The 122,692-nt window shown below is 42.3% G+C and overlaps 2 protein-coding genes across 9 annotated transcripts; one reads left to right on the top strand and one right to left on the bottom strand.

Annotated features, from left to right (window-relative positions):
• Positions 1-28,574: 28,574 nt before the first annotated feature.
• CHST10 (carbohydrate sulfotransferase 10) lies at positions 28,575-58,372 on the bottom strand. 8 transcript variants are annotated; one of them, XM_057309241.1, is made up of 9 exons: positions 58,179-58,371; positions 56,184-56,253; positions 51,680-51,848; positions 47,014-47,112; positions 46,322-46,449; positions 40,097-40,188; positions 34,323-34,557; positions 31,924-32,029; positions 28,575-30,433 (listed from the first exon to the last, which is right to left on the bottom strand). In XM_057309241.1, the coding sequence occupies exons 4-9, from the start codon at positions 47,058-47,060 to the stop codon at positions 29,896-29,898; spliced, it is 1,146 nt and encodes a 381-aa protein (XP_057165224.1). In that variant the 5' UTR covers positions 47,061-47,112; positions 51,680-51,848; positions 56,184-56,253; positions 58,179-58,371; the 3' UTR covers positions 28,575-29,895. The 8 variants fall into 8 exon arrangements, with proteins under 8 accessions (XP_057165224.1, XP_057165225.1, XP_057165222.1 ...); XM_057309242.1 differs by lacking the exon at positions 58,179-58,371 and adding an exon at positions 57,931-58,152; XM_057309239.1 differs by lacking the exon at positions 51,680-51,848.
• A 170-nt stretch (positions 58,373-58,542) lies between these two features.
• On the top strand, positions 58,543-103,161 carry NMS (neuromedin S). The gene is made up of 15 exons (XM_057309245.1): positions 58,543-58,760; positions 70,903-71,087; positions 74,952-75,152; positions 76,335-76,571; positions 86,357-86,414; positions 92,723-93,070; positions 95,460-95,515; positions 95,821-95,859; positions 97,587-97,610; positions 97,705-97,758; positions 99,076-99,153; positions 100,313-100,348; positions 100,937-100,978; positions 102,056-102,105; positions 103,006-103,161. The coding sequence occupies exons 5-14, from the start codon at positions 86,411-86,413 to the stop codon at positions 102,092-102,094; spliced, it is 720 nt and encodes a 239-aa protein (XP_057165228.1). The 5' UTR covers positions 58,543-58,760; positions 70,903-71,087; positions 74,952-75,152; positions 76,335-76,571; positions 86,357-86,410; the 3' UTR covers positions 102,095-102,105; positions 103,006-103,161.
• The last annotated feature ends 19,531 nt before the right edge of the window (positions 103,162-122,692 follow it).

The raw sequence follows: 122,692 nt of genomic DNA, 5'->3' as shown, positions 1-122,692 counted from the left end.
TCAGTATTGTTAAGATGTCAATTCTCCCCCAAATTGATCTATGAATTCAAATCTATCTCAATCAAAATCCCAGCATGCCTTTTTGTAGAAATTAGCAAGCTAACTCTGAAACTCACATGAAAATACACAGTATCTAAAATATCCAAAATGACTTTTTAAAAAAGGAACAAAGTAGAGTCTTCAAGACTTATTATAAAGCTATGTAATCAAGAGAGTGTGGTTTTGGTGTCAAAATAAACATGTAGATCCACGGAATAAGAGAGAGATTCCAAAAACAAATCCACACATGCATATTGGCAATTGATTCTCACAAAGCCTACTCAGTAAAGAAAGGATAGTCTTTTCAATCAACAAAGCTGGACTAATTGGATATCTACAGGCAAAAAAGAGGAGGAAAAGAAGGAGGAGGGGAGGAAAAGGAGAAGGAAAAAAACTTTTATCTATACCTAGCATTGTATATGAAAATTAACTCAAAGATTATTGACCTAAAAGTAAAACTATAGAACTTCTAGGGGAAAAGATGCATAGAAGAGAAACTTTGTGACTCTGGGTATTCTATTTGACAGCAAAATCAAAATCCATAAGAGAAAAAAAGAAAAAAGGAGCTCCTTACATCTGGAAACTGGTCTGAGACTTAGAGCCAGGCCTCAGTATTATTACAAAGCTAGCCTGATGCTCACAACTAGTTAAAGTTGCTCACCTGTCAGATATAAACAATCTCATAAACACCAGTATCAGACAAAGTCACCCTGACACCATGATAAAGTGAGAAAAAAACAAGGTCACTATTGGGTCTCCTGGGTAGCTCAGTTGGTTAGGCAGCCAGCTCTTGATTTTGGCTCAGGTCATGATCTCAGGGTCCTGGAATTAAGCCCTGAGCTGAGCTCTGTACTTGGCGGGGAGTCTACTTAAGGAATCTATATACCTCTCCCTCTGCCCCTCCCCCTGCTTGCACATGCATACTTGCACACACTCTCTCTTTCTCAAATAAATAAATCTTTAAAAAAACCAAGGTCATTGTACAACCCACAAAATATTGAACATCCCCTTCTCCCAGCTAAAATGAATGATTACTACTTCTTTAGCAAGTGCAGCTTTATCCTTGTTCTGGTTTGCTCTCCTTTTAAATAAGATTTAGTAAGATACCCAATTATAGAATTGTGCCTACCAAAAGCCAAATTACCCAACCAAAGCCGAAACCCCATAAGAGGTTTTCTAACATCATCTCACGAAGACTTCCCATGGTTCCCCATGGTAAGTGTTCTCCCACACTACAATGAATAATAAACCAAAATATAAATTATAAAAATATAAAATACAGTGTGCCTGGTAGTTTGGGGCATTGATGAATTGATAAATTGGATGCATGAAAATTGAGAACTTCTATCCTTCAAAAGAGACTGTTAAGATATGCCCTATACTTCCTGAAACCAATACTGTACTATATGTTAAGTAACTTGAATTTAAAAAAATATGCCCCACACTTGAAGAAATATTGATAAATCATGTATCTGATCAAGGACTTGTATCAAGAATATATATAGAACACTGGAAACTCAATAATAGGAAAACATAACTGACTTAAAAAGTGGGCCAAAGATTTGAACAGTCACTTAACTACAGAAGATATATTGATGGCAAATAGATACATGAAAAGATGCTCAGATAGATAAATAGTTGCCTAGTACAGGTTGTAAAATTAGGACAACTCAAAATCATCATAGGAGTGCAATATCTTGGCAGCTACTGAAGTCCGCTCAAGTAGAATGTGATTTTAAGGTATTTTGTTTCTTTTTTTTTAAATCATTTTGAAAATTAAGGCAACAAGCAGGAACTTCTGCCCTGACCTCAATTATAGGAGGAAGGGACAATTTGGCAAAGTGGGAGTGATGTGAACTTGCAAGAAACTCTTTGTTATGTTAGAGTGAATTATAGACAAGGAAAAAGAGACTGGTATTATTTGCCATGTGCCTTAAACCTTAAAAAGTATATTTCATAATTTCCATAGAAGAGAGAATCATGAATTATGATGAAACTTTATAAAAGAAAGAAGACTCACAAACACAAACTACTGACAATATATTATTAATTGAAGTCACAGTGGTCATGGGAATTGGGGGTAGGTTCAGGTTATACCCAAACTCACAGGATGTTGTAGACTTCAGCTTTTACTTTGAATGAACTGGGATGCTATTGGAAGGTTTTAAGCAGAGGGCTAACATGGTTTGACTCACATTTGAAAATGTTCACACTGGTTGCTATGTTAACCTATAGCAGGTTATTATATAACCTCAATAATAACATAAGAAACTTACAGCATACTTCCACTCTCCATCCCACCTTTTGTGCTAGCCTGTCCTAGATATTTTTTCTGAAAAAAAAAAAAATCTTCATTTTGCCCTTAATTGTTTTTAGTGATCACAGAATTCTTTAAAAAAATTTTTTATTTATTTGAGAGAGAGAGCGAGAGCACAGAGGGAGAGCAAGAGGGAGAAGCAGACTCTCCGCCGGGCAGAGAGCCCGATGCAGGGCTCAATCCCAGGACCCTGAGCTCATGACCCGAGTCAAAGACAGGCGCTTAACCAACTGAGCCACCCAGGTGCCCCTGATTACAGAATTATAAGTTGAAATTTACTTTCTTTCAGCAATATAAAGATGTTTTCCATTGCTCTGGCTTGCATAGCTTCTGATAAGTCTATGATTATTCTTTGTTCCTCTTTAGGTAATATGTCTTTGTTCTTCTGATCACTCTTAAGGTTTTCTGTTTCAGAAATTTGATGTGTCTTAATGTATTTTCTTGAGGGGGGTTATTTTCACTCTTTGGGCTCATTGAGTTTCTTAGACTCAATGAATATATATAGTTTAGATCAAATTGGGAAATTTGGGGGCCATTATTCCTTCAAATATATGTTTCTGTCCCTCCTCTTCTCCTTTTGGTAGTTCAAGTACACTAGAGTACTTGATATTGTCCCATGGGTCACTGAGGCCCTGTTAATTTATTTTCAGTCTTTTGTATCCCTGTGCTTCATTTTGAATAGTTTATGTATACATTTTAGATACTAATACCAGCTATTGCTATGTCTTCAAGTTCACTAATCTTTTCTTTTGCAGGATCTAATCTGTACATTTTTTCCTATCCAGTGAATTTTTTAATTTTCAGAGATTTTTTTTTGCCCCTTAAAGGAATGTTATGCACTTATTGGAAATGAGACTTTCAGAGGATTTTTTATAACATAGACAAATGCTTATGAGATGAAACACAATAAAATATATTCACTAAAAGCATAAATTAAAAAAACCAAAATTATACAGCATGGACCTCAAAATTTAAAATGCATAGAAAAATGACCAGGAGAAAATACTGCAAATATAAAGAATAGGGTGTTGTTTCCAGGAGACAGGATTATATGAGTACTTTAATTGTTTCTTTGGTCTCCTTATACTGTTATTACTTCCAAAACTTCTACAGAGAGCATTATATTGGGCTCAAAGTAAGAATGACAATCTCTTTTTAAAAAAGTAGTACAGAACTTCAAAGGAAGCTTTGAACTGTGTGCTTCTTTTAGGATGTTCTTTTGTCTGTACAGTGTTTAATGGATGAAAAGTTGATTCTGACAATCTAAATGGTCACCAAGAAGGCATTACCTTAATATATCACGGGAAGTCAGAGATCAACAAGTAGGCAGCCACTAAATGTCACAAAGCTCATGAAGTCCACTGACTTAAGAAAGTTCTGTGAAAGACTCTTAATGAGAGAAAGCAGGCTTCAAAATGCTTGAATAAAATCAAACCCATTGTTTAAACACAAAATTAGAAATACTTTTCTGCGCAGAAAAAAGTGCCAGGTCACCCAATGGTTTATTCTGGCTATTTGTGAGTAATCTAAATTTTAAAAAATTTAATTTACAGTTTTAATGTAAATGTTCTCAATTCTAATAATAGGGACTACAACTTTGAATTCATATATTTTAAAATCCAATAGCAGTTATTTTTTATTAAGTTTTAAATTTTAATTCCAGTATACTTAACATACAGTGTTATATCAGCTTCCAGGTGTGCAATATAGTGATTCAACAGTTCTATACGTTATTCAGTGCTGACCATGATAAGTGCACTCTTTATTCCCCATCACTATTTCACCCATCCCCTACCCACCTCCCCTCTGGTGACCATCAGTTTGTTCTCTATAATTAAGAGTCTCTTTCTTGGTTTCTCTCTCTCTCTCTCTCTGCTTTTCCTTTTCTCATTTGTTTTGTTTCTTAAATTCCACATATAAGTAAAATCATATGGTATTTCTCTTTCTCTGACTGATTTATTTTGCTTAGCATTATACTCTCTAGCTCCATCCAAGATTTCATTCTGTTTTTATGGCTGAATAATATTCAGTTGTATCTATACATCACCTTTTCTTCTTTTTTTAGGATTATATTTATTTATTTGAGAGAGAGCAAGAGCGAGAGAGAGCACAAGCAGGGCGAGGGGCAGAGGGAGAGAGAAGCAGATTCCCCACTGAGCAGAGAGCCCAACATGGGGCTCAATCCTAGGACTGCGGGAATATGACCTGAGCCTAAGGCAGATGCTCAACTGACTGAACCACCCAGGTGCCCCTTTATCACCATTTCTTTATCTATTTATCTATTGATGGACACTTGGATGCTTCCACAGTTTGGCTATTATAAATAATGCTGCAATAAACATAGGAAGGCAGGTATCCCTTTGAATTAGTATTTTTGTATTTTGGGGGTAAATGCCCAATAGTGAAATTACTGGATTGTAGGGTAATTCTATTTTTTTTTTTTTAAAGATTTTATTTATTTATTTGACAGAGATAGAGACAGCCAGCGAGAGAGGGAACACAAGCACGGGGAGTGGGAGAGGAAGAAGCAGGCTCATAGCAGAGGAGCCTGATGTGGGGCTCGATCCCGCAACGCCTGGATCACGCCCTGAGCCGAAGGCAGGCGCCTAACCGCTGTGCCACCCAGGCGCCCCGGGTAATTCTATTTTTAACTTTTTCAGGAAACTCCATACTGTTTTCCACAGTGGCTACACCAGTTTGCATTGCCACCAGCAGGGCACAAGGGTTCCTTTTTCTCCACATCTTTGCCAACACTTGTTCTTTCTTGTGTTGTTGATTTTAGCCATTCTGACAGGTGTGAGGTGACATCTCATTGTAGTTTTGATTTGCATTTCCCTGATGATAAGTGATGAGCATTTTTCACGTGTCTGTTGGACACCTAGATGTCTTTTTTTTTTGGTGGGGGGAGAAATGTCTGTTCATGTCTTCTACCCATCTTCTAATTGGATTATTTGGTTTTTGGGTGTTGAGTTGTGTAAGTTCTTCATATACTTTGGATACTAACCCTGTATCAGATATGTCATTTGTAAATATCTTCTTTCATTCAGTAGGTTGCCTTTTGGTTTTGTTATTTCCTTCACTGTGCAGAAACTTTTTATTTTGATGTAGTCCCAATAGTTTATTTTTGCTTTTATTTCCCTTGCCTCGGGAGACATATCTAAAAAAATGTTGCTGTGGCTGATGTCAGAGAAATTACTACCTGTGCTCTCTTCTAGGAATTTTACGGTTTCAGGTGTCACATTTAGGTCTTTAATCTGTTTTGAGTTTATTTTTGTGTATGGCATAAAGAAAATGGTCCAGTTTCATTCTTCTGTATGTAGCTGTCGTTTTCCCAACACCATTTGTTAAAGAGACTGTCTGATTCAATTTCATTGCTGGTAATCAGTCTGTTCAAATGTTCTATTTCTTCCTACTTCAGTTTTGGTAGGTTACATGTTTCTAGGAATTTACATATTTCTCATATGTTGTCCAATGTATTGGCATATAATTTTTCATAATATTCTCTTATAATACTTTGTATTTCTGTGGTGTCTATTGCTATTTCTCCTCTTTCATTTCTGATTTTGCTCATTTGGGTCCTCTCTCTCTCTCTTTTTGATGACTCTGGCTAAAGGTCTATCAATTTTGTTGATCTTTTCAAGGAATCGGCTCCTGGTTTCATTGATGTGTTTTATTGTTTTTTTAGTTTCTGAATCATTCATTTCTGTTCTAATCTTTGTTATTTCCTTCCTTCTGCTGATTTTGGGCTTTGTTTGTTCTTTTCCTAGCTCCTTTAGGTGTAAAGTTAGGTTGTTTATTTGTGATTTTTCTTACTTCTTGAGGTAGGCCTGAATTGCTATAAAATTCCTTCTTAGAACCACTTTTGCTGCATCCCAAAGGTTTTGCACCATTGCGTTTTCATTTTCATGTAATTTTTTATTTCTTCTTTGATTTCTTGGTTGACCCATTCATTGTTTAGTAGCATGCTATTTAACCTCCTTGTATTTGTGCTCTCTCCAGATTTTTTCTTGGGGTTGATTTCTAGTTTCATAGTGTTGTGGTCAGAAGAGATGCATGGTATGACTTCAATCGTTTTGAATTTGTTGAGACTTGTTCTGTGGCCTAGTTTGTGATCTATTCTGGAGAATGTTCTATGTGCATTTGAAAAGAATGTGTATTCTGCTGTTCGAGGATGGAAGGTTCTGAATCTATCTGTTAAATCCATCTGGTCTGGTATGTCATTCAAAGCCACCGTTTCCTTACTGATTTTCTGTTTAGATGATCTGTCCATCCAGGTAAGTGGGTTATTAAAGTCCCCTACTATTATTGTGTTACTATCTATTAGTTCTTTTATGTTTGTTATTAACTGTTTTATGTATTTGGGTGCTCCCATGTTGGGTACATAAATATTTATAATTTCTATGTCTTCTTGTTGGATTGTCCCCTTTATTACATAGCAGCCTTCTTTTTCTCTTGTTACAGTCTTTGTTTTAAAGTCTATTTTGTTTGATATAAGTATTGCTACCCAAGTTTTCTTTTGACATCATTTGCATGATAAATGTTTCTCTGTCCCCTTCACTTTCAATCTGCAGGTGACTTAGGTCTGAAATGAGTCTCTTGTAGGCAGCATATAGATGGGTCTTATTTTTTTTATCTACACTGTCATCCTATGTCTTTTGATTGGAGCATTTAGTCCATTTACATTCAAAGTAACTATTGATAGATATGCATTTATTGCCGTTTTATTACTTGTTTTGTGGTCGTTTTTGTAGTTTTTCTCTGATCCTTTCTTCTCTTGCTCTCTTTCATGTTTTGTTGGCTTTCTTTAGTGATATACATGGATTCCTTTCTCTTTATTCCTTGTATATATGTATTACTGTTTTTTTATTTGTGGTTACCATTAGGTTTATGTAGAACATTTCTGCATATCGCCATTTATATTAAGTTGATGGTTGTTCAAGTTTGAACACATTTCTTACTTCTCTCCTCCACCCCGTGTTCTAGGTGTATGGTGTCATAGTTAAACATCCTTTTATCTTATGAATCCCTTGACTGATTTTTACAGAAATACTTATTTTTACTGCTTTTGTGTTCTTTACTTTTCATACTCCCACTTACAGTCTTTCCTTTCCACTTAAAAGTCCCCTTTAATATTTCTTGTAGGGTGGGTTTCGTGGTCAGGAACTCCTTTAGCTTTTATTTGTCTTGGAAACTCTTTACCTCTCCTCTTCTGAATGATAGCCTTACTGGATAGAGTGTTCTTGGCTGCAGAGTTTTCCCTTTTAGCTCTGAATATATCATGCCATTTTCTTCCAGCCTGCAAAGTTACTGCTAAAAAATCTGCTGACAGCCTTTGGGGTTTTTCCTGTGTAACTGTCTTCTATTCTCTTGCTTTAAAACTTTTTCTTTATCATTACTTTTAATTACTGTGTGTCTTGTGGGCTTCCTTGGGTTGATCTTTTTAGGGGGAATCTCTGTGCCTCCTGGATCTGGATATCGGTTTCCTTCCCCAGATTAGGGAATTTTTCAGCTATTATTACTTCAAATAAATTTTCTACCCCCTTTTCTCTCTTCTTCTTCTTCTTCTGGGACTCCTATAATATGCATGTTATTATGTTTGATGGAATCACAAGTTCCCTAAAACTATTCTCAATTTGCATAATTTTTTTCCTCTAATTTGCACAGCTTTATTACTTTCCGGTACTCAGTCTTCCAGGTCATTAATTCCTTCCTCTGCTTCATCTAGCCTGCTATTTATTCCATCAAGTGTATTTTAAATTTCATTTATTATGTTCTTCATCTCTGATTGGTTCTTTTTTATCTCTTTGTAAAGGGTCTCACTGATGTCCTCCACTCTTTTCTCGAGTCTAGTGAGTATCTTTATGATCATTACTTTAAAATCTCTATCAGGCATACTACTTATATCTTATTCATTTTGGTCTTTTGCTGTGGTTTGGTCCTGTTCTTTCACTGGGGAGATGTTCCTCTATCTCCTCATTTTGTCTAACTCTGTGTCTGGTTTGTGTGTGTGTGTGTGTGTGTGTGTGTGTATTCGGAAAGTCAGCTACATCTCTTTCTCTTGAAAGTAATGACCTTATGAAGAAGAGGTCTTGTAGTGCCCTGCAGTGCAATGTGCCCTGTTCCCCAGGACCTGGTACTTTGGGGAGTGACTCCTATGTGTGTTGCCCATGCACTGCTATTTAGTCCTGGCCTCTTTTCCTTTCAGTCCAGTTGTCTGCAGAGGTTCTCTTTGCCTGTTGTGAGCAATGTTTGGTCCTGGCCAAGTGTGTGTGGGGGTACGTTTTAACAAGGTATGTTCTGGTCTGCTCACAAAATGAGACCTGCCACCACTGCCACTGCCACCAAGGCCACACAAAAGTTGTGGGTAGGAAGTCAGGGTAATGGCAAGTTTTGTGATGTTCTTCTCGGGTAGGGACCCTGCAGCACCAGGACTAAGTCAAGCATGACTGGGAAGGGGGGGATCTGCTAAAGCATGGGGGGAGGGCTTGGTGTAAGCAAGTTAGGTAGGGAGCATTGGTGACATGCTGGCTCCCACAGGTGGGACTGTGTTTATGCTGGGGGCAGAGGAGGGAAAAGGTACCTACCAATTCCTTTGTTTCTAGAAGATTCTCCTGGTGATTCCTGCCTGTCTGGGCCACACTCTGAGATGAGTAATAAACACTCTCCCTCCTATCTGCCCATCACATTTTTTTCAAACTGCTTCTTCCCTGCTGTCTCCTTAAGGGCGGGGTCTCAACTTCTTACTGCCCTCCAGGCTCTCCCAGAGCCAAGCCCTTTGATTTATTTTTAAGATTTTATTTATTTATTTATTTGATAGAGATAGAGACAGCCAGCAAGAGAGGGAACACAAGCAGGGGGAGTGGGAGAGGGAGAAGCAGGCTTCCAGCGGAGGAGCCTGATGTGGGGCTGGATCCCAGAACGCCAGGATCATGCCCTGAGCCGAAGGCAGATGCTTAACAACTGAGCCACCCAGGCGCCCCCCAAGCCCTTTGATTTTTAAAATTGTAGGCTTTAAGGCCTGCTGGTTATAAGAACTCTTAAGATTTGGCCTCTCTTACTTTTCAAAGCCAAATGTTATGGGAATTTGTTTTCCCAGTGCAGACTCCTTGGTGTGATAGTCTGTGTTTTGCCCTTCTCTGTGCCACCTGTTCCCTCCCCACCACAGACAGCCATGATCCGTTTCAGTCCCAAACCATGTCTTTGCCTTCCTACCTTCTTTGATGTGGCCTCTTTTCTATCTTTAGTTGTGAAGTTCGTTCTGCCAGCCTTCAGATCATTTTGGAGGTTATTTTGGGGTTATGCTGTATCCGTGGGACAAGGTAAGTTTAGGGTCCTCCTACTCCACCATCTGCCCAGCCTCTCCCCCCTCCCCATCCAGTAATCTCAGAGATTGTTTTTAATCTCTAGAAATTCCATTTTGTTCTTTTATATATTTTTCACTTCTGTCCTTACTATATTAATATATTCTTTTAAATAACTTAAACAGAATTATAGTAGCTGTTTTAATGTACTTTTCTGTCAATTCCATCATTTCTATCATTTCTGGATCTTTTCCTGTTGCCTAATTTTTCTCCTAGTTATGCGTCACATTTTTCTGTTTTCTGGCATGTCTAGTCATTCTTAACTGGATGCTGGAAATTACAAATTTTATTCTGGTAAGTATCTAGATTCTTGTTCTTAAATGTGTAGGGCATTTTTTTTGATAGATTATTTTCAGCTCCTTTTGATGCTTCTTTTAAGCTTTGTTAAATGATTCATCTGGAGTTACCTTTATTTTAGGGATAGGGCAGCCTCACTTTTAAATTTTTTTTTTTTATTTTTTGAAGATCTTATTTATTTGACTATTTTATTATTATTTATTTATTTATTTTTAGGGCAGCCCCACTTCTAAGGTGTGGCTCTTTTTGCAGTTTCTATTGAATGCCTTGAATGATAAAGGAGGACTCTTCACTCTGGTTAATGGTGAACTTACATAATTTCTAGAACTGTGTGAATTCTGGGAACCATTCAGCTCATTACTCTCTGACATTTATCCTACCTCATGGAGTTTCATCCTGTACATACTATCTTATTATTCAGGAAAGACTCAAATTTCTCTGCATGCAAATTTCTGTGGCCCTTTGTCTCTTTCATTCTGTTACTCTCTTCTCTCTTGTACTCTGCCCTCCAACCTCCAGTGGCCTGTACTTCTATCTCTGTCTTCTATAAACTCCATGAGAATTCTCTTCTCTGTTTGGGATACCCTCCCTGCTCCATGATCCAAACAAAAAGTTGGAGTAGATGGTTAGAGTATTATGGAGATAAATGTATATACTTTTTGCATGCATGAAATAATAGAGAATAAGCTGTCCCATACGTACAGTATTTACTACTGAAAAATAATCCCTCTGCTATCTTAGGATCTAAGTTTATCTAAACTTAAGCTTACTGATGAATAGTGAAGTAAACCCATGGAAAAAAGCTATTTAAGCAAACACCTTTTCTTCCTCCAGGCATTCCAGAAGAAAGGGAGGCAGAAAAGAAACTGATATTTTAAAGTTTTCTTCAGGATCTTCACTCAGTAAGATTAATTTAAAACTATTCCAGTGTAGCATGGATGTTAAGAGAAATGACAACTCAGACAACATGATGGAAAGATGACTAGCTTCAGAATAAAGAAACTTGGATTCTATTTCAATTAAAAACTGTTACTCTGTAATTTGTGGCTTCAATTCTTTTATCTATAAATGAGGCAATGACCAGTGTTCTGCCCAAACCCAAATTATTTTCAGGATCAAATAAGTTAGTATACATGGAAGTGCTTATACAGTATAAAGGGTCAGGTAAGAAGGATTATCATTATTAGAATGATCAAGATTCTATCACTTTGGAGTAATTTAGGGCATCCATAGTGAAGCTTCCAATTAGGAGAAGCCAGTCAGATTACACATCATGAACATGGCAGGGGTCAGTAGGCTTGACAAGGAGTCTCAGATACAAATAAAGTCTGAGCAGAGTGGTGGGTGACTACCCCAAGGCAGATTGCAGGAGCTCCTATTTTGTCACGGGACCCCTCAGAAGCCAACCTTCAGATATCATTCTATTGTGCTATCACCTCTGTGCTGTTTTAAGGTCTCCTTTTGTGGATTCGCTATTGTTGCAAGCACTGTCCTTCCCAGTTAGTGCTCATGGCCCATTCCAGCTCCCTCCCACAACATCCTGGGCTGGCTGGGCTTCAGGTCCTCTCCTTGTTGCTCTGCCCACATTAAGAAGTGTCCTTCCTGGGCTGCCCACCCAACCAGTTGGCATTCTTCTGGATGGTGACAGTCAGAAATTCTAATTAACTGCTGCCTAATTATCAACCTAATTAAAGACACCTGCTATGGAGATTGGCCCCTCTGATCCAGGTTCCTGCTGTAGCTGTCACAGGTAATTTGTTTCTGGATAATCAAGGGCCAACTATGGCCTTGTTTTCACCATGATGTTTGATTATCTGTAAATTGGCTTACACCTGGTAATCTGGATACTTGGGATGAATACTATAGGGTAGGGCAGGGTGGGGCTTCTCAAACTTTGCTATTCAGAAGGGGGTCTACCAACCAGCATCGCTGGCATCACCTGGTGCTATTTAGAAATGAAAGATCTCAGGTCCTGCCTCAGATATATTGAATCAGACTGTGCATTTTAACCAGAGCTGCAGCGCTTTGAGTTTGAGAAGCTCTGTTCTGGACCAAGCCACACCCCTCAGAGAGCAGTGGGAGTTGCCAGAGGCGCCAGCAAGCATACAAGGACAGCATCTCCCACAGTGTGAAAAGGAGATCAAATGGACAATGAGCACATTGGAAGAATGAAGGGGAAGACAATTACCACCTATATGGAGGGGAAGGCATTGGATCACTCCCAAGGCCAGATCCAGAGGATTCTGACTACCTGCAGGGAAAGTTCCCCTTATCAACAGTGGGGCAGTGGCAATTTGAGTGGGACAGCCCATCTATCCAAGTAAGCTCTAAGGTATATTAATATGAATAAACCCTGGTTTCTGAATAATTCTAATTTCAAAACAGCAACATAGGGCGCCTGGGTGGCTCAGTAGTTAAGTGTCTGCCTTTGGCTTAGGGACTGATCCCAGGGTCCTGGGATCGAGCCCCGCATGGGGCTCCCTGCTCTGCTGGGAGCCTGCTTCTTCCTCTTCCACTCTCCCTGCTCGTGTTCCCTCTCTTGCTGGCTGTCTCTCTCTCTCTGTCAAATAAATAAATAAAATCTTAAAAAAAAAAAAAAAGGAACATTCATCTAACACGCTTAAACAAGATCAAAATGAACAAGAGTGTATAGAATGAAGCAAGGCTTTATACCAAAGCCAAAAAAAAAAAAAAAAAGCCAAAATCTGGGAACAAGAATACATTAAAATAAATGACTTATATACTTTATTGTTAAGTGTTTGTCCTCTTGGTACCAGGGAGAACAGACAAGAAGATGCCATCACGTGGTGGCAAAAGGTTGAGTAAGGAATTAGAAGATCTGGCTTTGAATTTTGGTTCCACCTTAATACTTAATAGTTTCAAGCCTTTAACATTGTTGACTATCTTCGATAAAATAGGTTCAAAATATGAGTCTCGAGGGGGTGTTTGAGAATCATCCAGGACGGCAGGAAAACCCCAACCTGGCCTGGCACCTCCATCAGTGTACAGTATATTATTCATGCCTTCATTCCTCGATGCGAGATGGTGTTCTTTTAGCAGGGCCTGTGGTTGGCTGCTCTCCTGGGCATGGGGAGGATGCAGGACAAACTCCTCTCTCGTAATATCAAACATTCTCTTTTAGAAAGGAGTCATTTTCAGGTCCTTGGCTGGAGTTCTGGTTAATGTGCCCAAGAGTAGGAACCCATCCCAGCCCTTCTACTGGCCAGAAAGATCCAAGACAAAAGTGAGAATCCTCTCTCCCAACCAATTTTGAAAAAATGAAACTCCCTCACTCTTCTCCAGGTATTTATCTTTTCTGCAATTTTGCTTAATATGGAGAACTTGCTTTTTCTTAGCTCAAAGGGACCTAGACACACTCCTCTCAATTCTATTTTATAGCTAACCTGATCATACAGAAGGGATTCAGGGTACCCTGATACATAGCAAGTCTCAGCAGAAAATCAGAAAAGAAAAGAAAAGAAATCAAGTGTATGAGGCAGATAGAAAATTCATATGTATTATTTTTAGTCTTGAGTGAAATGGAAAGGAAAAAAAATAAACTGGAAGAAAAGAGGTGAATAAAATTGCTGAGAGAAGTTCTGATTACAAAATAAGACTTAGGTGGCAGATTTTATAAACCTACAGGCTGAGCCAAATGAATATTCATTCATGCAGCACATAATGCAACACCACATAATGCAAGAGCAAGGAAGGTACAGGCCACAAATGAATGAGGCATTAATAAAACATTAAAAGCCTCTTCTCACTGGATAGTCAGTACAAGATACGCTGAAGCATAAAGATGTACAATTTAATAAATAGTATGGCTCAACAAGTGGGTGGAAAAAACACTCAAATCCATGTAAATCATGCTGAAGATAGTGTTAAAAGATTTTATGAAATGCCTTGGGAAAAAAATATGCTGCTCTGCTCATAGATGTTGGTGGGAAATTTTGTACACATTTAGGGTTTTAAATTAGTTTTCCTCTTCTAAATTGTTCGCTTTGTTGTTAAAAAAGGGCTGGGGGAGAAATGCTCAGGAAAAAAAAGCACACAAAGGGGAGGAAGAGAAACTGAAAACAACAACAACAACAACAAACAATTGGGAATTTCTTTCTATTTGAGATAACAAAAGGAAAGGAACTAGGGATCACAGTGAACCTCACACACAAAATAAGGCAGAATTATGATACACTTAGATACAAGGTAAGTGTATTTGTTGCCAAAGTTAAGAACAAGAACACAGTGTATTGTAGAAAGAACACTGGACGGGGATTAGGAGTTTCTAGAAGTGACTGCCATGCACGTTGTGTTCACGGGGATTCTGTGGTTCTATTCAGACTCAGTGGGAAGTAATGCCAGAGATTATGGGTGCATATTTGATAAACCAGTAAGTTAGTTCATATTGCTATGAAGAAACTCTGGGAATCTGCATATTTTTCCTAATTTATTTAAGTTTAAATTTCCTCATCTATAAAACAAGGAGAATAAACAAAGTGATTCTTCCATGAGACTCAGAGGGAACCTGAGAGCACAGCTGAATTGGGACAGGATGGCCACTGTCACAGCTGGGGTTCTGTGATGAAGAGAAGCATCCAGAATGAGGTCAAATCAAGTCTATTTGAAAAGGCCACATTCGGGTTCTAGAAAGGCCAACATAAACACCACGTCTGAAGGACAAGAGCTAGAATTAAGGTTTGAATCTCAGAGTCAAAAATTCCAACTCAAGACTAAGTTCAGAGTAATACAATTTGAGGAAAAAGTAAAAAGAAGGATTTCTTATTGAAGCAAAATTCTAATGGCATCATAATTTTTTCTCTCCTTTAAATTTCCTCCTAAAAATGGATAGAAAAATGAAGCCAGCAAAAGAAAACCTAGAGACCACATCTTCAGTAAGACTAAGTGACAAGAAAGCCCACAAGACCTCAAGTATGTATAAGTAGGACAGACCATCTGCCAACAAGAAGGCCTTCACAGGTCCCACATGAGATATGCAGCTTGTGGAGGGGAAAGAAGAGCACAACAATGGGCCCCACTGTGTGGAAACCTCTACTAGTGGGTCCGAAAACAATTAGCATTCTGTATCTCTACAGAAATACAACAGAAAATTCTCAAAGTTCCTGAATGAGCTCATAGTATACATTCTAATAGTATAGATGACAGGGGATAGAACTGATGAATATGAGGATAGATCGATAGAACTTTCTCAACCTAGACGATGGAGAGAAAAGTGACTCAGAAGAATGGACAGAGCCCTACAGAATTATTACGAGTAATAGAAGATCTGGCATTCTTATCACTGGAGTCCCAAAAAGAGACAAGAAAGAAAGTAGAACAAAAAGAATACTCAAAGAAAGAATCGGTGCACAGTTGGTGAAAGATGCAAACTTGCAGATTCAAGAAACATAATGAACCTCAAATAAAATAAACCCAAAGAAAATGAACTCAAGACATATTGTATTAGTTTTCTATAGCTGTCATAACAAACTACCACAAATTAAAAACATAACAAGCTTATTACCTTATAGTTCTGCAAGTCAGAGATCCAATGTAAGTTTCATCAGACTAAAATCAAGCTGCCAGCAATGCTACATTCCTTTCTGGAGGCTGTGGGGGAGATTGTGTTTCCTTGCCTTTTCCAGATTCGAGGCTGCCCGTGTTTCTTGGCTCCATCTTCGAAGCCAGCTATGTCACATTTCTCTGTGCCTTCTTCAGCTGTCATATTGCTCTTTGACTATAGCTGGGAAAATCTGGTTGTATTCAACTAGATAAACCAGGATAATCTTCCCATTTCAGAGACCTTAAGCTAATAAATATATTTGTATAATAAAAAATATTATTAAAAAAAATAAATATATCTACAAACTCCCTTTGCCATGTAGGGTAATACATTCACAGGTAATATGCATTAGAGCCTGGATGTCTTTGGGGCTGTTATTTTGCCTACCACATGCATCATAATTAAACTTCTGAAAAACAAAAGCAAAGAAAAAAATATTGAAACCAAAGATAAATGAAGCACTTCCTATAGAGGAGGACCAATTAAAATGACAGTGGGTCTCATCTGCCACCACGGAGACCAGAAGAAAGTGGCACATATTTTTCAAGTGATGAAAGAACATAGAAGTCAACTGCAAGTTCAATATCACCAGTGAGATATTCCTGAAGAATAAAGGGGAAATAAAGACCACAGACGAAGGACAACTAAAGGAATTTGTCACTAGCAGATCTACTATCCAAGAACAGAAAATGGCAGAACATATGAAAAAAAAGATTAACTATATGCTGTTTAAAAGAAATTCACTTCAAATTCAATGACATTAGGCAGGTTGACAGTAAAAGGATATAAAAATATATCCCATGGAAACATCAATTTAAAAATAAAAAATGTAAGAATTAAGATTATTAAAAAACATATAGTGATATCTCCTATTTCATTCTTGGTATTAAATTAAAATGATTAAAATTTTCTTATTTTAATTTAGAATTTTAATTTTTTAGACAGTGGATTTTACTAATATGTGATAAAGTAGACTTGGAGCAAAGAAATTTCCTAGATACAAAGAGAGGCATTGCATAATGATAAAAGAATCAATTCACTGAAAGACGTAATTATCCTAAGTATGTATCAACCGAAACACAGAGCCTTAGAAGAAATGAGACAAAAACTTATTGAGCTGGAAAAAAAAAAAAAAAACTGAAAAATACACAGAGTTGGGAAGCTCAACATCCTCTTTCAGCAACTGATAGAACTACCAGACTAAAAATTAGCAGGGATATAGAAAATCCGAACAACACAATCAACCAATGAATCTAACTGATATATATAGATATATATATATATTTTGCATACTCTACCCAATAACATCAGAATATACATTCCCCCCCCCCCCAAAACCCCATGAACATTCAAAAAGATAGACCATAACCTGGGTCATAAAACAAATTTCAACAAAATTAAAATAAATTGCATCATAAAGAGTATATTTTCCAACCATAATAGAATCAAGCTATAAATTAGTAATAGAAAGACAACAGAAAAAGTTATAAACATGAGGAAATTAAACAATACACTTCTAAATAATCTATAGGTCAAAGAGAAAGTCTCAAAGAAAATTTAAAATAAATACACAGAACTGAATATAAATTAAAATACATATCAAAATATGTGGGATGCATGGAAAACAGTTTTTTTTTTTTAAAGATTTTATTTATTTGACAGAGAGAGAGAGAGAAAGCACAAGTAAACAGAGCAGCAGGCAGAGGGAGAGGGAGAAGCAGGCTCCCCACTGAACAGGGAGCCCAATGTGGGGCTCGATCCCCTAGGATCACGACCTGAGCTGAAAGCAGACACTTAACCAAGTGAGCCACTCAGGTACCCCGAAAACAGTTCTGAGAGGAAATTTCATAGTACTAAATAGTTACACTAGAAAAGAGCAATGTTCTCAAATCAGTTATTTGAGTTTTTATCTCAAAAAAAAAAAAAAAAAGAAAGAAAGAAAAGAAAAATAACTCCAGAAAAAGTATAAGAAAGGCAAAAACATAGATCAGAGTAGAAGATGATGAAATTGAAAATAGGAAAGCAAGAGAAAAATCAATGAAACAAAAACTATTTGAAAAAAGTCATTAACATTAATAAAGTTCTAGCAAGACCGACGACAATAAAAAGACACACATCAGAAATTAAAAAGGGACTATTCTACAGATCCTACAGCCATTAAACAGCTAGTAAGAGGGTGACATGAGGGGAAATATCATAGTAAGGACTTCCAAACATAACATTATCTTCGTCATAAAAGCAATGAGAAAACTGGCAAAAAAATTTAAGAATCAATGTTTTTTCGGAACTTTGGCAAGGTTTTGCAGCAATCCAGCATGTATTTAAGATAAATGTTGGAATCTTGGTAAGAACAGTGAGTTCTTTGGTGTTTTCATTTGGTCTACTCTCCTCCCCTCTTTTTTTTTTTTTTTTTTTTTAAGATTTTATCTGTTTGAGAGAGAGAGAAGTCACACAAGCAGAGGGAGGAGCAGGGAGAGAGGGAGAAGCAGGCTCCCTGCTTGACTTGGGACTCGATCCCAGGATCCCAGGATCATGACCTGAGCTGAAGGCAGATGCCTAAGTGACTGAGCCACCCAGGTGCCCCTACTCCTCTCCCCTCTTGCCAGCCCTAGAGTAACCTTGAAAAGCATAGAGCCCACAATCATGGTGAAACCCAGCACCTGCCAGCCATTGAAGAAGGCAGAATGGGGTTGGAGTTCCTTTAAAGCCTTATTCACAGGGAATTATCATTACTCGGTAAGTCTGGTGGTTCTCTAGAAGATCCTACTTGCAAGGTTATCTTTACTTGACATGATTTGTAGCTCCTCCAGTACTCTCCTCTATGGGCAGTTGCAGAAAGTATTTAGAAGCAATTGTTCAACTTAACAGCTGCCTGAGTAGGTGGGTAGTATTTGGAGAAAACAACAGACCAACCATAAAGCCAAAGAGTAAACCTGATGAATGAGATATCCATAAGGCTTTTTAAAAGCTCCCATGTATTCCTGGGAATTGAAAAGGCTACACACATGCATAAGGCTGTGCGCATGCCCAGGGCTGTTCTGTTCAGGTGCTATAACAAAATACCACTGACTGGGTAGCATACAAATGACAGAAATTTATTGGTCCCACTTCTGGAGGCTGGAAAATCTAAGATCAAGGTGCCAACATGGTTACCTTCTGGTGAGGGCCCCCTCCCTGGTTTGTAATGGCATCTTCTAGCTGTGTCCTTATATAGTGGAAGGGCAAGGGATCTCTCTGGAACCTCTTTCACAAGGCACTAGTTCCATCCATGATGGTTTCATCTTTTTGACTCAAGTACCTTCTAATGACCCCACCATTAATACCATCACATTGGACATTGGAATTTCAACACGTGAATTTGGGTTGGGGGTATATAAACGTTCAGACCATACCACTCAGGAAAGACCTCAGAAGGCCCTACACTCTCACACTCACTGAACTTGAGGTTCTATGAAAAGGGGAAGGGAAAGCTAAGTCAGAGTTGTCAGTTGCCTATCTAAGTGTCGAAAGTATGCCCCAACACACAAAGAGCACCTCGGAGAAGATTGGAAGACTCACTGGTTCAGGGCATTTAATGAAATTTCTGTCTAATTAATTACTAAACTAACCAAGCAGAGACTTCAGCAGCCACACATGACAGAAAGTAGTCTCTATAGAATTATTTTGGAAAAGTTATTGAACAAACAAATGACAATAACAACAAAAACCCTGGGGAGGGAAGAGAATATGATTCCCAGAATTGTCACATTAGGTTCTCTAAAATGTCCAGTTGTCAACAAAAAATTGTAAGACATGCATAGAAATAAGAAAGTAAGGCCCATACCTAGGGGAAAATAAAGCAATCAATAGAAAATGTCCTTGAGGAATCCCAGATGTTGGATTACTAGACAAAGATTAGCTGTTTTAAATATGTTCAAAGAACTAAAGGAAACCATATCTAAAGAACTAAAGGAAAGTATGAGAACAACACTTCACCAAATAGAGAATATAAAAAAATTGTTCCTTCCATGAAAGCAAACACATACTTTTCAAACATACAATGAATATTCCCAAAAATTCACAGAGGAAATCTCATCAAAAATTTCAAAATTGTCCTACAGTTCAGATTCACTAGACATACTGTGATGACATTGAGAATCACTGAAAGTACTGAACAAGCAAACAAAATATGAAATTCTAGTAATTGTACATGGTTATGTTAAAAGGTAATTTAAAAACTGCATCTATAATAATAATAAAAGACCTACAACTCAAAAATTGTGCTGAAAGAAAAAAATTAGAGCCTTAAGGATAGATTGAAAAATTAATAAATTTCACTCAAAAGAGGGAGGGAAAAACTCAAGAGGATAAGTTTAAAGAAAGTAAACTGAAGTAATCATAAAGGAAAAAGCAAAATATTAATATAAAAGATAATTAAATGAGTGGAGTTGATTAATACAAATCAAAAATGGATAATTCGAGAAGACCAATATATTCAATAAATATTTAAAAGTATAATCAAGAAAAACAGAGAGAAGATAGCAATGAAAAACAAAAGGAATTAAAGAAGGCTTAACTACAGATACAGAAAAGATTTTTAAATTAGAAATTGATATTACTTTACTTCATTAAGTCTAAAAGTTAGATGAAATAGATATATAATTATAGAAATGGTCGAAGTTGGCCAAAAGTAAAGTGAAAAATTTGTACCATATACCAATAACCATAGGAAAAAAATGAAATAAAATTAAAAATGCTATTCTCCCTGCCAAAGGTTTAAGGGGCATTTAGTGGTTTAGGTGTAGTCTCTGAAATCTCTGGGGAACAAATATCTTTTTTAAAATTTTTTTTATTTTAATGTTTTTTTATTATATTATGTTAGTCACCATACAATACATCCCCGGTTTCCGATGTAAAGTTCAATGATTCGTTAGTTGTATATAACACCCAGTGCAACAAATATCTTATACAAACTGTTCCAGGCCACAGAAAATAATGGGCAGCATTGCTCTACACTCAGATGAGACAAAGAAAGATAAGAAAATTATCTTTCTCATTTTCAATTATTGGTTTAAAAATATTAGCAGTCAGGGGCACCTGGGTGGCTCAGTTGGTTAAGCATCTGACTCTTGATTTCGCCTCAGGTCATGATCTCAGGGTTGTGAGATTGAGCCCTGTGTTGGGCTCCATGCTGGAGCCTGCTTAAGTCTCTCTTTCCCTCTGCCCTTGCTCCCACTCATGTGCTCTCTCTGGCATTGCTATTGATTTAGTCTATAAATATATACATTTTTTTCTGTTATTGCTAGGGAATTTTATTTCCCCTTGATTGTGCTGTTTTCTTCCAAGTGTCTGATGTTTCTTCATTGTGTGCTCATTCATCATTAGGTTTCCCTGTTCACATGTCAGTAGCTGCTGTTCTTGTTTATAGTACCCTGCCTCCAGTATTTTAGAGGGAGGAGGAAAACTTGTTCCCTGGGGAGTTGGGCAAGAAGAAAGTTGGAAAGAAATAATGAAAGAAGTGGGAAGGAGGGGTAAGTGTGTGTGCTGCCAGCCCTCTTGATCCAATCTTTATTCTAATTTCAACTACCTTAACTTCATCTCAGTACAGACTTATGGTGCCAGCATTTAAATAGTCATCCTGAGATTACTTCCTATAAGGGGTTCAACTTCTCCAAAAATATATTTGCTTAAATTTACATTTTTCTCATTTATCCAAAGGACATTATTAGTTGACTTTAGAGTATTTGTTCCCTGGAGATAGGCCCTATCACTAGAGTACAAGCTCTTTATGGATCTTATGTTGAGCATTCCAAAATGATTCCTCTTTGATGGTAACAATGATGAGGATAATGGGATGCTGTATTCAATGGGTCCTTCTGTTTCTGACAGGGTCACTGAGCTCACAGTATTTTTGGAAAGCCTATTGGAGTCCATTTATCAACCTCAAAGTGAAGAATACTTCCATTATAAATTCAATAGCTTTATTATTTACTAAAGCATCTAAGGTCTTTCCGATCTTAAGCATTTCTAGCCTGTATCACCTCTTAGACACTAAAATTTGAGGAAATGTCATTAGGTTTTATAGCATCACATCCCAGCATAGGAGCTGGTGTTTTTATTCCTACTGAATAAAAAAAAAACAAAAACAAAAACAAAAAAACTAAGGAACACACAGTGGTGAAGTAATTAATCATATGCTAAGGCAGGGAAAGGAGCAAAATAAGATGTTTTGTATGGGGAAACCCCTATACTACCCAATAGACTCTGATGCCAGCCCTTGATGAGCCCTGAGTATACTTGTTTCTTATTTTCACCATTATACCTACACTACAACTGTACTGAGAAAACATGCTGATGCTGAAATGAGTAGGACTCTCTGTGCCTTAAAGCTGTATGACAGATGAGAAATTCCTATAGGATGGTGATGTGAAAGCTGGTCAACACGGTTGACATCCCCCATCGCTGCATTTATATATTGGCCCTTGGCAGATGGTTTTTTTTTTTTTTTTTAAATCAGGCACAGACTTTATAGGCTTCCTAGAGTATAAAAATAAACTACGGGAGACATTGCAACCAATGGTGACACAGGCGCACAGTGAACAAGAGATGGTGTGGATTTCTGTAGAAGGTGACCACCAGTCATTCTTCAAGCTTGGAACTTGTTGCCAGAAGCGGAAACCAGCTCTCGGTGTTAATGGAGTTGTTGGCTGAGCGGTAATGAGGCTATTGATTGGAACAAAGCTCTGTGGCCTCTTTCTTCTTCGGAAACTCCCTAAGCCTGAGCACGCACACCATTACAATGGACATTCCTCTCCACAGATCCTTTCCACAACGTCCTGGCAAATTTTCCTCACGAAGTAGTCCTTAAATATATAACTCAGTTTCATATATCACCTAGCAATTGGTTTCCATTCTCCAGACTTGTCTGGTAAAAGAGCAAGCAAGCAGGCTCAGGAGAAACTAAAGACATCAAACAATCATCCCTATTCTGCATTGTCTGCACTCCCCGCTCTTTCTGAAAGGGCCACGCACCCACTTCTGGGACTCACTCACTCTACACCTCTCTGCTCTTTACCCACCGCATTAAAGGAGTGTGTCCACCAGGCCTCTCCAGGTGACTGCATTCACATGCAGGTTCCCACCTACATCTTTAAAGCCACCTTCCATTGACAGTGGGAAGGCAAAATCAACAGGATGCTGTGGCTTCTGTGCACAGGAGACAATATCTTAGGTGATATAGGTTGAAGGTCGTCCCTGAAGTGTGTACATGGTAACAGGGGAAGCAACAACCGGCCAATGTATGGAGCACAGAGCTTTTAAAGAAGGAAAACCCCGGTGAGCACATGAACGTAAAGCATACATTTCATATCCGTCTGCCAGGACTGGAAGCTGTGGGCTTACTGAAATGAACCTAAGCGACGTGTGACTACAGATATACGGATGTGTGTCTATGTATAGATAGACACACATGTACACACACACAGAAAATTTTTACTGCGTATCTTATTTTTACTGGTTGCTGGGCTCTTGTTAGCAGGAAACGCTTCTGTAGGATAATTAGTTTATCTGCAAGTTTGAGCAGCTTTTGAATAGAGAAATGGCTTACAAATGCTCCATGCCTACCCATTGTTTGGTTTCAGTTAGCTGGGTTTGATAGATGTCAATGAGTGTGCAATCCCTGACAGACATGGGGAAAGATGTCTTCTTTTGAAACTCACACCAAAGCCTTGAGGAGTGTCTGCACAGGCAGAGGCAGGTTGAGCCCTCGTGATGGACTGTTGATTTCTCCATGCAGGTGAAGACCGCCCTCCATAAACAGAACAGCTGCTCTGGGCCCACAGTTGGTCCCCATTCCTTTCAGAACAAGACATAGAGTTACCTTCATTTGCTCCAACTATCACTGGGGTAAGCATGAGTACAATCATGGGGGAATCATATAAAGACCAAAGCAAGGGGTTCCAGATTTAAAACAAACCACTACCATCACCTCCCCACCCTCAACAGCAATACCAAAAACTGCAAGCTTTAGCAGCTTTTACTAATAATTACCTCCTGAGAAGGGAAGCTTTCCAGTGTTTGTTTCTAGAGCTTACCATTTAATGAAACAGACAAGATTTCTATTTCCTTGGCTCAGAGATTTTCAGCAATCCCTCTGTAGACTTGATCTCCTATTCTTTACCTGCTCTTTAGCAGAGAAAAATCTTTCCATGTACATCCTGGGCCTAATTTCTGTACAGTAGCGTTTTGTGCTGTCATCACTGTTGCTATGAAGAATATCTTCGTGAACTTCCCTGCTTACATAAAGGGTACCTAGGTTTAACAGGGGCAAGAATAGAAAATAGCGCCCCCTGGAGGAAGATGGTGAAACAAAGCTGGTAGAGAAACTGCCCGTGAATGAGGGATGGCCCTGAAGCCCCCTTAACTTGTGTAGCTGCTGTTCCTTAATGTCCCCAACTGTAAAATAGGTACTCTCACATCCGTCTTCCTGTTCATCTTCTGATACTTGATAGTGTAATATTACCATGCCCGTCAGAGGCCCTTGACACTTTCAAGGAACCACATTCAATTTATCCAAAATTTTATGTGTTCCCAAATTTGAGTATTTTTAAGATCAGTAAGAGATACCATCGATGGGAATGCCAAAATTGTGAAACATCAGGAAGTTAATGAATCATGAGGTTTCATGCATATATATTGGGGGAGGGAGGAAACGGGTTGTCATTTCTTTCTGCTGTAGCGGATTGGAGGTCCTGGCGTTTCCCCCGACTTCCTGACCTAGATAGGGGTGACCATGCCCTCCTATGGGGTGGTCCTTGTCCTGGAAGTCCACAGCTTTTGGTCACAACTGTCTAACATCTACTGACTCACTGGAGACTAGAGAATACATCACCACTATTTTTATTATCCTTCTAGTTTCCAGATAATTTGTCAGAGCAATATGCTTATGGCTAATTCTTTAGTGTTATTCTCTCCATTTTATCTCTTAGAATATCGATTACAGTCCTTATACCGTTTAGCAGTTGCTCTTGGGTTTGCATATACATGAATAAATGACCTAAGTCCCCCTTCAAACAGCACCATACTGCTGCAGAGCAGTGCCTGGTCTACTGATGAGCCCTTCAAAGTCATTCTTAATCTGTTACATTGTTGCAGATTTCTAGAATTTTCTTCAGATTTTTTCTAGAGCTTCCATCTCTCGGCTTACATTACCCATCTTTTTGTTCATGGTGTCTACTTTTTTCATTAGAGCCCTCAATGTATTAACCAGTTATTTTAAATTCCTTGTTTGATAATTCCATCATTTGTGTTGTATCTGAGTCTGGTGGCAATGCTCTTCAGATTTTTTTCCTTGTCTTTTAGCATGCCTTGCAATTTTTTTTTTTGGTCAAATTCCAGCCTTAAGGTATCAGGAACTGAGGTAAAAGGCCTTTAGCGTGAGGATTTATGTTAATCTGGCTAGGAGTTGGGCTGTTTGTTGTAACTGTAGGTGCCAGAGGCTTGCTTCCTCCAGGGTCCCTGCTTCTGTGTCCTCTGCTGTTTTAGGGCTTCCCTAAGAACTCCTCCTCCGAGTCTGCACCTTGCTCTTTCTGCTCTTTCAACTGTAACTCAATTATATTTGATTCCTGTTGATAGGGGCATGTGTAGGGGAGGCAAAGTGTAGGGGAGGGGAAGCGTTATAGAATTTTAATTATTAAATCTCAGTCTTTTACTGGACCTGTGTCTCTGGGCTGTGACCTTCACAAGAGATTCTTGGCATTATTATTATTTTTTACCCCCAGGGTGAGATAGGAAGGCTTGGGGGGTGGGCAGATTTGGGTAAAAGCCCTTCTCCCCTGAGATAAGGCTCTGCTAAAGTCTCTTCCCCTAGAAAGTAGGCCTTTCTTATGGAGAATGTTTAGAGCATATCTCAAAATGGTTATCTTTCTCCTCCACCTGCCAGAGCCAGCAGGAGATATCTCTTGACTCTTTACCATAAGAAACTGATGGGGTTCCTGGAGGTAAAAACCCTTGAAACTCTGGAAAATCCCCTATGACTGTGGCCTCCAGGAGTCTCTCACTTTCAGGCTAGCCCATGCTCAGTACCCAGTAATTTGTCAAAACTGCCATCTGAGTGATGCCACCAGTTTCTGCCTCCAGTAGCTTCTACCCTAGGTAAGGATGGATCAGCTGTGAATCTCTGTATTCACCCTTCTCTACGCATTTCAGAACAGCAGTTTGTCTCGCAACCTCAGTTCTCTGAGGGGTACGAGAAAAGGTATTGGTTTTCAGGGTTTGTTTTTTCTTTCAATTTTTTTGTTTTGTTGTTGTAAGGATAGGAGTATAGGATAAGGATAACTTCCAAGCTCTTTACACATTGGATCTGAAAACAGAAGTCTAGTTGATAATCTTGCACAAGTTAACTTCTCTGAAACCACTTCTCGGAATCCACTTCTCCCTTTGTGACATGGAGATAATAAAACTTCCAGGCCTACTTCATGTCATCATTTACATTAAAATGCTTTAGAAACGGTAAAGCACTATCGTTACTTAGGGGTTATTACCAATTTGTCAACATCCCTCACAAATTTCTGGAGGTGTCACCGGGAAATACCTATTAAGCCAGGAATAAATTTCCTAGCTCCCCTGAAATTGCTCTGTGCCCAAAGAATGAAGTAGGAGACATGTCCACAACTGGTCCATAATAACGTCCCCAGTGCTCCTCCATGCTCTTTACCGTTCTCTTAGAAGCAGAGGATAAGACCCTGGAAATGATGGAACTATATGATGGAAAAATCCCTGCCTACAACGAATAGACTATTGGGTTGTTATATGCGCAAGAAAATCATTTTACTGCCTTAAGCCACTGAAATCTTGGTGTCCATTTGTTACAACAGCTACTGTTACCCCATCTAACAAAGAAATTGATACCTTGATATTGGAGCTAGTTACTTACATACATGACCTACTAGTTGGGTGCTGAGCCGGAAAAAAAAAAAAGATATTGTAGACTAGAGGGATTGAGACTCGGGTCTTGCTGTGGTACAATATTGAGTGTAACTGTCACCTGGGATAAGGATGACAAAGAGAAAACAGAGACTGTTTTGTTCCAAAAATTGAGTGTTTAAAGATTCCAGACAATAGGAAATAAGATCGAAAAAGACCTGAAGCAAATTAAGCCCATTAAGATTTGTCAGGTAAAGTGACTCAGCCTGAGGAAAAGAAAGATAATGGTTGTGGTATTCTCATCCAAGCCCTGTTCAAGATGGCTTTAGGGTAACTACTATTGACAGGGAGACTGGCTTGGGGGCAAGGAAACACAGCTGCAGTTCCTGCTCCCTACACCTTCCCCGATCCTCCCCACTTACCAGGGGGCTTGTGCAGCCCTGTTCCAGCACTTCCCACGCCTCTCCTCTCTAGTGAGCTTGCTGTTCCAGGTTTAGGTCTGGAACGCAGCAACCCTGGTGGCAAGGCTTGAAAAACGTACCTTGAGTAACTTAAATTTCATCCAATGGGTGGTGAGGTTTGCTTCCTTTCACACAGCTGCCATCTTGATTATTCCCCTCTCCTAATCCAGGTTTCTGCTATTTCCTGCTTCTGGAGATTCCAACTGCAACAGGCCATGCTGGGGCTTAGAGGGGGAGCGGGGTGGGGGGTAGGGTGAAGGGTCGAGTGTCGGGGATGGGAAACCAACATCCCTGAGAACTTTCTGGGACCCCTCCCCGGTCAGCGGCTCTTCCTCCCACGAACCCGAGTTGGAGGCTGAGTGCCTGCGTGTGCTGATCTGCCGCATCTCTGTGTACAGTTAGCCACTAATCAAATTTCATCTTGGCTGTAATGGTTTTCAGGGCTAAGACCAATCAAACTAAAATGTGTGAGGAGAGAAATCCAATAAGAGAAAGCAATTTAAGATCCAAGCCTATTAAGTCAACCTATGATCATTAAACTTTTAAATTTAGGGATTGCCCTCCCCGTCTTCAGACCACTCCTGGGAGGCAGAGTGGCTTCTTGTTTCTTTTAAATCCTGGCTTAATGTTACCTCTGAGTTCTCACCTAGACATTTCCCAGGAGTTGCGTTCCAGCAGCCCGGCTCTTCCTTCCCCGAGGGAAAAGGCTGTGCTCCTGGGTGGGTGGTGACACCTCTCTGGCCCGGCCCTGCCCCACCCCACAGCATTGGTGGGGTGGGGGGCTGTTGAGAGCAGTGTAGAAGGCCCCTGCTGATTGGGATTGTTGGGAGAGGGAGGTCCTGGGTGCTGGCAGGAAGTACAGGTTTGCCCCAGGTTGCTTCCGTAAAGCTCCCTCTGAGCAGCAGTGTGGGGAAAAACTGCTTCAGGAGACAGAGGCATGGCCTCCTGCTCAGGCCCGGAAGGGAGGCGGTGGGTTCTGGAGATGGAAGCAAGTCAGATGACCTCGGTGGGGGGTAAGGGGCTGCACAATTCCAGGGGGCCACCACGCAGGGTCAGGGGCCGTGGGTCGGGATAGTTATGGGAACGCAAGTTTTGGACACACTGTGGGATGCCCAGATGATGTGGTGGCAGTCTCCACTCATTTGTCAAAATGTTAGGGAAATGAACCAAAGGCTAGAGAAAAATGACCTAGATCTAAATGCCAGAAGTGGGGGGTGGGGAGGCTGAGGGCGGGCACCCCAGGGTCCAAACTTTTGTTTCTGAAAGAAAATGCTATCTTTTTAAATTAGGACTAACTTTAAGGCCTTAAATTCACATATGTTATTCAGACTATTAACGTTTCAAATAGAAAAGAGGTAATCAGCTCATTAGGTATGAACTGATTTTAACAAGACTGCTAAAACTTTATAGAAGAATAACTCGTGCCACATCCTTTGTGTGTCAGCTGAGGAGGAAAGGCTACCACACTGGCCGCCCCTCGTCAACGCTGCCAACGGTCACACTTGAGCCTGGCTTCCCCTCCACAGTCCTGTCACAGGCCACCGTCTAAGCAGGCCCGAGCCGCCCCTCACTGTCGCCAGGCCTCAAGGACCACACGTGGTCACGGAGCACCTTTCCTGGAACTGCAGCACATGTTAGGTTTGGCACATATTTTTTATTTTCTTTTACTTTCACATTTACAAACTCAGGAAGCCATTTGGAGAAAGGGGAGGTTGAGGCTGCCTGGAAGAAAAGCTGGGCTCGTGGGCACCGTGCAGAGTCGGGCACTTAGGACTTCTCACAAGGAAACCTGGCTTGTATCTCAAGGGCCCTCACTGTCGGGTGACATCTGAAATAGTAGCTGTGGCCTGCTCCTCCGTGCCTGGAAGACGCCTCGGCCCAGGATTTTATTGCTGGTGAACTTGATTATCCAACTTAGAGTCCAGGATGATGGCATTATCAGAAATGGGTTCAGTGGTGAGCATTCTGCAGGGGTGAAAGGAAACTGCCATGTGTACCCCGCACGGGTCCTGCTGAGCCCTCCTGTGGCCCGGGCTTGCCTCTGGCCGCAGGGGAGGGCCCTGGAGGTGGGCGCTGTCCATCCGGACGGGACAAAGAGGCGAACAGTAATCCGGGCGGATGTGCTCAAACCACAGCAGCCGGAGCGCCAGAGCCCAACCAGCTCTCCCTCTTCCCATGCAACGTGTCCCTTAAGGCCCCCCAAGATGCTCCCTCTCCCGGGGGGAAAGAATGTACACTCCTCTCTTTTCAAAGCTGTATCTCTTGGGCTGAGTGAGACAACTGTCTGGCAGGCAGCACAGAAATACGGACTAGAAGTACCTAGGCACAGACCCTGGAAAGATGGACTGCCGAAAAGTACCCTCGGGTCACCTCTGAGTTTCATAGGAACAAGACTCATGGAAAGAATGGTTTGCCTCTGTGATTATAGCAGCGCCAAGATGAAAGCCAGAGGTGTCATTTTATTACTCAGATTTGATCCTGTATTAGCCCCATGCGATTTCTGCAGACCATTAGCTTCTCCATCTCTCCTCAAAGTGCTGGGTGCCATTCTTGCAATCCTTCAGTGACAGGCGGGACCACCCCACCCTCCAGGGGAGCTGCCAGTGTGTCTGCCTTTTTGACAGCTGAGGGAAATGACTCCACACCATGTCATTTTTCTTCCCGGACTGTCAGACTGCAAATGTTTCGCCCCTTTCCCCTCCTGAGGAGAGTAAAGGCCTAATGGCACTGATAGGGGAGGGGACCGACGGGGATCTGCCAGGGCCCTCAGTGCACCTTACGTCCAAACTAAGTTGTAACGGTCAGGGTCCAGCTTCATCGGCCGAGGCATGCCCAGGTCCATGGGAGGCTGCGGTGTCTCCGGAAAGAATGGAACGGAGGACAGGTCATTTCTGTGCTCACATCTCCCACCTGGTTAGCCTCTGGTCTAACAGATATTTGAATTCACAGTTCTACACATTAGTTGAGCAAAAAATCTGGCTTCTGATATCCAAAGAGCTTAAAGTCCCCTTCAAAACGTGCATACAGGCGCCGGATGTCTCGTTTGCTGATGCCCAGAAAGTAGCGCTCCACCTTGGTTTTATTATACACGGTAATTCCCGGAGGGATGGTAGGGTAAGACACCAGGTGGGCTATGCCGGCCTCCTGTAAGATGTATGGGGCATCGTCCTCCAGGGTCTCATGGTGACCGATCACACTGTACGTTATCTCGCAGGGTGCGCACAGTTCAACGTATGTCACCCAGTGGATGATGTGGTCCCCAAACTGAAGGTCCAGCCACCTGTGGTTTGGATCGCCCAGGTACCGTACAAAATCTTCGAACTGGATGCCCCTGGTCTCTGTGCGGTTCCTCCTGTATTTCCTAATGATGCCAGGGGCAATCTCGTGCCTGTACCACGGCTCAAAGCGGGGATTGTGAACGAACTTATCTTTAAATGCAGAAATCAGTCTTTCGAAGGGATCTCTTACAATAAAAAACTTGAAGTATGTTTTCAAGCTAAGGAGAAAAATGAAGAGCAACAAGCATTTAGGCTGAGGCCCACTGGTGGTAACCAGGGTGAGGTAGGACGAGGGCAGAGTGCCTGTTGTAACGGCAGTGGCCATGGCAGCTAGAACGCGGCCTCCTGTGAGGAGTGAGTTACACGCATCTCTGAAGCCACCCAGCCGCCTTTGGAAGCACAGCCTGTTACTGACCCATCTTATGGTGAGGAAAGAGAGGCTCAGAAACCATAACCATCCCAGGCCACAGGACTCATCATCCCAGAGGGCCACTGTGGGGACATCTACTTAGCTCAACAGATATGTGAATATTTCAAAACTTCAAGGGCGTTTGAAAGTCTTATTCTTGGGCAGGAACCCTGAGTGAGGGAGAACAGCAGAGGCCAGAGGAAGTTCCTTTAGGGGACCTCTGTATAAATTCAATTCACAGTCTCCAGGGGAAGGCCAAGCCAGAGCAGGGGGCAGGTAAGAGAAGGGGGGGGGGGGCGCGAGGCTGCGGCTCCAGCTCCAGGAAGGCGGCCCAGGGGGGCTGCCAGCAGTGGCAGGGATGGCGCAGGGGCAGCCGTGTGACGGGCCTGTAACGGTGCTGACAGAACAATGATGACATCGGTCACCGCTGTAATTATGGTGCCTACTCTGTGCCAGAAACCGGCTCAGGGCCCTGCACACCTGAACTCGTCTTCCCTCACAAAAGCCCCCATGAGATCCGTGCTCAGGCGGACAACAGGACCGCACTTACCTGGGAGGCTCTCTGATCCCGCATCTAACACCTGCCTTCTACAGGTCTGGCACAAACTGGGAAGACTAACCAGCACCAGAAGTAACGAGAATCAAATGGCCGAAAAGCAAGGGAGGTCAAAGTTCATTTGGTGCCCTGACATCTACTTGCTGCTCATGTGTTCAGATTCCTTCTGAGTCTTGTTCTGCGGGGTCATTTCACAGCTAATAGAAAGGAATTTTCAATTTACTAGCTAAGTCATTTTTAACATGCCCAGTCTCCACCCTTGCTGTGATCAGTGAGGTCTGACTCTCTCTGCCTGTGTAAGGCCCCATCCCCACCACCTCCCCTCCAGGCAGCTAATATGGAAGCAGGTGTAAGGCCTCTGAAAGAAAATTAAAAAATTAAGTGGGGCTCCCCTGTAATCCAAATCCCTTTCCTGTGACCTAAAGGTCATATTCAGTAAGGAATCCATAAAACTTAACAGAACCAAAGCAGAACAAAAATGAACTACTCATTTCTATTAAGAAAATTATGTAATCTTTGTTTGAAAGGACTGCATGAAGGTAAGGGTGGAGAAGACATTCTGAAATTCTCATCAAGGTTTGTGAATTTAAATGCACTGAACACTGGGCTTATGCTCGGCTGCCTCTTGCCAATGTAAACCAAAGCGCCCAGCAGTCCCTGGAGCAATTTGAGACGCATGGCAAAGACAGAACTGAGGCTCAGGCTTTGCCAAAATCCCCCTCCCCTTAGGAACCTACTCCTACCGCTTCTGAATTTCTGCATCGCTGAAGGAAGAGAGACGAGGGAGGCCGTTCTTCTCATGGTCATGAACCACATTTTCGGGGATCTCTTCAATGGAAGGAAAAGCCCCTGGGAAGGAAACAAGGGAGGACAGGTTGGCTGCCTCAGTGCGACGCTTGAAGGAAGATGCCTGGTTCTCTTAACTCGGGCCCCATGATCCCCACAAGCCCATCCCTTAAATCCCAGTTTAGGTCTTTGAATTCCAACTGCTTCTGCCAGCAGGATGAGAGAGTGAAGAAAAGCTTCTGGTAATCCATAAGCCAACTAGAAGAAACAGACGAGTTGGGGTGGGTGGGGGGGAACATGGGGGAGAAACACTGTCAAAACCTACCCCTGGCAACACACCTAAATTAGGTGAAATCTGACATTTAAAAAAGATCCCTGCGTGTAGAAAAGATTCCTAAAATGAGCAATATTCATTCTACTTTGAAATTGGGGGAAATACCAAAGGAGTAGGACCATGAAATAAACTGCTGGCTGATGCCCGTTGGGGCCCATTATCCCCAACGGGCTTGGCTCTCCCAGCTCCACATCCCTAAGCTTAAGGTGGTTCCTAGGCAGCCTCGCCACATGCCAGACTGGCAAGTGGCAAAGCCGACTGGTTCTGGGAAAACCTGGCCAATGCTGTGGGAGCAGTGTGATACAGCTGAAGCAGGGGACAAGGAGGACAAAAAGAATCTAAGGCAGGACAGACTCAAAGCCACAGTGCCCAGGTCAGGGCTGCCAAATGGAACCTTGGATGCACCCCATTCTCAGGTTGGTGGACTGGGCAGGTTTTTCATTCTCTTCTCAACTTCAGACAAATAGAAACAAAGCGTCATCATCTATGAAGGTTCTAGCCAAGCCTCAGCAAACCTTCCCATCCATCACTGGGTTAATCCTGTCATGTTAGAGTCTGGCAGGAAAGGATCTCTGTTGGGCCATCTACACAGTGGCCACTGGCTTGACTGTCTGATTTATCCCTTCCCCAAGTATGTAAGCACCAGTCTGGAACTCTGTGCTAAGTGCTATGGATGGCCATGAAATGAGAAAGATGAACGTCTGCTCTCGAGGGGATAATGAAAGAACCAGCTCTGAAGATTTGTACCAGGACCTGCCCAAGTAACTGTCCCTGTGCAGGTGTCTCTAGGGACGACTGAAGATAGCCACAAGGACCATCCTCTATTTTATGGCCTGGCAAACGGGCCGCCATTTTTATCCTGCACTTGTAAGTTGGTGTTTACTTCTTTAAGGTCTGATACTTTGTACTGTGGTGGCATATTTCTAAGACTTTTGTGTATTTATTGTCTTAAATTTGATTTGTGACCTCACTCTTTGATGTCAAAAATCCAACTTACTATCAGATTACTCAAGAAGCCATTAATTATACAGCGTAAGATGAGGCAAGTGTCTCCCTTGTTTCCTCCAACCAACCACGAAAAGGCCAAATGAAGCAAGCATGAAAAGGCCCATTGACCACCAACTCTGAGAACAGCAGCAGGAGTGGTGGGCTGGAGGGCAGAGACAGCAGGGCCACCTGCCACGGAGCTCTGGGGACTGATTCCCGGTCCTGGAGCCACACTGCTGTCGACTGGAATTATGTTTCTTTTGAAGCTGAAGTTAACAGACAGAGCCCATAATTATCTTGGACCAATTCAGGGTAATTGGAGTTTAAACAAACAAACATGGTATCCGAAAAGAGCAGTGACTAATCAAAACCTGTAGAGTATGAGGTCACTTTTCAGTGACCTAATTTGTTCCCAAATAAACATCCGATTTCCTGAAGCAAGTCGATTCAATCCTCTGAATATGGAAGCTCAGTGTAAAATGGGGACGCCTTCTTTCTAGCCAAGTGGCACAGAATACTTCATCTGTGGGTGAAGGGGCCCCCAGGCCCACCTGGCAGGGCTCTCCTCCTAGGCATGGGTGCAGGCCCTTCCACTACAGAGGGGCAGCCAGGAGGCCAGTGTGTGTGGAGCCTCGACTTACCAGGACAGAGCTAGTGGCCCGTAAAAGGCAAGGCAGTGCATCTGAAGAGAAGAAAACGGATCAGCCTGGGGGTGGGGATGGGGGTGGTGAGTAGGCTGCTTGAGACAGGGATTCTACTCTGGAAAGTGAGGACAGGAGATTCTGACCACAGGTGGGGCCCTTTGAAAACTTTAGTATCTAAAACTTTTAAGCCACCGGCTTTTAAAGTACACCACCAACACGGGAAACCCAACAGAGAACTGTCTATAAGCCCTTCCAGGACAACTGTCCCTGCCTTGGCTCCTCTCTGCTGCCCCCCTCCACCTCCCCTGCCCAGGCCACAGCCCTCTCCCCCCACCCCCAGGCAAACCCTGCTGTCCACCAACCACAGACATCCACGGGGCACTGCACGCACCATTTAACACAATCAGCACTTTCTTCCACTGGGTGTTGCCCACTTTGGGGGTCTGGCAGAAAAGAATCTTGTGCTTGTCACAGACGAATATCCGGTCCAGGACAAACTTGGAGACTGCGGTGTGTGAGAGGTTCTTCAGGGCTTCATCCCTGCAGACGTTTCTGATGAGTTCCAGGCGCTCCATATAGACCAGGGGCTGAACAAGCCGGCCGTCTGAAAGCACTTTCCCAGTTGGCTGCAAGCAACAAGGAGGCAGAATGGGAACAAGGGCTTTGTCAATAGAAAACAGGAGTGAACCCCGCAGGAGCCACCTGGGACGCCCTTTCCCCTGACCTCATGCTGTGTGCTGACACGCTGAGGGCGAGAACCAGAGCTGCCTCACAGGAAGGGCAGGACTCTGCAGGCACCATTCACCTTCAGGGGCCTGGGATTCAGGTGACATGGATGGGCTGGACCAAAGCTCAGTCAGAGATGTGAGGATGTTTGTTCAGCCTCAGCCACTCTGACCAAGGAGGAGGCACGGGAGAGAGGCCTGCCTGTCACTTTGCGATGGCAGGCATTAGGGCCCACGTGTCTTGGACACAGCAGGATACCCTGCGTTCCGGGATTTTAGTGCAGGCCAGTTTCTGCCCCCTTCCTTCTCCCTAGCATTTCCCTCCACATAATTCTGAGTGTACTTATGTGGACAGTACCTAGGGACCTGTCATCTACACACGTGGTGAGTGGTCCAGAGATACTCTGGTATACGGGAGAATTGTTTATTAACTAGCAAAACATACCTTAGGTCAGTCAGTATGGGTTTTAAAAATGCCAAAGCCATTACTCCATCTCCTCAGTGACAGGCACGTGGCTATGCTTCTCTGTCATGAGGCTTAAGGAGAGGGGAACGGGTACTGCGTGGTAGTGGCATCCGTTGTACTGGAAGCGTGGCTGTGGGCAAGCGCTGGAGCACGTTGGTGCTGATTTCTGCTGAGTCCTCCCACCAGGCGGGAAAATCCATGTGAGCACTGGGCAAAGGCTCTGATCCAGACACCCCTGCCTGCCAGGAAAGCAGGCCTGGAAGCGAGCGGACACAGACCACGGGGACCATGGGGGACATGGCCTCCGGCTGCGTTTCTAAGGTTGGGGTGCAAGCTGCACAGGGGCACTGCTGCGGCTGCTTTTACTCTGTGACGTCTCAGTTCTGAAGGGTTTGTTTTGATCACCTCAGAGTTATCTGGAACAGGTCTCTCAGTTTTTCCTCTCAAAACCAGTGTACTTTCTAGCCTGTGTGTAGCGAGGATGGTTCCTCTGTAGCCTTCACACACAGAATACGACTCGAGTGTGAATACTGAGTCATCGCTCTCCCTACATCAGCTCGAGCTGGCACCGAACGCTGTGGAGAAGCCCGTGGCCCACCCTACCCACCCCTACCTCAACTGCCACTCTTTGTAGACAACCCATTTTTAATACCTGGGTGCTGGTCAGATTTTTTCCATAACGTTCCAGCACGTTACAAATTTTTCTAGGTTAGGTCAGTCTGAGTTTCTCTGCTGATTTGCCTGGAAGGCCGGGAGCCCTTCCTACCTGCATCCTCGGCTCAGAAAATGTCCTTTTTCCTCAGGACACTTAGGTAGGGGTGGAGCTCATGTGCGACAGTGGGTGAAAGTCATTTGAGGTTAGAAGGTGGGCAGGGGTTTCTGGATCAGAGTCTTCACCCCACAGCTCACATGGGTTTTTCCCATCTGGTGGGAGGACTCCTTAGAGCAGAAACCAGCGCTGACGTGCCCCAGCATTTGCTCACAGTGGCTACACTTAGGTACGACTGACACCACTAAGTAGAACCCGTCCCCTCTGCTTACAAATATCGTGTGCTTAACACTCATGAGATGGGAGTCTTATACCATATATTTGTTATACCTCAATGAATGTCTTAAGAAAGGAAACATACAAAAGTTCTGATAGTGGTTGAAGGGAGTTATGGATTGTGATGGGCTGTAGTTGTTTTTTTCCTTTTAATGTTGGATATTTCTTTAAAATACATGAGTTTATCTTCCTTCTTCATAAAATACATCATTTAAAAATATTGGCTGGTGGGGAAGCAGCTATATAGACTTCTAGAAAGTTCTAGAAAACTGTTCCAAATCCTCTGTGGATGATTTCTACCACATCTGGGTACTATCTGTATCCAAAGTTGGCTCTGCAAATACAGCACATTTTTGTCTCTCTTCCTTCAGCACGATCTTCACTAACCAAAAGTCACAACTCTGCCAGAACCCCCTCTGAATTTCCTTCCAGGGCTCACCTGTCCCTTTCTTACCAGCATGGGTCCTTTCTCATCTTTCCTTCCTCTCCTTTTCTACAAAGTGACAGCCACCATTTCCAGCCACTTCCTGAAGTGGCCTCAGGGCCTTTCCACTACCCAATAAATCTGAGTTGAGTCAGTATGGTTGGCAAGGAAAGTGGACGCAAAATGGGTTCATTTGACTTTCCTTCTTAAGAGAAAGTTGACTTAAAAAACCAAAAAAGATGAAAAAGCTCAAGTTCCAAATCATGACACATACCCTCTGGGCTGTTTTAGAACCTAACACAGTATCTGTAACAGAAAAGGGCTTTTGTTAAAAAACCGTTTCAAAATTCTACTGCTCTGTCACTCGGCAGAATGAACTGTTTCACAAATATTTATCGAGTCTTTACTCTGTGCTTGGATGCAGTTGCAAGTGTTCTGTGGAGACACTGGGAAAGCCTCAGCTGAGGAAGAACGTGTGTGGCACTGCCGCGTACGTGTGTGTGCACACGCAGAGGTGGGGGGCAGGAGGTGAGGGAGACAGAGCCGGCAGAGGGAGGCACGCCAGCAGCTCGGTGATACCCTGTCCTCAGTGGCTTGTTAACCCCTCCCTGTCCGCATCATGGTGGAATGTCTGCCCACAGACATCGCCCGGCTTTTCAAGAAGCATCCCCAAAGGCAGTTCTAAATAAAGAGTCTGTTCCTCCAACCCCACTCCTTTGGCCACCTCTAGTTGTGGCCCTTTTCCACAGCATTTTGAAATGTTTCTGCTGCTGTTTATTGTCTATTCATTCCCTTTAAGTTACACAGAACTTCTTCCCAAGAGTTCAAACCAGACGGTCTCCTAACTTAACTTTATTGAATGGACCAAAATGCCCTTCTATCTCTTAAAATGCACTAGGGTTTTCAGGCAATCCATTTACGGGGCAGTTGTAAAACCAGTCCTCCCCCAGGGACTGGGTCAGTTACAAAATGGGGAGGAGGACATGCCCTTCCAGAACATATGAGAACAAGGACACTGGAAATATTGGGACAACAGAGGTTTCCACCCCAGCACCCCAGCTCCCTGCTCTTTCCTCATGGATCTGCCGTAACCAAACTCCCTGACATACCTCCTCACGTGTTTGACTGAATTTCCTGGGTTTCCCTGGTGAAGGGAAGTGTCTTGGGAATTCCTAAGGGCTGCTCCCTGAGGTCAACACATTCTGGAAGTGAGAGTGGGCACCTGCAGACTTACCCAGCTCTGATCCTTCACAGAGACCTCCCTTCCTCCCCAGGGAGCACAAGCACGAGCATGAGACTGCTACCCTGGCCCTTGCCTTCCTGTTTTCATAAGTGGAGTCTAATTTAACCTCATTCCCTCCCCGACCCCAGCTCTTGCTCACTTATCGACATGGTCTCTCTCTCCTCTCCTCACTCTATTCCAACTGCTTTAAACCTCAGGTCTAACCTGGACTGCGGATGACACTCAAGAGCCGTACATCACAGGGCACAAGTTCTCTTGAGAAACTGCAGAAAAATCTCCCTCATTTTCAAATCCATTTGTCTTCAAGCGTAAGCACTGTATATAAAGAAAAACCATTTCTCATTCAATTGTGCTTATGGACTGGCACAGTTTTCTGTTTTCCTCCTTTGCAAATACACTAAACCAATTTTAATGACTGATACTATCTTCCATTATTTTCCATTAAAAAATTCAGCTCTATTTCGCACAAAATAAACTTTCTTTTGCAGTTTTTAAAAACTGAAGTATAAGTGAAACACATTGTATCAGCTTAAGGCGTACAACATGTTGATTCAACAGCTGCACGAAATAAACTTTGAAAGGTGAGCTACACAACCTGATCGCATTTATAAGTCACCCTTCTTTTGGGAAGACAGATGCTGAGTTTAAACATCTAATGACTCCAGGTTTCAGAGAATCACGTCTGACCGATGCTTCCCACTCCCTTTACCTTGCATCCGAGTTTCCTGAGCATCAAGGGGACAGGGTAGCAAGAGCAGGGGGCAGAGGACATGCAGTTGAAAGTCCGAGCCCACTACTTGCTGTCCCTGACATACTGGCTCTGTTCTGTGAGCCTCACTTTCCACATGCGCAGTGAGAGCAAAAATACTTACGGCTCAGAGGGCTGTTTTTGAGGACCAGTAAGATTATAAAACCCAGTAAAGTCTTCTGTGGACTGCAAGGCATGTTCTGCTGCAGCATTTCCAACCATGGTTAATTCCCGCAGGCCCACGGTCGTTGTGGGAAGAGCACTCCTCCATCCCTCAACAGTGCCCCCTCGGATGGTCACTATTGTTCTTCACAAGCCAGGCATCCTCACAGGACCCGGTCTCAGAGCAACTGCATTCCTCTTGCGAAACTCTCGCCCCACCTCCGTGTCATTACTGATCCCAGTAGCTAAACATTTATTTTCTTACCTCCTTCTATTAAGGCCACCCTCGTACTTCCTACAGGTTTTTCTGGTTTCCTGTCTCTGGTGTCCATCCACTCTCTTTCCTTGCCCTGGAAAGCCTCAACCTAAAAGCATTTCAGAGAATTCTGCAGACTTGACCCATCAATCATTGTCTTGCAGCCTGTAAACTCCAATAGCACTTCACTCTGACCAGGTGCACACTTTCTAGACTTTGTTGGGATCTAATCTGTTGTCTTTACCTTGCAAATCAAGGACAGGAACTGTCTCTTTCACTATGGCTTAATGCTGGGCTCATTAATGTCTTACTGCTTGGTCCACCATTTCATTCCTTGTGGTGTACCTGCAACCCAAACTCCAGACCCAGAACAGCGGTTAGCAAGTGAGAGGGGAATCTCAAGAGTGTGCTCCCCATCACGGCTGGAGAACGATTAGGGAATTTTTGTGTAAAAGGAGCCTGAGGAGAAAGAGTCAGAATATCAATGAAGGTGAGCGCTGGGTAAAAGTCAGCAGCCTCAGGCCCTGCCACTAACTCCCCTGTGATTTGGGACGATTAGCCTTTTCCCTAAACTCTGTCCTCTCAACCATGCCATTCGGAGGTGAGATTAGCTGCTCTTCTCTCCAAGAACCCTTCTACCTTTAAAAGTCCATGATTCTGGGCCACAGACCTTTCCCCACTCCCTTGGTTTTCTCCTGACCTAGCCCAACATCCTCCATTCCCCTGGCAAGGCTCCTTCTCCACTGCTCAGGAATTCAACACAATCAACATTTAGAGAGGATCCATGGTGTACAAAGTGCTGTGAGGAACATAAAAATAGATGCGACCATGCCACCTCCAAAGAGAAGCTAAAAAGATGAGCGGAAATGTGCCGAAGTGACACAAGCCACAACTCCACAGCAGAATGTGGTGGTCAGAGGATACCAGCTGATGTGACCATTGGACAGAGGGGAGGCTAGTTCCATGGGATGGGGGTACCCACTGGGGCCAGAGGGGGTGAGAAGGGGACACCACAACTCAATCGGGAAGCAGCAGCCCTGCCCTCCCCGGCTGACCGAGTCAGAGGGGATGGTGCCCTCTGCCTTGCTGTGCCCACCTTCAGTTCCTCAGGAAAGTGCTTCTGTCTGGGCAACTTCCCCGCATCTGGCATGGCTGTCAGGAACAGGAATTCCTGTTTGGCGCTGTATGCTAGGAGACAGAGAGGTTAAAGCGTCTTCTCATGGAAGAACAGACACACAGACCAGCGGGACAGAACAGAGGCCCCAGAAAGAGGCCCACACAAATATGCCCGACTGACATTTGACCAAGGTGCAAAAACAGTTCAGTGCAGGAGAGTCCTTTCAACAAATGGTGCTCCAGCAACTAGACATCTATAGAAAAACAGAAAAAAAGAAGCTTTACCTGACCTCACACTTTACTCAAGAACAAACTCAAAATGGAACAGTACTTCAATGTAGTAAAACTTTTTTAAGAAGAGAGGAAAAAAATCTCTGGAAAAGATTTCCATCTTTTCCTGACTCTTATCAAAATTTAAAACTTATACTCTGCAAAAGACCCTATGAAGAGGCTGGGAAGACAAGCTACATGCTGGGGGAAAATATTTGCAAATCAAATATCTAGATATGTAAAGAATTCTCAAAACTCTACAGAAAAAAAATAAAAAACCAATCCAATCAGAAAACAGGTAAGACAAGGACTGACATCTTACCAAAGAGACTCTATAGATGGCTAATAAACACATGAAAAGATATTCAATGTCATTAGCCATGAGACAAATACAAACGAAAACCATAATGAGATACCCCTACACACCTAACAAAATGGCTAAAACAAAATATAGCACAAACTCCAAATGCTAATGAGGATGCAGAGAAACTGAAGAACTTACATGGCTGGTGGGAATGTAATATGGAATAGCCGCTCTAGAAAACAGTTTGGTAGTTTCCTTAAAAACTAAGCATTTAACTACCCCATGACCTAGTAATTGCATTCCTGGGCATTTATCCCAGAGAAAAGAAAATCTGTATCCACACAAAAACCTATACACAAATGTTTATAGCAACTTCATTTGTAATAGCCCCAAACTGGAAAAAAGCCAGATGTCCTTCAACAGGTGAATGGATAAACAACAGTGGGACATCCACAGGATGGAATACTACTCAGCAATAAAAAAGGATCAATGTATTGATACACACAGTAATAGCTGTATGAATCTCCAGGAAATTATGTTGAATAAACAAAGCCAAGGCCAAAAGGTCATATACTATATATAACATTCATAAAAACAAATTATGGAGAAAATAAACTAGTGGTTTCCAATGGGGGTTGGGGGCAGGAGAGGGAGGTAGGTGCGGCCATGGGACGCTTGGGTGGCTCAGTCAGTTGGGTGTCCCCCTTCAGCTCGGGTCATGGTCCCAGAGTCCTGGGATTGAGTCCCGCATCGGGCTCCTTGCTCAGTGGGAGTCTGCTCCTGCCTCTCCCTCTGCCTCCCCCCTCATGCTCTCTCTTTCTCAAATAAATAAATAAACAAATAAATTTTTTTTTAAAAAAAAGAGCAACCCAGGGCTCCTTGTGGTGATGAAGATGTTCTGCATCTTGACTGTATCAATGTCAATACTGTGATTCCAACTCTGCACTCTAGTTCTGGAACATGTTACTGTTGGGGTAAACTGAGTAAAGAGTATATAGAACTCTGCATTCTCACAACTGCATATGACTCTACAGTGATCTCAAAATTAAAGGTGTAATTTTAAAAAACCAAGTTAGGGGCGCTTGGGTGGCTCAGTTGATTAAGCATCTGACTCCTGGTTTCAGCTGAGGTCATGATCTCAGAGTTGTGAGATGGAGCCCCGAGCTGGGCTCTGTGCTCAGTGCAGAGTCTGCTTGAGATTCTCTTCCTCTGTCTCTCCCCCACTCCTCTCTCTCTGTCTCTCACTCTCTCTCAATCACTCACACTCTCTCTCAAATAAAATCTGGGGTGCGTGGGTGGCTGAGTCAGTTAAGCGTCTGCCTTAAGCTCACGTCACGATCCCAGTGTCCTGGGATTGAGCCCCAGATTGGTTCCCTGCTCAGTGGGGAGCCTGCTTCTCCCTCTTCCCCTCCCACTGCTTGTGTTCCTTCTCTCGCTCTCTCTCTCTCCCTGTTAAATAAATAAATAACATCATTAAAAAATAAAAAAATAAAATCTAAAAAAACAAAAACAAAAACCCAAGTTAGCAATCAAGTTCATATTTGCATATTAGTTTAAAAATTCATGGGAAGTGAGATGAGACCAGACCAATCTCACAAAATGCTAGTCCGGAGTAATAATTTACAAAAAACCTGCTTTGGGAGAAACCCTTGAGTAGAATTTGAAGATAATTTTCAGATCTCTACAATCAAAGAAACATTTACTTTCAAAATTCTGTTTAGTCTAAAAACATAATTAGAAAAAGCAGATAGCAAAAAAAGCATAAAAATCAGCATAATGAAGCATAAACAAAGGCACATTTATTTCATTTAAAAAACAATCAAAACCTACTCCTCTTGGGATATGAATAGCAACACTACACACATTGGACTGCAGCCCTCCACCCACACGGGTCAGGCTGCTACACCGCCCCCAGGCCCCAGCCTGCACGCTGCTTGTGCGCACCATGGCCTGGTGCCTTCCCTGCTTGGGGTGGGTAAAAACGTCTTCCAAGGACCTGACAACAATAATAATCCCATCTCCTCAGCTGTTACACACTTTCGAGTTATTGGACTCCCCCTCTTTGCCACGCACCTTTAGGAAGGCCACTACAATCTTTTTTTCTAGTCTATGTGTGATTTAAAATGCCATCCTAACCAAAGCTGTGCGCAGGAGCTGTTCTGTACTTGGAACAAGGTCGGAGAGCCCTATGTATGGTATGAAACAGACAAAGCATCAGTGCTCTCAGCCCCCAGAGCTCCTCAATGCACTCTGAGGACTCCAAGAGACCACCCTCTATCCATCCTCCTCCTCTGCAACCTTGTCATCTTTGAGCACTCACACGCTAACCAGAAAATTCACATTCTACGCTTGTCTGGTCACTGCGTGTTCTGACAGTGTCTACTAAGGCTAGCATTGCAATGCTTAGCTCTGCCCCAGGTTGAATGGGTTTTGCAGAATCCTAAGCTTCCTTAATAACATTTTAGATGTATCCTGAATTCTAAACAGCTAACTTATCAATGAATTTCTGAAGCAACCTGTTTCCCATGCTCAGAAGCACGGAGAACGGGCTTTGGCATCTAAAATGCTGAAAATAAATGGTTGTCAGCAGAGCAACAGAAAAAACAAAACCAAACGTAAACCGTGTTACCAGTTTTACTTGAAGCTACTGGAATCAGGGCCCAGGGAAGAAGGGAAGCAAATATCAAGAAGTTTAAAATCATAAAAATGATAAAAATTGGTGGATGACTGCTCTTGTGTGTCATGTTGGGAGATGAGATGCTGGGACCAACGATCTGCCATCTGCTTCACGGGAAATGGAACTTCATCACGTAGGAGACCACTGTGTTGTCAGCTACTTCTTTGTGATGACACTTCACATTGGGCTTTTGGTTCAAAAACTAAAACACTGTGAACATGAGCGAAATAAACCCCAGCACCTAAGAAAAATCTCTCCCAGCCACATGTTTACAAACCTCTTTCAGTTTCCTGTACAGCTCGGAGATCCACCAGGGGGGTTTCAATGTCTCCCTAGACAAAGGGGACACCCTAAGGCTAAGTGACTGTACCCACCAGACCACAGCCCTAGAGGGGCAGGGGATGCCCTCTCGGACGACGTCCTCGGAGGCTGTGTGTTTAACTTCTCATGGGTGCTCCACCCCTGCTCGGTCACCCAGACTGGCACAATACCCTGCAAGTGAGCTCACTTCTTTCACTCAGAACTCAGCCAGCGAACATCCATCTTTGTGATCCCAACCCGGTACTTAGGGACAATTAGATCAGTTTCTGTGTGATCAAGAAAGGCTGGGTTATGTTTTGGGCCTGACAACAAAAGGTTCTCACTCTAAGTTTCCTGCACAGTGTGGGGCTGACACTGTCCTCACCGGTGGCCCCCCCTGCTTCCCGGAGGTGGGAGAGGGGCAGTGGGGCCAGGTGTGCACTGGCTCTAAGGTTCCCACCAGAAGTCGTCCGCACCACGGCACTCCCATTCACTAACCACAGCAAACACACCAGACAGCCAAGGGTGCAAGAACTATTTGACGAGCAGCACCTAAGACAACCGCAGATCTTTCCTCCAGGTTTAAAATCCTAAAGTCTTTCATCTTTCCCTGTAGGTTTCACCTTCTATCTCTTTAACTGTTTGCTCCACACTTTACGAAACCCTGTAGAGCTTCTACACTTTCCTGAAAGTGTGCAGCATAAAACTTGCCGCATGCTAGCAGAATGACTAGCAGAATGAAATGTCGCTTATCAGACACCACTGAGGACTGACATGCTCTTCAGAGGCTATTCTGCCAGAGAATATTACAACTCAAAGGCACACATCTCACTTAATTATTTTTGGTGGAAGTCTCATAAAATACATTACCTATACTCCTAGTTTTTGGAACAAAGTAAACCATAAACAATTTAACCTCATGACTTGTCTCTGAAGTGTCTTCCTTACCAGGAGGTGACATTTAAGGGAAGCATGAGTAAAAGGTATAGACTCACTGTAACAATAAATCCATATTCTCTGCAGCTGCAGCTCTTTCTACATTTGCGGTTCTCTAGAGTTGCACTCCCAGAGATTCTAACTCATTCAGTCTCTGGTTGGGCCAGCAGAGAAAGGTTTACAAAGTCCTGCAGATAGTTCTAAAGTGCCACGGAGATGAGAACCCCTGCTGTAACTCTTAATGAGGGATCTCCATCAGAGGTAAGTGCACCTGGACTGGAGCAGCCGGAGAAACAGCTAAATGGTCAAGCTGAGACCACTGTCTCAGATTCCAACGACCCCCTAAGATTCAGTGCCTGCTGTTCTGAGAGGCCCTGGTCCCTGGTGGGAGCCATGATTACCTGCGATTATCCACAATGCTCTGTGATGCTCCTGGCCACCCCTATACCTGCAGTTAATGCAGCCACCCCGAGGCGGTGAAGACCTCTCAGGTTCTCACAAGAGCTCCTGTAAGGTGGGGGTGATACCTGTAATGACGGCCTGTCAGGCCTGAGCAGAAGGAGCTGTTACTGAATGTTAAACCCTGGCGCTGAGAACCACCTCTTGGGGCTAATTTCAGGGCCTGCCTCTTTGGCCTGCACATCTGCCTCCCAGCCTTGTTGTTCCTCTACGGACAGCATCAGAGAGGGAGAGGGAGAGAGAATGAATGAGGGCAGGAGGAGTGGGGCGCTGGGCAGCCCTCGGCACAGCAGGGAGCTCTCTGGGCTGGAGTGGAGCCCGAGCCTACTGGCCACTCAGAGGGCACCGTTCATGCAGCTGCTGGGAGAAAGTGGGTTGGATGGATCCTCTCCTGATCTCTCCTTCCTAAGGGCCACCACCTGCAGGAGAATGTGTGCAGGGTTGTACAGAGTGAAGATGCCGTGCACACCCACGTTTGCAAGCACACTCCCTATCAGGCAGACGTCGTCAGGCCAATCTGAAGCTGCTCACGAGCCTTTTCAACATCTCCCGTTTGCCTTGCCTCACTTTGCCATGGAAGGAGTCGCCTTGGGGTTCCAGGTGCACCTCCTTACATACACCCAGCAACCTCACAGATCAGAGAGCCTCACTGTACTCAGGTCAATCTTGGAGCTGTCAGAGCATGTCCATTCTGTAGAAAAAAACCCACTAATGCCTAGGTAAGCAAAGGTCAACGGCATAAACTAAAATAAGTTCTGACTCTGAGTTTGGTGCTCTTTATATGTCTTCATCTGAACACCTACATCAAGTCAAGGGGAGTTCCCTCAAAGAGTACCAGACACAATATTTAAACCACCTTCCTCCCAGGGAACTGCGGGTGACTTTCAAACGCGTGGCTACCAGTATGCAGCACCAGCTAGGACACAGGGACGCTGGTCAATCATGGCAGTGTCTCATGGTGACACCAAGCAGGGTGAACTCCCAAGCCTGGGGCCCAGGAGACGACCTGGCAAATGGTCCCACGGAGAAAGCGTGCTCCACCCACCCCCATGGGAGATGCAGGGAAGACACTTTTGTCCTTTTCCACCTCGTCTTCTGCACCTAACACGAAGGAACTGGATGCCATGACCTTCGAGGTCACTTCTGGCATTAATGTTCCTTCGACTCTGTGACAAAGGTCATCTGTGCATATACCCAGGAACAATACCACAGCATTGTCTGGATTAGCAGAAATCCATTCCACGAGAAAGCATACCTACCATCGGGGTCTTTAAAGGTCAACGTGATAAATTTGCTAGCCACCATGAACATGAAAATCACCCAAAAGCATGCGGCCAACAGAAGCCACTGGTGGTGCATGTTGTCAAATGTCAGCCATTCAGTAATTCTTCCTGGAAAACAAAAGTGAGATGCCCCTGGCGCTTATAAATAAATCAATTAAACGGAAGGTAATAAAAAGAACAGGTGATTTTAGTTAATAGCATCAATACAAATACTTGAAAAAAATGTTTCTATTGATACAGTGGTATTTTGACTGAGTATTTAAATTTTATTCTTAATTAATAATATGAATTTATCCATCTGATAATTCAAACAAATTTTAAAAAGCTCTAATGGAGAGGGGCCACTTCTGTTTGTTTTTGGAATACATGATTAGATTTTTGCAGATTTGCCTCGTAACTTCTTTAAACTGGCCCAAGCCATCATCCACACATGTTCCTGGTCCCCAGCAGTAGCCAGCGCCTGGAAGCGGGTGGGCAGGAGGAAGTCCACCAAGGGTCAGACCTTGGCTGTGGTAATTTGCGGAGGGCAGAATGGCTTCTGCCATATTGAGGCAATTATAAGCAGGACTTGTGTAAAACCCTGACATGCTGACAAGACAGATGCAGCCACACCTACAGAATTGCTAGAACAGTGAGAACGAACACCGGGTTTCCTGGTCTCCATTCACTTGCCTGCAAGCGTCTGCGCAGAAGCTTGGGGGTGGGTGTTTTTCATGCTGTCACTGCCCGGGAGTGATGCAGGGCATGTCAATCCTCAGCAGGTCATGCTGCAGGGGACACATAAAGAGCCAGGAAGTCACAGTCAATTCTTGGCAAGAGAGACCAGAAAAAGCGTGTTTCATTTCACCTTTAACACAGTGCTTCTTCAAGCCAAACCAAACCACTTAAAGACACCATGCTGGGCTGGGTTGGTTTCTACTAGCTGGCTGAGGCCATCCATCACTCCTGGGCAGCAGGGGGAACTGGTCCTCTCAACAAAGTGCTGATGACATATGATTTCAGACAGCTTCTGAACGCTGGATGGGACAGAGCTCAGGAGGGACCTAGGTAATCAACTCTCTTCCTTGTCTCAACATTTACCTCCTGGAATCTCACTGGAACCAGGCATCTGAAACCTGAATTCCCTCCACCAAGTGGTTATCCAGCCTATACTTGAATACATCCTGCAATGGGGAGCTTACCACCTGAGATGCCATATCTGTCTTCCAAAGGCTTGGATTTTAATTTCAAGCCAGAAATGCTTTACTCTTTTACCCAGGCCTGAGGCTGGGTAAAAGATGCAGCCACCTGAGATGCAGGATTAAATGTGGTTTGGGAGCCACCCTCTGTCACCCTCATGTGCTCACACATTAGACCCAGTGTTTCCTGGGGCCTTCAAAGAGGGTTGTCAGATTAACTAAATAAAAATGTAGGACACCCAGTTATATTTGAATTTCAGATAAACAATAGTCTCCCTTCATCCAGCAGGGATACTTTCCAAGACCCCCAGTGGATGCCTGAAACTACGGAATAGTACCGAACCCTGAATATTCTGTTTTTTCCTACACATACATACTTATGGAAAAGTTTAATTTATAAATTAGGCACAGTAAGAGATTAACAATGATAACTAATAATAAAATAGAACAATTACAACAATATACCATCACAAAAGTTATGCGAATGTGGACTCTCTCTCTAAATAATCTTATTGCTCTGTACTTACACTTTCTGTGATGCTGTGAGACGGTGAACTCCTTATGAGAGGAGACGCAGTGAGGGGAATGATGCAGGCACAGTGACGTAGTGTTAAGGCTACTATTGGCCTTCTGACCACTCGTCAGAAGGAGGATCATCTGCTTCCTGACCACGGTTGACCGCGGGTAACTGAAACTATGGAAAGTGAAGTCGCAGATGAGGGGGCCTACTGTGAATAATGTTTTAGTAGAAGTATGTTCCAAATGTTATATGGGACATACTTACACTTTAAAGAGTGATTTGTTGTCTCTCTGAGTTTCAAATTTCACTGGGAGTCCTGTATTTTATCCGGCTGCACTGCCAACATGGCGCATGCCCACCCCTCTCCAGCTGCCTGAAGCTGGCCTGCCTGAGTTGGGTCTCCCTTTCTCCCTCAGTCCTGTTCGTCTGAGGCAGCACAGCACAACAGAGAGCGCCTAGATGGCTCCGCCACTCACCAGCTCTGTGACTCAGCACGTCACTTAACCTCCCTAAGCCTTGATTTCCCACCTCTGAGACAAGGCCCTCCTCCTTCCAGGGTGGTCGTGAGGACTAAATGGCCTGCAGCCGTGCCCCTATAAACATAAACTGGCCCTCTCTGACTTTCCAGTTTGATCTGCAAACAACCTTCTAAGTGTAGTGGCCAGAAAGGGATGTGACAATGTGGTCTGCCCCAAGAAGAGGGGAAGTGAAATCCAGACTCATCCCAGGGGACTCAAGTTCCTAATTCTTCTCTTCCAGAGACAGGTGAGGCACACACTGTGCCCGGGAGCCTAGGGCACTGCAGTCCTGTCCCTACAAGGCAGTGATTCTCAGATTTTACAGTGGGAGCACTCCACTGAGAAACCCCAACTGCAGCCTTTTCTAACAGAAGGGCAGAGGGGCAGAGGAACCAGTGTGGGCTGGGGAAGGAGTAAAGAGAAAGGAGACAAGTACCAGACAGGAGATACGCACCCAGAGCAGAGGGGCATTTGTTCCTTTGTACCAGTTTTCAGGAAGCCTTAGAGGCTGAGGAACACTCTGGGCGCTGAGTGGCCTGGGGCTTGCAACTCATGCTTTGCTAAGAGAAGTGCTGTGGACAAGCGAATACAGATGAGGGGAGCCACCTGGGGCTGCCTCCCTCACACATGCTTACTCTGCACAGCAAGAGAACCTCCCAGCACTGCTCACTCATGGTGCCCTGCTCTGCTCAGACCTAGGCTTCTGGCCCCTGAGCACCCTCCTGGGCATCAAGCTGGCAGCTGGGAGGTTCTTACAGCTGAAGAATCTAATCTTTCCAGTGGGAGCTAGTCTTCTGAAGGGATCTAATTTGAGTCTGTCCACTGACCTCTACATAATAGTAGGAAGGTGATGAATAGACAGACGTACATGAAAATGAAGGGTCATCTCATCTGCTCTTCAGGAAGCCCAGTGGCTCAGGGATAGGATTTCTACATCTGGGCTAGGTGAGATGTGAGACCTGCATTATCCTGAGGCCATGCCTGTCTTCCGAAGGCTTAGATTTTAATTCCAAGCCAGAAATGCTTTACTCTTTTACCCAGGCCTGAGGCTAGGGGTGGGAGTGGGGGGGTGGTCTATTCTCTTCTCCCAGAAAATCTTCCCAATTTTCTCAGTTGTAAGGATAAAACCACCACTGCATACCTACCAGTGTGTTGTGAGGGCCCCATGAGACATGGCCTGCCTCAACAACCTACAATCCATCAGCCAATGTCTTCTTTCTGATGGAGAATTTTACTTCAAACATGTTCAACTTCGAAAGTGACTCTAATTAAACCCCTACTTACCTAGGACATCTAGAGTCCCTTTCCTGCTCTGAGCCTGGCCGCTGCACTAGGTCAAGAGAAGGGAGGTCTGCAAGGCCCCCACTCCCTCTCATCCCCATCACAGCCCACCTGGACTGGGCAGGGTCAGCCCAAGACACCTGGGGACCCTGATGAGGGCTGCAGATGTGGAAAGTTTCATGTGCATAAACCCTAGCCCCTACCAAAAAATGTTCTCTTGGGAAAAGGAATATAAAATCACAGGCCTTCACCGGCGTCTTGGGTAGAGCCGCCCAGACTAGACTGAGGTCTGACAATGACCCTGTGCCCTGTTGGCAGTGGTCACTGTGAAAGGCAGCTCGGGAGGGAATGCTCTCTGCTGGCCAGCGGGCTTCTGTAAATAGGAGGTAAGCAGGGCCTGCTCCCCTCCTGTGCACAACAGAAGAAGAGTCAGCTCTCCCTGACACCCACTCACCCCACCTAGTTTCATTTCCTGCACTGCACCTACCACCGCCTGAACGTTTTTACTCATTCGCCATCTGCCCCCCCAGTAGAATATAAGTGCCCCCAAGTACACCAAGGACTAGAATAGTGCCCAGCACTCAGTAAGACAACAAACACTATTTGCTGAATGCCTACATCTACCTAGAAACTAATTAGGAAAACTCAGGAGAGCTGAAAGGTACTTCTGAAAGCACCTTTCCCAACCTTTTACCCAAGAGTTCCCAAACTCCTTAAAGGATGAGGCCCCCAATTTCAATCTTATTTCTCCAGTATCCACATGAGAGTAGTTATATATTTAATACCTATTGCCTGAGACTAGAAAACAATTAAAAGCTACAAGGACTTCAGTATTACTTGAAAATAAAATTACATTTTATAAGTCACAGCGATTAACATGCATTTGAACAGATATACAACTTAAATATACTGACTGGGGGGGTGGTGGTTAAGAAATCTCATTGGAGTCCAACCATTTTTTTTTTTTTAATTTTAAATAAAACTCTGTGCTGAAGGGCAGGCCAATTACAGAGATCCAAAATGTCAATTTAAATCCGTAAACAAAAAGGACAAGTTGCAAAACTGAATGTATGATCCTCTCTGCAAAAAAGTTATATAGGTGAATGTATGTGATTATACACATATCCAAACAGATACATGCATGTAATACACAAAATAAAATCTTGAGACAATGAAAGCAGTTATTTTTTGCTTTGTACACTTACATATTAAAAAAACTTCTGCAACAAACATGATTCCATTTTATAGTAAAAACTAATAAAATATAAAAGATGCCACTCATATACATGCCCCCTGGTGTTTTTATTTCTGCTGTTTATTTTTTCTACCTGACCACTACTGACTGCAGTTTCCTTACCACTTGGTAAGGTGTGGAAAGGATGGTAAATACTTTTCTAGCTGGGAGAAAATGTGGTTAAGTGACAAAATCAACATGTATCTGAATATTTAGTAAATACATCTCTGTCTTCATTACTTTTTTTTTTTTTTAAGATTTTATTTATTTGAGAGAGAGGAAGAGGGAGAACACGAGTGAGGTGAGGGGCAGAGGGAGAAGCAGACTCCCCGCCGAGCAGGGAGCCTGATGTGGGGCTTGATCCCCGGCATCATGATCTGAGCCAAAGGCAGACACTTAACCAACTGAGCCACCCAGGTGCCCCTGTCTTCATTAGTTTTCATTTAGCTTTTTAAAATGATTTAATACTTAAAGCATAAAGTGCAGAGACGAATATAACAAAAACAGATTCTTGGCTTTAATACTTTTGCTGTACTTATATGAATGTTTTTAAAGGAAAGAAAGTGTTAGAAAAATAAGGTTGGAGCCCCTCGGTGCCCCCACCTGGCTCTAATCGCCCTGCACCCCAGACTACTCCTCCATCAGGGCGTTACACTTTGTCAGCCTCAAGTCCTCTGACAGAAGCAGCAGCAGTGTTTTGGAAGGTGGTCTTCCCTGCACAGAGAAAGGCGGGGCTGGCTGCAGACGGTGGGAAAGTGTGTTCACCCAGGGCCTGAAAGGAAACAGTACATCACATATGGGTGCTTTCCAGGGAGGCTCCTGCCGGGCGGGGAAAGCCTGGGGTGGAGAGATGCACTATTTTTAAGCGCCTACCTTTTTTTCCTCATGGTCTATAGTGAAGAAATTCACAAATTACACACAGACTTTAGAGAAAAAAGAATTTGAGGAGAAAATTTAGATAAACCAGGACTTATTCTCTGAGTCATGTGCTATGAGCGCCAACCAGAACCAGTAAGACTAAAGCCTGGTCCCTCTCAAGTACCCCTCCCCTCAGGCCCAATATCTCTACAGTTTAAAACATATGACACACACAAACATGAATAGATGTCTATCTGCATATACTTTTAAGGACACAATAACTTAAAAATAATTACTTGCCAAATTCATCATGAAAAGGTATATTCATCCATCCAACAAGATAGGTGCCAGGGATGTGATACAACACTTTAAGTCCCAAACCAAACACATATGCAGTTTATGTCTTTATAGAGCCTGCAGTCTAACAGAGAGACCTACGTGCATGAAAGAGTCTATCCTAGAAGTGGCGTGAGGTGGAGACATGGCTCTGTGAGAGGAAAATACAAAAGGACAAAACCTGGGTGGAGAGATCAGGGACAGCAGTTACGAAAGGAGGTCCCCAGGCCAGGGGACCAGTAGGGAATGGAGGCCTGGGGGTTAGGCAGGAGAAGCCAGGGGCCCTTGAGTAACCAAAGGAAAGCCCCAGTGGCTGGAGTTTCCAGATCAATGTTAGAGATGAGCAAAAGCAGCTATGGTCAGAGAACACTGCATCTTACAGAGCATTTATGGAATTTAGTTTCACCTTGTGAGCAGTGGAAAACCACTGAAGACAGTTTTCCATGAGAAGAGGGGTAGCAGTGTCATGATCTGATTTAAATTTTGAAGCTATTCTTCCAAGAGTGCAGTCAAAAATGTAAAGCACTATCCACGTGGCCATTCCCCAGCCTCAACATCATTTCCATAAGGGCAGCAGGAGTGTTCTAACACAGCTAAGGGTTCACCACCTAGACCTACCATCCTAGACGATGACGACAACCCCCTCCACCACCATCATCACCATCACCACCGCCATAATTATCAGCATCACCATCAAGGCCTCTAAAAACTAGCACATAAACTAGTAAGATCCACAATATCTGACAGGTTGGGTTTTCACGAATCCTAAAGACTACGGGTTCCAGTTAGCCATTGCATGCTTCTGCTTTGGAAGTTCATGCATTCTGAATCTAAGTATCTCCCTAATGATAGCTGACTTTATGTTTAGGGCAGTGGTTCCAGCCCTGGGTGCACATTAGAATCACCCGGGAAGCTTTTAAAAAATATAGCAATGCCCTGGGCCCCAAGAACACTGAACCCAAGACAACAAATATCACTGGATCCAGAGCTTGTTTTAAAACCTCTGCACATTCTAATGAGCAGCCAGGGCTGAGAACTGCTGGTCCCAGCCCCCAGTCCTTTAAAATACAGATTCTAGACATTCTGACATAATAGCCATTCTCCTCCCACTTCCTTCCATTATAAGAATGAAAACTAGTCTCAAAAGAATATCTGTCAACGAGTGTCCACTGATGCTCTGAAAAAACAGCTTAAAGAGGTTTAAATAGAATCAAAGACCTCCATCCCTATTCCCACTTACTCTTCTTTCCAGCCTTCCTACTTGTCGGTAACTAGACTCTGTAGAAGTAGGATTTGGTCTGACCTCAGAAAAACTACAATGATTTGCCCTATTTGTGAAACAAAATGAAAGGCATTCCAAATTCCCCTGGGCCCAGCTCCTCTAAGCCCACCCCACTATCTGCATTGTTTCCCTGAATATACCAATTCTCCATGGGGTTTGCCTCCTGTACAAGGATGACACCCTCAAGGCTCACAATTTCTGTGTGCAGAGACACTGGGGCCTGAAATGAAGTCCTTCCTCCATGGCTCTGCCAAGGGCCACTGCTCTCCCTGCAGCCCGGTGACAAATGGCCTTTAAAAATCCTGACATTTTCTGTAATTAACTCTCCTTTGTTCGAGGAGCCAAGACAACTCCCAAGTTGCCTCTTGCAGCTAATGGTGGCAAACGTGAGTGTGCCCCAGGCCCCGCATGGTCACAGTGTGCTGCCCTGAACTGAGCCCCTGGGCCCCCAGGAGTCAGCATACCTGTCTTCAGAGCTTTCCCATTTCCAGTCATTAAATGAAATTTTCACCTGGACATGTTGGGTTCTGAAACCAAGCCAGAGGGCTGGAGTCTTAGAAAACCCACGAGTCAGAGCTGGTGCTTAAAGTGGTTTCCCTTCTTATGGGGAAAGCAGGGTTAGGGAAGCAAGAACATAGCTGAACCTACCAGAAATCTCAGTCTTTTTTTTTTTTTTTCTCCTCTAAACTAAAAGAAAGACAGCACACATTTTACATGTTTGTAATGACTACAATGGGTTTGGTATTATCACCATCTTTTGGTACAAATTCTCTGTCCCCTGCATTTTCAAAAAGATGCTTGTAAATCCATTTTGGTCAGCTGCCAATAATATTCCGGCCAGTGGCTTTTCCCTGTGTTTGAGCTGTCCTCCAAAAGCACAAAACCTTTCTGGGTTTGTGCTGAAGAGCTTGACTTCCACCTGCTTTGTTCTTCTTTTGCTATGCATACTCACTTATTAAAGGTTCTGAAAAGTCCTGTGGTAAATAAGCCCATTTAACTCTGTTTAAATAGCTTTTTTCCAAATGTCCTTCATTCATTCAGCAATACTGACGGAGGGCCCACATTGAGCCAGGAGTTGTTCCACGCCCTGCGGATATGGTAACATATACTCCCTGCTCTCATGATGCTTCTATAGAGGTGGACAGGCTGATAAACAAATAGAGCTATTAACATACATGATCACACGAAGTGTGAAGGGCCACAGTTAATAATAAAGAAGGGTAAGGGGAATCTTGAAAAGAGACGAAACAGAGTGAGGGAAATCATGCCGCACCTAAGCCAACAGCTTGGTCAGTGTCCCAGTGTCCCAAAAGCAGCAAGGAGACAGTGTCCCTCGTGCTGAGTGACCTAGAGGTCTAGGAACTGGCCCAGATAACCTGTCAAGGGTCCTTTACTGAGCTGGAAACTCCTGGATGCCCCACCCCCATCACATACATACTCCAGGGAAAGAATCACGTATCCAGTGTTCAGTTTTTAACATTCATTCAAAACACAGCCAGGAACTAAAGGAAACTTCACAAAAAAAAGCCTGGTGATGGGGCGCCTGGGTGACACAGCAGTTAAGCGTCTGCCTTCGGCTCAGGGCGTGATCCCGGCGTTACGGGATCGAGCCCCACATCAGTCTCTTCCGCTATGAGCCTGCTTCTTCCTCTCCCACTCCCCCTGCTTGTGTTCCCTCTCTCGATGGCTGTCTCTATCTCTGTCAAATAAATAAATAAAATCTTTAAAAAAAAAAAAAAAAAGCCTGGTGATGCACAAGGAGCTGGTAGCCCTGGCGGTGGGGGCAGGGGGTGCGGGTTAACAGGAAGAAGGGAAACTCGGTAGCTAAGGGCTGGAGCAACTAGAGACATTCTATAACCAAACCTTCCGTATCTTTGGATTTTGAACTAAAGTGTTATCACCTCATCAATAAAATTATATAACAATGTAATAAAACAATGCATATGAATTTATAATATATATAAAGTGCCACAACAGTTCTGGCAATTTTTAAATTCTTAGGGTTTCTCTCAATCCAAGTTCAGAAATATCCTTTGTCTACTTGGTCATAATCATTACAATTTACTGTCTTAGAATGATTGATCATCCTTAGGTACCAGCATGAAAACACACTCCTTACTCTGTCCGGCTGAAGAACATACCTGAGCTTAAGACAGATTTTTATGGGGGCGCCTGGCTGGTTCTGTTGGTTGAGCACTGCCTTCGGCTCAGGTCATGATTCCAGGGTCCTGAGGTGGCGCCCCATGTCAGGCTCCCTGCTTAGTGGGGAGTCTGCTTGTCCCTCTGCTTCTGCTCCTCCCCCCCAATCTTGCTCGCTCTCTCTCTTTCTGCTCTCTCTGTCAAATAAATTAAAAAAAAAAAAAGGACAGATTGTCAAGAGTAACAATAAAGAACAGCAAACACCTGCCTGGGGTTACCTACACGTCAGGCACTGCTCTTAGCAAAGCAAACTCACCTAATCCCCAGCCTGGGAGGGTGCTTCTACTATTACATTTAAGAAAACATTTCTGAGTATAAGTGTACACACTCCTATTTAAGAGTTTTAAATTTCCTAAAACCTCCATACAAGCAAGAAGAGGCAGTGAGATTAGTAAATGACATGAATCTCAAATAACTAGTGAGCTCACATACCTTCTGAGGCCTGGGGTCCACATTTGCTTGCAGTATTTGCTTTGCCTGAGATTCTTGGTTTCTCCTGTCACTGTACAGGGTTATTAAAAAAACAATAAGCACCATTAGAAGTGATAAGATCGACTTACTTAGTACAACTTGGTTTATACTTGGGAAACAGTTAACCACTTTGATTATTCAAGTACGTTTTGCACAACAGGTCTCTTACAGAGGTGGGTTATATTTGGGATTCCTGGCAAATGAATAAATATTCTAACAGTGCCAAAGAGGTAGCTGTTTAAAAGATTGTTCCCTGTAACTTCAAAGGAAAAATGAAATAAGTTTGTAGCAAAAAGAATCAAAGCCTACTATATCTATTTTGTATGTTTGACATTGGGTAAAGGATTCCTGTGGAGGAGGATGGGATGATGAAATCTTCCAGTGCCAAGATGTTCTCTGGATTTTGCATTTCTTTAGGTTTTAACACCCTGGCAAATTCTAGCCAAACGACACATCATGAATGAATAATTGGAAACAAGCTGAACTCGTGGAATTAGAGAGATTACATATTTAACAGAGTTGGCTGGCAAAATAAACATACAACTCATTTAACACATAATATAGCCCAAACTGCCTGGGATGCATGTAGTACAGTCTAGCTGTGTTTCCTTTTACTCTGAAGAGCTCAACGTTAAAACTAAAAGCAATTTCATGTTATGCAGATGGAAAGATTAAGCTTGATGTACTCACATCCCGATTCTTCCAGACCTGTATCAGAAAAAAACAGACTCTTTGTTTCTGCAATCTTGAAGGTCCTGAATTCACCTCTCTCCTGTTTCTATTTCTGGCTCTCTCCCACCTTTTTATTGTCTAACCTCAAGCATTTGAACACTGATCTGAATATACCTGCATATTGCCTGGGATATTTCCTGATTCTTTCCCTCCTTTGTTCAGTTTTGCAAACACTCCAGTTTTCATTTCGGGAACGGAAAGAATTTTTCTCTCAGGTATTTCCTTGAGATTCTGTTCTTCAGGGTCAAAAGCAAAGATGGAAAGATTTTTCCAGTTCCAATTTTGAGCCAAGATGGACTCATCATTACAATGGTAGAAAAGGGAGAAGACTATTTTCTATCTTTTCTTTTTCACCCTGTCACTGAAAATTTCAGAGTGAATAGGTACTGGAGATCAGCAAGCTGGACCTAAACTGAGCTGCCTAATTTTAAGAATGTCTGAGACATTTCTCACCCTGGCAGTTAAAACTGACCAATACCCAACTCTTTATGGCCCAAAGCCCCAGACTCTGGGTGTTTCAGACAAAAAAGCCCTTTATGGCAGTCCTCCCCCTTAGCTAACCAGACAGAACCTGGCTGCATTGCTTTCTCTTCACTGCCCAGCCCTTTCCTGCCTTTAGAGACTTGGAAAACAAAAACGACAGCTTTTGGAAAACCTGGTTCATCTTCCCAGCCAGAGCGCAGAAATTTATACTTCAACCTCCAACTTCTGACCGGCCTCTTGACTGTCAAAATCAGGGCTGAAAGCACTCTGCAGCCTGTCTGGCAGGAAATACGCATTTCCAACCATCCTTTCCCTTCTCACCCACCCAAGACACACTTAACTGTGCACTTAGGAAAGGGTGCACGTGTTCCTTCTTCCCTGCCCTCTCTCTCTGCATGTTCCTTGCACCCAAGTAGAACATTTTCTTTTTCTTTGCACCGAATCACAAATGCAAATTCTCAGCCAAAGATGAAAGAAGTAAATTATAGATTACCAAGTATCAATCATTCCCCTCGTTACACCATCCCGCAGCAAGGACACCGCCTTTTTGCATAATTAACGTGATGGAGGTTCTTCTCATTAATCCCACCAACTAGAGAGGTCCTCAAGTCACCAAAAAACACTGGGATGGTGCTCACAAAGAAACGCCGGTTCGCCCCGTTTTCCCATTCACCCGGGATGGGGGGTGGGGTCGGGACCCAGGGGTCTACGAAACCCGCACCGGCCCGTGCCAGAGCTCACCCACTGTGGAGCCGGAGCTCGCCGGGGTCCTTGGGCCCTTCCGTGCCGCTGGCGGCGAAGCGCAACCCGGGCCTCCCGGGCCTGGGGGCGAAGCGCGCGGGGTCCCGGCGTCCCGGGAGCGCGGGAGGCCCGCCCCGCCTGGAGGCCTCGGCGCCGCCACCGGCGGCCTCGGCGCCGCACCGCGGCCGGCCCGGGCCGGGATGTGGCAGCGGCGCGCCGGAAGGAGAAAGCCGGGCGCGCGAGGCCCTCTCCGGGGGGCGAGCCCGCCGCCGCCCCACGCAGCCCTCGCCCGCCCGCGCGCGCGCGCCGCCTGGCCAGCTGTGTGCGCTCCCGCCGCCGTCCCCCCACCGCGCGCGCGCCGCCCGGGACTGCGCGGGGCGGCGCGGGGCGGCGCAGCGAGGCGCGGCCGAGGGGCCCTAGTACCGGGGCTACTCTGGTGCGTCGCGCCGGTCTGATCCTGCGCCCAGTCCTTAAGCCTCCTGTCTCCCCTCACCCCCGCCCCGGAAAGAAACTCCATCCCAGGAAATTACAGAGAGACGTGCGGCCGAACCAGACCCCTCCAGGTCTCCATTCAGAAAACAGGTATGATGTTTGAGAAGAAAGAAAAGCCCAGACTTGGAAAAATGAAGAAAAAAAAAATCCAAACTTGGAAAAAGGCAAAACCGCTTGAGTTTGGGGTACCGCTCAGCATTTTCTGATCACCCTTCCTAGTAAAAGCAGGACCCTCTCAGACCCCCTCGATGACAGTCTGGGGGATGTAACTTTGTTGTCCAGGTGTAGTGGATTAATGTACAACTGATAGAGGCAGGAACAGTTTGCTGCCCTATAGTGCTGTGTCTGCTTAACCTGCAGAAGTAAGACGTTGGGGTTTTAGAGTTTGGTAGAGAAGCCAGTCACAAAGCTGTTGGGGAGGGGGGTTATTGCCCTGGGAAAGGTAAACTAGTTTTGTTTTGTCTAACCTACATGGTTGTTAACTACCTAGCTGTATCTGTATCTATTTAGCAAACGAAGTAATAAAGATATGTGTGCTCAGACACGCATCCACATGCACACATAAAACTTGTCAAGCTTTCAAGAAACCAGGTATTTTTGTTTCGTTTTGTTTTGTTTTTTGCCTACCCTGTTGGTTCCCTTCTTAAGGAGTTAAACATAATATGGATGGGGCTCGCCATTTCAGAATTTCACTTTTAACATGATTACTAACCCTTGTGGCTTAGAGATGGCAAGGTGGTTTACTTGGTCTTTTGGCCACTCGTCCCAATATTCATTAAGCCCTTTCTTTGGGCACTATGGTTGACATAAGACCGTTTCCTTTCTTGTTAAGGATTTGAATGGACACCCAGACACGAGAAACACAATTAGTAAATTTGGAGTTCAGATGAGACATAAAACATAATGTAGGGTTTAAGAGTCCAAGTTCTGGGAATTTAGGCCTTGCCGGTTCAAATCTTTACCACGTACAGCTTGTGACCCTGTCAAATTCTTTTATTGTTCTGTGCCCCATTTTCTTCATCTGTAAAATGAGGATATGGTACTAGAGAATATTGGAGACAATGCATTTAAAATGCATAGCACAGTTCTCTCCCAGTGGTAAATATTACAATAAACATAAACTACTTTCATTGTTATTATATATTTATTGCATTCCTAAGATGCTGTTTAAATATTAAAAATATAGTTCTTTCTAGGGGCTTACACATTGGTGAGTATTTTTCTTACAGTATTTCCCAAATTATTCTAGTTCTTTTTGTTTCTCTAAGTGAACTTAAGGAAAAGTATTAATATTTAGTCTTTATAACAGGAGGATAGTTTGTTATGTAGTGGTTCTCAAAATGTGGTCCTTGGACCCCTGGGTCTGTAATGTCAAGACTGTTTTCCCAGTAATGCCAGGACATTGGTTGTCTTCACCATTTAGACATTTGTCCTGATGGCACAAAAGGAATGGTGGGTAAAATTGATGACACTTAGCATGAATCTAGGCAGTGGAATAAAATGGGATTGGTGGGCATTGCATTTGTCCACACTAAGTAATGCAGTAAAAACAAACAAAAAATGTCACTGAAGAATGTCCTCCATGAAGCAGTCATACCCTTTGGAATGGGGTGAGAAGTGCGCACAAGGCCTCCTGTTGCATACCGAAAGTATGGCGGTTGTCTGGAGGCAAAGCTCTTGGGTGATGGGGGCCTGGGGTCGAAGCGCGGGGTCAGGCATCCGGAGCGCGGGAGGCCCGCCCTGCCTGGAGGCCTAGGCGCCACCGCCAGCGGCCTCCGCGCCGGGTCCACCCACCCGGGATTTTTTTTTTTTTTCATGGAACACCATTTTTACTTTAAAGAACTGACAGACAAACTGTGGTTACACAGACTTGGGTATTTGGCAGACATTTTCTCCAAAATGAATGAAATGAGCCTGTCACTTCAGCAAAACAACTGATGGTGTCTGTTGCCAGTGATAAAATTCAGGGTTTCAAGTGAAAATTCAAGCTTTTGGAAAACATGTGTCTGCCAAATACTAGGAATTTGAGAGCATCCCAATATTTAAAGATTTTTCCGATGAAATCAGTGGTGATGCTAACAACCATTTCTTTCATTCTTTTTTCTTTCTTTCTTGGTATATTGTATGCTGATAGATTGTGGCTCAATAAGAAATACATATATTATATATTTGGCCTTTTCCCGGGTTCCTGACACAAAGCTCCTAAAACCTTTGGAATTTCCTGGGCGATAGGAGCATCTTTTGTTCTAATGAGGCAACTCTAGCTAGCTTCAGATGGGGACTGATCAATGCAAAGACCAAGCCTTGATTAGAAGCCTAGGACTTTCAGCTCCACCACCTCCCGCCCCCGCCCCAACCTCTGAGAAGAGGTGAGGGGCTGGAGAATGAGTTAATAATCGATCCTGCATATGTGATGAAACCTCCATAAAAACACTTAAATGACAGGGTTTGGAGAACTTCCACACTAGTAAGTTCATCAAGGTACTGGAAGGGTGGCCATGTAGAAAGGGCATGGGAGCTGTGTGCACAGCCCCCCATAAACTTGGCCTAGGAATCTCTTCCATTTGGCTGTTCCTGAGTTGTGTCCTTTATAATAACTAGGTAATAATAGGTAAACTGTTTCCCTGTGTTTTGCGAGCCGTTCCAGTATAATCAAAACCGAGGAGAGGGCATTGGGGGAACCTCTGATTTGTAGCCATGTCAGACAGAGTGTGGGTAGCTTGGGGACTGAATATATGTGACTGACATCTGAAGTGGGAACATCCTTGGGGGACTGAGCCCTTAATTCTATGGAGTTTGACGCTAACTCCAGGGAGTGTCAGAATAAAATTGAATTGTAGGATATTCAGTTAGTGTCTGGAGAATCAGAGAATTGGTTTTTGGTGTTGGAAAACACCTAGGCTGACGAGTGTTAATGTCACAGAGTATGAAAGTTCGTTGACAGGGTTTTAGATTCCACATTGTACTAAACTTTAAGAAACTACCACTTACTGAGTTTGGGTTTAGTATTAAAGAAAAACACCCAAAATTATATGAAAAGATTATTAAAATACTTCTTCCTTTTCTACTTACCTGCATGAAGAAGGATTTTCTTCATATTCTTTGACCAAAATAACATTGCAACAGATTGATGCAGAAACAAGTATCTTCTATTAAGCGAGACGTTAAAGACGTTTGCAAAAAGATAAACAATACTAAATGTTTGCTTTAGAAAATATAGCTATGTTTCCTTAAAATATGTTATTTATGGTACCATATAATGGGAATGTTATTATTTTTGAGTGAATGAATAAATAAATGTTTTAAATTTCTCAGTTTTAATTATAAGTTTGATAGATATCCAGATTAACAAAAGCTCTTTGCATTCTTTGATAATTTTTAAGAGTGTAAATGAATTCTTAGACCAAAATGTTTGAGAACTGCTGTTATATAATAACCCAAATTCTTAATGGTAAAAGAAAAATGTACCAGATTCTTTCACCTTCCACAGCTGCCAAGTGTATATCTTTAAAGTCAAGGCTGGAGATGATATGAAATAATGGAAGTTAACCACTGACCCAAAATATTTCCATCTGTTTGAACCAAACCAATGGAATAAGCAAACAGATCATCTAGAGAAACCTAGATGCCCTTGTGGGAATATGGGTTTTATATGAAGAACCATCCTATGAGAGTAAGAATTTGCCAGTTCCTCTGAGTATCCTATGGTAATAAGATTTTATAAATTTCTCTCCAATACTTCGTTTTGGCTTAAGCACAAGTGGACTTGGGGTCCAAGTGTCAGGTACTAGAAATTGACATTATTTTCCTTCTTGCCACTTCCCCATCTCCTCACTATGCCACATGCATTCTCTATGTCAGCCCAGACAGGAGACAGTTCCCACAATACTGGCTGTCACCTTCCTGAGCTCTCATCTCAGTGTTCACAACTGACACCAGCCATTCACAGACTTCCTTGGGTTTTCTTTAAAAGAATGTGTTTGGATATTATTTCTCAGCGACCCTGGACTGTAAAAGCAATGGGAAATTGCATACAGAGAGCACACATCCAAGTTCCTTTTCCTGAGCCCACTGAAAAATTGCACTTGGGTCCCCTGGTGGATATATGAGGAGAGTTGAAATGAGATTTTTTAAACAGAGTCGAAGTGAGATATTTTTTTCCCCCCAGGTTGAGGCTTTAGAAGAGCTGTAGTGGCCACAACCAGGCATCTCTATGTAGTTCTAGAAATGTTCAGTTACTTAGAGGGTTCTTCTCAGTAGACATGTAGAGAGGTAGGGATTATATAGATCCACACAAGTTGGTGTCCCTATCCAATTTATAGATGGCCCTGTAATTCAAACACTTTTAGTTCGTTTGTTTGTTTACCAGAAGACAGTGGAATGAAGTAGGCTGGAGTCCATGCTCTGGCCCTCAGAAAGCCTCCAATGAGTTTATTATGGTCTTTATGGGGGGTTGTTTTGGCTTGTTAATAACTTCTAAATATGATAGGGCTTCACATTAGGAAAAGTTCGCCAAGAAGATTTATTTCATATTTTAATTCTGAGGCATTTTTAAGACCGAGATTTTGAATTGTTGAAAATATATTTTAAATATAATTAAAATGAGGAAAGCCAGAGAGGTGCCGGACTCTTGAGATGGGAAGGCACACCCCACTGTCAGGTTAGACTACATTCTGCATGTAATTGGCTAAAGGATAGAAAATTATATTGGAAGTAAGGTGACCGCACAGAGTAGGTTTGGGCCTTGTGACTAGGCCAATGGGATGTACATAGACGTGATCTAAGCCACCCGTAGGGCTCACCATTCAGAACATACCAGGTGATCCTGAAGTTTTCTTCCCCTAACATGTGCCCTGGAAGGCAGGCACACAAAATAGAAGCAGCTGTGATCCCTGAGTCACCATTTGGTGGAGACTTGCAGTACCTGAATAGACTAAGTTGAGCACAAAATCAGTATTCATTGTGATAAGCCAAGAATAGCTCAGGGTATATGCCTTATGTAGCACAGCCTATCCCAATATAATATTCTAGCTAAGTGACAAGAACACTGGACTGAAAGTTAGGAGACTTAAGTTGTGTGAGGTTGAACAATAAGAAATTGCTGATAATTGTTAGTTTTTGGTGTTCAAGAATGGCAGTTTCACATGATTCACCCTAGTATTTCCACCTCTGTGACCAGGTACGTTTGTGACATTGAGTAATCCACTAATCCCTTCTGTATCTCATTTTTCTCATCAAACATCAGACCTCATAGACATCTGTGAAACACTCCACCCAATAACAGCAGAATACACATTTCTCTCAAGGATACACAGAACATTGTCCAGGATACATATGCTGTATGCTAAGCTATAAAATAATCCTCAATACATTTAAAAGGGTTGAATTTATACAAAGAAAGCTCTCTAACCACAGTGGAATTAAATTAGAAGTCAATAATAGGAGGAAATTTGAGAAATACACAAAATTAAATTAATAACACAATAACCAATGGGTCAAAGAAGAAATCAGAAAATACTTTCAAATGGATGAAAACAAAAGCACAGCATACCCAAACTTATGGAAGACACTGAAAGCAGTACTCAGAAATTTATAACTTTAAATGAGAACATTAAAAAAGAAAAAAGATCTCAAATTTAACATTTCACCTTATGAAACTAGCAAAAGGACAGCAAACTAAACCCAAAGCAAGAATAAGGAAGGAAATAATAAATATTTAAGTGAAAATAAATGAAAGAGAAAATAGAAAAACAATGGAGAGAATAACAAAACAAGAAATTGGTTTCTTTGAAAAGATCAACAAAATTGATACACCTTTTTCTAGACTGACCAAAAAAAAAAAAAAAGAGAGAGAGGAATAAAATTACTAAAATCAGGAATGAGAGGGGGAACATACCTACCAAACTTACAGAAATATAAAGGATTATAAGTGAATACTTGAACAATTGTAGATCAACAAATTAGATAACCTAACATAATGGACAGACTCCTAAAAAGACACAAACTACCTAAAGTTGACTCAAGAAAAAAATCTGAATGGACCTCTGACAAGTAAAAGATTGAATTAGTAGTTTTAAAACTTCCTACAAAGAAAAATCCAAGCCCAGGTGATTTTACTGTTGAATTCTACATTTAAAGAAGAATTAATGCCAATCCTTCATAACTTCTTCCAAAAAATAGAGGAGGATGGAATACATCTCAACTCATTCTCTGAAGCCAGTATTACCCTGATACTAAAACTAGACAGGCATCACAAGAAAACTACAGATAAATATCTCTTATAACTATAGACACACAAATCCTGAACAAAATACAAGCAAACTGAATCCAGCAATATATATAAAGGATTATACACCATGACCAAGTGGGATATACATCAAGGATGCAAGATCACTTTAACATCTGAAAGTGAGTTAATGTAATACACCATGTCAATAGAATAAAGACAAATCACATGACTAGCTAGAAGCAGAAAAAGCATTTGACAAAAGTCAACTCCTGTTTGAGAAATGCATGCAATAAATTAGGGAGAGAAGATAACATCTTAAGCCTGATAAATGGCATCTACAAAATCCCACAGATAGCATCATACTTGATGGTGAAAGACTGAAAGTTTTCCCCCCGAGATCAGGAACAAGACAAGATGTCTGCTTTTATTATTTTACTCAACATTTTACCAGAGCTTTTAGGTAGGACAGTTAGGCAAGAAAAAGACATAGAAGGATCTGTATTGAAAAGGGATATGCAAAGCTGTTTCTATTTTAGATGACCGATCTTGCATACAGAAAATCCTAAGGATTTCACTAAACTATTAGAAGTAATAAATGAGTTGAACAGAGTTACAGTATATAAGACTAACCTACACAAATCAATTGTATTTTTATAGACTAGCAATGAACAATCCAAAAATTAAATTAAGAAAACAATTCCATTTATAATAGCATCTAACGTAATATAATTCCTAGGGATAAACTTAACAAAAGTGGTACAAAACTTAAGCTCTGAAAACTGTGAACGTTTCTGAAAGGAGTTAAAGGAGACCTAAATAAGCGTAGCGATATCCCATGTTCATGTATCAGAAGATTTAATACTGTTAAGATGGCAGTACTCTCCAAATTGACCTACAGATTCATTGCAATCTTCGTCAAAATTCCAGCTGGCTTCTTTGCAAAAATTGCCAATGTGACCCTAAAATTCTCATGGAAATTCAAGAAAATCGGAGTAGCCAAAAAATCTTGAAAAATAAGATCAAAGTCAGAGGAATCACTTCCCAATCTTAAAACTTAACTACAAAGCTACAGTGATAAAGAGTGTGTGGTACCAGCGTAAGAAGAGACATAAAGATCAGTGGAGTAGAATTGAGAGTCCAGAAATAAACCCTCATATTTATGGTCAATAGATTTATGACAAAGTTGTTAAGACAATTAATGAACACAGAATTTTCTTTCTTTTTTTTTTCTTTTTAAAGATTTTATTTATTTATCTGACAGAGACAGCCAGCAAGAGAGGGAACACAAGCAGGGGGAGTGGGAGAGGAAGAAGCAGGCTCCCAGTGGAAGAGCCTGATGTGGGGCTCGATCCCAGAACGCTGGGATCATGCCCTGAGCCGAAGGCAGACGCTTAACGACTGCGCCACCCAGGTGCCCCTGAACACAGAATTTTCTTTTCTACCAATGCTGTCAGGATGACTGGGTATCCATATGCAAAAGAATGGATTTAAACACCTCCATCATAACATTCAAAAATAACTCAAAATGGACCATAGACCTAACTGCAAGAGCTAAAACCAAAAAACAAGCAGAAAAATAGGCATAAATCTTTGTAACCTTGAGTTAGACAATGGTTTCTTAGATGTGACACCAAGAGCACAAGGTCAAAAAAAGAAGAGCTAAGTTGTATTTCATCAAAATTGGAAAATGTTGTGCTTTAATGAACACTATCAAGAAAGTGAAAAGACAATACATAGAATGGGAGAAAAATTTTGCAAATCATGTATCTGATAAGGGACTAGTATTTAGAATATATACAGAACTTCTACAATTCCATAACAAAAAGACAAAAAACTCAATAAAAATGGGCAAAGGATCTGACTAGACATCTATCCAAGGAAGATAAACAAATGGCCAATAAGCACATGAAAGGTTCTCCACATCATTAATCAGTAGGGAAATGAAAATCAAAGTCACAAGGAGATACCACATTATACCAACTAGAATGGCTAAAATCAAAAAAGATGAAAACAAAGAGTTGTGGAGAAATGCAACACTCATATATCGCTGATAAGAATATAAAATGGTGCTGTCGCTTCAGAAAACTTGGCAGTTCCTCAAATGTTAGACATAGGGTTATCATATAATCTGGCAATTTCATTCCAAAGTGTATACCTGAGAGAAATGAAGACTTAAGTGTACACAAAAACTTGTATGTAAATGTTCATATCACTATTTATAATGGCCTAAGAGTGGAAACAAAGGTCCATCAAATGATGAATGAATAAACAAAATGTGGTACACCCATACAGTGGAATATGACTTAGAAAAAAAAAAGGAGTGACATGGATGAACCTTGAAAACGTCATGCTAATTGAAAGAAGCCAGATACAAAGGACCACATATCCTACGACTCCATTTATATGAAATATCCAAAATAGGCAAGTCTATGGTGACAAAAAGTAAAATAGTAGTTTCCTGGGGCTGGAGTAGAGGTCAGGAACTGGGAGTGACTATTAATAGATACAGGTGATGAAAATTTTCTGAAATTAGATTGTGGTGATTGCTGCACAACTCTGTGAACATACTAAAAGCCATTGAATTTTATGGGGCACCTGGGTGGCTCAGTCGGTTAAGTGTCTGTCTTCAGCTGAGGTCATGATCCTAGGATCCTGGGATCAAGTCCCGTGTCTGGCTCCCTGCTCAGTGGGGAGTCTGCTTCTCCCTCTGCTTCTGCTGCTCCCCCTGCTTGTGCTCTCTCCCCCTATCTCTCAAATAAATAAATAAAATCTTAAAAAAAAAGCCATTGAATTTTAAATGGGTGAATTTTAGGATATGTGAATTATATCTCAATAAAAATGTTAATTAAAAATGTGAATGTGTAGTGATTTAGAAAAATACCCTCACATATAGTGGTTGCTTCGTTGTATCTATCTGTTGAACAGAATGGTAGGTGGAAAAATGCTCAGCTAATAGTTAGGAGATGTGATTTCTAATCACGCTTCTGTGTAGAGTCTGGTAAATCACTTAACTTGTGAGCCCCAATTTTCTAATATGAAATCAATATGTTATTTTGAGTGACTGCTCTGTTCCCCTCCAGCTCTAATAGCCAGTTATTCTGTGAAAGCTAGATCTGAATCTGTGCAGAGTTGTTATGGGGGATGTACATTTATATCTGGGTTTAAGTCCTTTAACGAAAATAGCAAAGTGTGGAAGGAAAAATGTCAGAAACATTCATCTAAGAAGAAAATAATATGGAGAAATAAGGAGAAGAAAAAAACAAGTCAGTAAATTTTTTGTGTATGTGGCATCCAGTTACATAATTAGCTATCCATCCAGCTGGTTGAAAATATAGTTACTATTTTCTTCTCAATCATGGCAAGATGGGACCTACTTTTACGTCTCTTACTTATGATAAGGAAACTGCCAGTTAAAATAAAGTTACTATTATCTTTTTTCATAACAGGCAATGCTGCTCAGAAGGCAGTGTGGTAAGTAAGATAGTGCTAGGGTGGCCCTTTGAAAAATTCGCCCTCACTTCTAATACTGAGTTCACAAAGCATGGAAAAATGTATCCTTCTCAGATTAAGATGTGTTAATAATAAAGCATGAATAGACCGTAAGTATCAAGAAGTAACAAACTCCTGTCTTATGACTAAAAATTGTTTTAGGATTGTTATCAGAAAAATTCTACATCAGGTGGAAAGTTGGAGATTCACCACACAAATGCTTTATTTTTGTTACCATCGTTCAAAGTTTTTGGCAGAGAGTAGTTCAAGGCATTGGAATAGACTATTGCAATGTATGCATTGGTTACAATTACCTTACCTAGCTTTGGGAATTCTGTGATTTGAGAGGTTTGATAATTCCCTCTGCCTTGAATTGACTTGCTTTGTATACCCAAAGACCCAGTTTCAATATTGCATCATGGTGGTAAGTCTTTTCTTTGTTAATGAAAATTGGTAATCCAAATTCAAGTTAAAATCAGCCACATTTGGGGCCACCAAAGTAATTTACCTGCGATGACAATGGGGTGAACAGATGCCTTGCCTGCATGAGTGAGTTTGTACAAGCACAGCCAATGACGACTACATGACAACCTCCTCTTCTTTCTGGTGCCTGGCAAATTTCTTTTGCTGTTAGTTATAAGAGGCAGACACGGATGTCGGTGATACCCTAGCTCTTCTTTCTGGTGCCTGGCAAATTTCTTTTGCTGTTAGTTATAAGAGGCAGACACGGATGTCGGTGATACCCTAGCTCCTAGTAAAAGTGAAGAAGAATGTCTAAAGAGGGTGTACTACTCCCAACTCTCTATTGAGACCACTCTCTCAAAGACCGCTAATAACCAAATTAACTCATTTACAGACATTTATCAGATGCTTACTATGTGCCAGGTATTGCACAAGTGCTGGAGATCCATAGATGAATAATAATAGTAATCATAGCAAACATTTGTATAGTGACTACTATATGCAAGCACTGTTCTTCAAACTGCACATAGCAACCTATTAGTGGGCCACAAAATCAATTTAGTGCTTCAGAACCATCATTTAAAAGAACAGAAGAGAATTGAAATAACAGAGTGGTTCCCTCATATTAAGATTGTAGGGCTTAGGGCCAGCTTCCCCAAGATGGGTCACTTTGGCATGAACATTATTTTGAGTTAAAAGCAATCAAAACCCAGCAGATTCAGGAAAAGCTCTTTATCTCCCCATTTACTGCCTGCTAGTACAAGGAAGAGGCTATCAATAGAGATTCTTCTTTACCTAAGAAACTTACCTGCATAACAGGGCCCCTGTGTTTTCCAAACATCTCCTTCCTGCTAATGGTCTTTCTCCCTTTGTATCCTCAGACCCCTACCCCTCTCCTCAGCTCATGTAAGTGTCATGTTGCCTCATTGTCTTTGGAATTTCCATGTCTGTGTGGATTCCTGGTGTGTGCACTATTAAATTTGACTTTTTCCTGTTAATCTGTGTCAAGTCAACTTGATTCTTAGTCCAGGTAGAAGGGTCTTGAAGGGCAGAGGAAATTCTTCCTCCTCAACAACAGTAAGAATTTTCATAAAACTTTTATTTCATATACATATACACTCACACATCTATGCCCAGTGGATCACAATATAAAATGTATTTCCTATTTTTTTTGGTCAAAACAGTTTTAAAGCCACTGATCTAGAACATTATTACTAGAAGCATTAATATGTATTACTTATGGATTCAATTTTCAAACATACATAAGGCTACTCAGAATTTTAATTTTCTTTTATGTAAGTTGGTTAGTTGTCTTTTGGTTGGTTGGGTTTTTTGGGGGGGTTTTCCATTTCATCTAAGTTTTCAAATTTATTTGCATGAAGTTATACATAGTATCTTATCTTGTTTTAATATCTGTGGAATCTACGTTAATGTCTCTCTTTTCATTCCTGATATTGATCATTTGTGTTTTCTTTCTTTTTTTCTTGCCCAGTTTTGCTAATGTTTATAATTTATTATTAATTTCTAAAAATGTGTTGATTTATTGATATCAATTTACTGATCTCTGTTGCATGCCTGCTTTCTTTTTTTTTTTTTCTTTTTTTTTTTTTTTAAAGGTATGTTCACTTAAAATCTTTTTTTTTTTTTTAAAGATTTTATTTATTTATTCGACAAAGAGAGAGACAGCCAGCGAGAGAGGGAACACAAGCAGGGGGAGTGGGAGAGGAAGAAGCAGGCTCATAGCGGAGGAGCCTGATGTGGGGCTCGATCCCATCACACCGGGATCACGCCCTGAGCCAAAGGCAGACGCTTAACCGCTGTGCCACCCAGGTGCCCCGCATGCCTGCTTTCTATTTTGATTTCCACTTTTATATTTTTTCTTATCTTTTTATCTATTTGCTGTTCTTTTTAAGATAGAAGCTTAGATCATTTATTTTCAACCTTTCTCTTTTCTAATATTTACATTTAAAGCTGTAAATATCCCTCTAAGTACAACTTTGTTTACATTCTATAAGTTTTTTTTTTTTTATATTTTATTTATTTATTTGACAGAGATAGAGACAGCCAGCGAGAGAGGGAACACAGCAGGGGGAGTGGGAGAGGAAGAAGAAGGCTCCCAGCGGAGGAGCCTGATGTGGGGCTTGATCCCATAACGCCGGGATCACGCCCTGAGCCGAAGGCAGATGCTTAACCGCTGTGCCACCCAGGTGCCCCTACATTCTATAAGTTTTGGACATGTAAGTATTCCAGGTCATAATGAGACCGGGAAACAGAAAGACTCCATAAAAACCTGCTCTTTGCTCCTTTTCCTGCTTCTATTCTTGCTAGGACCTGCACCTTCACTTTACACATGCCTCATCATGTAAACAGTGTATGTCCTCTTTGTAAGGGACAAGGAGTTAATGATTTCTATAGAATAGATAACATCTAAGGAAGGGCCAGGTGGGAATGCCTGGACAAAAGCCATCATACGTGTATTCAAGACCACCGGGTGCTAGACATCTCAATGCCAAGGCCCCCTGTCCCTAAGGAGTAACACTCGGGCCCCTGTTTTTTATTCTAACCAGCTTCTAGATGCCTTAGAGGACACATAAACCAGGCTACAATCCTCAGTAAAAAGCCCCATACCCCGAACAAAGATCAGACTCATGCTCCTTTCTTTTCCAAGTCTCTTGGAGTTCCATCTATATCTGCTGTCTCTGTATGTTCAGTAAACTCTGCTCTCACTTCCTGTTGACTCGAGTTGGATTTCCACCCTCAGTGAAGCCAAGGACCCTCTTGTCCGGTCCTGCAAGATGCTTGTTGTTTGATCTTGAGTATGGCAGCATAATTTTGTGACCATCCGAACAATATTCACACAATTTCCCAAATCATTTTTTAGTTAAAAAATATCTAACAAAACATGTTTTGGCATTGAATCTTATGAAATGGCTTTGATCAGGGGAGTGTGGGGTGACCCAATCAGGTGGAGGCCAGTAGCATGGTTAGTGAAAGAATTCATCCAAGGCAGAACCAAGTAGGTAGAAGTATATTGAATACACTGTAAGGGAGCAGTGGGCAGGACAGCAAAGAAGAGACTATCTGCCAGAAAGCGGGGGGGGGGGGGGGGGGTTGTAGTTATGGGAGGGAGTGAGGAGATATGGAAACGTATGGAATTTTACTTTTTTGGTAACTATGCCCAGTTGTAAGTAACCCATTGGTCAGCTAGGGCCTATGGCTATTTTGAGGTGGGTCACGGAATGAACCTGTTTGCATTCAGCTTAGTGGTCACTGCGGGCCCTGTTACCCTACCCAGGTTTCCACTGCTCAAGCCTGCTGCTTAAAAGTAGCCTCTACAAAGAGCACATTTTGATTCTTCCCTGCTTCTATAAAATCTATTCTCAAACACTTTTAAAATATGAACTATTAAGTTTTGCTTCTTTTTAACCTCTTAGAGCAAATAAGGACATGACAATGATCCTCTTTTGTCTTAATTAATAAAACTCAATGTATTTAAACTTTCCAGAAAATTAAATGCTAAATATTATAGTCAGGGCAAAACATTATTAAGATAACCCATTGGAATTACATACATTTTTATATAAAAGTTTACTTTCACAGTAACAGTTTCTGAAGTCCAGTCACATCTGTAAGAACAGCTTTTTATTTTTTTTTTAGATTTATTTATTTGAGAGAGGGAATGTGCACTCATGAGTAGGGGGAGGGGCAGAGGGAGAGAGAATCCTTAAGCAGATTCCCTGCTGAGTGCGGAGCCTGCCATGGGCCTGGATCCTAGCGCCCTGAGATTGTGATCTGAGCCAAAATCAAGAGTCAGGTGCTTAACCAACTGAGCCACCCAAGCACCCCTGTAAGAACAGTTTTATTATGCAAAACAATCCGTTTACCCAGAGGGGTGGGAGACAAACAAGATGCTTTCTTCTTTTCTTCTTGTGATGTCTCTTACCCACTGCTAGAAGGGCCTGCGTTCTCAGGGCTAAGCACTAGAATTACATTAGCGCTGAGAGAAAAAGGCAAGCCCTGGAGACTCAAAATTTATAATATGAAAAGAGTGCAGAATAGGATTATTAGCAAATGGAATGTGGAGCTGGTCTGTTTTGCCTCCATAATTCTGAGTCATTATTTCACGTTTGGAATGCCCTGTAAAGAATAATTTTACCTCCTGATAAAGATAATAGAGAATAGTCAGAAGAAAGGCAGGCAGGGACAAGGGGTGCCCCATCCTAAGAGGAAATCACCCTTAAAAGGAAAAAGACCCCGTCCTGTTAGTCTGCACCACCCTGAAAGAAGCTTGCCACCCTTTCCCACGTGACAGCTACCACACAGGTAGAGGAGTATGTGGACAAAAACCTGATTGGGTGACAGACGATGGAGGGTTAATCAGATTAAAACAGCCCGCCAACAATCTCATAAAAACCCTAGAGTTAGAAACTCTAACGGCAGCCCTCTCGGGTCCCCTCCCTCTTCAGGAACCTTCTACTATCACTCAGTACACTTTGCACTGCTGCCCACCACTCTTCATCTGGTCTTCCTCTTCATTCTTCGAAGCTCGGGCACTAAAGGAAATCCTGAAACATAGACATCACTTACTCAAGGCACCAGTAGCATAAAAACTGGCCCAGTTAATTGCAATACACAATTTTTAGGAAGGAGCAGGACATGGTCTTGGTTGTTGGCAGTAAGAGAATTTGCTTCAGAAGACAACATTTTGCAGTCCCTTGATTCAGCAATTCCATATCTAGGGATTTGGCATAAGGAAATAACTATTTATGTGTGTAAAGATTTAACTATAAGGATGTCCATAATAATGTGGCTTAGAATTCTATAAAAACTGCAAAAAGCCTAGGTATTCTCAATTAGGTAATAGAAGTTTATTATATTGGAATATGATAAAGCCAAAAATGATGCTTCCAATGAATATTTCATGATATAGAAAACATTCATACTATATTTTAAAGAAAAAATATTATATAGATGTAATTCAATTTTTATTTTTTTTAAAAGGGCACATGGTATATTATACACTATATGCATTGATAAAATACCAGAAGGGATAGATACCTGATGTTGACAGTGGTTATCTCTTAGAATGGGGATTGTAGGTGATTATATTTTCTTTTGGCTTCTCTGCAGCTTAAAATAACTTCTAAAAAAAAAGTACCTGCCTTCTGTTTGTGATATTGGAAAACAGAAGCTATTCCTTTATAAATTGCCTTAGAGCAATTGAGAGATGAATGAATATGGACCCTTGCTGTGAGAATTTCCAGATATCTGACATTAAGTGACATTTTAAAAATGTTTAATTCCTTTTTTTTTTTTTCTTTTAGAGAGAGAGCGAGCACACGCACGATCGGGGGGAGGAGCAGAGAGAGAGGGACAAACAGACTGTGCTGAGCACAGAGCCCAGTGTGGGGCTCAGTCTCATTACCCTGAGATTATGACCTGAGCCGAAACCAAGAGTGGACGCGTAATTGACTGAGCCACCCAGGCAAACCAAGCGTTTAATTCTTTTTGGATTACCTTGTCTGTAGGCCTAAATAGGAAGGTATTTGACAGAATGTTAACCATGATTACAGTTATGGAAGGTGGAAAAATCTGGATATTTCCATCAGAGTTCAATCAGAGCAGCACACCAGTAGGAGTGATAGAGCATATGGGATTTATTATAGGGATTTGGTCTTACACAATTGTGGGAGCTAATTAAAGAGCTTATATACAGAGGTTGCCTCCGTATCCGGAGCTGGGCCTGATGTCAGTAGGGAAGCCAGTCAGGAAAGAAAGGGCATGAAATGAGAGAGAACAGAGACAAACTTGAACCTGCAAGGATGAACTAAAACCCATATCAGGGGCGCCTGGGTGGCAGAGTCGTTAGGCGTCTGCCTTCGGCTCAGGGCATGATCCCAGCGTTCTGGGATCGAGCCCCACATCAGGCTTCTCCGCTGGGAGCTTACTTCTTCCTCTTCCACTCCCCCTGCTTGTGTTCCCTCTCTTGCTGGCTGTCTCTCTCTGTCAAATAAATAAATAAAATCTTAAAAAAAAAATTAAAAAATGAAAAAAATAAAACCCATATCAGCCTCTCACTGCCTTCATTCTTCTGACTTCAGTGATGACCTGGAGAAGATACTTGTGCCCGTTGTCACAAAGCTGATGTGCACCTGGCAGGATGTAGACCGCCCAGAAGCCTGAGCAGGAATGTAGCTGGAGCTGGAAGAGCCGTGGATCTGGCTGCTGCCTCACACCAAGGTGGGGGCAGATGTGCAGTCTCAGTCATGGTCTGCAACCACACTGGACTCTTCACAAACCAGGTAGAGACACACAGTTGACCCTGGAACAACATGAGTTTGAAGTGCATGGGTCCACCTACACGTGGAATTTTTTTACAGTACAGAACTGTAAATGTATTTTCTCTTCCTTACGAGTTTCTTAATAACATTTTCTTTTATCTAGCTTCCTTTACTGCAAGAATACAGTATATAATACACATGGCATACAAAATATGTGTTAACCAATGGTTTATGTTATCAGTAATGCTTCTGATCAATAGTAGGCTATTAGTAACGTTTTGGGGGAGTCAAAAATTATATGTGGATTTTTGACCACATGGGAGGTGTGTCAATGTCCCTGCTGTGTTCAAGGGTCAACTGGTACACCCAAATGGAGCAGAAGTACACTTCTGAGTATAAATAAACATGGCTTCTGCTTCACTTCGAGCCCCACAGAAGACTGTCCTGTGCCACACAGGAAAGGGAAGTCTAGCCACATAGCTGAACCAAGTTGATAGAGTACAAGCTACCATGGCCTCTATTTGCTACTAACCCACTGGAGGACCATAAACAAGTTGTCTATCCTGTATGGATCTCCAAACCTCTCCAATATAATTAAAAACAAACAAACAACAAACAAAAAACCCAACACTAGCCCCTTTTTGCTTTGTACATATGTGTGTGTGTGTGTGTGTGTGTGTGTGTGTGTGTGTGTGTGTGTGTGTGTGTAAAGATAAGAAAGACTTGACATAAAATTATTGGGTGAATGTTAGGATTAATTTTAGATCATCATCTTAAGTTTATGTTCACTGTTCTCTGACATAGACCTTCCTACTGTTAAGCCAACTATTAAAATGCATAAAATATTAAGATTCTATAGACAGAAGCACATGTATATAAGCTGAGAATAGCTCATAAGGGTATGTCAATATTCCTAACAAGCAAATGAGTACCTTGAGGTTTTCTCCCCAGTGGAAAACAATGATAACATGTCTCTTATCTGTGTGCTGAAACAATAACTCACAACTATCTCCTACACCAAGCTGCAAATTTATAGCAGGAAGACTGTCTTTTATAGTAATGCTGCCCACTGAGCCTAAATGCTACCTGTTGTCATGTGTTGAGTCACTGCTATGTGTCATGCTCTGGCCAAATGGCTTTAATACATAATATTTAATTTTCTCACTAACTCTGCAAGATAAGTATTCATATTTCTATTTACAGATGAAATAATGAAGCCTCAGAAAAGTTAAGTGATTTCCCCAAGGCCACAAAACTCCTAAGTTGTATAGTTGAAATTTGGACAGTTCTGCTTGGTGCCCAAACCTAGGATTTGTCTTCGGGGCTCAAGTGTGGTCCACACACCAGCAGCACCGGCATTTGAGAGCTGTTGGAAATGTGGAATCTTAGGTCCTACCCAGACCTACTGAATCAAAATCTACAGTCCAACAAGATCAGCAGGTAATCTGCATGCACCTTAAAGTTTGAGAAGCACTGTTATGCATACAGTACTATTCTGCACCACAAAATGGTGTTGGGAGATCAAATACTCTTCTATTCAGTGTTGAAACGAATTATTTACTAGGCTTGATAGGAAGGTGGCTTTGTTGGTTTTCAGTGATTAACCTAAAGCTTCCAGAACAGCATCTATTTCCCCTGTGTGCTCAGAGTAGCGTACCTATTACACAAATTTATGTTGGGCTTACATGATTGAAGGTTCCATGGACATAGGCATCATGGTGATTGAATTTCCTTTTAGAGAGCTGTCTGTGATCTTTTTCTTACCTGTTAATATGATGGATTATCTAAGAACATGCAAATGGAACTGGTCACTAGAAAAAAAATTGGTCAAAGAAGATAAAGCCCAACTCAAGAAATTATTTAACCCACCATCCCTCCAATCCCAAAGTCCTGAGGGTGTTTGCATTTTAAAAGAGGAGCTTGGAAATCAAATGATATATAACACTTTGATTATTTGCTGCAGCATATATTTTTTGAGAAGATGGATACATATTCTTTGTGTCCTTTGCTTGCCTCCATTAGCTCCAGGCTCCACACTTTATTTGTCATTAGAGCAATAGGATCAGCGATTGGCACCTCTCTTCTCAAAGTTTAAGAGTAGCCTAAGAGTAGAAGGTCCATTTAGTTTGCTACTGTGGAATAGTTACCAAAGGAAGTTATTTTCATAACCAACCAAGTTATTTTACATAACCAACACAGATCATGCCAACTTTAGTACAAGGAGCACATTTCTAACTAATATCTGTACAGTCCTCCAGGCTCTAGCCCACCCCACCTTTCCAGCCTCGCTTCCTTGGTTCAGCATTTCCTTGTCATTTTCCTTTTCATCCTGGCAGCACCAGCCCAAATGAACCCTCTACACTGTACTAATTTCCAAGGCTTGCTTCTGATTCTCTTTTCACCTGAAATGTCTTCTCTCCCACGTTTCCTCTTGCCCCAGACCTACTCATTCTTCATGTCAAGTGTCAGCCATGACACAACATCTTTCTTAGTACCTGTTGGCTAGAAGCTCTAAACCCCAAAAGGTTTCTTTTCTCTCTAGTGGGACACTTACCACTTTATATCTTTACATAATATTTATCTGAGACTTTCCCTGTCCTGGTAGACTGTAAATACCCTGAAAGAAGGATCCTTGTCTTAGTCTTTAAGCATTCCCCACAAATGCCTCATAGAATACCTGCCGCCTCAGTCCTCAGTACATAGTTCCTTTCTTCCTTTCTGGCTGATGACGTTAACACCGGTCACGTGCTTAATTAGCATCTGTATACCCTCTTCATCGAAATGACTCTTCAAATACTTGGCCCATTTTCTAACTGGATGTTTTTTTTTATTGTTGAGTTTTAAGTGTTCTATGTATATGTTAGTTCTTTTGTTATAGTCTCACAGATTCCTGAGGCTCTGCTCATTTTTTTTTTCAGTCTATTTTCTTTCTGTTGTTCTGATTGGGTAATTTCTATTGTTGTATTTTTCAGTTCACTGATTCTTTCCTTTTTCCCCTCCATCCATTGAGTTTTCAATTTTGGTTATCACATTTTTCAGTTCTAAAATTTCTATTTGCCTCCTGTATATATCTTCTATTTCTTTTTTGAGACTTTCTATTTCTTTCTTGGGACTCTGTTTTTTCCATTTGTTTCAAGTGTGTTAACTACTATTAATTCATAGCATATATATTAATTTGTATTTGGATATAAATTCCCATCTGTTCTGTTATAAATACGTTCTCTCTGACATGGCTTATCTTTAAACTTAATTTATGACATATTTAACATATAGGTATTTAACATTTTTATAATATAAATACTTTATGCTGTCTTTTTAAAAAAGATTTATTTATTTATTATTTTTTTAAAATTGTATTTATTTATTTGACACAGAGAGAGAGAGAGAGAGAGCACAAGCAGGGGAGTGGCAGGCAGAGGGAGAAGCAGGCTCCCCGCTGAGCAGGGAGCCTGATGTGGGGCTGGATCCCAGGACCCTGAGGTCATGACCCAAGCTGAAGGCAGATGCTTAACTGACTGAGCCACCCAGGCGCCCGATTTATTTATTTATTTTAGAGAGAGAAAGAGAGAATGCATGAGTGGAGGAAGGGGCAGAGGGAGAGGGAGAAGGGAATCAGGCTCCCCGCTGAGCAGGGAGCCCAACTCCGGGCTCTATCTCCTGACCAGGAGATCATGACCTGAATCAAAACCAAGAGTCAAAACCAGCGAGGCACCTCATCTGCTGTCTTTATAAAGAAATCATCTTTCTCTTAAATAATATTATGACATACTTCCTTCCAGTTGTTTTAAAATTTTGAATTTCACATTTAGATATTTAGCTTCCCTGGAGTTCACTTTGATATGGTGTCAGGAAGTATACATCTAATTTTTTTCCATGTAGAGAGCTGAGCAAGGCCAAACCACAAGTGCTGGTATAGGTAAGAGGACTGGTGAGAATGGTGACCTCACTTAGCTTGGGTTACTTTCTCTCTTCTTTACTACTGAGCCAGTCAACAACTAGGACAAAGGATCACAGGAGGTTAAGGGCATGCTTTTGAGGAAACAGCTCTCCAAAATCTCCTTTGTCAGTGTGGAAGTGCATCTGAATATTGGGGGGGGGGGGTGTCTCAGCAGACTGTGGGGAGAGAAAAGTGCCAGAGGCTACAGAATCATGGCAGCCTGCCTTTTAGATCATCTCGGAGTTTGAGAGGGCTTTGGTGGTGGGTGTCACATCAACACGTAAGGAGGACCGTGTGATCTCATAAAGATATTGGTACAATGCATACCTTCTATTCCATTTCTAATTGGGCCTCCTTGAGATTTTGGTGCCATGAGACAACACCCAGCTCCATTCATTGACCAGTCCTTCCCCATGACTGGTAACATTTCCCACACCAAATACCCCTAAAATCCAATGTCTCTCTGTGAATATAATAGCTAATATAATAGCTAATATAATTGTATAATATAATACAATCGCTAATGTTTATGTAAAACAGACAACTTCAAATTTTGGCCATCTTGATTTTGGTTTGTGGATTCTAAATGTCCAAAGTCCAAATGGTTTAGAGCTGAAGTGAAAGAAAACTAAATCCTCATTTTCCTTTTGATGACACATTCCAGTTTTTAAAGATTCATAACACCATCCAGAGCCTCTTTATACAGATGCCTAATGGTATGACATGGGCTTAGGACTTGGATTTGTGCCTTCTGATAAATACAGTGGTGTCAGATATTATAGCCAGGTAATTATAATTGCAATAATTCTGTCGCCTTCCCACAGTAGGGAACTAAGTCAGTCCCTGAATTGGTCAGCAAACTCTCCACAAAGAAAATTATTAACATGAGAAGTGGAGGAATAAATATGTGGTTATAGTTCAGTTTAATTTCCTGTGAACCGATTGCCTCCTTGTTAGAGGTCAATATGTGCCTCAATGCCCTCTGGGAAGCATGCTGCTATGGTGTCAGGATGGATAATAAAGACAGAATCCTGAGGAAGAATATCGCTACACGGTATTAATATATGGCTCTGGGATGAAAAAAAAATGAGCTTGTGACATCTGACTAATAGGGAGATGAAGCATGGTGAGAATTATTCATACTGGGTCATAAAATGGAAAGGCCAGAATGCCCACCGAGCAGAGCAGCCAGCAATATTCGGGTGTTGTTTGCATACTGCTTCTCTAAATGACAAATTGTAGTCATCAAAGTCTTCTTGAAACTTTCCATTCACCAGGGCTGCTTAGGCAAGTGCACAAATGATATTTTTACATGTACAGATGGCTGTGCATAGATCATATGGACGGCAGCAGCTGTGACGGGGCCGGGCTGTGGCACGGATCACCCAAGACAGTTCACGTGGCTTCCAGGGAGTTCTCTATTACTCATTTATTTGGGGGCATAAGATTTATCTTTGTAATAAGATTTATCTTGTTTTTCAAGAACCAATATACAAATACCTTTGCATGTCCTGAGCATCTCTAAGGTGATGGAGAGGGGAGAGTCCAGGATCATGCTGGCTAGAGAGAGTGCAGAAAGAGCCCAAAATGGGCTGAGAATGAGCTGTTGAGCAAACGAGAAAATGCCTCGTTCTGCTGAACTGAGATTCTCAACCTAGAGTCTGAACCCATAGGTAGGAGTTCTCAAACTCAGATTGGTGCAAAATCCCTTGGAAAGTTTGATTACGATGCAGATTCCTGGCCCCACACCTAAGGATTCAGGTTCAGAGTCTAGAATGGGACCCAGAAACCTGTGTATCCCAGGCGTTTCTGAAGCATGTGGTCTGGAGACTATATTCAGAGGAAACCCTCTACTGCTCATGGATGGGTGGTTGTGGTGGGGGTTCATGAAAAAGGATTGTGGAAAAGAATCATGCACCTGAACCCCCCAAAACAGTATGAAAACTTAGACATCCAGATGTGCCTGTGCATTTTTCAGAGTTGAAAATCCATACCTTCCCTCACATATTCGGAAGGACCCATGTCCCCTCAGTAGTTATCCACCATGATAGCACACAGTCTCCACAAAGCTAATGATCGGATCTCTATTTCCACAGAAGGTATTTAACTTCTCTCCACCTTCAACCTCAGAGGACTTTCCCAAACCCATCCAGCATCTCACAGAATTATGAACATATTTGGCCCTGAGAGGGTTCTGGTCAGAGAATGGCCAGGTCTCTGTGACTCTGTTGTAACTATTGGGAATGTGATTCAAAGGGACATCCTACTGAGATGGACAGGCAGCTTGTCTCTGCAAACAAAGATAGCAGTGCAGTTCTGTGCACCAGACCGCCTTGCTAATGGCTTCCAAAGATAGCCAGAGGAGCATGGAGCTCCCCTAGGAGCTGGTTCTCCTCAGTCAGGGTCTGGGAAAGGACCCTCAGAGCCAAAGTTCTGGTTAGAAAGTGGTCTTTCCAGTCCTCTGGCTTCAGTTCCAGAGCCCCCTCCACGGCTCCTTGAGCTTCTAGAACCTTCCTCTCCTGTCCCTAAGGCTATGTAAAACTGCGAAGAACAGCCCACAGTTACACAGGGCATCCCCATTGACCATACTAACCTTAAGTGTGCCCTTAGGCTTTTTTTTCATTTACCACATGACTTCTCAAGCATTTTTTAATGTTAATTTACATGAATTATTCTTTCAAACTCTGTTTAAACAAGATAAAAGAATCTTAGAGTTATTATTATTATTTTCTTACCTTTGCATCAATGACAGATGAGAGAAGTGTCCATAACCCTCTTCTGACTTAGGAGACTCACAGATATGTATGCCTTTCAGAAAAACATGTTTTTAAATAAGCCACACATTTTTAAATAAGACCGATGAGGATTACCACCTTCCTGGAAGCTACAGTTACCTCCACAAGCCATAGCAACAATCCCGAAATTCAGATGTTTTATTACTCCTGAGTTAGAAATAACGTTGACAAGTGTAGTTAAAGACATCAAAGAATATGTCTTTGTGTTTTCGTTTTGTTTTGTTTGTTTCAGCCAGAAGATCTATTTTCTTAACTAACAGATTTCTCTTACCCGCAATTAGAAGGGTCTGTTATTTCAGGACTTTGATTTCCTTTACTTAGCACTGTGAGAAATAATGCAGACCTGCTTTATTAATATATTTAAAAACTTAAAATATAGGGGCACCTGGGTGGTTCAGTCAGTTAAGCATCTGCCTTCGGATCCGGTCATGATCCCAGGCTCCTGGGATAGAGTCCGGCATCCATCGGGGTCCCTGCTCAGGGGGTGTCGGCTTCTCCTTCTGCTCCTCCCCCCACTCATGCTGGCACTGTCTCTCTCTCAAATAAATAAACAAAATCTTTTTAAAAACCTTAAAACATAGAGCAGGAAAAGGTAGAAAGAGAATTTAACAAATTAGATACGAAGCGTGTGCGGCTTACCCTTTCTAGCTCCCAGCTTCTTCCCGCCAGCCTCCAGTTAAGTAACTTAGCCTTTTCTTTACATAGAAGAAAAGGTTCCTCATCATGTGACCTGCTTAAATTACTTCCTACCACCTCCAGATCTGTGTGTCTTTACCTCCCTCCCTCCTGTTTCATGGGTAGAAGACCCATCCCTCCTCTTGGCATGTGATTATATCCCTCTCGATTACTCCATGACTATGGCTCCTCAGTTTCCTTTCTCTTCCCTGTCTCCCCCACTTCCTCTCCTCTGCCTATCTACATGTTCACATCTCTCTCACCCTGAATTTATTATAAAGCCTCCCGCGTTCCCAAGCCCTTCACCTTCTGTCCTGCCTGAAAGCCTGATCTGTATCTGCCTCGTCTGCACACCCTCAACCCAGCCCCTACCAGTGCTGCTCACCAGTGACACCCTAACCCCTAAATCCACTTCTCTCCTGCAAGGTGCTTTCCCTGACAATTGCTTCTTGGCTTCTGCTCAAGTACTGATATTCACCAGGGTCTCATGTTCCTTCACTCTCTTCATTCTCCCGAAGTGATCTCATTTTCTCTGTGACATTAGCCACCACACACGTGCTCCTGATGATAAATCTATACACGTGACTTCAGTTTCCTTCTTAAGCATGAGCCACTCATCTCCAGCTATGTCCTGGACACCTCCATTTGCGTCCTCCACAGGCACATATCCCACACATCAACCCACTGTTTTCTGTCCATTCCCAGTCTCTGGGAAGACGGACACTCTCCGCTCTTGCGTCACAGGCCTGACCCCTTGGAGGAGAGATAGTTGTGGCATCTTTTGGAAGTTCTTTTCTTTCTTTTCCTTTAGCCTCTGGTTCTTTCTTTTCCTTTAGCCTCCAGATAATCATCCCCAATTCTTGCCAATTCTCCGGTTAAAATGTCTGAGTCCGCCCTTTCCTTTCTGTTCCTGCCGACACTACCTTGGGTCTGGTCCTCATTATTTTTCCCCTGCAGATGCTTCCTAGTAGATTTCCACGTAAGCTTTCTCATGTAAGCTTCTTTCTGTAGCCAAAGCTGGGTCAGATCCCAACACCCCCTACCTTTAATCCGTGATGATTTCCTGATACATACACAATACATCCCACTCCTGAAATGGCATATCGGCTCTCCAGTACAGCATTCCACGTCTCTAACCAGTGTGATTCTCTCCCTCTCCCTTCCCTTCTGATGGCAGAAGTGAGGCCAAGTTCTAACATCAGCAGTACCCAGCTGGCAGTAGGTACTCCATTTGCAGATGAGGAGAGTAAGCTTATAAAAATGACACCATTCATTTCCTACTCTCTTTACAAGCCTGCAACCTGACAACCTGTTTCTATTTCACCCTTCCTCTGTTTCCCTTAACATCTTTGTCATTGTCATAAGAACCTTCCAAAAGATGCCACAACTATCTCTCCTCCTACTCTACCTATCAACCATACTTCTGTCCCAGCCTCTGGAAACACCAAACCTTACTTTTGTCTGATGTTTTCCCACCTATGTACCTTTCATATGGCTACTCCCCCTCTTCTGCCTGCTCTGCTTGGCAGACTCACTTGGCCTTCAAAACCCCTGTCGAAGCCAGCTCCACTGTAGTCTTCCCTGCTTCCACTGCAGTGGATGCACTTCTCTCGTGCTCTTAAGGAATTATTGATGTGTTTGCCTTTCCCACTACAGCATGACCTTGGGCTCAGAGATTCTTTCTTACTCATCTTCCTATCCCTGGTGCCTAGCATATAGCTGGAGCTCAGTAAGTGTATAAAGAAATGAGTGAGTGAGTGAGTGAGTGAGTGAATGACTATCATTGTTCCACGTGCTGTGGACAGACTAGGCAGTGGAATGAACTAATAAATGGTGAGCTTGAGAGGAAGAGGCAGTTTCAGGTTGCTCAACGTTCTAAGCAAGAGTCATCCCTTCTTTCCCACTCTGGTAATCCTCCCTTCTCCTCCAGCTCCTGAATCATCAGGCTAGATGGACCCTTGTGCCTGCCCACAGCAAATTGATTTATCCCACCCACCCACCCCAGTCACCTGTCCAGAAGGCACAGGCTGAGGAAGCCTCTAGAGCCAGTGCCTACGTCATGGTCAGATCCACTGTTCCGATCTCCTGAGGCTGCCTTGGGGCATGTGGGCTGCTTGTTTATGTTTTCTTGTGTTCAGTCATTTTAATTGGCCCCCATGAAGCCCCTCCTTCTTATTCAAATTTGTCCTTATATAGAACTCCACTCAACATAAGCCATTCTCTTTTCTATTGATTGCCATTCCTATTTACTCTTTCTTGCTTGCTAAATTACTGATTCTCATCTATACTCTTCCTTTATTTAGTCTCTATTTCTAAACACTAGCAATTACTCTTCTCTGTTAAATGTTTCCCATCCAATACCCCTGAACCTTCCCCTTTGTGTTTGCTAGAGATTCTTTCTTGCTTCCCTCCTGTGCCTCCACTTCAAAGAGAGTCTTTATATTCCCATTTCATCCTAGTCTCTGCCTGCTTAGACATGATTCTTGATTTTTCATCCTTTCATAGCCCTGAGAGCTTTCCTTTCAATAAGTTATTCATTCATTCATTCATTCATTCATTCATTCATTCATCTAATACATATTGAGTGTTGAGTCACTTAATTTTTGTATTGAATCAGCATCTAACTAGAAAAAGAAGAAATCACTCTAGGTATCGTAATTTAGAGAATTGCTTACAAAAGTGCTGGAAAGAGTAGAATGGCTAAAGTTAAAAACATTAACCATAGCAAGTGTTGACAATGATGTGGAGCACCTGGAATGCTCATGTGCTGCCGGTAGGAATGTAAAATAATACAACTATGGAAAACTATTTTGCTCTTTCTTTTTTCTTTCTTTTGTTTTTTCCTTCTTTCTTTCTAACTTTACTGTTTTTAAAGAGCGAGACTTACAACTACCCTATAATCCAATCATTCCAACCTTAGGTATTTCCCTAAGAGAAATGAAATCAGGTATTCATCCACAGACTTGTACACAAATGATCACAGCAGCTTTATTTGTAATAGCTCAAAACTGGAAACAAAAGTCCATCAAAAGGTGAATGAAGGGGCATTTGGGTGGCTCAGTCTGTTCAGTGTCTGACTCTTGATTTTTGCTCAGGTCATGATCTCAGGGTCATGAGATCGAGCCTTATGTGGGGCTCGTGATGGGTGTGGAGCCTGCTTAAGATTTTCTCTCTCGCTCTCCCTCTGCCCCCACCTCTGCAGGTACATGCTTGCTCTCTCTAAAAAAAATAAAATAAAATAAATTGGTGAACGAAAACACAAATTGTGATACATATATACAATAGAATACTATACAGCAATAAAAAAGGAATGAACGATTAAATATGCAACATGGCTCAGTTTAATTATGCTGATTAAAAGAAATTAAATTAAAGAAAGAAGTACATACTGTATGAATCCATTTATATAAAATTCTAGAAAAGGCAAGCTATGATGACAGCAGATCTGTCATCTGGGGGAAGAAGAGGGAGAGATTACAAAGGAGCATGAGGAATTTTTGGAGCATGAGAAATAACGTGTTATTTTTATTGTGATGATGGGATCACATACTTACATTAAAGTTTATCTGATTATACAGTTCTAATACATGTGATATAGCTCAAAAAAAGTGTAAATAAATAATCTCAAAAGGAGGCTGGAATTGAAAAGTGGTGACATTACCCAGAGATTAGCAACTGCAGAGAGGCCCCATCTATCCCTAGGGGTGGAGGAATATAAGGGAAAATGGTGTTCACAGAGCCCATGTTTCTTGGCCACTAGGACAAATGGGATCTCTACTAGAACTGCTGTTTCAATTACCACCTCTGCTTCTCTGCAGGAAGCCAGGAGCACACACTCTCGTTACACTGCAGGACCTGGGGAGTGTGAAGTCATGTGTAAGTGCTGCTGCTTGTGGAGCGACTGTGGAGCCCGGGAGAGCTGCCTCTGCTGGAGGCATCACTCAAACCAGAAAGAAAATGGCTCTCCCTTCCGTCTTCCAAACTCCTCCCATCCTCTTCTCCCATTGACAGAAATTAAAGGAAAGAGGCTGGGAAGAGAGTTTATTTTGTAGGTTTCTAATTCTTCATGATCAGAGGGGAAATAAGGAAAGGTGTTTATGGAGCTGAAGGCCAACAGACAAGTAACTAGCCCAACTGTTGATATATTACTCTGGGCAGAGGAAAATATACAGTAAGAAGAGCCACGGTTCTTTCTTTCACAGAGCTGGTCTGTTAGCATATCGCAGTTCTCCTGGGGTTACTCGGCTCTCCCATCCGCTGCCCTCACTAAGTAGCCCACCATAAGAGCAGATGCAAAGGCCAGGAGAAAAGCACAGGATATAGGCTCAGAAGCTGGTGGGGACAGTGCTAGCAGATGTGGGAGGCTGGCTTTTTCTGTCACCAAACAGCTTTTTGGGGATTTAACAGCCAGCCTCTTGAACCTGTCACCACTCTCTGTGAAACCCTGCTAGGGATAGAAGCCCTCAGACATTAATCCGCATACATGCATCTTCGCTTGCTCTAGAATCAGAGGGTTCTTGAAGGACGTTGGATGCCACTGCAGAACTCAGAAAGTTATGCTTTGAACACAGAAACTTATAATCAATTTTGAAATGATGTTTTTAAAATATCCTATAGATTGAAGTTCAGTTCTTTAAAAGCCTGCTGAGTTTTTTGTTTCTGTTTTTTTTGTAATAACCATTTACAAATCAGGAGCTAATTTGATGTGGGAAGGAAGAGGAATCCTCAGTGTAATTCTCAGCATTCAGTTCTGTTTCAAATGGTGTGGGAGCTTCACATGGTGAGCTCATGTATTTTTAAAAAAGATATTAAATTGGCTTGGCACTGACAAATCCACTGGTCACAGCCTTTTCAATAATGCCTAACAAAGGAAACACTTTGGAGAAATAAATGTAATGAAATAAAAAAAGAAGTTGCTCTTTCATATATGTAAGTTCAAATATTTAAATATAAACCCATATATTCATAATAGTGTTTGGAGTTTATTACATTTTTAAAATTTAGTTTTACTTATACAGGTAATTCACAGATAGCCAATGCAATAATTCAAAAGTACAGATAATGTAAAAGGCTTTTTTTAAAGATTATTTATTTATTTATTTATTTGACAGAGAGAGAGAGAGAGAGAGCACAAGCAGGTGGAGTAGCAGGCAGAAGGAGAGGAAGCAGCAGCTTCCCTGATGAGCAAGGAGCCTGATGCAGAGCTCAATGTGGGGCTCGATCCCAGAACCCTGGGATCATGACCTGAGCTGAAGGCAATTGCTTAACCTACTGAACCACCCAGGTACCCCAATATAAAAGGTTTTTATGACCCCCTCACAGTCCCATTTCTCCAGAACCGCTGCTATTTGTGCATCTGTGTGACATCCTAACCCTTTTTCTCTGTGCTACCTACATATGCACTCATGGAATTGCATGGGATATTTTGAAAAAACTTGTACGGAAGTGGAGATCTGTAGATTGCAAAATTGGCTGTATACTTTTCAGCTCCGTTCATTAAGAGATGGAGTTTTTTTTCCCCCACCCCTTGAATCCAGCTAGCTTTGTGACTTGCTTTGACCAATATAATGCAGAAGTGATGTTGTGTTAGTTCCAAACCTATAGGCCTCATAGTTTCTACTCTCACTGCCTTGGAACTCTGAAACCAGCATGGAAACAAACCTGGACTAGCCATCTGGAGACCAGAAGACCGCATAGAAAGAGGTCGCAGACACCCCAGTCTATTTACCAGATGAATGTAAATATCTAAGTGAGCCCACCTGAGATTAGCTGAGCCCCGCCCAAACCGTAAGAATTACCCAGTTGAGTCCAGCCCAAATTACTGACCTGCATAATTTTGAGCTAAATAAATGGTTGCTTTAAACAACTAATTGTGGGGACTGGTTGTATTATGAGCAGAAGCAAACTGATACTAGACTGTATAGTGTATAGTATATACTTTTTTCTTTACTCACTATGTTATAAAGAGTTTGACTTGTCAATGCATAAAGATCCATCTTCTTCTTTTTAAGAGTTACATGAATTTTCATATTATGGATATTCTACAGTTTAATATTTTCTCTATGCCAGACATTTAGGTTGTGCCTGCCTGCATCCTTCCTTCTCTCTGTCTCCCCTCTTTTACTGTATTATAAGTATCTCTATAGTTGTATATTTCCCCTACTCTGTCTTTTCTCTGCTAATATGGGTTATCTTTTTGATAGACATTTTTTAAATTTGGTAAAATGTATCAATCTTTTCTTTAGTAGCTTCCCTATTCTGAATTTTGCTCAAGAGCAATTTTCTAACCATGCATATACTCTATTTCTTTGTAATACAGAATTTTATGTAAGTATCTATGTGTATGTGTGGGTGTGGTAGGTTTAATTCATTAATTCTCTGAAATTTATTTGAATTTATGGTGTGAAATAGTGAATATTTTTGTCAACTGGATAGCCAAATGTTCTAAACATCATTTAGAGTAGTTCATCATCTTGCACTGATCTGGGAGATACCACCCCCACTCTGTATTTAGACGATCTGCTTCAAGATTCTATTCCATTCCATTGATCTATTTATTTGCCTGTTACGAGATCAGTAACAAAATGACCACTACAATGTAACAATTACTACTACTTATAGTAGTTTTGACAGTGGCAAAAGTATCTTTCTTTTTTTCAAAAATGTCTTGAATATTCTTCAATATTTTCTCTCTCAAAATAATTTCAGAGTCAGTTTTAAACCATGAAAAAGTCATTTTGGAATTTTAATAAGGCTTACATTAACTTTATACATTAATTTGCCATCAGTTGAACTTTTAACAACATTGACTCTTGACAATGATCATGATATGCCTTTTCACTTATTTCCTGTGTCCTTCGGTAAAATTTTATAGTTGTCTTTTTTATTTTTTAAATTTTTAAAAAGATTTTATCCATTTATTTAAGAGAGAGCGAAAGAGAGCACAAGCAGGATGAAGGGCAGATGGAGAAGCAGACTCCCTGCTGAGCAGGGAGCCCAATGTGGGACTCAGTCCTGGGACTCCAGGATCAAGTCCTGAGCCGAAGGCAGATGCTTAACCAACTGAGCCACCCAGGCGCCCAGTATAGTTGTCTTTTTTAATATATTACATGATTATTCTTTGGTTTAGTTCTCAGAATTACATGGTTTTTTAAGTTATTTACATTTTCTAATACATTTTAAAATTTATTTTTGCTCATGTTCAAGACAATTATTCCTGAAAATAGTTTTCATTTAAATTTATAGTAAATTTTGATAAACTCATTCATTCTAAGAATTTGCCACTTGATTCCTTTGGATTTTCTGGGTAGATAATCTTATTTAAAACCATGAAAGTTTCTAACTTTTATTTTACCTTTCATTTCATTATTTTACTTTTTTTTTTGTATTGAATTGGCTACAAATCCCTGTGTGTTTGTATTAGTCAGCTCGGGCTGTCATAACTGAAGACTACAGTCTGGGTGGCTTAAACAAAAATTTATTTTCTCACAGTTTGGAGTCTGGAGGTCCCAGATGAAGGTGCCAACAAGATTGTTTCTGATGAGACCTCACCCCTCAGCTTGCAGACAATGCCTTCTTGCTGTGTCCTCTACTAGCCCTTTCTTTGTGTGTGCTCAGAGAGACAGCTCTGGTGTCTCTCTTCCTCTTCTTATAAAGACACCAGTCTTCACAGATTAGGGCCCCCGTCCTTATGCTTCATTTAACCTTAATTATCTCCTTAAAGGCCAAATCTCCAAATACAGTCACACTGGGGAGCAGGGCTTCAGCAAATTCCATTTCTGGGATAGCAACATAACCTATTTCTGAATTAGCATTAAAAATAATATTTTTAGGGGTGACTGGCCAGCTCAGTCACTGAGGCATGTGGCTCTTGATCTTGGGGTTGTGAGTTCAAGCCTCACTTTGGAGATAGAGATTACTTAGAAATAAATCTTAAAAAAATGATTTAAAAAATAATATTTTTATTTTCCATTCTGAATATCTGAGCAATCATGTGTGCAAAATGTGCAAAAGAAACAAAATCAATTTGATATAAATCAGAGTTATCACATAGGTTTATTTGAAAAATGTATATTTGTGCATAGAGCACCTAGTTCATGGTGGAGACAGACCGAATGTTTAAAAAATACTTATTGATAGTAGAACTGCCACAAACCTTTGCTATTATGCGTGTGTTGTGTCTTAAAATGTCCATAAGTAATTGTGTTTAATACCATATCTAGGTGGTTTATGTTCAAAAAACAATCATTCATTTTTTCCTACTCATTTAATAAACACTTGCAGTTGGACAGTGGGTGCATTTCAATACAAAGATATCATCTCTTCCTAGTGTTTGAAGACCTTCGGTTATTCTCCTTGAACTAAAGTGGTAAATACTGTAATAAATAGAAATCTCTATTTCTTGCAATCTCAAGGAAGTAGGCAAAATATTATGGCTATAGAGTAATTTATAATTCCCACTCTCTTATGAATTAGAAAATTTTTGGCAAAATACCACGTTTTAAGTCATAAATAAACAGTCCATTCTGAGCAACTCCCACCCAAAATTATTCTTAAAACTTTCATTCATTGAACAAAATGATATAAGATGGCTTAGGTAAAGGATTAACATGTTTTAAGCACATCGTACACATTTAACAATTGTTAGTTACCTCCTAATCCATAAAAGAGCAAAAATTAAAGATATGCATGATGATAAAAGGGTATTTGTTTGATATATGCCTTATGTAGTTTACCCTTTCTGCAAGACAGAAAACCATTCTTTCTCCTTTCTACTCCATATCCAATCTCAAGGAGGCTCTTTAAAAATTGTTTATTATTGAAGTAGAGTTGACACACAATATTATATTAGTTTCAGGCATATAAGATAGTGATTTAACAACTTTATACCTTACACAATGTTCACCATGGTACCATCTATCACCATACGACATTACTACAGTATTGTTCCCTATATTCCTTATGCTATTCTTTTCATCCTATGACTTATTTATTTTGTAACTGGAAGTTTGTACCTCTTCTTTTTTTTTTAAAGATTTTATTTATTTGACAGAGATAGAGACAGCCAACAAGAGAGGGAACACAAGCAGAGGGAGTGGGAGAGGAAGAAGCAGGCTCATAGCGGAGGAGCCTGATGTGGGGCTCGATCCCATAACGCCAGGATCACGCCCTGAGCCGAAGGCAGACGCTTAACCGCTGTGCCACCCAGGCGCCCCCAGGAAGTTTATACCTCTTAATTCCCTTTACCTGTTTCTCCCATTCCTTCACCCTCCTTCCTTCTGGCAACTACCAGTTTGTTCTCTTTATTTATAAGTCTCTGTTTCTGGGTTTTGTTGTTGTTGTTGTTTACTTGTTTGTTTGTTTTGTTTTATAGATTTCACATATAAGTGAAATTATATGGTATTTGTCTTTGTCTGACTTATTTCACCAAGGATAATACCGTATTGTTAAAATGTCCATGCTACGCAAAGCGATCTACAAATTGAATGAATTCCCTATCAAAGAGGATCTTTTTACAAAAAAATTAATACCTTGACTAAAATCTCAGACTTACAGGCACAACTAGACTCAGATACCCTTAAGTTCAAATCCCTGCTCTGCAACCTTTATGGCTTGGTGACCTTGGCAAGTTCCTTATTCTCTCTCATCCTCAATTTTCCTAATTCATAAAATTAGGATAATAATATATTCCTCATGGATTTTCTGTGAGAAGTACATGAAATAACTTATGTGAAATCCTAAATAGGAACTCTGTAGATGAAATAGTATTATTATTATTATATTATTATTATTAAACACTGTCATATTTTCTTTCATACTGATTTAACTTGAAATATTTAACTTGTTCATGGAAATGAGTCTGGAAAAACCTTAAGGAGTCTAATTTCCAACCATGATTTTAAAAAATCTACTTGAACTTTTGAGTTTCTTGTAATTTTATATCCAGGACTCCAAATTTTGTTCTCACATGCACCAAAGGCTATAAAACATCCTTTGTTAATGGTGGAGAGTAAACAGCTTCTTAGGAAATAAGACTTCGTCATGCAAGAGTATATAGATTTATGTCCAGTTCTTTGATTAAAAAAAGAGAAAAAGCCTTTCTGGAGTCAGAAATGTTTCTCAAACCACTATAGAATAACAATTATGACTCTCCACTTTTTATTTTTACTGCTGGATTGAAAAAGATGACTCTCTACAATGCCTACACCAGGAGGATATTATTCTACAAATAAGGGCCCAGTGTGACATTTATGAGAAAGCTGGGGTCCTTCTGCGCAGAACTGATTGGTGCTCAGCCAATGGGCTCTGGAGTGTTGCAAATAAAGGTACCTTCTCCACTGGGCTTGATCAGAAGCAGGGCAGAGTGTTGCCTCTGCCTGTGGAACTTCAGGAAATGCTCAACCCCTGTGCTAGCAGACTACATCTGTGGTCAGCAAAGACAAACTGGACTTTGAAGATGAAACACCTTGCTCCTCAATGCCCTTCCATCTTGGTCATCTATTGCTTCTGCATGCTACAGATTCCCTCTTCAGGTAAGGGGACCGCTTCATCAGACCCCAGCTAGCATGAACTCTAAGGAAGACTGAGACAGACCTTGATCCTTCAGGGCGGTTCTGGAGGGAATCAAACTTAATCCCCTCACCTACCCCATTTCCACCCTTTTGAAATGGCTTCCCATTTGTCTCTAACATTTAAGAGAGGGTGGACAGAATTAGATGCTGCAGCCTTTTACCAAAGGAGGCAACTTCCCCTTGTGGAACTCTTGAAACAATTCCTGACTCAGGGCTGTCCCAAAGATGTGCCACTAAAACTGTGAGGGATATGAGTTGGGGACCCCAAAGTCTTAGCCATCTGTACTCCCAGAATTCTGAAGAGAGAACAGAGATGGTGAAACTGAGTTTACAGACCCAAGACTGAAGATTGAGGGACAATTGGAAAGGGGCGGGGAGGGAGCAGAAACAGGAAAAATGGAATATTTTCATAGCCTTTCTGTGGGCTCCCAGGAGGCAGGATCCCTGACAGAGCTGCGGAGGCCCCAAGTCTTCCTGGGCTTGGGCGCTGTCCGAGGTGCTGGCTGAACAGGGGCTTTGCTTCCCTAACTTCTGAGAACCAGTATGATGGCAGGTTGGAACCAGGGGTGGGGTATGGGCTGAGTAGTCGGAATGCATCGTCCATTTCAAGGTGATTCGCCAAATGATGCAGGGAAGCATGTGGTGGTAGCTCCAATTGGAAGCAGGGACTATTTCAAAATTTCAGATTTTTTTTCATTAGAATTTTGATCTAGGGGTGTAGAAAATCTTTGAAAGTATATTCAAACAGAAAATATATTTCAAACAGTATGTTTGTTTTGCTGTGTCCTGTAGTGTAATCACAAAACCTAGGCATTACAAGGAACCCTGGAAGTCATCTAACCTTTCATGGAGAGCAGGCATCTATGATTTCCCTATTTGATTACTTTCAGTGTCACCCAACTCAATACCAGCCTGAGAGCCGGTAGCTGCCTCTTCTGGGCTCCAATCTGTTTGTGTTACACTTTTGGGAATTTGTTATTACTTTTTATCTGTCTATATATTTATATCCACCTCCCCCTTTTCCTCTTTGATTTTATGTTTCCTGAGGCTAGGTCCCTATGGTCTTTATCATTGTACTGTTAACACAGAACCTCTTAATAAATCCTTATAGGATTGGTTCAATTTATTTTGCATTTTGAATGGCTCCAATGATCAAAATTTTCTTTACACTAAACTGAAATCTGGTCACATGTAACTTCTAACCATTAGCCCTAGTTCTGTCCTTTGGGAATACAGAATAGGACTAATACCTGTTATGACAGTTCTCAAAATAATCGAAGCCAGTTAACATACATTTCCTAATTTTCCTCTTTACCAAAGAAAACTATTCTCAGTTCCTCTAACTCTACTGCATAGTCTATCATTTCAAGTAGGATTACTACCTTTCAAGGCTTGGACACTATTATTTCTGTATAGCACAAGATTTTCTTAGCTTTTTCTTAGCTAATAGATTACAGGAAGCAAAATATCAGTATTTTAAAAACATATATGTACTACCCTTGGGCCAGATATTCCCCGTCCCACATTTAAAAACTCTAAGTTCAGAGTTTTACATGTACCCCATTTAATTTCATCTATCCAATTGATTCCTTCAATTGCTGTATTAGCTATTCTCCCAAGTGTTGTATCATGCACAAATGAGATGAAGACTTCATTTAAGCCAGATAAAGATTGACTGGCATAGGGTACAGCTGCGTGTTGGTAACAACCTTGCCCAGAACCTACCACTGAAGAGTCTGATGAAGCAGAGAAATGAGTATCTGAATTTCTTTTTTTTTTTTTTTTTAGATTTTATTTATTTATTTGACGGAGAGAGAGATAGCCAGCGAGAGAGGGAACACAAGCAGGGGGAGTGGGAGAGGAAGAAGCAGGCTCATAGCGGAGGAGCCTGATGTGGGGCTCGATCCCATAACGCTGGGATCATGCCCTGAGCCAAAGGCAGACACTTAACGACTGCGCCACCAAGGTGCCCCGAGTATCTGAATTTCTTTAACTTTCCAAGAGTAATTCTGATGGACATACTTTCTTGACACGATTTCCTGATATTCTATCTTCATAAATTCCATCAAAATACAAATTAAGTTGTTACCCAGGTATCTTTTCCCTCTTTCTTGAGTTACTAACTTTTATACTGCTAACTCCTGGTAAATAAAAAAAACACTGTTCTTAATTAATTTTGGTACAAATCTCAAATTATTATTGGTAGGTAGAAGTGTGTTTTCTTTGTAAATCCTTTTAAAAATATTGTATTTCTAGAATCTCTGTATGTTTTTTCATGGTAAAGATTTAAAAGTTAATGCTATGACCTTTTTTCCCCCCTAATTAATATTTTTATGATTTCTCACAATAGGATTTCCTCGACCTCTAGCTAATGCCCCAGATGGCTCGGATATCACGAAGCTTGAGGTATACTGCTGTTCAGTATGTGAGATTTTTATTTAGTCTTGGCCTTGAAAATATCATGTGGATAATATTCACTTGAAACTATTTTAAGATCAGATTCTTGGCTGCAGTAGGAACTCATGTTGCCATTTTCATGGCCTCATTTAAGGCATCCTGAGAGTTGTGTTGAAATTCACTGCCACAGTGTGAGAAGATAATGCAAGGTTCATAAATGGGACAATTTTAGAATTTTATAGTGTTTTAATAGATTGTTATTGACTAAGAAATTTATACTGATCTTTGATTCATTTTTTTGTATTTTTCTTTAGCAGCTGGCATATTGGGCAACTCTTTCTAGGCAACCTAAGGTAAAATTTTATATATATATATACATATATATATATATATAATTCTTTTATTTTTATCTTTATTTTTTTTAAGATATATTTATTTATTTGAGAGAGAGAGAGACAGTGCGTGTGTGAGTGGGGGAGGGAGGTGCAGAGGGAGAGAATCTCAAGCAGACTCCCCACTGAGCATGGAGCCTGACTGCAGGGCTCCATCTCACGACCCTGAGATCATGACCTGAGCCAAAATTAAGAGTCGGGCACTTAACTGACTGAGCCACCGAGGCACCCCCGTATAATAAATCTTATAAGTGCACATATTTATACCATAATTGATATCTGTAATAAGCACACTCTTTTGCCACCTCCAGGAGAAATCTGTGTGTATGTCTAAGTACACGGGTAAGAATGCAGTTTTAGGAAATAACAAGTCAATCTCTCAAATATAAAATACCATAAAATATTGGTAGTTCATGTATATTCTTTATCATAATAATATATACATGTAGAATTACATTAATTATGTATGTTATGATATATTGTGACATATGTTACAAATTGATATACTATAATATTATAGTTCTTCAAAACAACAGATCTCATGTAAAGGACCCAACAGTGACAGTAACCACAACAGAAATGTTTCAGTGGATACAACGTAAATGTTGATTCAATCAAAAGTGCAAGAGGGTGGTGTTAGGGTGGATTCCATGATTCTTAAGTGTAAACAGAATGTCTTCATGTTTATCATGTTTTCACCTTGAGCTATATCTTTTCTTCCTCCTTCCCGTCTCCCAAGCCACAGCATACTGCATCCGGGCCACACTGAACTTCTCATTATTCCCCAAAGGCACCAGGCCCTTATATCTTTGCACAGGTTTTTCCTTAGCCAAAAATGCCTTTGCAGGCTGTGTTAGCGGCTCAGACCCTAAAACCAAAGTACCTGGGTTCAAAACCCAGATCTCCTTAACTTTGGCAAGTTTCTTAATCTCTTTGTGTCTTGGTTTCCCCATCTGTAATATGGGAATAATAGTTATATGAGTCTCATAATGTTATTGTGGAGATTGAGTTCTTGAATCTCTGTGAAGTGTTTTCAACAGTGTCTAGAACACAATAAATGACAGCACTTAAGTGCCAACTGCTACCATTGTCCCTGATGCAAGTAGTGGCCATTCCTCAAGACTCAAACATTACTCTTTTTAAATCTTTTTTTTTTTTTAAGATTTTATTTATTTGTTTGAGAGAGAGGGAGAGAGAGTGGGAGAGAACAAGCAGGGAGAGCAGCAGAGGGAAAGGAAGAAACAGGCTGCCCGCTGAGCAGGGAGCCCGATGCGGGGCATGATCCCAGGACTCTGGGATCATGACTGAGCCAAAGGCAGATGCTGTACCAACAAAGCCACCCAGGCGCCCCTACTTTCTCTCTTAAACTTCATAAATATATCATGCCTATTTCTTCTTATTTTCAGTTTATCCTTATGCACATGTCTGAAAACAATTGTCCCAAGATTGGAAAGGTAAAATGAGATTCAGTCTTAAAATAATGATGTATTGCCAGCAACTTGCTTTTTTGTAAGACCTTGCATCAACCAGAGTCTTATTAAGTCTGGATTGCTTTGTAGAATGCCAATTTATTTCATAATATTCAGATAAATTCAGCAAGGTCCCTGGTGTAACTTATACTGAAAGCCTCATCAACTGCCCACCCCAGTAAAATTCCATGTAACTTACCCTCCCAATTCTCTTTCTAGGATAATCAAGACATATACAAAAGGGTGAGTACCACCCAGTCCAGCAACGCAGGCATGCAACTTTCAGGTTGATAGCGAGTGACACACGCACTAAACTCAACTTTTTTTTTTTATTCAGTTTTTATTTCACTACTCCAGAACTCAGAAGCCAACACTTCCAGTTAAAAGTGGGGTCAGTATTTTACCATGCTCACCTTTCTGTAAAAGTGACTCTCCTCTACTTATCTTTTATCCTGTCCTAATTAATATGTGCAGATAAGTAGAAAAGCAGGGGGCTTGCAGACACTGTCTGTGTAATAGCTTTCTAAGAGCTTCTTCCTGGGGCTTCAGGGATTCTCTCTCTCCTGGTCTGGACTGGGGGTGGTGGGAGGCTGACAGATCTGAAAACTTAGAGAATATATTCTAGAAAAGGAAAAATAAGTGAGGAGTAACTTTTTATTATGCACTTTAACAGATGTTTGAAAGACCTGATAAATACTGAGCTCAATTTACATTTATCATATTACTTTTTTTTTTAAATTTTAAAAAGTGCTTTGTGACGTGTAACGTGCCATATCCCCAATAGTGACCCATGGAGGTGCACTTCTATAACCATCACTGTGTATATATGCTATGGGAGTAACATACATCACCTCTACTTTGTTATTATAAACTAGAGTTACCCTCAGAAGCAGGTTGTGTAAGTGAATTTCTGCAGGGTATGATTTGAGGAATATTAGGAAGGTCATAGAATAAAAATTTTAATTCAGGGGCTCTGTTACAGTAACTGAAATTCTACCATTAGAAAGTCACTTATTTATATAATCAAGGCTTTCCAAGTCTTCAAGAACACCCTTTAAGAAAACAGACAAACAAAAAAACACCTAGTGAAGTGTTTTTTCCCCTAAGAGGTAAAGACTCATCTGTAGCATGGGTTTAAGAATGAGGATCAGATGAGGACGAGGATAGTATCAGGAAGCGCCAAGGGCACTACAAAGGGAGAAAAGACAATGGAAGGAGAAAGATAAACTCTGTGACACAAACAAACCTTTACTCTGAGCCAAAATACTGACGGAGGATTCACAAAAACAAGGTATGTGTGTCTGAGTGTGTGCGGGGCAGTCACGGACAAGCAGTGCAGCAAAATCAAATGCGTTAGGGGGAGGGGATTCTGGATGCTGTCCTTCCACCTCCTCGCCTAGACTAGGAGAGACACCTGGGGCGGAAAAAGACAAGGCACTGCACCCTAGAAGGACAGAACACTTGGGAATAAGGCAGAGAAAAGTCTGATTTACCCTAAGGGAATATTTGTAAGTGGTGTGTTGGAATTGTAGCCTGCTATAAAGGCAAGCAGTTCTTGAAAACCTAAAGTTTCAAGCTTAGGCGTGGACATGAATTTTATTCTGGACATTAAACCCATTTAAGGGAGGGAGTGGAGAGGACAGCATAGCCGGGGCTGTGTCCTGGCGGGCGTCCGCCCCCGCCCCCCATCCTGCTCCCTCTGTTGCAGTTTCCGCCTGTGCACCCATTAATGCGCCTGGCCTCGCAGCTCGCCAACCAGATGGTGAAAAGATTTTCGCAACAGCGAGTAGGTGCTTTTCTCTTCGGCTGTGTTTTTATGCCACCCCAAGTTCACTTAACCGTGGTAAATGCTGGTAAATGCGTGTGGTCGCTGGGGGGAGGGGGGAGCAGGGGTAAGGGGGGCTCCCTTGCATGGCAGCTTTGAATCTAAGCCTCCACCTTGGGAAGGAGAGCTGGCTCTACTTTGCGCCACAGCCCCCTACCTTGAACCCCGGGAAGGGTTGGCTGCAGGGCCGGGGAAGGCCCCTAGGACAAAGACTTCCTCTTCTCTTCCGCTCTCATCTTCCATGTTTCCTTTTAGTTTCCATGCTGTTTTTTCACTTTCACTTCCTCTTCCTGTTGACATGGGCATTGTCTTGGTGATCTCCTGGGCTCCCCGTGGTTGCTCCACCTGCCCTTTTGTCCTATCTCAGAACTTTGTTTCTTTAAAAACAGTTCTTTTTTTGTCTTGTTTTTGTTTTTTGGGTTTAGAAATTCCCAGCTTCAGTAACAGGTATAGTTCAAAATGCTAATCGAAGTTTTATTGCATGGTGGGAAAGAAAGAAAGAAAGAAAGAAAGAAAGAAAGAAAGAAAGAAAGGAAGGAAGGAAGGAAGGAAGGAAGGAAGGAAGGAAGGAAGGAAGGAAGGAAGGAAGAAAATTTCTTTCGAATGCTGACAACTCATCCCAGTTTGCCCAGGACATTCTTGCTTTTAGCTCTGAAAATCCCAAGACCCCCAGGAAGCTGCTCAGTTCCTGGAAAACGGGTCGGTCGTCTTAAGCACAGGCAGCCGTGTGTCCTGTCTGATCCAGCTGCTCCCCACAGCCTTCCAGATTGAGTCTGATCCGTTGTTAGGCCAGACCCACAAAGTCAAGCTGAGGAAGCTGCCAGGGCAAACTCTTGGTGGTGGTGGGGGGGTCAATTTCAAGTTGACGCCGTTGGGAAGAGCAAGCCGATTTAACATTGTCCTGTTCATAAATGGTACCTCAATCAAGCAACCATGCCTGTCTTCCGGAATAGGAAATTATAATTGGCTACATGGTTAGCCTTTCCCCTGAACTGCTTTTTTGCACCTGATTTCTGGTACTTGACCATGGAGCCAGGGAGGCATAGGATCACAGTGGAATGACTGCAAACCTGGGGGATGCGGTTCCTGTGACATAAACCTGTGCCTTGTTGCCTCACAGGATCCGGGGACTGCCGTGGTGAATTTCACCAAGAAGGTATGGAAGCCTTGGGAAGAACCCAACTCCCGAAGATATACAAGAGAAGTGCTTGGAGCTGGGCAATCTTGTCGCCCCTTTAGATCACTTCTGGAAAGAACTGGTCCCGCAGTATGCCCCTGAAAATCTCTGAGGCCGAGCACTGGATTTCAGGTTTTCCCGAGCTTGTCCCCGGGGCAGAAGGGACTCACAGGGCAGTACTTCCGGCTGTTTCTATTTCATCGCCAGCCTTGTGATGAGTCACCCGGAGCCATCCGTTCCTGAGGATTAGCCTCATGTGGCTCAGGGGCCTACATGGCAGTTGTGCAAACCTGGGGGAGGTGCTGCGAGTGCATAAGCCCCATACACCAGCGAGTCTCCAAGTTGGCCATGTGTCATCGATACCTCGGGACTTGGTTAAAATTCAGATGGCTGGGCCCCCACTCCAGGTAGTCAGTAGGGACCTGAGAATTTGTATTTTTAGCCAAGTCTCAGTTGTCATTGATGCTTTTGGTCTGGGGACCACACTTTGAAAACTGCAGGTCATAGACATCTTCAGAAGACCTTTGGCACAAAGTGGTTGCGTAATGGCTTGTGTTTTTGTTTCAGGATCACACTGCCCCCCGGGGACGACCATTCTTCCTTTTCAGGGTATAGCATTTCTTTTTCTCTGTTTTTAACCCCAGTTCTCTCCTGCCATGCAATTGTGAATTCCACCAGAATGAGCACAGCCCAGCACCCCATGGCAAGCTGGTGAATAATTATGGGGACTCTCGCACCCTTTCCTTAGGGGTGACTTTCAAAGTCGCCTCCTAGAAACCTGATGTTTATAAAAGAAAGGGTGCAAAAGGGCATAGGCTGAGAGAACCAGAGCCCTAAGAGCATGGATGGGAAGCAGGAATGCTGCTGATGGACAGACATGGGGGCCAACCAGAATTGGCGTCTGTGTTCCTGAGCATGAAGGTTCAGGATACATGCCCCCAAATAGTATAGGCGCCATCCCCTCCTCCTTCCCTGGGGTCTCCAAGATTCTTGCAAAGGTCACAGAATCAGAAACTGTCTTAATTTGTGATCCACCACTCACTAGCTATGCTTCATCCCCTAGTTCCTTGAGTGTTTGCATCCAAAAAATCAGACTTCAAATCCGACAGACTCCTGCCCCTCAAACTGTGTTCTGTGAGTCATTGGTGCTAAGAGGTTACTCTGCAGAGATCACACAAGCTTGGGAAACACTGCACCCAACACTCTCAAAAGTTCACAGTGCACACCAGCACGTCTTACAGGAAACAACTTGTTCTTCTCAGCTTTCTTATGTAGTTCCCACCGTGTTTCATCATGGAAGTTCTTCTACCACCATGCTGCCCGTATGACCTATTAGTGGTGTTCTCTAGAAAGTACTCTGAGAAACACTGGGTGTTCACGATGTCCTTAGGGTGAAGAGTCCTGTGATAAATGGTTTGAAGACCGTCCTGCCACATAAATAGAGGTTGGAGGGTGGAGGGGTGGGGTAGGGGGCAGCAAGGGTCCTGGAGCACTGCCACAGGGGGCCTACATACTAGCCCTGGGCGAGGGCTTCCTAGGTGAGCTCCCAAGGAGGCTGCTGACATCCCGGCTGGGAGAACGAGGCCTTAGGGCCCCTTTGAGGAAGAATCTGGAGCCCAGAAACAGGTTCCAGGCAGTGTTGTCTCAGTATCTGCAAGCTGCTCCTTTTTTTTTTTTTTTTTCCAGCCAAGAAATGGAAGAAACACTGAAGATAACACCCACTAGGACAGTCCAAGGTCAGCGCCATTGCAGCTGTTCTCCTCCAAACGAATGTCGTTGTCTGACTGAGGGGGAGTGAGAGGCAGCCAGAGGGGTGGTAGCTCAAAAGGAGGGGGGCCATGTGGAACCTCTGAGGGCCCTCCACCCCCTCCCTTCCCTGCTCTCCATGCCACAGAGACCCCCACCGCAGCCCGGTAGAACCTGTCCCCAGCACACAATGCAGCCTTTGCGCCCATGCTGGCTCCTTGCAGGTGTCTCCAGCAGGAGCTATGAGGGAATGAGAGCCCCCTGTGGCCCAGCTGATCCTCAGGACTTGTCACCTGACCCTTCTGATGGGAAAAGCCACCCGTGCAGGCTTGGCAGGGGAGGAGGAGTGCCTTATAGTGGGAACATTTCTGAATACAACCAGGCAAGGCTCTTCTCTCCATTCAACAGTGTTCTGAGACCCAGAGTTTAGATCTGAGGAGATTCCTTGGTCTTCAGACCTATGGAGGTGAAGTCCATGTATGAGGGCAGCTCTGGGCCTCTTCAGTCTCTCATGATGGTGTGGTTCCAGGGACATGAGGTGGCAGTCCTTTGGAGGTGTCATAGCCTCCCTCCTGGAGCCTGATCCTGAACTGCTGGCAGCAGCCAGAGCCTGGGCGGGTCAGGGTGCCTGAGAAAGCTGTCCAGATGCAGGGAGACAGAGCTCCCCAGGTGAAAACAGGGGAAGCGTTTCCGTGAGACCACAGCACTCACACAGCCCGAATGGCCCAATTAGATACTGCAAAAATAAATAAGTACCAATTTGGAGCATTTATGACTTGTCAAAATGAGGCATAATTTTAAAACATGTTGCACAATAACATGCCCACCGGCCTCATCTCGATTCTGATAATAATTTGATCCAAGCGGTGCATTTTTCTCTTCTTTTTCAGAATTCAGTGGCAAAGAGAAACTGCATCAGATAAAGAAACCAAGCAATTATTTTGAACACATATCAACTTTCTTCCAGTGAACAACAAAAGATAATTCTCTTGCTCTATATTCACTAGACTATTCAGTTGTATAAAAAATAAAGTAGCATGGAGACAGTATTTTCATTTCTTATTGGGAAGTCTTGCAGGAGGGATTAGATGTATTTTTAAAATAATGAGATATAGCTAGCTAGCTAGATGATAGATAGATAGATAGATAGATAGATAGATAGATAGATAAAATGTGCTGTGTTTGGTATTGTTTTCGCATGTCCCAGATATCTTGTTATTATTGAGAACTGAGAGCCCGAGCTAGGGAGAGACTGGCTGGCTTCATGTTCTGATTCTTTCATCTTTTAGCTGGGGGACTGTGGGCCAGTCACTTCCCATTCCTGTGCCTCATTCTCCTCCACAGTAAAATGCGGTTGGTAGTAGTAGTACCTTCACATAATTATTGTGATGATGAAGGAGACCATCTATGAAAGGGCTTAGCATGGTCATACATAGCCCTCAATAAGCATTGGCTCTAATGACACTTCAGAAATGATTTTCATGACACAAAAATTACCAGAGCAACTTGCCCTAATGACAGCTGCTTCTGTCTCACCGACCAGGGACTTGAGGTTACAACACCAAGTTACTGTATAACAATTCCAGAGTCCTCAGGAAACCAGGAGACGTAGGCCTTTTACCTTCTCAGGCTCCTCCTCTGTAAAGAGTATTTGACTTCCAGACCTCCAAAGATCATTCGAAGGAGTAGATGGCGTAGAAGACGGGCAGCAACACAAGGAGGGACCCTACTGATAGAGGCAAGGAACCCAAGCTGCATTAAAACATCCTTCTTTTAAGCTTCTCATCAAATTGAAAAGCCCTCCTTTTAAAATGTAACGTAGATGTCACACTTTAGGATTAGTTTTTATTTTTAGCATTTATACGCCCTTGTAATAATTCTCAAGCTTATTCTCTCAAATAGGATATTTTAAGACTGCTCAGTAGATCTTACCCGCAGAGATAAGTTGAGCAGACCTGACTCCACATGACATTTTGCTGAGCACCAGCTGCAGGCGGAGGGATCAAGGCACTGGTCCAGGACCCTGCAGGAGGTAGGAGACAAGGCGGGTTTGGCCTCCTGGGGCATCCCAGGTCCTAGGAGCGCAGGCCATGCTGACTCAACCTCACACCTCCGTAATAGCGGGAGCAGAGCACAGCGTTGGTGTGCAATGCTCCAGTACAAGTCTGCAGGAACAGTCTCACCATTTTGAAGTGACCAAGAATGGCTGTTTCTACCCCAAACCAAGCCCCAGAATCCTCTTCACTCAATCAGTGAGAATTGATTCCACCCCCATGGAGGATCATACACTCAGCCCAGGACTGCCACAGGCCAGCCTGGAAGACGATGGTAATGGGGGCGAGGGGTGGACAAAGAGGGCCACTACTTCTAGGGAACACGGCTTGAGCTAAAAACTCTTCCTTTGCCAAGCCAGTCTCTGATGATGGGAAGATGGAGACAGACTGCAATCTCAGACATCGCCTCACTCCTTTCCCCCACAGCAGTGACCAGTGATGCACCACCAATGCCAGTAAATCCAGAGAGGAAAGCAGACTGTGATCTAAGCTTCAGCTTCCACACGGTGACAACTGGTCCTCCCTATGTACAGTGCTGGGCTATTTTTAGCCTGGTGTCCTATGAAAAGAAGCCTTATGATATCACTCTATCCAGGTGTCCCATTAAATAAGACCGAGTCCTAGGCCCAATGTTGGTCTCTAGAGGGAGGATGCCCACCTTCTTAGCCCTGGTGGTCACTTTGTAGGGAGAGACCATGCCTCAGCCCATTGTCCAGGCCCCTGAGAGCCTCAGGAAAATCAGGGGTCTGAGGCTAGTCAGAACAGAATTTGAAAGGAACTCTCGAACCTTGGAGTGGGCAGAGGCCTCGCTGATCATTCGGGCCCACCTTCTTGTGGGCTGCTGAGGAAAGCAGCCCAGAGAGGCCAAGTGACTGACTCAGGGCCGCAAGGCTACTGGGAAGCATGTCCAGAACAAAGCTCACATCTTTCCATTAATGTCTAATTGTTGGGGTGCCTAGGTGGCTCAGTTGGTTAAGCATCTGCCTTTGGCTCAGGTCATGATGCCAGGGTCCTGGGATCGAGCCCCGCATCAGGCTGCTTGCTCAGCGGATTGTCTGCTTCTCCCTCTCCCTCTGCTGCTCCCCCTGCTTGTGCTCTCTCTCTCTCTCAAATAAATAAATAAGTAGAATGTATTTAAAAAATAAAGCCTAATTGCTTTCTTCACTCTGACTTTACTATTGCCATAACAAATTTTCTCAAGCTTACTGACTTTAAGCAACAGAAATGTGTTCGCTTATAGATCTGGAGGCCAAAACTCCAACATAAGGGTATCGTTAGGGCGACGCTCCCTCTGAAGACCATAGCGGAGAATCCTTTCTCACCCTTTCTAGCTTCTGGTGGCTCCAGGTATTCCTCTTGGTTGTGCAGTTTCACTCCAGTCTCTACCTCTGTCCTCGTGTGGCCTGCCTTCTTTGTCTTCTCCCTTTCTCTTCCCTTATGCAGATACTCTTTAAACACTGATACTGACACACATTTTCTTACTCTTCCTTCTCCAATCACATTTATATTAGTTCTTTTCACTGCAGTCTATAGATTTTCCATATTGTTTTGTCAGTCTGGTGTGCATTATGGGTATTTTCTTTTGATCTATCTCTATTCAGCTGTATCTCTTATGTTATTAAAGGCACCAGCTGAGTTCTTAATTTTGGTTATTATATTTTTCAGTTCCAGAATTTCTATTTGCTAATTTCATTATTTTCTAGCTTTCTGATGAGATTCTCAACCTTGTCATTTTTCTCCTTAAACATAGTGAAAATAGATATTTTTAGAATCTTTCTGGTGAGTAAATTATCTAGGTTCCCTTTATGTCTGTTTCACTGTTTGCTGTTTATCTTGATTTTTGCTTGTTATTCACTATTACTCCTACAGTATAGTTCTAAGGGGCCCTGATGAAATAGCTAAGAGTTTCTCACGGGCTCCTCCATTGCACACCCTAGACTCCAGTTTTGTCCCCTGGTCCGTAGAGGATGACAAAGACTGCTGCCCAGTTTTTCAGTCTCACAGTTGCCTTCCTGAAACCCTCAGGTATTTATATAAGAAATATACTATCCTCAAAGGGTTATTTTACCTTTCTGGGCTTAAATATTTTTTTTAAAGATTTTATTTATTTATTCGACAGGATAGAGACAGCCAGCGAGAGAGGGAACACAAGCAGGGGGAGTGGGAGAGGAAGAAGCAGGCTCATAGCAGAGGAGCCTGATGTGGGGCTCAATCCCAGAACGCCGGGATCACGCCCTGAGCCGAAGGCAGATGCTTAACCGCTGTGTCTGGGCTTAAATCTTAATCAGATCTTGGCCCTATAAGTTTTAACCACCACATTATCCTTCCTGATACCTATTTACCAGAGAGTCTTCAAAGTCTATGAGGACACAGATATGAGTATTCTTTTTTTTTTTTTTAATTTATTTATGTGACAGAGTGACAGAGAGACAGCCAGTGAGAGAGGGAACACAGCAGGGGGAGTGGGAGAGGAAGAAGCAGGCTCCCAGCGGAGGAGCCTGATGTGGGACTCGATCCCGGAACGCCGGGACCACGCCCTGAGCCGCAGGCAGACGCTTTAACGACTGCGCTACCCAGGCGCCCCAGATATGAGTATTCACATGGTTTCTTAGAGCAGAAGAGTTGGAAAGAACCCAGATGTCCATTAATAAGAAAAGAAAGAAATATTATAATATTCATATAAATGACATTTATATAGCAACAAAAATGAATGAACCACTTGCATAAAGTTAGAAGAGTCTTAAAATCGTGAATCGAGTGAAACAAGCAAGATGCTTTTTATAGCAAGATAACATTTATATAAGTTGAATACTACGGTAAGAACAAATACCAAATTTAGGAGACCAGTGATTCCTAAGCGTGGGAAGACTGACACAAGCCAGGAGAGCCACAGTAGGGTTTCAACTATATTGGTAATCTTTATGTTGGGTATTAATTGTGTAAAAAGTAATAATTTATACATGAATTTATGTGGAAGCACAGAGAAGGAAGAGATTGTTTGTGTCCAGGGAAATCAAGGAGAGAGGTGGTTCTTGAATTGGTCTTGAAGCATCTGTAAGATTTCTATATGGCAATGGAAAAAAGCATCCCTGACAGAAAGAAAAACAAACATATGTGGGAAAGTGCATGTTCAAGGGACTGCAAGTAGCAGGATGGTATCTTCCTGCTTTCCCACCCCAGCCCACACACATGTACAACCTTCCTGTTAGGCGATGTATCACTTGTTGAAACTGGTGTGAGGCGAGATTTCAAGCAACTGGGAGATCAGGCTATGGCCCATGTTGAGGTGCTATGACAAGCCATAGATGAGTTATATGGGCAGTGTGCATGGCCTGGCAGCCAGACTGCCTGGGTTCAAATTCCACCTTTGCCTCTCACTATTTGTGTAGTCTTGGCTCATTACTTACCATTCTGTGCCTCAGTTTCCTTACCATTAATGTGAGCACAATAATAGAACCTATGCTGTATGGTTGTCCTGAGTATTAAATCAGTTAGTACTTGTGAAGAATTTAGAACAGTGCCTGATATCTCACAGGTATTCTGTTGATATTTGTTATTTATCTTCATTTTGTTATTACAACACAAGCAAAGGAGACTGTCTGAGACCCGACGCCAGGGAAGTCACCCTGACTGGGCTCTAAAATCTCTCTCCTACATCAGATTAGTGATTAGCCTTTGTGTACCCTAAGGATTTCTCCTTTCTGGATTTAAAAAAATTGAGTAACTGAGAACTGGGTTAAGGGCTCAGCTCTGTCATTAGCTACTCCCTGTGTATAATATCTTCTTACAATCTTGGATAACTTACTTAACTTCTAAGAGCCTTAGTTTATTCATCTGTCAAATGGGACAAATGGTAGAATCTACTATGTAATTGTGCTGTTGCGACTAAACATAGGAATGAGCGTAAGGTCTTGGTAAGTGTAGTGCACGCACAGTTTACAAACATGTACGTACATGCTAATGTTATATCATAGATATTGTACAGTGCATTTCCATTTGTGGAGACCTGAAATAGTTATATTTCCTGAGTATGCACACTTTCGGGCATTATGGTGGGTACTTTATATTAATCTTCACAGTCCCACAAAGTAGTATATTAGAGAAATGCTAGTTACTGCCACAGAAAAATCTTATACACTTGTTGGCTGAATCCAGTAGAATTTCATTTCCAACTCTTAGTCCACTGCAAGTGCTCCTTATTATTGGACTCTTCCAGGTTTCTCCTCCATTATAGGCTTTGTCTAGGATGAACTCAAGGGCCTCTAGGCCTATTCCATGGGTAAATGAGGAAAGATAAGAGGCTCACAGGAGGGAGGATTTTTAGGGGCCAGCCCACTCCTTTTAGTAGAACTCAGACATGTGACCATGCTTGACTGGAAAGGAGGCTGAAAATGTAACCTAGCTTAGTGGCCTGGAAGAAGAAGGTAAGATTTGATAAACAGCTGCTCGGTTTCTGCTGTAGTAAAAACATTATCTCTAGGGCATGAGAAAACTGATACTCATAGATATTAAATACTTGCCCAAGGTCTTTCACTAAATGGCAGATTCAGAATTCAAACCCAGGAGTAAGTAGCTCCAATAGTTATAGCTCATGATTCACCATTGCTGGCTGTCTCTCAGGGACACAGTATTAGAGCTTGGCTGGGTGCAGGAGTGGGGTAGGTTTAGGGTAGAGGGTTTAGTTGTACATGAAGTTACAAAGCTATAATTGCTGCTACCTCAGCGCTTGACTTGCTAGGTAGAGATGATGTGCCCAGTGCAAAAACGGAGTGAAGCCTGAGTTCACTGCAGCCAAGTAATTCCAGGGCCATGTCTGATTAGGGGCCGAGGGAGGGATCTGGGTGAATTGGGGGAGGTTGGGCAGGGACCTCCCCACCTTGGCTTGGGCTCTCAAATTCTTTCCCAATTCAAGATGTTTAGAGACTCTGGCTTTATTAGTCTTTACAAAGTTATTTTTCTTGTGTATCTCAATCCCTGAAAGAAACAGATGTGGCTGGCCCAAACAAACCCCTTAAGAGAGTTGGAAAAATTCCACTTCTGGACAATTTTTGTTGTTGTTGTTTGATTCTCTGATCTCTTTGCTAACTCTTGGCATTTCAGTTTAATATTAAAACCATCAATTTGCCTCAAGAGATTAAGTCACAATCAATAGAAACCCTGAAGGAGAAGGTAATAGGACTTACATTATTTATACTCAGTCTTTGTCTTCCAGACATTGGCGAAATGGAACTTAGGAAATTGCTGTAATAAAGCAGAGCCCAGGAGAAGAGGCTTGCGCTGCAAAGCAGCTACAGGGATGCTGGAGCACTGGGCAGTGGGCAACAGGCTATGTGACTGCAGACTCAGAAAGAGAGGTGGCCAAAGGGAAAAGTTACCACTTGTCACCATTTCCCGAGGAAAACTCACCATGACCTCAAGCAGTGAAAGAAGTGTGAGGAACATTTGTGGGAAGGAAAGCCACAGGAAAGTTAGATTTTGTGCTTGATTGGTGCTTAAGTGATGGATAGCCCTGCAAAACTTACCTCTTTATCAGGGGATAGGGACCACTCCCACTGAACTAGAAAACAAGGACCTTTGGGTAAATGAGACTTGTTTTACTTAAAGTGAGAGACCCAACTGTATTGTGATTTGAAGAACAAGAAAGTTTTTCTCTCTAGCTTACAGACTCAGAGTGGATGACCCAAATCTGTGGAGCAACTCTGTTCTGTGAGCCATTCAGAGATACAGGGCCCTGAAAATCACTGCCGCACTATACCGAGCATTATCAAAGCTGAGTTGCCACCAGTCTGTGCTCTGGCTTGGTGAGGTACGTCACAATGTGTTAAGGCCTGGGCCTGGAAATGGCAAACACCGCTTCCCTCCCTTGGAGAGAAATCAGCAAAAGGGCCACACTCAGGGGATGTAGTCCATACCTGGGTGGCCGTGTCCCACTACAACTCTGTTGCCTTAGATTTAGAAGAAGAGAAGAAGGGTGCCTGGTGGGCAACCAGCTGACTAACACAGGACCCTATGTCAAGGAGAGGGAAGTGATTCTTTTAGCAAAGTACTAATGCTGTGATATATGAGGGGGAAGAGAATGTCGATAGTGCAAAAGCCTGTCACAGGCTGGTAGGTGCTCTACCAGTAGGATCCAACGTGCCCTCTTCTCCACCTCACCTGAGTGGAATTTGATGAATTTAATGGCTGTCTACTGGAATTGGAGGTCAAGGAGGAGAGGTGGGATTCTGCAGACAAGATCACCCACCCAGAAAAGGGAAGAGAGAGGATGTAAAGGGGAGGGGTCAATGATGCAGTGGCTACAAGAAGGGATGGATATGTGGAGCTGCCCCAGAAGTGAAGTGAAAACTGTGTCTGTTGAAGAGATACCTGGTAAGAGAAAGTAAGTTGAATGGTAAAAAGATTCTCTTCCCAAACATTCCTGTGAATATTCTCTCAAAGGATGAGAAGACATGGCTGAAGTGAAAAAGGATCCTTCTGGACCCTGAGTGACTTGTTTAGGGATGGACTGGTCCACTCTCTTCTACCGTAATGGGGGTGGGAGGAGCATAGTGTGGGGCTATGCTTCTCTAGCTTAGTGAGAAGGTTCTCTACGGGGACTCTGTTGGCCCACACAAGGCAGATTTTCTTTGACATTCTCCTCTAATAGGCTGTGCTTCACCCTTGAATGATTCATTACTCATAATTCCTGATTTAATGTGTCTTCTCATCCAGATATTAAAACACCATGAGGGCACGAGGGCCTGAGGGCATGGACCCCAACTCTCTAGGTCTATGCTGTACATAAAGTTCCTAATACATGTTCAACACATAGTAGGTGCTCAGTTAATAACTGAACTGAATTTCTTCCAGGCCCTATGGCTTGTTGCCAAACAAGGGAAGGGCTTATAACAATACAAATGGAGGGACTACAGTTTAATGTAGTTGAGATCCCTCCCAGGGATTCAGAGCCACCTCTGGCATCTCCCTACATCAACCTCAGGACATTAGACAGGGTACTTGATCTACTGAGGCCTTGAGCACCCACTCAGGCCAGTCACTACTAGCTGCTCATGACTACTCAGCCCAGTGTCTCAGCCATTAGGATCTCTCAGAGCAGCCCAACCCAATGGACTCATTCCCTCCCCACATACATGGTCTCTGCACATGCTGCCAGTAGCTTTCACAGAAGAGGAGACAAGCATCACAGCACCCTGGAATTTTCTCCCAGCTGTCTTCCATTGCCTCCCTGTCCCCCAGGGACACCACTCCCTCTGTGCTCTTTGCACTTTTGCACCAGGATAAAAAGCCCTTTTTATCCACAATCTCTTCCTCAAATTCTGTACTTCCACTTCCCTTCTCTTCCCTGAGGACTTCCTGGACAGAAAGTGAAGTGGAAGAGACTGCTTAGTGTCCAGCACCAGGTTTTCCGGGATGCCTCTTGGGGAGGTCCTCCTCACTACCTTTAGAATTCCAGACCAGTCGTCCTCCATCCTCCCCTAAAACTCAGTACTTCTTGGCAGCTTGTTTCTTCCCGCTAAGCCATCCCGCCCCTCCTCAGTTCTGTCATCTACAGATATACCAGCTGCGCTTTTCTCTTCCCTTGAGGGATACAGGAATGCATTCACAATCTCCCTCCCCACCTCTTGTCCTGTGTCATCCTCAAAGCCCCTGTGAATATCTGACACTCAGGATTCGGAATTCTTGACCTCCTCATCCACAGAGCTGATAATATTAGATCTTTGTGTGGGACTGTTATACAAAAATACTAATGATAAAGGGAGACAGAGGTAGGGTCTAATCTGAAAGGTGATGAGAAGTCATCATTGACAATTTTAGTCTTCTGGCTTCCTTTCTGTAACCTGGGATCTAAAATTGGGAATGAAGTTAAATAAAAAAAAACAAACATCACCACCAACCCCTCCACCAAATATAGGGCCAAGGGGCCATTTTCCCTCTATTAAAGCTTCTTCAGACAAAGTCCTCCAGGGACAAGCCAACAAAATCAGATTTATCGATGTGAGGCAGTGAGGGAGGCAATTCAAAGAAGCTGTGAACTCAGCTCAATAAGAGGGATGAGGTTTGTAAGGTTAAGGCTCCTACTGAAGGATCTTAGGAGAGCCTAAAGGAAGAGAAGGAACATGTCTGTGCTGGTGGCAGTTTCTGAGGCAGGATTAGGAGAAAGTAGAATTAAGCAGAGGTTGGGTATTGGGGTGAGCAAGGATGACTTGGCGTCTGGATATCCCTAGTAAAAGATGGGTGTAATAAAATAGATCTAAGGGCATCACTAGAAAGAAAGCAGTGGCCATTCAAAGTAAGGGTTGTTATGGCATTTTACAGCCACAGCCAGACTTTGGAAGAACTGTGGTTTTCTATGAACTTTGCATTTGGCTTTATCTGGGTCTGTTCTGCCAGCCTGGAGAACAGTAGAGCTGCTTTTACTCCTTTTCAGTCTGAGCTTATCTTCGTTCTTTTAGGCCTGGATATTTTTTTAACTCTTTCAGGTAACTGGATTTTGCCCATTGAAGTATTCTCTTTTAAATCATACTAAAGTCAGATATCCACATTTCCCTCTGCCATGATGACCACCAACCACACACGGGATCAAAGGCCCCACAAAGCCTGATGCAGCCATGTTCAGGGCACCTGCAGGATGGTTCATTAAAACAATTGGAGTCAAATAAAACTCGGGCTCAAATCAGAGGTGACTTATTCCCAGCAAAAAATGGAGTGAACTATCTGCTTGCTGTAGCACGATCAACTTCCTGTGACTAGTGTCAGGAAATTGTTATCTCTAATAAGGCCCTAAAGCATCTGCTCAGAGAAAGTGCTTAATAGCTCATTATCTCTCTCACTTCTTAAAGAAAAAGGGAAAAAAGGAAAACCACTTAGAATCTGGACACAAGGGGAGCCCAGCTATCGTGGCTGATGAAAAACAACTCATATTCCAGTGGTCCTCATACTTTAATGTGCTTCAGAAACACGTGTGGGCTTGCTGAAACCTAGATTGTGGAGATTCTGATTCAATAGGGCCCAAGAATTCACCTTGTTAACAGGTTCCCCGTTGATACTGATGGTGCTGGTGCAGGGACCACATTTGAGGACATCTTCTCTCACCCAGAGCTTCTTCAATACTCCCACCTTCCGTACTTTGCACTTTCTGTTCTTTCTGCTTGAAACGCCTTCCCTGCTCTCATCCAATGGATTGCTTGTCTTGATTTGTTATACCTCCTTCTTGGCCATTGTTATTAGTTATTTATTACTGCGTGACAAATGACCCCAGTGAGGACCTCTGGAATGGTAGTATCAGGTGTTCAGGACAACCATTCCCCAAAAGAGACCCTTATTAAGCTGGTCCAAATTAATACATTCAATTGTTCAAAATCTCTGGAGATGGAGGGGTTTACAACAAATGGAGAAACATTAATTCAACAAAATCTGTGGAAACTTAGCAGGAACAGTAGAAATTCATGGTATTCAAGCCCATCTTCCCACAGTTCTGCCTCATGAAAGAACTGTTGGAGGAACTCAGCAATCACATGGCAGTTCACGTCTCTCCCAGCTCTCTGGGTTGGGACAGATATTCACAGTGCTTTTGGCAGGCAGTGAACATGGGCAGATTCCATTTTCTATATTTCCGTGCTGTAAAGGGTCTATAGCAAGTGAGTGGTGGCAGTTAGGTGGCATTCATTTTCTTACTCATAACTTCCACTATGTAGAGAAAATCCTGGCAGGGCAGGATTGAAGAGTAAAACCTGACTTTCCGACACAGATCTAGGTTGAGGAAGAGATGCTTTGGTGGGCTCAGCAGATGAACGATAGCTCCCATCTTCCCTAGCTTCCCAGGACTAAAGACCTATTCTGGGTAGATTCGGCAACCAGTAAATTTCAGATCTCATCCTCTTTGCACCTGTGTTGCAGAAGATCCATACTGGGGACAAACTTGGGAGTGGCAGCAGCCTGGCAAGGGGCCACTTTCCAGCACTCACTCCCCACTGTCAGTACACACGGCTCCTGCTACATAAGGAGGATCCAGGTCGAGCAGTCAGTCACGAGTGAGTTCCCCAATAGCAGGATCTGAAATACCTTTTTTAATTGCCCACAGAACATTCACCAAGACTGACCATATCCTGGATCATAAAACAAACCTTAACAAATTTTAAAAATCTGAAATTATACAGAGTATGTTCTGTTCCTGGTGGAATCAAACTAAAAATAAATAATAAAAAAGGCACTTGAAAATCTCCAAACACTTGAAAAAGTAACGACACATGTTTACCAAACTCACATTTGTCTGTGCAGCTGATGCATAATAAGGCTATGTCTGAGATATCAGTTTTGAAACAAAGAAAGCTTTATTATCAGAAAACCAGTCCAATGAGAAGGCAGGGAATCGTTCCCAAATCTGTCTTGCCCTGTTGAGCCTATGGACAGCGTACATACATTAGAGAAAAGTAAGGGATTTCTTGAAACTGGAGGTGAAGGGAGCAGTTTGAAACAGTCTGGAGATGAGCATTCTTTTGGACAATGGGGCACTATTTAGGACCTGCTAAGATCAGATATGTCAAGACAAATGATACCATCCTGTTTCCATTAGCTTTCTACAACCACTGGCTACATGAGTAGGGGTAATGATTGATCAAGCATGAGGTTAAGGGGTGCATAGAATGTGGCGTTAAGTTAATAATGCACCTAACACAACCATTGTTATGCTTATGCTTTCAAAACAGGTCAGGAACCAAGTGTCTGACCTCAACACTTCTTACTAATCAATGCGTGGGGTATCTGGTTGGCTCAGTCAGAGCAGCATGCAATCATCAATTTCAGGGTCATGAGTTCAGGCCCCACATTGGGCATGTAGCCTACTCAAAAAAAATCATCAATGGGGGCGCCTGGGTGGCGCAGTCGTTAAAGCGTCTGCCTTTGGCTCAGGGCGTGATCCCGGCGTACTGGGATCGAGTCCCACATCGGGCTCCTCCGCTATGAGCCTGCTTCTTCCTCTCCCACTCCGCCTGCTGTGTTCCCTCTCTCGCTGGCTGTCTCTCTGTCACATAAATAAATAAAAAATCTAAAAAAAAAAAAAAAAAAAAAAAAAAAAAACTTAAAAAAATCATCAATGGGTCAAAGAGGAAGTCTCAAAAGAAATAAAAAAGTAAATAGAACCAAATGACAATGAAAGCAACATATTAAAATTTCTTAAGATGCATTTAAGCAAAGCTAACAGGAAAATTTATAGCACTAAATACTTACATTAGAAGAGAGAAAAGGCCTTAAATCAATAATTTAAGTTTCTACTTGAAGAAACCAGGAACATAGTGAAAGAAGGGAAAATAAGCCCAAATCAAGGAGAAAGAAGAAAATGATAAAGGAGAGGTATCATGGAACTGAAAATAGAAAAATAGAGAAAATTAATGAAACAAAAAGTGGGCAAAAAAAAAAAAAGAAACAAAAAGAAACAAAAATCTGGCTCTTTAAAAAAAAATCATTGCTATCGACAAACTTCTAGAATTATTGAAAAAGATTCAAGCCTGGGAATTGGAATTTTAAAATATTTCCCAGGGGAGTCAATGTGCACCCTGGGGTGAAAACCACAGGTAAAGGAGTTCAGGTCAGCATCTGTTGGCTCTTCGGGCTGATGAAAGAGGAGATCCAGGTGCAGAGAAAACACTCTACATATCCCATAGCTCCACCCTTGCTAAAATATCGAGCCTTCTCCATGACCATGACACCAGCTAAATCTGAGGTATGCATACAGCTCATTCTTCTCTGGGCCTTCATTTCCTTGCTGTAATATGGAGATAATCGTCCTTATCTTGAAGGACTATTGTGAGGCTTAACTTACATGATGTGTACAAAGTATTCAGTCCGGTGCTTGGTAGATAAATATTTTTGGCTGTCAAGTAGCAGAAAACTCAACAGAAGGACATTTATTGCCTCACAGAAGAACAGTCCTAAAGTTTAACCTCAAAGACCCAGGATTTTTGGGTTCTTCTATCCTCAGTGTGTTGAGACTTACCTTTTGGGTTTAAGAGATGGCATCAAAAGCAGATGTTGAGCTGAAGAACAGTCTTTCCTTCCCTATATTGTCAACACCAAAATCCTACCCCGAACCACCCAGCTCTTTGCGTGTTGTGGGCCAGAATGGAATCCTACCTTGTGTCCAAATCAATGCCTGGGAAGGGAGGTGACATCACCATAAAAAGCTTTAAAAAGGGGGAGATTTAACAACAGAAACAAAGAAAGGATGCCCAGGTCCCATCCCAGAGGTTGAGTAAATTGGTTGGGGACGAGCCCGAGCACAGGTGGAGTTTCAATGCTCTGAGGTGACTCCAATGTGCAGTCATTCCTGAGGATCACAGGCTTCAACTCCCCTGTGAATAATGTCATCATTCATTTGGAGAGACACTGCAGTGAATAGCCCACACTGATTGCCATAGTCACTTTGTGTTAGATCCTCCTCTCCTGAAGAAGTGGAGATTGGCTCTGCAATCAGAGTCTGCATTTTAACAGGATCCCTAAGTGAGTCTTATGACCATGTAAGTGTGAGAAGCGCTGGTGTAAAACACACTTCTGCATGATCTCACTGTCTGAAACCTGCAGCTGTGTCTCCAACTTTTTCTACAGTCTTACCTCCAGCTCCTCCCTGGGTTCATGTAAGCATGACTTCCAATGTCTTGCTACCTGGGGACAGACAGCTCCTGTCTCACTTTGCCAGATAGACTGAGTCTTTAGAGCATCTGGGGTGAGACTCCAACAGGTGATAGACTGCAGGTGAAAATAATGTTGTTATTGTCTTGATAAACACGTGACACTTCCTTCCACAGGTCAAGGCCCTTCTGGAGTGCTTTGAGGAGCCAGAACTGAATAACACATGGCCTTTCTCACCAAGCTTGCAAAGTAGAAGGGCCAAATAACAAAAGCACAACAACAACAAATACATTTACAGAACTTTAAACCTACAAGATGCCTTTCCATCTATGTGTTCCTTGCAAAAACAGGCTTAAAGAAGCTACTTGGTTGTTCAAGTCCATACATCTAGGTGAGTGGTAAGTTTGACTCTGAGAACCAAGACTTTGACTCCAAACCAGGATTGCCAGATAAAATACAGGACACCCAGTTAAATTTTAATTTCAATGAATAATTTTTAGTGTAAGTATGTCACATGCAGCATTTGAACCATACTTATTCCAAAAAAATTTATTATTTGTCTGAAATTCAAATTTAAGTGAGCATCCTATATTTTTATCTGGAAACCTTATTTCACAACCCTCTTTCCTCTGTGTAGCAGAATGTGATGGGTGCTAGTTACTTTCATCTACCAAATTCCTTTCCTTCCTCCATGATCCTAATACAGCAAAGCCATGATAGTACATTCTAGAAGTGGCTGAGGTGTGAGGTAGCTGCCATTACCAGCCTGAAGCTGTGAAATGGAAGGTCTGTAGAGTCTTTCAATGTGACACCCCTCCTCTCTGTCCTTGGAGCATCACCATGAGGAAGATCCCCAAGATTGGGGACCACATTGGGCTTTCACCGGTGCTCCAGAACCAGGCCTACAAAATGGTCAAGAGCATGATGCTTCCCTTTGAGGGAGCATGGGTCAACATATACGATTCTCTATTTTCCTCATAAGTTCTGAACCAATTGAGAGAAAGACAGACATCGAAGTTATGAAGGTGGAAGTTGAACACACACTTAGCATTTGCAATTCTGTGTTCAGATGGGGGATGCTGAAGGTGTGAATCCAAGGAACTGATTTTTGAAACAACCCACTGTGGACCTGACATTTTAACTTTATAACCAAAACCTTTAGAAGTTATTTTGTGCCTCAGCCATCCCTTAGGATTATCATGCTCACTAGTTTGTTAACGGTGGTTTTACTCTATTTTAACCTGTAGTGCAACCCCCCTGATCTCTCCTCTTCCTACCCAGTCTGCACCCAGCTGTCAGCCTCATCTGCCTTAAACCTTATTTCAATAACACCACTTCCCTCCGCAAAAACCTTCAATGGCTCCCTGTTTTCAATTCTTCACATCTCAGTTCTGTCTGCCCCTTCAAAGCTCTCCATCATCCGTCCTAATCCCACACCTGACTCCGACTCCCCTCCATGCCCCTCTGCTCTGCATTCTCACCACTGAGCTCATCCCCACTTTAAACCCTATTCCACTTACACTTTTTCTTCCTTGGACAGCCTCTTCTCTTGAAATTCCACACTTTCCCTGTCTCTGAAAACTGAGCTCCAGTCCATTGATTTCCTTCTGCTTTAAACCCAAATGGCAAGTTTTCACTCTGAGAAACTTATCAGCCCCTTTGTGCCATCATTTATCACTCGCTGTTTCTTTTCTCTCCCAGTACATCTCCCAGAACAGGAACCACATCTTCTGAAACCTCTATCTCCCCCATCGCACAAGCCCATTGTGGAGAGCTCCTAGAGATCCCTACCTTGCTTGTTGATTATCTGAAAACTTGTCTCTCCAAGCTTGGTATTAGGATTTGATGTGGATTTGATGAACACACTTAGATTCTCCCTATTCCTTGCTTCCCGATATGTTAACATTTGTCTAAACATCATACAGTTTTAATGAAAGCTGCTATCATTTGTTTGTGTCGACTACGTACTAAAACCGTGCTGGGCACTCTATATTTATTGACTACTGAAGACACACTGCTATTAAGCAGCAGAACCTGACCTGAACCCAGATATACCTGCCCCAAAGTCCATGATTTTAACCGTGAGGTATATTTGCAGTCATGATTACAGTGAGAAGAGACTTGTCTCTGTAATACATCATTTCTCAAAGTGTAATTTTGGGGTCCTAATAGACTTTTATGAGAAACCAAGATTCCATCGCTAAATCAATTTGGCAAGTGCTACATAAAACAATAGTGGTTTCTTTTATTAAAGAACAGTTTGGCACCTTTAATGGACTGAAATACATTATGAATAGTCAGATAAGGAATATGGTCCACAGTGTTCCAAATGTATTTGACTTGGGGGATTTTTTTTCATATAGCATCTCAAGGGACTAGTGCATTCTGGAATATGCTTTGGAAATGTGGCTTGACAAGAACCTTATATGTCAGCTTGTTTCCCTTTTCTGGATTCACTTCATTTCCATGATGTTTCTCTGAAAGGGAGTACCCAACACTCCATTAAGCATTTCTATTATTAAGGTTTTTGACCAAGGTAGAATGACAATTATCTCTGATTTTTAATATCTTTCTGGGTGATAGACATATTTTCAATTATTGACCTGATGGGGAAAGTTGCACACTTGGGATCAAGATCACTGGACATGAATCTCCAGCTACGACTCCCAGTCATACCTGGTGCCCTATACTCATTTTCTCCTGAGTGCTATGTACTTAAAGGAGCTGGGGGCCAAGGATGTACAAGGGGACACAATGTCTGCTGCAGAGCAGCAGAAGACAGAAAGCAGGTCAATCTGTGACGAGCAGCAAGACAAGGTGAACAAATTGCTGGGGAAGGAAACTAGAAAGGCTTTAAGGGTGACATCAACATTTAGTTTATTCTAAATCAATTAAGTTATTCTTGCTCCCCTTGAAACTCCTTGGATAATTTCATGTGCACGCACTCAGCCTCAGTTTTTCCTAGAAGGACAGCTAGAGCACTGGACTCAAATTGTTTCCCTGGGACTCAGCTCCTGCAAAGACATACCTTCAGGTTCTTAGATTGCCCCTGCCCCATTTTTCCTGCAGGTCAGGCAGTTTCCCATCCAGAAATAAAACCATGTCGATTCCTTCTTGATTGACATTTTTGAACGAGCTTTGATGTTTAGCTTTGGAATAGACTTACTCATGTATTTAGTCATTTATTCAAAATATTTACTGAACACTGATTGCATGCCAAGCTCTATGCTTTCTGTTTGAAGAACAAATGGAAGCCCAGTCTTGTCCCAAATTAATTCCCATTGCAGTGTGGGAGACAGATACACACTATATGGCAATGAGGCAGAGATAAGATGTACACTCAAATAGAGGGAAGCACAGTCTCAACTTGAGTGGGAGCTTCTGGAAGAGTGGACCAGTTGGATGGGAGTCGGCCAAGCAAAGGTGGAGAAGGTGAGCAGCAGGGGGTCTGGGAGATGAAGAAGGGATTCGTGACAGAAGGGTGAAAGTGAGCCCGGTGTGGAGGTGAAAAATAGAACAGAGTGCATACAGACTCATTCAGCTTTAGTAAATCATTTACAGCTCCCACACACATACACATTTTTATGGAAAGGCTGGAAGGAGAGAGATGGGCCCCAGGCATTGCTTTATCTTCTGTTGCACCTATCTCTTTTCTGGGTCTTAACTATTAAGAAATAATCATAGGGTCCCCAGTGATCTTGCAGTTTTCTCAGGTCCCATGATGGATTTTTTCCCTTCTCCACTCACAGATTAATGCAGCCTCAGAGCTGAGTTCAGACCACTTCTGTGGTTAACACAGGGAAGAAGGTCTCATGTCAGCAGTTAGGAACAACAGTGTCATTTTTCAGGGCCATGTGCTTGAGTTGAATCAAAGTGCCTCCATTAATAAAGTAAGTCCCATCAGCCTAAAAAATGCTTCTACAACTTCAAGAAATGCTGAACAATGAAATATGCCTGCCGTGGTAGTTAAGGCAGAGTTAATACATTTATTTCTTCTTTTTAGATGTTAAACGGTAAGCACTAGCCCTGTGTTTTCACCAGTGTTCTTAAGAAGAACAACTCTTCCACAGAAAGGTCAAGTTGCTTCTTAAAAATCATATTCCTTTTCTTTGATGCTAATAGAATTACAATTCTTACCACAATCCTGAGAAATTGCTAGACACAATGTAGATCTGAGTATATGTGTTACAAAAACAGAAATAAAACATAGCTAATCATAGCCCCAAATCCTGTAATCTATAATTTTTTTAAAAAGATTTTGTTTATTTATTCGACAGAGATAGAGACAGCCAGCGAGAGAGGGAACACAAGCAGGGGGAGTGGGAGAGGGAGAAGCAGGCTCATAGCGGAGGAGCCTGATGTGGGGCTCGATCCCGTAACGCCGGGATCACGCCCTGAGCCGAAGGCAGACGCTTAACCGCTGTGCCACCCAGGCTCCCCTGTAATCTATAATTTTTAATAGTGTTAGAGATGATGAGAAGTCCTTTCTGATAAGTATGAATTAAATTAACATATTTCTGGACCCCTAGGATGTTTAGGTACCAAAGGCAAGGTAGGATGGTAGAATGGCAAGGGCCCATATTTTTTGTTGTATGTTTTCCCAGCTTTATTGAGATACAATTGATATATAACACCATGTAAGTTTAAGGATTCAATGTGATGATTTAGTACATGTATAGATTGTGAAATGTTTACCACAGTAAGGTTAGGTAACATCCTTCACCTGACAGAATTGCTGTTCTGTTGTCGTTATGGTGAGAACATTAAAACAATACTCTCTTAGCAACATGAAAAAATACAACACCGTATTGTTAACTATAGTCTCCATTAGGTCCCTGGAACTTATTCATCTTATACCCTTTGACCAATATCTCCCTATTTCCTCCACCCCTCAGCCCCTCGCACCCACCATTCTACCCTGCTTCTGTGAGTTCTGTAAGTGAGATCATGCAGTATTTGTCTTTCCTCGTCATACTTATTTCACTCATAATGCCCTCAAGGTCCAACCATGTTATTACAAAGGGCAGGACATTTTTATGGCTGAATAATATTCCATTACATATACCGCATTTCCTTTAGCCATTCATTTGTTGATGGACACTTAGGTTGTTTCCATGTCTTGGCTATTGTGAATAATGCTGCAATGAATATGAGGGTATAGATATCTCTTTCAGATAGTGATTTCATTAAGTGGGATTAATGATGTAGGACGAAGGACCCATGTTTTAACCTCAGAAAACATGGACTGGAACACAGATCTCCTTAGCCATGGTGTGACCTAGGGGTGTCATTTGACCTCTCTGTGCCTCAGTTTCTTCATAGGCAAAAGAAGGATAAGATCACCTGTTTTTGTACAATAACTTTGATAGTTTAAAGACATTTGTAAAAACACATAGAATGATACTTGGCAGATACTCATTCTTAAATAAGGAGCAGCTCATTCCTAAATTAGGATTGCATCCCTAAGTATCTAAAGTATGTAATTCCTTTTAGTTGACTTGTGAAATAGCTCTGCCTCCTGCTCACGCCTGTGTCTTTAAAATATGAGCTCTGAACTTTTATTTTACTCATACCTGCATCTAATTCCCTATGGTGTCTTTGACAATAAATAGGTTGCTTTATTTTAATTCCTAGGAGGTTTTTACCCAGGTTCTCTGTACATTAAGACAAAATGAATCCTCATTCCTCATTCATTTTAGAGAATAAAATGACCTCGCTAAGCTGTAGGATGGGAGGAAGATTAAAATAAATGATACATGAATTTGACCAGTCATTGAGCAACTTATAGAAGCTGTCTCTCCAAGCATAATGCTGAGCAGCTCTTTCCAAGTTATGTCACGCTCTTTTGAGTTCAGGAGCTTTATTTCTCTGGAGAAGAAGCACAAGGAGCTCAACCATT

Source organism: Ursus arctos, unplaced genomic scaffold (genome assembly GCF_023065955.2).
Source record: "Ursus arctos isolate Adak ecotype North America unplaced genomic scaffold, UrsArc2.0 scaffold_8, whole genome shotgun sequence".
NCBI classification, from domain to species: Eukaryota; Metazoa; Chordata; class Mammalia; order Carnivora; family Ursidae; genus Ursus; species Ursus arctos.
This window is presented reverse-complemented; position numbering and strand designations above follow the sequence as displayed.

Excerpts from the sequence above, each read along its gene's own strand:
- CHST10 (XM_057309241.1), bottom strand. The coding sequence starts at position 47,060 with ATGAAAAACACCCACCCCCAAGCTTCTGCGCAGACGCTTGCAGGCAA. Across the intron at positions 40,189-46,321 it reads GACCTTTAAAGACCCCGATG|CATACAGCGCCAAACAGGAA; the intron begins GTAGGTATGCTT and ends TCTGTCTCCTAG. Across the intron at positions 32,030-34,322 it reads AGTGCTGATTGTGTTAAATG|GGGCTTTTCCTTCCATTGAA; the intron begins GTGCGTGCAGTG and ends TTTCCTTCCCAG.
- NMS (XM_057309245.1), top strand. Across the intron at positions 95,516-95,820 it reads CGGATATCACGAAGCTTGAG|CAGCTGGCATATTGGGCAAC; the intron begins GTATACTGCTGT and ends ATTTTTCTTTAG. Across the intron at positions 95,860-97,586 it reads CTCTTTCTAGGCAACCTAAG|GATAATCAAGACATATACAA; the intron begins GTAAAATTTTAT and ends TTCTCTTTCTAG.